This window comes from Girardinichthys multiradiatus, chromosome 8, assembly GCF_021462225.1.
Source record: "Girardinichthys multiradiatus isolate DD_20200921_A chromosome 8, DD_fGirMul_XY1, whole genome shotgun sequence".
Lineage (NCBI taxonomy): Eukaryota > Metazoa > Chordata > Actinopteri > Cyprinodontiformes > Goodeidae > Girardinichthys > Girardinichthys multiradiatus.
In genome coordinates this window covers 41,352,703-41,495,472 of record NC_061801.1, presented here as the reverse complement: position 1 = coordinate 41,495,472, position 142,770 = coordinate 41,352,703, and the positions used below count along the sequence as shown (strand labels likewise).

Below are 142,770 nucleotides of genomic sequence, written 5' to 3'. Positions count from 1 at the left end.
CAGAAGATGTTCCTTTAAACCAGGTGAACCCTGGAGACCTCAGTGCTTCTGTCCTGAACCCAGATGATGTTCTGAACGTGCCTTCCCTGAGATGTCTAAGTGCTTTAATCGGTTCTGGGATGTATATCCAGATGTTGGTGTCCAATAAAATTCATTCCTTCACATTAATTTAGATATTTTTATATGCATGTTGATCAGTGATGTGTTTTTGTATTGTCCTGCTGGTTCTGGTACACAAATCAGTTTTAGAACCTCATGTCCCAGCATGATAGAAATAAATACATAGAAATTATTCTGAGTTTTTGTTTCTTTGTCATGAATAAAACATGTTCTAGAACCAGTAAATCTGCTGGATCATGACTGAAGGTATCACATCCAGGAGACAAGCAGCTGAAAGAAGCTTCCTCTGCCCGTAGCCAGGTTCTGCTTTAGAAGGAAGGAGAGGAGCTCAGCGGGTCAGGATGCTTCACGTTCAAGACTTTCCAGGTTTTCCAAGCAGGATCATAACCTCATAGAAGATGAGTGGACGGATGGATGGACGGTTACAACTTGATAAGACTTCTTCTAATTTTAATATTAATTTGCACTCATTGCAAACTGGGGAGAAGTTGCTGCTGTAACGTAACTCTGGTATCTGCAGAGCTCAGGACAGCAGTTGGGGACATGACCCACTGTGTCACAGGTGGAAGGTCAGAGGTCAGGGAGAGGAAGGAGAGACGATTGGGGCATTGATTTCTGAGGCATCTGGACCGAGCTTCTAACATAAAGTCGGTCTTTTATCCTGGTTAAATGTCTGGTTGGGTCAGTAACAGAACCCAGTATCTGGGTTCAAATCCCAGATTACTGGTTTCTAAAGGTAAAGTGCTGGTACCAGTCCATCTGCTCTGAGGAAAGTGAAAAATAAAACGAGGCAGACGGTTTAACTGAGCAGATCTGGTTCCTGTTATGTTTCTTTGATGGACAGCTACAGCTGGCTGGGACCAAAATACCACAGAGGGGAACCGACCCAAACAAGGGTCCGACACCCTCCGTGACATCCCAGGCTTCTTCTTACCTAAGCAACTTCCTGCCCCGTCGCTCTGCTTGCTCTGTCTCGCTCCGGGTGGAGGGGTTATTTTTGGTTCTAGCGAGGGTGAAACCAAGGAGAGACCGCTGAAGCTTCATCAGCCTGTTCCACCTCCAGCTCATCGATCCTTCATCTCCAGGAGCCTGGAGCTTGTTTGGACTCAGCGATGACTGCTGGGATCATGGAGCTGTTTGATGCTGGGAAGAAAGGTCGAGGCCTGAGGGCCAAGAAGGAGATCAACACCGGGGAGGTGCTGTTTGCCGAGCCCAGTTACGCTGCTGTGGTCTTTAACAGGTAAGCTTCACCAGCTTGGAGCAGCCAATGGATCAGACCTTCAGGTAGAAGATCTTCTGCTGTACTTCACTCAACATTAATTTAGAGACGTGCTGTGGATTTATCAGCCTTTTCTGGACTGGGATCTGATTCCTGTTCTCTAAACTTCCCATGACAGCAGTAACATGAACTTGACCCTGACATAGTGTAGTCAGAAGGTATGTCAGGGTCAGACTCAGCACATCTGACAGGAGGTGGTCAGTTTGGACAGAAAAATCTGACTAAACTGGACAAAAAAGGAAGTTTCAGGTTTAATAAAATATCAGAAAATCACGTGTTTACGATACAGGAGAAAGAAATCCAGCAAAGATCTGAGCCAAGACCTCGTCTTTTACTGTGGGTTCAGGTCTTTGTTTGTTGGAGATAAAAACCTGTTTGTTTTTCAGAATGCTTTCTTTGGGTTTAATCATAGATATAACTAAAATAAATTATTAATTTGAAGCTTTGTAATTAATAAATCATCATTACTCGCATACATGAACAAACAGCAATATTTGAAACAATAAGCAAAGACTCAAATTCAGTGAGAAGTATTGAACAGGTCATCATTAAAATATTTCTGTGGTTCACACCTGAGCAACAACAACTCAACTAATTCACAGATACAAAAAAAATCAAAATGAATAAAGTTCTGTGTCATGAAGTGGAATGGAGCAGATGATGAACAAAAAGGTGTAGAGAGCCAAGAAAGCAGCTGAAATCTGTCAGGATTTAGAAAACATTCCAGCTGCTGCTTTGTGCAAATCTTTATCGCCTGGTTCAATATTAACTGATGGACTATAAAAAGGTTTATCATCACCATAGTGGTACAATTCCCAGTGAGCGCTGATACTCATAATCCAGAAGTAAGAAGAACATAATTTCACCAAAAACCAGCCACAGCCTGGCGCTCCTAATAAGGTTCCTTAGGAGCACTCAGAGAGCTTCAGCAAAACATCTAGCATGTAGAATTTTTAAAAGTGAAAGTAAGTAATGCAATCAACCACAATGGACTCTAAGCACACTCATTGCACAAGACTCCACTGCTGAAGAAAAAGCATGTTGAAGCTTGTTTAAAATTTGCTGTAGAGGATTTGGACAATCAGCAAAATACTAAGAGAATCTGGTCAGATGAGACCAAAGCTGAACTTCTTTGAATCTCTTTGAACCCACCATGTTTGGAGGATGAAGGTTCTGCACATCAGCCCAAAAACATCAGGCCAAAAGTGAAGTTTGTAGGTGTGAACATCATGGTGTGGGCTATTTTACAGCATATGGTTCTGGCAGACTTTGTAATAATGGAGGAATGGAGAATGGACCGGGACGTTCTTCATAAGAATCTGATGAAAGGAGGCTGGATTTTCAAGCAAGACAATCTTCCCAAATACACGAGCAAGGAAACTCTTAACTCGTTTCAGGTAAAGGAAGTCAAATGACTGCGATGGTCCAGTTGAAATTGTCATTGCAAAAAAAGTTTTTCCAAAAAGGTTTTAATTCATTTCCGCAGGTGTATTCCATTTTTATTCCCTAAGACGTTTTACCCATCACTTCATCTCTGGACTAACGTGCTTTGATCTCTTTGTGGATTACTTGGGTTTTTGCCGACGTCTGATATGAATTTAATGTGAGTAGAAATATTAGAAATATATTTACTGAGAAAACAATAAAATGTTCAATACTTCTTCCACTCGCCAGAGAGAAAAAAATCGTTCTCTGTCTCATCTATATCTTCCTCTCTCTATAGATCTCCCTCTATATATGTGTATACATACATATATATGCGGCTGGTAGCTCTCACCCATTAATTTTCTTGTAGCCTTGCTGCAAGAAGGTCCTTTTCTTCCAGGTGGAGTTTGAAAGTTCTCCACATGCATGCCTAGGTTCAGCCTGTGTTCTCCTGCTTCCCCCAACAGTCCATAAACATGACTTTTATGTTAACTGGTATCTCTAAATTGTCCCTAAGTTTGAGTACATGGCGTTTGTCCTGTGGGTCTCGGTGTTGCCCTGTGATGGACTGGTCACCTGTCCAGAGTGTCCCCTGCCTCTCGACCTATAACCTCTGCAGACAGGCAACAGGCTTCAGCGCCCTACAAACATAAGCAGGTATAGAAAATGGATGAATGGATAAGAATGGAAAACCAAAATAGTAATTTGAAACATTATTTTGTATTTCCGGACTTCATTAACTCTCCCATTATCTAAATGTACTCTTCCCTCCCTGACCTTTGTCTGCCCATCTATAGATTCCATGGATCAGTCCTTCCTTCTTGCTACTCTGTGGTTTTTGCAGGTTTTGTATTGAAAATCAGCCCTGGAAGGAGATATCAGGTCTAAATGCATCACAGTTAAATAAAATATGTAAATAAGTTTAAACAAAATGGCCCAAAGACTAAAAAAGCTCTACTAGTTGGAGGCAGAGGGAAAGTATAGGACATAGATAGGCAACAAGACTGCTGAGGTCCACCACCTAACCTGATGCCATAGAAAACAACCCTGGATACAGATCAGCAACAAAACTTAATGGTTCTTCCTTGTGCTGAGACGCCCCTCTGGTAAAAAAAATCATGAGAATCTGTCTGTAAATTTTTCACAAGTTGCTAAAACACAAACACACTTCCATTTTCTTTGTTCGGTTTAAATAACAGCATTTACCAGTAGACATGATAACTTTAATTATTCTCGTTCCTGTCATGATGTTCTGTTCATCACTTTTCCCCATTAATAAAAAGAGTCAGAAATGCTGTGGAAAAACATTTACCAAATAAACCTCCCAGAATAATAGAAGGTTGTTGAACTCAGTCTTGTTGGAACCTCCATATCTCAGGAATCTGAACCATCATATAAAGTTTAATTGGGTCACCAGAAGTTGGACTTTTCCTTACTCAGTTATTTCGATCCCTTTTCCAGATTTTACCACAGAATGTTCCGCTTACAGTGATGCTGGTTCTGACCCAGTGAAATATTCTGAACCTTTTGGATTTTACCTCCTTCCATGTCCACAGCTTCCTCTCCAGGTTCTTCATCCAATCGTAGGTGTTTTTGTCTCCTTCCAGCCAGGTTGTCTCCCACTGCTGTAGGACCGCGAGTTTTCTGACCAATCAGAGCCCAGAGTGCAGAGAGACACGCCCATACTCTCATTCACTATTAGTAGATTTCTGCTCTGAATGGTTCTGGACAAACTGGACTTGAAGGTTCTGTTTAACGTGTCAGATTTTATAACTACATGAGCTCTGTGTATTAGTGTTAGAGTGTAGAGCTGCATCTATAGAAAGTTGGGTCCACAGAGAGTTGGTTCTGAAGAACTTCCTGCCATGGTTGTGTTTTCTCTCCCAGTTTGGCCTCCCAGGTGTGCCACAGTTGTTTCCGTCGTCAGGCCAACCTGCATCGATGCGCTCAGTGCCGGTTCGCCCACTACTGTGACCGGACCTGCCAGACGGCCTGCTGGGAGGATCACAAGCAGGAATGTGCAGCCATCAGGAAGTTGGGCACGGCCCCCAACGAGAACATCCGGTAAGAAGCAAAGACCCGCCTGGAGAGGAAGCGGCCGGCTGCTGTTGGAGCAATCCTGATTACAGCCTACAAAAGAAAAGTTTGGTTTGCAACTTCTTTGGGTTTCATGGTTTGTTGGGAAACAAGATGTCTTATAATTGGTGAAACTGGTATGGAGGAACAACACGTAGTCACTTCAATGCATCTGACAGCTTGTGCTGAGATTTGTTTTAGGATGTCAGATCAAATCTTAAACCTGATAAATTTAACAGATTAATGTTGCTTCTACAAAATGAAGCGGCTGATCTGGTGACTTATTCCACATTCTTCACTTTAACTCTGAAGATTTAAGAAGGTTTTGGGAGTTTTGCTCATGTAAAAAGCGCAGAGGTATTAATGATCTCAACATTGTTGTATTAAACTGAATCTGTCCGACTGTATCCACATTTCCTTCCAGTCTGGCAGGTCGGCTGTTGTGGCGCAGAAATAAAGACCAGGGGTTGGCCTCAGACAGCCAGCTGGTGGCAGTAGATCAGCTGCAGGACCACATCAAAGATCTGCCTGAAGATGAGCTGAAAAAACTGGCAACGGACGTGAAGAACTTTCTGAGATACTGGTCCTGTGGAACAAAGCAGCATCCTGCTGAATACATCAGTCACATCTTCGGCCTCGTTAGTTAAATCTCCTCAGATCTGAAGCTTTGCTAAGTTTCTGCCAGGTTCTGTGACCTCTGTGTGTCTCTACAGATAAAATCTAATGGACTGACTCTGCCCGATCAAAGAGGTCTGCAATCTGCTGGTTTAGGACTTTTTCCCAATCTGAGCCTCATTAACCACGACTGCTGGCCCAACTGTACTGTCGCCCTCAACCATGGAAAGTAGGTGATTTCTCTTCTCTTCGTGGCATAAAAGCTGTTATTATAGTTCCAGAGGAAGGCTGATGTGAAGATCTGCTGTGATGATGGAAGCAGACATGAGACAGTTACTGAAGGTAGGATAAGAGGACAGGAGATGATCAGTGAGCAGCTTTGCTTTGCTTTCATGCAGAGAAAGAGCTCCACAGATGTGAAGTTTGCTTTAAAGGTGTTTCAGGAGAACTTTAAAGGAGCTCAGGAGGAGTCACTATGTGCCATTGTGGATCTAGAGCACAGTACAGAAAACTTTACAATCTAAAGAGCCATTGGTGTCCAACTCCTCACCTAGAGCCACAAAGCCTACATCACCCTTCCAAAGAAAAAATTAAACCTTTGTCTTCGATGGAACAATTTTATAACTATGGACAACGAAGAGGGAACACTGTCAGAGGGGGAAGAGAAACGTCAGGGTAGGGCAGGACATGCAGAAGGACAGTGAGACAGTGGTGAGGTAGGAGTTACAGATGTGAGCTCTGAGCCCCTTCCTGCTTTTAATGGTGATGAACAGGTTGACAGATGAAGTCAGACCGGAGTTCTTCCAGGCAAAAACTCACACTGTTTGCAGACGACTCTGTGATCTGCATTAAGCGTAGAAAGCAGGTGGAGGACAATCCATTAACTAACAAGGAATTAACCAGCAAGAAATCTACTTAAAAGAATTTAAATTGGTTTTCTTCAGCTGATTTATCTAATGGTCTCTGTCTCACAGTTTACACTCATAAAACCTGAATCTAACACAGGACCTTCTGGCTGCAAGGCAACAGTGCTTGGATGGAAGTTGTACCACCAAAAAAAAGATAAAAACTTGGAGCTGAAGATGTTTAGATCTAAAGGACAGCTCAGGTTGGAGACAAGGCTGAGATGGTTTGGACATGCTCAGAGGAGGGATAGTGGATATATTGGATGAAGGATGTTAAGAGGAATAGCATGAAGATGGTCCTGGATGTAGTGGATCTGCTGAGGGTTAATGCGCCAGATGTTCAGGATAGAGTGGGATGGAGAAAGATGATCCAACCTGTTTATTTTAATGACAGTTTGACTTTTACATTAAAAACTATAACTATTTTACACCAACAGAGAGTTTCACTGTTCTGGGAGGTCCAATAAAGGTCATCAACTGACATAAAGTAACATTGGAATCTTTGTCTTTTGCAGCCAATCAGCTGTGAGCTCCACTCTTCACTCTCCTCTGAGGTACGTTTCACAGATCATTCCCACTCAGGTAAAGTTAACAAGCTTTTAAATAAACGCCCGACTCAAGTCGCAGTTATCAGATCCACCTGACCCAGGCAGGGAAAGCAGACCTGTATCCTCAGGTCCTCTTACCTTCATCTCTCCCAGGATCGAGCTCCGAGCTCTGGGGAAGATCTCAGAGGGTGAGGAACTGACCATCAGCTACGTGGACTTCCTCAACCTGTCTGCCGACCGTCAGAAGCAGCTGAAGGAGCGTTTCCACTTTGACTGCAGCTGTGATCACTGCAGTCAGCACATCAGTGACGACCTGATGGCAGCAACTGCAGAAGGAAAGGTCAGTGAAATGTTCTGGATTTCTTCTTCATGACACCATCTTCCTCTCCTCACTGGGTTTTCTTCACAGCCCTCTGCTGATGTGGTTAAAGAGGTCACTGCCGTCAGTAAAGAGACTCTGGAGAAGGTTGAGAAAGCTCGTAAAGATGGAGATCATAGTCAGGTAACCCTCCATCCTCCTCTATGGTCCATCTGTGAATGATCTCTGTCTGATGGTCTACTCTGTTGTCTCTCAGGTGTTGAAGTTGTGTCAGGAGTGTCTGGAGAAGCAGGAGAACGTCCTGGCTGACACTCACCTGTATAAACTGCGAGTGCTCTCTGTTCTCCCTGAGGTGCTGTCCTACCTCCGGAGGTTTGCTGAAGCTGCAGAATATGCTGGGAAGATGGTGGAAGGATACACGTGAGTGCTTCATCAGACACAAGAGAAGAAGAGATCTATTTACTCCTGGTATTGTATAAAATGTTTTTAACTAATAAAATGATTTTTAGTGTCTTCACCAACATTCTTTTCAGAAACTTCTCCATTAAAGAAATCAGAACATCAAACTTCTTCAGTAAAGTTAGTCTCAGTGAGGGGAACAGATGTTTCTAAAGGTCCGATTGTGGTCTCACCTGAGTTCTGCCCCCTTCTTAAATAGGAAGTTGTACCACCCTAACAACGCCCAGCTGGGGTTGGCCCTGATGAGGGCGGGGGTCGCTCACTGGCACGCAGGGCTGGTTGAGGTGGGCCACAAGATGATCTGTAAGGCTTATCGCATCATGATGGTCACTCATGGACCAAACCACTCCATCACCAAAGACCTGGAGGTACTTCCTGCTGTGTCCAAACTGAAAACGTGGATCTATTCTGTCAGGAAAACACATTTCTAACAATAATCTGACTCTGTTGTTCTTCCAGTCCATGCGATCACAGACCGAGGTGGAGCTGAAGGTGCTGAAGGAGAATGTTTTGGTCATGAAGAACCTGCCGATGACCAGCAGCAACTCAGCTGATGAAAACATGGACTTCCTCCGCAAGCAGTGAAAGCAGTGATGCTAACTTTACATGACAAACAGATGGACATTAACTGTATTTAACATAAATTACAGCAGCCAGGAAAATAAGGAAAAATAAAACTGCAGCCATTCGTGTTGGATTTAATCTGTTTGTTTTTATTGCTGCTATTTAGGGTTAAGATTAACGTCTGTTTCCTAATGTTTCCGTTCCAAGCAGCCAGAACTCCCTTTGGTCCTTCGAAGTGGTCTGGATAAATAGTTCTCCAACCTTTCTGGAAGTCTTGGCCAGGAGACTCCGGGTTGTGCCGTTTCTGTGCTTGTTGCTTTGACAGCAAACATCTACCTAAATATTATTGCTGACCAACTCCAGACCTTCCTGGACACGATAAATCCTGATGGTCGCCGACTCATCCTGGAGGATAACGTTCACCGACATCCAGAAATGCTTCCAGACTACTTGGAGGAACACAACCAGCAGTTAGACGTACTGACTTCAAATTCTCCTGTTCGCAATCCAACCAGGCTTCTGTGAGATGTTCTGGATGAACCTATCCGACCCAAGAATGCTCCACTTTCTATCTTAAAGAATCTTCTTCCGATGGACACCTTTAGAGGTTCAGAGGAGACCACGAGGGTCAAAAGCATTCTGGATATCAGCCTGATAAATTAGACAGGTGGAAATGTTTTCACCACCTGCTGGAAAAAATTATCTTGTGCTTAAAAAAATTGAACAGAAATAAGTAAAAAAAAATGCGTCCTAAGTTGATGTTCTGTAGGAAGGAAGACTGATTGCTGCTGGGGCTGGGCGATATGGCCTAAAATGAATATCATGATATACTGAGCAGTTCACTTCGGTAACAATAAATGAACAGTAACACTAAACCAACCACTACCAGCCGGACCCGCCACCGCACCTATATCTCCATAGTTTCTAAATTATGTTTAAGAATCATCAACCACCAAGGCTCAATGATGATGGATCCAATAATTTCCAAGGATCCAAAATAGCCTCAAGACATAAATTGTCTTTAAGGAACCAAATTTGAGTCCAAGGATTGTAAAAGTCTCAGTGGATCTGAAATGGGGACCAATAATCCAAACAGTCTCCAAAGATTTCAAATGGAGTCCAAATTCAAGAAATAATTACTAGGAATAATGACTAGCATGGATCCAAGAACCAAGTATGCAAAATTGTGTCCAAGTTCTAGATTCAACAACATCCTGCTTCATGATTTTCTTAGCAAGTAAATACCAACCTAAGGATGGTGATGGTCTAAAGAGGCTACCTGACGCAACCACAAAGAAAAAAAATGTGTTCATGTTTCAAACATGAAAATTTAATATAAAGTTGTTTTTATTTAGCTAATAAAACAACGGGGCAGAGGGAAGATCTTAATAGGAAAACCAAACACACAAACTGTGGGAAGTAGGTGAAAAATAGAAGCTCTGACATTCACAGTAAATCTTGATGTCATCTGCATAGAGTTCAAGTCTTACAACAGTGTTTCAGCACATTGAGGTTCTGTATGTTGCTTTAAGACCAAAGTCTTTCAACAAACTTCATTTCATGTTGTTTTCAATTTAAAAATAAAACTTTAACAGAAACCACTCATTAAATAAGAGATAAAACAGCATTTTAAATTAAAACACAAAATAGAAAAAGAATTAGCATGAATGTCTTCTTCAGCAGCTGTACATGGAGTTCTTCAGAACTCCTCAATTAGCGTTTTTACTCCAGCAGAAGTCCAGATCAAACCTGAAAAAAGACTTGAGGATAACTGATTACAAGTACCGACTCAGACCAAGTCATGAACCAACATGTCTTCTGAGAAGCCCCGCGTCTTACGTCTCATTGGACGACACAGAGCTCTGTGCTGGACTGATTGTGAGTCTCTGTTGTGTCGACATCTTTCTGAGTTCTGTTGTGTTCTTCTGCCACTGAGTCCAGCTCACCTGATGGGGGCGCTAAACTCTGCCTGAGCTCCATCAGCATCTCCTTGCCGTCGCTAGTTGGTAAGTTTCCCAGGAAGTACTGAGGCACCAGCTCCACAAGCCTGACAGAGAAAAAACATCATTACTATTTGAAACGAGAGCTGACCAAACTAGCTTAACGAAACAAAGCTAAATAATGATATGCAAATAAATTACAACAGAACAAATATAAGAAATGATTTACAAACTTAAAATGGAAATCAGTTCTCTATAGTGTAAACATATTCAATATTAATGGAAGATCAGACTGTTTATGTATAAATGGCCATCCAGCTAGATGAAAACGTTGACAGTTTTATTTTCCATGTCTTTAAATCATTTGGATTATGTTGATGTAATCAGATTTAAGCTATTATATGTAAACTGTGCAAAAAAGTCAACATTTTTGGTTTGAGTGATTTCTCATCTAAAATTTAACATAATTTTTTTCTTTCTGGTTCATAAAACGATTGATTTGGAGGAAGTTAGAAAGCAAATAAAACCCCTGTGGATAAAAATAGACCACACTGCTCTGGTATTTCCATGCTAATGGTAAAAATAGCATTTTGATTTTGATTTTATGGTATTTTTCATTTGCCTATGAGGTCGGATCTGGACTCTTGGACAGGACAACCATCATCACTGTATTCCAGTTGGAGAACCAGTAGGATCTGCTCATTCTTCAGCTCAGCGGTCAGGCTAACCACCATTAGCAATCCAAGCTGACATCAATGCATTTCTCTTGATTTTGGACATTCAAACAGATTTAACAATATAAAAACCATCAGAAGCTTAGTTCCTCAATCAGCACACTGTTCTTTATGCCCAGCGGCCATGTTGGATTTTAAAGTCTGGGTCAGAAGTCCAACCTGAGGAGGTATTCATGGTTGAGTCTAATCAGAATGCTCCGATCAAAATAATTCACTTCGGATACAGTTGTGTAAAATAAACCTGGACTCACATGTGAGGGTGGACCTCGGAGGCGATGCGAATGCAGTTGTCCCGGGAGATGGTGAACTCGTGGTAGAGGACCCAGCTGGGAGGACTCGGACACGGCTGCCGACAACAGTACGAAGAGAAAGGATGAAGGTGAGACACGTGGCGATGGGTCAGTAGAAGGTAGTTACCGGAGCCGTCCACATCATAAGCCACCTGAGGAGAAGGAGGAGGAGATGTTCAGGTTAGTGATAAACAGAGGGTGGAGCATCTGTTTGACTTTAGGAGATTCTCACTTTGAGGAAGAAGCCTGAGATGAGTGCGCGTTTGATATTTGTGCAGTTGTCTTGACAACCAAAAGCAGGTGGGGAAACAGGAAGCTCTATTCTCTGCATCACCTCCAGAAGCTCCGCCCTGATCACCATGGCGAGACGTAAGGCGGTGTGACTGAGAAAGTTGGCAGTGCACCACGCCTCGTCCTCGTTATCTGTTGGAAGAACGACAGACATCAAGAGGCGGAGACACTGAAACACTCATCCTGAAACCAGAGGGTGGCGACGTACGCTCCATGAAGGCGTTATAAACGTTGATGAGGGTCATGTGATCGCCCTCTGAGTGCATCAGGGGCCTCCAGACTGAAACAGCAGCTTCCTCCCTGCTGGGGTCTGGAACCAGGAAGCAGGAAGGAGCTGAAATAGACACAGAGATAAAGATACTGCATGAAAACCAGGGAGGTCACAGATACAGATGCTTCATTCATCTCTATTCCTCATTTTTTCCTTCCTTCTCCTCTCCCTATTCTTCATTATATCTCTCCCTTCTTCCTTTCCTTAATCTGTTCATCCCTTCCTTCCTTTTTCATATCTTTCATTCTTTTATCTAAACTACCTTCTTCTTCTGAGCTTTAATGGCAGTTTAGTAAACTATCGGAAAGGCTCATTGCCGCCACCTACTGGACAGGTGATGGAAATGATGTGCCACAGTGCTCCTGGGGAACAGGGATGTGAGTATTCCAGTACCACCAGTAACTCAGTGAGAGAGAGAAACAATAAAACAACCAATAGAATAACTTTAGGGTTGGTTTTAAATATCCAACAGGATCTTCACACTCCCTACTTGTTGACCTGCGACCCCAGTGGGACCCTGATCCCAGCTTTGGGAGCAACTACTTTAAGGAAACATCACAACATGGATTTAATGGACACAAAACGGAGAGAAAAAGCTGCCACAGTCTAAAGAAAGACTCCCAGTATGCCTGTGAACCTGCTGATGAAGACCACGTGAGACGGACTGAAGGTGACGTTCAGGTGAAGTTCTTGTTTACCTGTGAGCATGGCGGCGATCGTCAGCAGCTCTTCTACACAGTCGTACTCGCAGGCAGCTATCAGAGCTTTCGCCAGCGGCGGCTCCAGCGGCAGCTCTGACATTATGATTCCCACCTCCGACAGGTTCCCATCATCATCCAGCGACGCCAGATAATCCAGGTCCTCCAAGGCCTGCATGAGAGCTTCAGGAGCTGGAGAGCAGGGACAGAAGAAGGATAAAGTCCTGACCAACCCACAATGGAGAATCAGCACCTGTTGCTGAGCAGACAAACGTGTTGAAGATACCTGGTCTGTCCAGGAACTTGCACTGGCCCATGTCAGCAATGTCCAGCCTCTTCAGCAGCAGAACCAGATGGCTGAGATTCTCCTCCATCACACCGGGACAATGAGCCTCCATCATCCCCGTCTCATACAGGGATTGGGAGTACAGACGGAGACACAGTCCTGACCAGGAGGCAGGAGGACAGGCTTGGTAAGCACTACTGTCCAATGATAATCGGAGTGTCTGGTGGTCATAATGTTATGGCTTGTTGTTTCTGAGGGAGCATTTCCCTCCGTCCAGCATCAGTCAGATGTGTTTACATCCCGACAGTAAAGTGAGATCTTTAAACAAAGTGACTCCACAGATGATGTCTGGACCTACCTGGAAGCTGACAGTTGATCCTCTGAGTCCTCATGTCAGCCTGGTGTTTGCTGATGTGCCTCAGAACCTGGGAGTTGGCCCGGATTTGAGGATTGTAAACCTGGAAACCATCACAGTGAGGAATGTCGTAGTTTGTACCACCACCAACACCGTTTGATTCAGGATCTGACCCGTCACATACCAGCAGTACATTCTAAAGGGTCAGGGGGTCAAGGTAAGGGTGAAGGGTTAGGGTAGGGTCAGGGTCTCATTCTGTCTCAAATACTCACAGTTTTCAGCTGGAAACCAGAGTCAACCACGTATCGGATTCCGCGCTGGGAGAAGGAAGCCTCTCCGAGCGCATCGGTGAGGATAACCTTCCTCCTGACGCCTGGACCTCCAACTTCCACACCATCAAAGCAGTCGCCCTCCTTGAGCAGAGTGCTGGGGTCAGACTCATAGACCCGCTGGGTCAGCCTGCCCAGTCCAGAATAAAGCTGTATGAACCTCAGAGATCCAAGCTGAGGACTCAGAGCCACACATTCCTTCTCCAGCAGAGCCAAACACTCCTCCACTTCCTGCACGAGACACAGAAAACTTTCACTTTATACTATCCTTTCTTCTATTCCTCTTTCCCTTTGTCCTTTCATGTAAACTAACCAAAAGCCCCTTTACTGCCCCCTACTGGACTGGAGAACTAACAGGAACGTTCTGCCGGTGAGGAACCTAACGTAACATCATCAGAATCCTTCCGTTCCTGCTGGGAGTATTAAAGGAAACATCCATGTTCTGCTCTGCATGTTGAACAGTTTCTGTTTCCTGAAGAGAAAGAAAATCAGTGAAAACCCGGACATCAGACACGAAGTAGGCGTCTTAGTTTGTGGTCCCTTTGGAACCCAGATCAGTCGGGCCAGTTTCCCTTTGTTTAAAACACAAAACAAACTGAATAGGTGTGTTCTGGGACACCGGAGAAAGGAGGTCAGATAACCACAGAGGAGGAGAGATGCCATCACACCTCAGCAGGTCGATCAGCTGTTGATTTCAGGGTAAAAATATCAACTGATTTATTTAAGGAAGAAAACAAAAGCTACAAAATCACATTTCTGATGATTTACTGCAGCATCTAAAGAAGATCATGGATATTTACCTGAGAACTGGCCAGAAACACCATCACGTCTCCTTCCTCTCCTCTGCGGTGCAGATCCAGCACCATGTGACAGGCAGCAGACACCGGTTCCTTCCCTGATGAAAGCTCCCGGTACATGATTTCCACTGAAGCCTTCCTGTCCTCCTGGACGTTTTCCTGCTCCAGGGGCTCTCTTCCCAGGTTGTCCAGGGAGAGGTGAGGGACGGAGGATCCCAGGAAGGCAGCGAGGCGAGGAGCGACTGTCGGATGAGCGAGGAGGACCACCCGGAAGTTGTCAGGTCGCTGGCGGCAAACGTCGCACAGCAGGCCCAGCAGCACGTCGGTGGGAATGGTGCGTTCCTGAAGCTCGTCCAGGATGACCACACCGTACTGCCGCAGCAGGGGGTCCGACATCATTTCCCCCAGGAGCAGAGTGTCGCTGACAAACCTGCAGGGAGAGAAGATCCAGAATCGATTTAGGATAAACTTCAGCTTCTTCATGGTCTGGTTGAATCCTGCGTTCACAGGAAACTAAAATCTGTTCATCTTTCTGCAGCTTTCTCCTCTTTCACACCTTCGGTTCCTCCTGAACTTCTCTTGTTTTTAACCACTTTTTCAAGCATTAAATCACAACTTTTATATTCTATAAGATTTTTCCTCACAATTATTTTTTGTTTCCATTTTAGGACGATCAGTTCAGACTAAAGTTGATTTTTTATTTAACTTTTTAATACAAAACGTAATTATTTCCACTGCAGCAACCCACCCAACACTATAGAGAGACCTAAAGACAACAGCAGAGGGCAGTAGTATATAAACTGATTCTTTAACCTACATGTATTTACAGTTAAAAGCATTTTCTGTGGATGATGTTGAGCTGGCCGTTACATTCTGTAATAAACTAACACTGTGTGTAAAAATGTCATAAAAGGAAAACATAAAAATTAAAAAGTCCCTTCCTGTCTGGGTGGTCTGAAGTTCCACACCACCACCAACATCAGAGCTGAACATCCATCTGTGGACTCCTTACCTGAGTAAGGTGTCAGGTGTGCAGCTGTCGTCATGTGACACCCTGTAGCCCACCTCCAGGCCCAGGCTGAGGTCCATCTCGTCGGCCACGCGCAGAGCCAGACTCAGCGCCGCCTCAGAGTACGGCTGAGAGCAGCAGACCAGGCCGTGGGAAAACTCAAAGGACAGAGAGAACTCTACGCACCACTGCGCCACCTGCAGGAGAGACAACAGGTGAGAGGGGGCGCTGCTGAGCTCAGAACAGGTATCTGTAGCATCTGCTGCTAAGAAGCTGATTCTCTGTGAGGATTCCCTTCCAGAGGCTCATTAACTGGACCTAGAAGTGATGAACAAGCTGCTCCGAGAGAATTTTAAATGTTTTACAGTGAATCCGACTTTTTTCAGAGCAGAAATATTAAAAATCTGTCGGATCAGAGCACCAGAAACCTGAACAAACATCACAGAACAAAGTTTTCTTCTTAACAGACAAACAGCAGGTCTGTGAAAGCTCCTGTGTTTAATGAACATAAACCCTGAACAGGTCCAGAGTCAATATTTGATCAAAGATCAAACAGAAGGTGTGTCCATAATGTTTCCTCTAAGACAGCAAACAGACAACAGCTTCAGACCAGCGGAGGAAAAAATCTCATTTTCCTAATTGATCTCAAAGCCTTTAGATAAAGAAACGCACACAAAGAGAGGAGCCTGGGGGTCAAAGGTGAAACTGTGGTCCAGACGGCTGCTGGACTCGTTCTAATGAACCAGGAAGCTGTGAAAGAAGCAGCTGTAATGAAATGAGAGCAGAGTGTCTCTGACTGGATGAATGTTCAGGTTACAGCAGAGCGCTGGGAGGAAATAAAATCCTCTCAACCATCAACCTGCAGGGAGAGGAGCTTCCATTGTAACCAGGTCAGTTTCAGGGAGGTTTCATGTACTGAATCAATAGGTTGCTGCAGTTTGTAGAATACAGTGAAGTGATTCATTTGTTTAATGGATTAACTCGAAGGCAACCAGATTAATAAACAGATTATTGTAGCCAGATGAGTCCTGAGCCAACTGGTGATAAACGGTAATAACAACCAATGCATGAAAAAGCAGCAGCGGAGCAGGCTGCATAAAAATTACCACCAGCTTTCAGTAGACGGTATTTTTTTCACTAGCAATCTGTGACACAAACAGCTCTGGTCTTCAGAAATCAAAGCAATTACTGTGACTGTAAAACAAAAATATGAAGATTCCCTGAAATCCCTCATTGAAACGTCAGCAGACTGTGTCAGCACAGAGATGGTATTTGCTTAGTAGCTCTACTTTAGGAGAGATCTGTCTTAGCTTCTGGTTTTAGAATCAAAGAACAAACTCAGGTTTGCAGACATTTAGGACATATATTTAGAGGTATTTGCACTTGACATAAACTGAAAACTCAGATTATTGTGATTTGATTCACCCAAAACTTGTTCTGATCCAGACACCATTGCAGGTCCAAACTAAAATCCCTTAAAATCAATCCCAGAACCATATTATCCTACCAAAATAAAGGTCCGACCAACCCAGTTTAGGAAAACTTTTCCACCCTAAACATTTATTCCCACAGAACTGCTGCATCATTCCCAATCATCCATATTCTTTCTTCTCAGTCTGTGCTTTATGGTGACACTCTCCAGCATCCTTAGCTCCGGGCTGGAACAGATATTGCGTAGATGACTTCCCACCATCACCTACACATGTTTAACCTAAATGGTTTTATTTTCTGATACCAAAGATTCATTTCCACAATTTGACCGGAATACATTTTCAGTTCATCTGATCTGTTACTTCCTGCTTACCTGGGTGCTTTTCCCAGCCCCGCTTGGTGCACTCAGCAGCACCATGTTGTGGTTCTCCAGGTGTTCCAGTAAACTCTGGCGGAGCCTCCACACAGGAAGCTGCTGCCTGTCCTCCAGCAAGGTGTAGTACCGCGATGAAAAGGGTAAACCATCATACGGGTTGACCTCCAGATCTCCCAATACTTCCTCTTGACCTCCTCCTGGTCCTCCTCCATCATCATCTAGATCCCCAGACAGGAGGGAAGAGACGGACAGGGAGTCCAGAGCTGTGGAGGGCTGTAGCTGGGATTTGGAGGTGGAGCCAGAAGGCTTTGTTGGATGCGAGGACATCATCAGGTATGTGGGAGGATGATGGAGAAGAAGGAGTCTACCTGCAGAAAAGCAGAAATCACATATTTTAATTAATAAGGTGGTGTAGCATCCGGCCTGTAGCAAAGCAGTGGCTTGTGGGAAAAATCAGACGAAACCGGAGTAGGAAAACCTAAGGAACAAGATACGTATGTCAACTGAAATTATGTAAATTGTGAAATACATTTTCTACAATGGGACGTTGAATTTTTAAAGAAAATTATGTCAAATAGCACATAGACCCCGAAGAGCCACGGAGGAGGCCCCCGAAGAGCCACGGAGGAGGCCCTAAAGAACCACGGAGGAGGCCCCCGAAGAGCCACGGAGTAGGCCCTAAAGATGTCACGGAGGAGGCCCTAAAGTTGCCACGGAGGAGGCCCTAAAGAGCCACGGAGGAGGCCCTAAAGAACCACGGAGGAGGCCCCCGAAGAGCCACGGAGTAGGCCCTAAAGATGCCACGGAGGAGGTCCTAAAGATGCCACGGAGGAGGCCCTAAAGTTGCCACGGAGGAGGCCCTAAAGAACCACGGAGGAGGCCCTAAAGAACCACGGAGGAGGCCCTAAAGATGCCACGGAGGAGGCCCTAAAGTTGCCACGTAGGAGGCCCTAAAGATGCCACGGAGGAGGCCCTAAAGAACCACGGAGGAGGCCCTAAAGAACCACGGAGGAGGCCCTAAAGATGCCACGGAGGAGGCCCTAAAGTTGCCACGGAGGAGGCCCTAAAGATGCCACGGAGGAGGCCCTCAAGATGCCACGGAGGAGGCCCTAAAGATGCCACGGAGGAGGCCCTAAAGATGCCACGGAGGAGGGCCCTGAAGAGCCACGGAGTAGGCCCTAAAGAACCACGGAGGAGGCCCTAAAGATGCCACGGAGGAGGGCCCTGAAGAGCCACGGAGTAGGCCCTAAAGAACCACGGAGGAGGCCCTAAAGATGCCACGGAGGAGGCCCTAAAGATGCCACGGAGGAGGCCCTAAAGATGCCACGGAGGAGGCCCTAAAGAACCACGGAGGAGGCCCTAAAGATGTCACGGAGGAGGCCCTAAAGAACCACGGAGGAGGCCCTAAAGATGCCACGGAGGAGGCCCTAAAGAACCACGGAGGAGGCCCTAAAGATGTCACGGAGGAGGCCCTAAAGATGCCACGGAGGAGGCCCTAAAGAACCACGGAGGAGGCCCTAAAGATGCTACGGAGGAGGCCCTAAAGAACCACGGAGGAGGCCCTAAAGATGCCACGGAGGAGGTCCTAAAGATGCCACGGAGGAGGGCCCTGAAGAGCCACGGAGTAGGCCCTAAAGAACCACGGAGGAGGCCCTAAAGAACCACGGAGGAGGCCCTAAAGATGCCACGGAGGAGGCCCTAAAGAACCACGGAGGAGGCCCTAAAGATGCCACGGAGGAGGCCCTAAAGAACCACGGAGGAGGCCCTAAAGATGTCACGGAGGAGGCCCTAAAGATGCCACGGAGGAGGCCCTAAAGAACCACGGAGGAGGCCCTAAAGGTGCCACGGAGGAGGCCCTAAAGAACCACGGAGGAGGCCCTAAAGATGCCACGGAGGAGGCCCTAAAGAACCACGGAGGAGGCCCCCGAAGAGCCACGGAGTAGGCCCTAAAGATGCCACGGAGGAGGCCCTAAAGAACCACGGAGGAGGCCCCCGAAGAGCCACGGAGGAGGCCCTAAAGAACCACGGAGGAGGCCCTAAAGATGCCACGGAGGAGGCCCTAAAGATGCCACGGAGGAGGTCCTAAAGATGCCACGGAGGAGGTCCTAAAGATGCCACGGAGGAGGCCCTAAAGTTGCCACGGAGGAGGCCCTAAAGATGCCACGGAGGAGGTCCTAAAGATGCCACGGAGGAGGCCCTAAAGAACCACGGAGGAGGCCCTGAAGAGCCACGGAGGAGGCCCTAAAGAGCCACGGAGGAGGCCCTGAAGAGCCACGGAGGAGGCCCTAAAGAGCCACGGAGGAGGGCCCTGAAGAGCCACGGAGGAGGGCCCTGAAGAGCCACGGAGGAGGGCCCTAAAGATGCCACGGAGGAGGGCCTAAAGATGCCACGGAGGAGGCCCTAAAGAACCACGGAGGAGGCCCTGAAGATGCCACGGAGGAGGCCCTAAAGAACCACGGAGGAGGCCCTGAAGATGCCACGGAGGAGGCTCTACAGAACTGCAGACCTCTGGCCTGGATCATAATGTACTACTCTCCTGTAGGAGGAGAAGTGGACCAGTTAATTGGTGTCAACAACCCGTCCTCAATGTTTTACAGCAAGGTCCAAAGTTTACTCCTCCAGTAATGACTGGTCCAAGTGGGCTTATCTCACTTCCTGTTGTTCAAACAACGTCCTACAAACAGCCTGAAGTCCTGAGGGAGCAACAAAACATCTCCTATTTCTCCTGTCCCAGCCCGTCCCATCCAGGACCCACTGGGAGCTGCTGGCATGTTTGGTATTCAGCTGGGAAATGTGATTTTAACAGCTGTGACCTTCATGATGATTTTAAAGAAGGAACCCCTTCAGGAACCACTCATCTTCTGATTCACTCGTGTTCCAGGACAACAGAACAGGAGATGAAGAAGCTTTCAGGAACATAAAGATCAAACCTGAGGGTGTTTCTGTTTGAGGAGATCAACAGTCAGATTATTGTTAGGAAAACTCTGGGATGTGAAGTTTTATGAACGAGCAGGTAGGTCCACCATTAGAAGGCCTCATTAAACCAACAAACTCGCCAAAGAAAAATAGCTGAAGAATCCTGACAGAAGACAGTAGGAGGTGAGGTGGAACAGATTTAGGAGACAGAACCTAGAAGGTGGTGAACACATTCAAAGTAAGAAGTAAAAATGAGTGGTTCTGACGGGCTGTAGGGGTTCTGTTTATCGTAGGCTCATCCTTTAAAGAGCAGAAAATCTCCAAAACAGCAAACAATCTTAAAGACGACATCTCAGATCCAGGTCTGAGAGATCATCTGCAGGTTGGACCAGAACCACCAAAAAATACAACAATTTAATACATCAAATGTAAAATATGGTCAATATTTAGCAGAATCTTCACCAATCAAACTGTAACACCAGTCTGGACCGTGGAGAACCCAGAATCACCTGGCCTGAGTTTGTTGGATCCGACTAAAGAGTTGCTGAAAACATTCCTGTTGGTTCTGATAGAACTGTGTCAGAACACACAGACCATCCCAGTTAGCAGCGGAGCGCTCAGAGAGTCCATGTGGACCCAACATTCAGAGGTCCTGCAGAACATGATCAGGGAACGATGAAGAAAGGTCAAAGCGTGTTACCTATGCTATAAACCATGGCATGTTCTCTGGCATCTCATCATACAAACATGTAGGAACGTTATAGAGGAACATTTTGAGAACCTTGGTTTAACCTCCTCATATCTACACCGAGGACCATGCTCCCTCTCAAACTATAACATGGTTCCAGAACAGTTTGAGGAACACAACAATCAGCTTGAGGTGCTCACTCCAAATCCTTCCTGATCTCAGTCCAATCAAACATCTGTACCATCTTCTGTACAAAAAGCTCTGATCCATGGAGGTTCCACCTCCTCAGCTTTCAGGATCCAAGGACCTGCTGCTGACAGGTTGGAGACAGATACCACAGCAGACCTGGTCCAGATGGGACCAGGAGGACATGGATCAGGGGGGGTTGGTGGTTGAAAGGAGGACCTACTGAACATCAGGTCATAATGTTATGGCTGATGGTGTATGAGGGTGTGGACAGTTGAAGTAATGTTGATCAGCGTGACGTGGATGTGGGATTGTTGGAGAACAGAGGTCATCTGACCTGAGAGACCAAAGGGTGGAGCCACATCATCACAACCAGCTGTTAGCTACAGAGGAGACACCAGCACCTCCAGGTGACCATCTTCAATAAATGACACATTAAAGGTCACTCAGGTGGTCCTCTCTGACCCCAACAACTGTTAGAGCCTTTTAGCTTTTATCGGTAAACTGTTTATATTCAGCCAGGAGAACCGAGTCAGCTGACAGTCACACAAGCTCTCAGTAAACCAGGAATAACCAGAAATAACCAGGAATAACCTAAAATTAACCAGCAGTAACCAGTTAACCTGTTAGCCAGCGGCCCCTACCTGCTGTGAGTCATACCGGGAGACAGGTGAGGAAACCCCGGGAAGACGCTCCACCTTCAGCCTGCTGCTGTTGTCGTGTCAGTCCGCTCCGAACATACCGAACAGCAGCTAGAAAAGAACCGGGAGAGAAGCAGAAAGGACGGGCATCCGTTATCCGAGTGTTCCTTTGATTCCTGCCCGCTCCTGGTGCGTTACCTGCCGGGTCTCAGAGGAACAACAGACGGAGGAGGAGTCCGGCTGCTTCAGCTAACAGCCGCCATGTTGGCTCTGAGCTGTCACCGCCGCGCTGCGTTCAGGTGTCCTCGGACACTTCAGTGATGCAACCTAACGGCACGGGGCGTTTGAGGCAACACTCAACTAACAATAAATAAATACTTTTCAACATCAGCAAAATGCCATTTAACTTTGATTTCGAATAAATATTGTTTCATACATGTATTCATGAGAACATGCTTTGTATTTTCTCTGTGCAATAATACATGACTTATAAAGTTCATAAACTCATAAAGACCCAGGATACCTTTTCCCCCAAAAATAAATAATTTAAAGACTGCTTTTTGTATTTAGTTTCCCATTGATATTAACATTTTCTTTATGAACAGAGACATTTAAATGTGACAAAGAAGCAAAAACAGGAGAAATCTGTAAGTGAGGAAATGTTTTTTCATAGCACTATAACAATCTGGCCTTCAGTAGATGATCAGTAAGCATGACTGAAGTCTTTGAATCTCCTCCCATATTTCTAGTTAATGTTCATCTGCTTGAGATTTAAATCGACCTGAGACATCTTGTTTTGATCTCAGTTTCCTCAGATTATCAGGAACAAACTGCACATCATGCTGAGATGTCAGGTTATTAGACAAGTAGATTTTACAACAGATTGGGCTTAAAATGAAACAGAGCAGCTGCTTGATTGTCAAAGATCGTTGCCGTAGTCTTTCCATTCTGGCGTCATGTTCTTCTGAAGGAGGCCCAAACCATGGAGTGAATATTCTGCCTGCTGAGATAAAGCTTCAGTGAGGACCATGATGGAGAAACTGATAGAAAACGGACGTTATGTTATAACTATGGTTCTGCTAATTGCTGGATGACTGCTGGTCAAACTGGTCACTCAAACCGTCCCAGTGAGAAGATCCCAGGAGACCGAACGTAGCCTCCCAGGTGCTATTGATAGTTTTTTTTTAACTTTGATTTACAGAACATGTGCACAACCACATCTTGCAACAGCAAGCATGGGTCATACGGAAAAAATATACAGAAAATACCAAACAGTATAGATTCATGGTTAAGTGGTGGGTCTATGTCACGCTTTCTATTCACAAACAATAATTTTTCCAGAATAATTGAGTAGGACAGTTCCAGAGAAGATGGATGATGGTCTCCTCAGAGCGGTGACAGAATGAACAACCAAAAACTTTTCCAATAAATATCAATAAATAAATCATCCCAGAAAACACAGAAGCAGGTTTTCTGATACAGTCCATTATTATAAGTTCTCTAATACATTTATTATTGGTTTTTAACTCTAAAATGGGTCAAAGTTTCCAATGAATAATTCTTCAGCCAAGTAATTAGACTGGTTTCTACAGAAGCTGACGTCAACATTTTGACACCAGAAGGAATCGCATCAAACACAGGAGCAAAGTCTGTGAGCAGTACTGGAACATCAGATGCTGTATGACCTGCTTTGTTGAATGGAAAATGTAGACAAATAATATCTTTGTCAAAACATTTTCAGGAAAAACAGATTTGTGCTTAAAACAAATATCTATCTTATTCCAAATATAATATTTATTTGTGGGAGAAAAAATTATGTTTAGCATAAAAGGAGCAGTATATGGAAATTAGAAAGTTAACTGGAAGGTGTCATTAATAGAAGCGATGCCCAGGTCGGCTACAAGCATGTCCACAAACGTAACTTTCCACTAATGTTGACCTGCGTGGAGCGCAGGAGACATGTCCTCCTCTCTGGCAGTCAGGAAGCTAGCAGTGGTCACCTGTTGCTTTTATAGAGCTGCTTGAAACTGACAACAGTCAGATAATTAGTTCAGTTTGAAGCTGCTGATGATTCCTACAGAAGCAGCAACAGATGGACAGTTTCTGGAGTTTGGTTTGATTTTTAATAATGAGACATAATAATATTTATTTATTTCAGGTTAAATAAGAACCTGAGGATTTATTTAACATCCTGACATGTAAGACTGTAAACTTAAAAAACCTTCAGAGAACAGACTAAAATAGATTTATTGTCATGTACTGAGATTAGGACTGCAGCTCCATGGATGCCAAAAATGTCTCAAATATTTGTTATTTTTAATGAGTTTGAGTTGCTGTTTCTTTGCTCATTCAGACACATGATTTAGTTTTATTATAAAGAGGTTAGATCTTAAAAAACAATGAAAGTTAAACATTACAACACTGGCAGTCTGCATTTAATTATCTTCATACTTTAAGATTTGCAGAAATTAGATGATTATTGCTGATTAGGTTTATGACATCACTGTTCAAACATGAGGACGGGTCACATGTCAGCTCAGGACAAAGTCCACTCAAGAGACAAGAAGACGTCTAGAAAAACCGTCTTTATGGAGCCTGAGCGTAACAAGTTCCTCCTTCCTTCCTGGTTCTGCTCACCAACTGGATCCACTCTCTCAGTCGTTCCTCCCAGTCCTTGCACCAGTCCGGGCTCCTCTCCAGGTTCTGGTACCGAGTAGGTAACTGGTCCAAAGCCAGCACAGCCTCAGGAGGGTCATAGGGCAGGCCTGCCTTCTCCACTGCTGCCTGGAACTTGGCTGGAGATGCTGTAGCAATGTAGCATCTGAAACCACGGGTCAAACTAGAACTCAGAAATCTGGTTCTAATCTGGTTCAAAGGTTCATTTACAGGTGTGACCAACAGACTGGTTCCACTGGTCAGAACCGGACAGAACTGGGAGCTAATGAAGATGTTTCATTCCTAAGGACCATTAAACCCTTTTTATAAACAAAGGTTCCTTCATATTTAGCTTTTTATTTTTAATATAATATAATATAATATGACAAAAAGCAATACAAACGTAACAATATTTTAACTGAAAAATAAAAATAAATTAATGCAATCCATTTTCTAAAGAGATAAAGAAAAGTGAGACAAAAACAGGAAACTGATACTGAAATAAAATAAATGAAATCCAAAATGAAAGTAAAATAAAATAAAGTGTGAACAGTTCTTCCAATCTAATCTATTCTATATAATACAAAAAATAAATCTAGAAAATCCATTTAAAGAGAAAAAAACGGCAAATAAAATAAAATTTAAAACAAAATAAATAGAAATACGTAAATATATATCCAAAGTGGAGTAAATTTAAAGAGAAAAATAAAACAAAATGAAAACACGAGTCACTGAAATAAAACTGAAACAAAACAAATTCAGATAAAAGTGGGACCGGTTCAGCTGTTTTAGTCACAAAAACACAATAAAAAGCAATAAATACATAGAAATAAACTAAATAAAATTATGTAAAACTAAGATAAACCCACCTGCTTGTCCCGGGTTTGTGAGGACGCTGGTAGTGATGCCACACACCCACAGCTGTGTGAGGACACATCTCATACTGGTTCTCCTCCCAGCACCTCCTCATGGTCTCCAGGATTCCCTGATCGCTCACGGTGCCGGTCACCAGAACCTCCGACAGCTACAAGAACAATAGAACCAAGATGATACTGATGATGGTGGTCTGGATGTTTTTAGAGAGGGCTGACCGACTGGTACCAGTTTGCGATGGTTTTCTGGCAGCGTGTGTCGATGGGAACGTTGGAACTCCTCCATCATGTTCTTCACTGAAGCTCCGTCTCTGCCCAGCAGCAGCCAGAAGATCCGCTCCATGTTGTATGGATCCTAAAGAGCAGGACCAGAACCACCAGAGATCCTTGATGGGTTTCCAGTCAGATGTTTAGATCTTTCTATACAGCTCTGATCCCAAACTTCACTCAAGGAGTTAAATTAATTTCAGTTTTACATGATTTTATTCATAAAGCCAGTTTACTACGAACTCATCTGAGCGCGCTCAGAAAAACCAACTGGATCAATTCAAAACTAATTGTTTAATTAAACTTAATGAAAAATCAGATTTAATTCTTAGAGCTTCAAACTGAAAACACAAAATACAACCAACCTGTTCATTAAAGCCGTTTAAATAGTAAAACTAAACTAAAATAAATAAATTTGCTAAAAAATTGTTTTACTGTGTGTCCTGATTTTAAACTTTAATTAAATTAAGAAAATTTAATTAAATTGATGTCAGTAAATAAATGAATAAAACACATAAAATATAAATAAATATTGTAAATAAATAAAAGAAATACAAAACAAAAAACAGCAAACATTAAAAATTAAACATAAAAATTTAAATAATTAAAGAAGACACACACAGTAAACGCTTAATATTAAATTACCAGTATATAATTCAGTTGTTTCAGGATAAAAGAAAAGTTTCAACATCCTGGAATGAACCCGAATATAAAGAAACTCATGGTGCATTCGTGTTCCTCAAGCTGTCAGTCAGTTGTATACCTGAATATCTATGGCAGTAGCCAGAGTCTGGGTGACGCTCGTTGCCATGGAGAAATCACCACTGGTTACCGTCCTGTGCACGATGTCATTAGAGTTCACCATGGCAACCAGCTTCAGAGGCAACCCCATCTGTATCGCGATGTAGGCAGCTGTCAGACACAAAACAGCAGAAAACTACAAACATGGAGGATTTGCGGTATCTCAGCTGCTGGTTCAGTAAAAAAAAAACTTTTTAATATGTCAGTGGGTTTTTATTTCAGGGTCATTCAGAATGCTTCAGCAACAACTGAAACAAGGTTTGTTCTCCGATCACCAGCTGATCCTGACTGATTCCTGCTGATCTGAATCCATTTTAAACGGCAGCCTCAGGAAAAACACAACGAAAATGAATCATTATGTTTGATAACCGGAAAAGGGACCTTCACTGTTCTGTTTGCTGCTTGTTGCTCAAACTTCATGTTTAAGAGAGGCTGGGGAGGGGTTATGATGAGAGGTAAAGAGCAGTAAGTATCTTACCTCCACCATGCCACTCTCTGAACATCTTCTATAATCAGGGGTTTATAGCAGAGGCGATAACAGAAGCTGGAGCAATCACAGGGAGAGATCTTTGGCCGTGCCTCTTTAGGTAGTCCAGACTCCTGGTTCCTCTCTGATTTTTTCTGCAGGATTTAGATCTAAGGACTGGCGTGGCCATGAAAGAATGTGGTCGTTTGTTTTGAATAGTTATCCTGCTGAAAACACGAGGATGAACCATTTCCAGTTCTATGATGGATGGACACCAGATATTTGTTCAAAATATTCTGGTGTTTGAAAGCCTTCTAACAAGGCTCCCAGGACCCACAACATCACAGATCCCCCACCGTACCTAACAGTAGACACGTTGTGGTGTAGGGGTGGTAAGCGCGCAACCACATATAGAGGCTATAGTCCTCGATGCAGCCGTCCCGGGTTCCAGACCCGGCGACCTTTGCTGAATGTCGGCCCTTCTTTCCTGTCTGCCTACTGTTGAAAAATAAAGGACTCTAGAGCCAAAAAATATCTTTAAAAAAAGAAATTAGACATGTTGTTCTTTTCTACATATTCACACTGTGTTTCACAGCAGAACCTCCTGGAGGGTTTGTTGCTGAGAAACTCAACCCGAGTCTCATCTGACCAAACCTCCCAGGTCCAGTCAAAGTCCATGCAGAGTTCAGCACGTTCTCGTTTGAAAAGGCTTTTCCTTACATGCTTCCCAAACAACCTGTAACAAGAGTCTGATGGTTGTCATGGATACATGACAACCCTCGTTCCTCGCTCCTCGTTCAGCTCCAGATATTTGAACCTTTTAGATCTGAGCAGGTTTTCTCTCTTCTACAGATCAACTCATACAGTATCTGCCTCATCTGAATATCGTGTTCTCTTGTCCTTCCCATCTGGAAGAGTGGAAGAAATGGGCCTCTGTGTCACATCTTATTTATCCCCACAGGAACCAGGATGTCATGAATTACTAAATAAAAGTTCCTAAGAAGTGTGATCAGCTTTAAAGAGCTTCAGTTATATTTGTTTAATGCTGATTTGGAGAAGATGTCAGAAAGTCTGCCATCAGAATTTTATTTAAAAATAATAACAATCTTTAGATGGAATTTAATGAATAAATGCCCTGAAATTAAAGGTTGTTTTGTAAAATATTCTGTAAAGCATTTTGCTGCTGTAATAAAAATAAATACGGCGTTTTACAAATGAACCAATAATGAAATAAAACAGGATCAAATAAATGGTGGAGGGACAGTGGTGGAGATGCTAACCAGCTTCAGCTGAGTGAGGAGATGAAAACCAGCTGCTGATGAAACCGGATCAGAAAGTTTTCAGGCAGATTATTCTGATGAGGAAACCTTGTGGCCCACCTGTGATGTTTCCTGCTCCTCCAGTCGGAACCACCACCTCCAGGTCCGGCAGGTCTGCCGCCGCCTCGGCCTTCTCCACACCACTGAGCTCCAGGTACGCGTAGAAGAAGTGGGCGATCTGGACCATGACTCTGGACCAATTGACGGAGTTGAGGCTCATGAGGCTGTGGGTCCTGACCAGGTTCTGATCAGCAAACAGACGGCGCAGGGGTCGGTCGATGTCGTCTGAGCTGCCGTCGGCTGCAGGAGAACCCCCAGTCAGAGAAGGTTTTCTAAAAACTAACCTGACCTCAGACCAGAGAGAAGCTTCTACCTGCAAACACATGGACGTTATCCTCCAGGCAGGTGGTCATGTGTTTCTCCTGAACCGCAGTGATCCGACCCCGTGGGTAGACCACCAGAACATCCAGACCAGGAAGACCTTTGGCACTCTGGATGGCCGAGCCGCCGGTGTCTCCTGATGTTCCTGAGAGAAGAATCAGTTCAGATGGTCATCTAGATATAAGTTTTAGTCAAGCTGAGGAGGACCTCCATCTGACCCAGGACCTTCATTCATTAACCCCTAAAGTTCTAAAGTCCACAAGTCCGTCCATCCAGAGACTAGTATAAATAATTTAAATGACTGTCAGCAGATGTCAGTTATAAAGTCACCTTATAATGAATCATAAGCAGAAATAAAATATTAACTGAAGTTTGATGTGTTGTTGTTTAGTGTTAATTGTCTTTATTTAATAAATAACAAATAAAATGAAGAATAAATATCAGTCAGCGAAGAGAATATTAATGAAGTATTCATTGTCAGCAAAACCCCACGAAGCAAACGGGCCCCACAGGTGTGTGTTAACACGATGCCAGGACAGAAAGATAACAACAATGACCTTAGAGAAGTAAATGTTGCTGCCATCAAACCATCTTTATTTTATTCCAATTTTATTCTAATTTGATCCTCATTTAATCCCAGTTTTAATCTGAATTTCTCCAGGATTAATCCTGGTTCTGTAACTGAAGCAGCAATCTTGGAGAACCACCTGCGGCTGAACATCAAGTTATCTTGAATTATCCCAATTTATCTTGTTTTTATGTTGGTTTCATTTAGATTTTATCCAAATTATATCCTGGTAACAAGATAAGAAAACCAGAATAATGGTTTATTTCTGGTCTCATTTCATCCTGGTTTTAACTCTGGTTTTATTCTGCATTGTGCTTTTATCCTGAGTTCAGAACAATGACCTTGTTAGAGAAGCAACTGTTGCTACCCATCAGTCTGTGATGGGTTATAAGATCACCTCCAAATTAAAGCTGCAAGCAGCCTTGTAGGCCCTCGCACCTCAGCGCAACTCGGCCTGAGCAGCCACCACGGGAGCCTGGCATCGCCGGCTGCACGCCAATAATGAGGCCGCTGTTCAATTGCAAATGTCGCCACTAAGGCGGACTGTGAGCAACATGTCCATCAATAACTCATAATCATGTATACTACATTTGGAGTGAATCCTATGATGTATGAGGGAGATAAAGCATTTGAAATGTCCTAGGGGGCGCTGCAGATCCAAATTCCAATTTTATCCAATAGAGCTGTTTGGGGGCTGACAAAGATCAACCATAATCAGTTTGGAGTAAATCGGACCATGCATGTGTAATTTAGAGCCAAACGTATGGCCGTGGCGTAACATCAGAAATCGCCACGCCATCATAGCCACGCCCTCCAGCTACAGCAGTCAGTACTGGTGTCTGTCTAAGACCATCATGTTATCTGTTACTTGGGACAGTTTCACATTGATTAGGTGAAGAACATCAAAAATTTACTCTCTAGAGGAAAACTTGCTACTTCCTGTTCTCAGGGGGCGGGGCTTCGATGATGTCAGCATCTGATCAGTGAATATTGTTGAGGCCTAGAGGCAGATCAATCCCAGAAGGTTTCATTTGTCTGTGACTTTCCTTGTAGGAGCTATATCAATTTAGTGTTTAATGGCGAGAAGTCATATTTTGAGGCGTGGCCACGCCCACACGCTTTCATGTATCAAAAAGCTTTTGATAACTTTTAATCCCCGGTGCCTTAAGAGTAAACTGAGTGATTTTGATGTCCGTAAGTAAAAAGCTGTAGGAGGAGTTCGCTCAGATATGTGGGCTAGAAACGCCCAAAACAGTCAAAATGGCAACTTCAATCCAAAATGGCCGACTTCCTGTTGGGTTTGGACCAATGCTCCAAGAGACTTTTTTGTAGGTCCTGAGAAATTACATATGTGTTCCAAATTTCAGATTCCTCGGTCAAAGCATGGCTCGGGGCTGATTTTTTAAAATTTTCTAGGTGGCGCTGTGGACGAATTAGGCCACGCCCACCAAATATGTCATCAGATCTTTGTGGGGGACTGGACAAGGATCAATCACATTGAATTTGGTGCAGATCAGATGATCTATGTGGAAATTAAAGCCAAACGTATGGCCATGGCGTGACGTCCAACTTCGCCGCGCCAACAAGGCCACGTCCTTTTATGAAAAGACACTGTGCCTCAAACGAAGTTAGACCCACTAGTTATCAGTCACCTGACACAGTTTCAAGTTGATTGGGTCAAGAGGGTCAGAGAGGCAACTTTCCAAGTGAAAAAAGTGACTTCCTGTTCTCAGGGGGCGTGGCTTTGATGATGTCAGTATATGACCCCATAGGGTCGTCGGAAACCTGAAGGTCCTCCTTCATGCCAACGTTGGTGGGATTTGGAATTTTTTTGGGAAAGTTATTGCAATTTTTCACTTTCGGCGCAAACGCCTAGTTCGTGCCCCAGCCACGCCCCCTAAACATGGCCAAAAACTCAGGATTTTGATAACTTTTAATCCCCCATCCCTTAACTGCATATTGACCAAATATGAAGCCGATAGCTCAAAATGCCTAGGAGGAGTTCGTTAAAGTTCGAGGTGAGTAAAAGTGAAAAACGGGCAAAAATGGGCCTTTGATCCAAAATGGCCGACTTCCTGTGCATTTTAGGACATACCCCCAAGATACTTTTTTTCTTGTTTTGAGGAATTCTATCATTGTGGCGAATTTCAGATCTCTACGACTTACGGTTTGACCTATGTCACGTTTGGAGGCGTGGCCAAGAGGTTTGGCCACGCCCACTGACGGCGACATTAAAGAACAAACATTTCACGCGGGGGACAATTTTGGGTAAAATTATATGCATTTTCGTCCATGGCAAAGCCCCCAAATTGCCTCCCCAAAAGTGCCCAGAATAATAATAAGAATCCTTACGATTACAATACGCCCTGGCAGCCTTCCTGCTCGGACCTAACTATCTAAAGTCCAACATCCCACAGAGAGAAACATTATTCCCAAGTGGAAAACATCTCAGACAGCTGCCAAGGAGTTGATGTTCCAGCAGCTTCAGCCCAAGGTCAGAGCGTGAAGGTCAGAGAAATGACCAAAAACCCAGGAGCTCCTTCTCAGGGTTGCATCTTACCAACGAGAACGACGGCTCTGCTGCTGTCTTTCTGCAGGAAGTAGTTTAGGAAGTGAACGGTGCAGCTCATAGCCAGGTCTTTAAAAGCTAAAGTTTCTCCATGGAAGAGCTCCAGAACCGACAGCCCATCCTTCAGCCTGGCGATCCGGACCACGTTAGGAACTGAGAAACCTGAGAGAGCTTCACCCACAAGGACTGGAAGACAGAAAAAACCCAGCAGTGGTTTCTTTAGACTGGGAAATAAAGCCTCTACATTGTTCTATGTGACCAGTTCAGTTAACTTAGTTCTGACCCGTTTCTGTTCCATCATATGTTCTCGTTCATCCATCCTTAACGAGATGAAGGAAAACTTACAATAATCCACAGAAACGTTTGCAGAAGATTCCAGATAAAATGGTGAAAAACTAAACTAACTGCTTTACCTCCACCTTCCAATGACTGGAACCCAGAACCTCCTACACCTGATCTCCCAGAACGCCCAGTAGGGGGCGCTTTCACATAGAAACATGTTATAGGTAACATGCTGTTAATGAAATGTCCAAACATACAATAAACACAACCATCACACTAAATAATAACCAGTTGGTCTCCTCCAGGCCGTCTTATTAATGATGAATTCACTCAATAATGTTTGCTGTTATTGTTTCACACATTTTTGTCCAAAATATTCAGAAAACAGAACAAGTAAAATAAATATTGCAACTTGTGATAAATAAATCTGTAGTTTTCTATAAATATTTCTCCTGAGAGCCTCGTCTCTCTCTGCTTTAACATCTCCGTTACTCTGATTTAAATCTCACAGAAGCTTCACATCTGGAAACATCTGACTGAGTTTCCATTCCAGACTGATCCAAGAGGAACCACTAATGGAATGGGAGCTTCTCACCCTCCAGGTCGTCTCTGGGGATCAGCTGAGCAGGGATGAACATGGAGGAGATCTCCACCACCAGCCTGGTGTACTGCAGCCCCCTCCAGCCCCTCAGGGTTTCTGGACTCAGCACAGGCAGCGTCTCCGGCATGAACATCCCTCCATCTGGAGCGTACCCAGAGAACAGAACCTCCCTGAAGTCCCGTCCACGGACCCCACCTCGAGTACTGCAGTAGAGCATCCTCTACAACCTGAAGAAAACTCGGCGTCAACACGTCTGCTGCAGTTTATCTCCTTACAGGACCTTCACCTAAAAGAATCGGGTCAATCAGAACACAACTGGACTCTTAACATGTAAATATGCTTAAAAACTCTCAGCCGCTTAAAATACATTTTTAATTTATTGACCAACAGAAATGATCAGACATATATTCCTCTGCAGAACCTTTTGGACTGAACCAGACAGGAACACCAACCATTAGCTGCTCAAGTTCATCAACAAGGAATCTATAAAAATCAACTTCAGCTCCATTTATCTTCTGTTTCACATGAATGTTGGACCGGGTTAAAGTTTATAGAACTAGAGAAGTTCTGAGCTGCAGTTAAAAGAGTTGGAATAAAAGGTAGAGAGGTCCAAAACAAAGTGTGGAATAAACTGTAAGAGTTCTGGCTGCAGCTCAGAACTTCTGTCCTTTATTAAAAACCTTCTCCCAACAGAACCTGCTTCCAGGCAGATCCAGTCAGACGGCTCCTGTTGCTCTAGCTGATACTTTCTGCTTTGGGGCCAATAAACCCAACGACGCGCTGTACAGAACCTCAGGGACCATAAAAGTTGGACTTTGACTGGCTTCAGACAGCAACTAACCTGCCAGGAAAAACGTCCTGATTTAATACAAGAACTTTAGCAGAACTCAGTGGTTCTGACTGCACCAGTGGACCCGCCGGTCCACCTCCTGTCTGTATGCAGAATCATCACAGTCCCGGACCAGATCCATGACAGTGGTGTCATCTGGGAACTTTGTTCTCTAACCTAAATCTGATTTTAATCAAAGTTCGTCCTGCTGGTTGATGCATTTATTGAGTCATTCATTTGTTCTGATCCATTCATAGAACGGGAAAAAGTGAATATAACTTTTTTAGTATTTGACCTGTGGGTCAGAACCGATCGGCGTAAAACAAAATGATCTTTGGTCGATTTTTAGCTCATCTTTAACTCAGATTGAAACATTAACCTGAATATGAAAAGTGAAGAAGTCTCTGTCACTTTGGAGTTCTGGACCCTCTGGATCCCAGGAAGGAACATTTCATTTGGATCAGGACTTAAAGCTTTAAAACATAATATCAGTTATTACATTTTAAACTGTTGTCTTCCTGTTTTATTTAAACATGTTACTGCTAACATCTACATTTTGAAGCAGAACCTAACTGCTGTTAAAGAAGTTCTATTAATAAAAAAGGTTTTATTTTTTAGTAACTGATCTGATGACTTTAAAGCATCTTGTTGTTGTGTTTTCTTTGTAACTCTGTACAGATTTAATCAAGTCCTCCTGGCTGCAGCAGCTCAGTGAAACATCAACAATCTTCATGTCCTGCTGAAGCCAGTTGGACTCGGACTGGTCAAAGCAGCAGTGGTTCGTTCAGCCCGGGTTAGGCTACCGAACCCGAACCCCGCTTGATGTTATTTAAAGTCCACTAAGATAGATTAATGAATCCTGACGAATCTGAGAAGAACTGAGAACTTTAATATGTCTGATGACATTAGCAGCTTGCGCTGGGTCACCTACCTCAGTCCGTCTGCGGTCCACTCCTTCACCTTCCGCCGGTGTATGACCTGACAGGAGAGAAAACACGCGGCAAGGGAGGAGTCTCCATCTTAAAGTGGTGTAAACAACATTCAGCCACATGGTTGAAGTCTGCTGCCCTCACTGCTGGATCTGAGAGGATCTTGTTTATCAGCCGCTTGTCTCCACCTAGCCGGCGCGCCGCTCTCTTCGCTGACTGGTAAATGATGCGGAGCCTTTGTAACCACGTTATTTAAACGCGTCTTTTCTATTGGACGAAAATAGGTGCGGAAGTACAACAACAAATTACGAAAAATGAAAGAACTGAACAGTTAAAGTACGATTTCAAGTATTAACGTGTTTGTAAATGAAATGTTTGCCAGCTGTCGTATGAGAATGATTATTAATGTATAATTTTATACAATCAGTGAGGGCTTTAAGAGAATAAATGTTTAGTTTATTTTAAATTATTAAGCGGATCACGTCACACTAATTGGAAACAACAGCCTTGTGAGCCTTCCCCTTTATTTAAACTTTTAAAGTGCCCCCTAGTGGATAAATTACATAAGTGAAGTTAAAGGTAAAGATCAGTTCACTAAATCTGTTTTTTTTTTTTTTACCTACTATTATTTCTATCTGAGGATTTTAGAGTCTTGCTCTGTATTAACTAGAATACCTGCAGACACAATACCAAGTTTATCAAAAACATATTTTGGCTAATGCTCTAGAAAACCTGTAATCCCAAGATTTAAATTATTATGTGGACGGACGAGAAGAAAGTGGAACTTTGGTGTAAAACTGACAGCATTTCTCTGGAATTGGACCCGAGTGAGATGCTGTGGCATAACCTGAAACATGCTGTTTGTGGTGGAAAACCCTCCAATGTGTCTGAATTGAAGCAATTCTTTAGAATGGGTTCAAGTTCCTCCACAGTGTTAAAGACTCATTAGCAGTTATCAGCTGTTACTGTCAGGAAGGAACAGCCAGTTATTAGGTTTAGGGGGTGATTACTTTTTCACAGGGTCAGGTTGGTGTGAACAGATTTGTTCCCTTAATGAAGGAAACCATCCCCTGAAAAACCCTTTTTTACGTATTTACTCAGATTATCTTTGTTTGACATTAACATCTGTTTGATGATCCGAAACATTTAAGTGGGACAAAAACCCAAAAACAGAGAAAATCTGGAAGGAGGTAAAAACTTCACAGCTGTGCAGGTGAGGATGAAGCTCTGAGGATGAAGAGAACATGAACATCTCCAACACAAAAAGGAAAAGTGAACTAAAGCAGGGATGGAAAAATAAAAAGTTTCTGTCAGCAAAAAGAAAAGAGAAAGTCTGAGGAGTTGGTGCTCATGACTTTGATGTTGTGGGCTTTTTTTACAAACGTATTAGTTTTAGAAAATGCTTTCATTGTACGGTTAAAGTTTTTGGCTTGTAAATCTCGGGTTTTTTAGACAAGTCAGCTGCAACAACAAAAATGGTTTAAAGTGGGTTTTAAGCTCCACAGTAGCCTCTCACAAACACACAGGATGAACCTTTGAAACATCCCAAAAATAAAGAGGTTTGGCAGACAGGTAATATGATTTTAGCTTCAACAAGGTCATTCCCAAACAGCTGTTAGCTGAGAGTTGTATCTCAGCAGGATGTGCAGAGTTTAGAGTAATAACAGTAAAAACAAACCCAATTTAAATTAAATTTAGGGACAAAAATAAAAAGAGCTGGATGTTGTGATCAGTGGGTTTTATTAATCTCTTTTATGTTTGGATCATTTTGGGGCTGCATGGTAGCACCGTTGCCTTGCAGCAAAAAGGTCATGGATTTGACTCCTGGCTGGGGGTCTTTGTGCATGGAGTTTGCATGTTAGGTTCTCACTGGGTACTCTGGCTTCCTCCCACAGTCTAAAATCATGACTGTTAGGTGAATTGGTCAATCTAAATTGCCGTTAGGTGTGAATGAATGTGTGCCTGGTTGTTTGTCCTGTGTGTCTCTGTGTTGTCCTGCGATGGACCGGCGACCTGTCCAGGGTGAACCCAGCCTCCCGCCTGTAGACTGCTGGAGATCGGCACCAGGTCCCAGCGACTATGGAGGAAGTGGGTATAGAGGATGGATGGAGGGATGATTTCTTGGTTTCTGTCATTTACAGCTTTACATACTTACATCTTCTCAGTTCATTCTTGTGTTTTGTTCTTTGGGTTTAGCTTCTTATGTTAGTCTCACCTGGTTCTCATGTCATTTAATCATCTCCTGAGGAGTTAAAATCCAGTCAGTTTCATCACCTCTTCATCAGATCTTTCCTTGATCTTCCATGCTGGTTCCCTGACCTTCTAGCACCTTTGCTGTTCCTGGCAGATGCCCTCCAGCTCCTCTACTGTTACATTCAATAAATATTCACCTTCAACATCAGACTGCCCGTCTCTTGTCTGTACTTGGGTCCTACTCAAGTGATGAATTAGCGATATATAGCAATCAGGAATCAATTCCTGGATGTTATAATAAACATTGTATATCTGTATTTCTGTATGGCAGATGAAGTATTTTTGCACAGTTTACTGATGGCCATCGTGGCTTTTAACACCATCGCCAAAAATTAGATTTGGATTAGATTTTCATTTATGCTTTTTTCATACAAGGCTCATTATAAAACTCAAATTGTTGTATCATATTTGTTAATTTACATAATTCTGTTTCATTTTATTGTTAACTTGATGGGTAAACCCTCAGTGTTTGAATCCCCAAACATCTGTGGCAGCTTCGGCATTTCATGCAAGGAATAGAAGTCCATTTGGAAGCCCGCTGAGACCACCTCAAAAAGTGGGTCTCAGTCCAGTTGTCTGGTCCGGACCAGGGAGGAAAAATCTGGTCCATTTAAAGCGGACTGAATTGGTCCTGAGACACCTTCTTCAGTGTGGATTTAACGTCCATATTGAAAGTAACATTGTTGTGCAGAGTTATGCAGCATAGCAGCCTACGCTTTGTTTGGTTGATTACATGTTTTTTCATATATTTTGATCTGATGCCTGCTGCTCAGATCAGTTAAAATTAATATTAATAATATGGGGTAGAATATCCAGTGGAGAGTTTCAGTGAAATCACGTGACCCTATTTGGTCACGTGATTTTTCCGAAAGTCATCAGCATAAACTGGTTGAAGCAGCTTTTTCCACAGACTATAAGTGCAGCCACCTTCTGCCTGCTCACCTCCACAGAACTTCCTGAAACCAGCCAGAGACGGTAGGATCGATGTTATTAACTACAAAAAATTCAAACAGCTGGAATAAAATAATGTAACTTGTTTAAGGGAAACTAATTGTAAATGACTCAGAAGTCTAGTTGAAGGTTTCTGGAGGATTTTAGGGAATAAACTGGAACCCAGTTAGAAAAACTGTACATTTGATCTGACTTTATATTCTGATGTCTCTGTTTACACTGTAAAACCTGCATTAGTCAGAAGGTTTTTCCTCACAGCTTTCTGCATTATATAACATTATATTCAATTTAACGGTAAAGATAAGATTGCATAACTGTTACTTTCAGATTTGATTTCAGGAAGTGAACACAGGAAGACATTTTACTTCTGACACGTTTTTTAGTCTAGTTAGGATTTCGTATCAAGTTAAAGGTTAAAATCCACAATGCAACCATTATCTGATTAAAAGGTTACTTTAAGACAAAAGCATTATCTGTACTGAAAGATGGCGCCGCAGATGGTCGCCTCGGCGTGTTGGTTCGCATTGTTTTGTTTAGTTTTTTGCTTTAAAACGGTCTTCTGTGATGGTACCCGGAGCTCTCTCACCAGAGAAGAACTCATGAACATCAGGGCTACTACACCAGAGGAGTTATTTCCAACTTTTCTACCTACTGCTCTGGAATATTTGGACATTCTGGTTAAAGGTTCCGCTCACCTTTGTTCACCTTTGTTCACGCGGTGAAACGCCGGAAGAGAGGGAAACGGGCTGGGGTGCTGGTACGACTTCGCCAGCGTGGACTACGAACACCGTTACCTGGAATATTTCTCTCTAACATGCGCTCACTTCCCAACAAAATGGAGGAACTACAACTGCTGTTGGGGAAAAACAGGGACTTTTATTCATCGTCAGTTTTGTGCTTCACGGAGACGTGGCTGTGTGGATTAATACCGGACTCTGCGCTGCAGCTGGCAGGATTCCAGCTCTACAGAGCGGACAGAGACACGGAACTCTCCGGCAAAGCGAAAGGTGGAGGAATCTGTTTTTACCTCAACAGTGGTTGGTGCAACGACGTGACAGTGATTCAGCAGCACTGTTCTCCAGATCTGGAATCCTTCATCATAAACTGTAAGCCTTTCTATTCCCCCCGTGAGTTCACTTCGTTCATCCTGGTCGGTGTTTACATCCCGCCGCAAGCTAACGTGCAGGTCGCACAGCGCATGCTCGCCGACCAGATACTGAGTGTGGAGCGGACCAACCCGGACTCCTTAGTTATCGTCGCTGGTGACTTTAACAAAGGTAACCTGACCCACGAACTCCCCAAATATAGACAGTTTATAAAATGTCCGACCAGAGAGGACAACATTCTGGATCACTGTTACACCACCATCAGAGACGCTTATCACGCCGTCCCACGTGCTGCACTGGGCCAATCCGACCACATCATGGTCCACCTGATTCCTGCATACAGGCAGAAACTAAAGCTCTGCAAACCTGTTGTGAGGACGACAAGGAAGTGGAGCAGTGAGGCTGTGGAGAATCTCCAGGCGTGTTTAGGCTGTACAGACTGGGATGTGTTCAGGACTACTACCAACAGTCTGGACGAGAACACAGAGGCTGTGACTTCCTACATCAGCTTCTGTGAGGACAGCTGTGTACCATCATGCACCAGGGTGAGTTACAACAACGACAAACACTGGTTCACAGCTAAACTCAGAAGGTTAAGACTGGATAAGGAAAAGGCCTTCAGGAGTGGGGACAAAGACATATACAGAGAGGCCAAGTACAAGTTTGGCAAGGCAGTGAAAGAGGCCAAACGACTGTACTCTGAGAAGCTCCAAAACCAGTTCTCAGCCAACGACTCTGCGTCTGTCTGGAAAGGGCTCAAGCAAATCACCAACTACAAGCCGAAAGCCCCCCACTCCATCAACGACCGACGCCTCGCCAACGACCTGAACGAGTTCTACTGCCGCTTTGAAAGACAAAGGGACAGTCCTGCAACCATCCCCCACGACGCCCCCCAACAGCTGCAGCCACAATCCACCACCCCCACCTCCCCAACCTCAAGAGGGGCCTTGGCACCTCCAACCCCCACCAGCCCCCTACCCACGCCGAGGACGGCTCTTTCCATCCAGGAGAGGGACGTCAACAAACTCTTCAGGAGACAGAACCCCCAGAAAGCTGCTGGTCCGGATTCTGTCTCACCAGCCAGCCTGAAGCACTGCGCTGATCAGCTGTCTCCAGTCTTCACAGACATTTTTAACACCTCACTGGAGACATGTCATGTGCCAGCCTGCTTCAAGTCCTCCACCATCGTCCCTGTTCCCAAGAAGCCAAGGACCACAGGGCTTAATGACTACAGACTCGTTGCCCTGACCTCTGTGGTGATGAAGTCCTTTGAGCGCCTTGTGCTCTCACACCTAAAAGACATCACCGACCCCCTCCTGGACCCCCTGCAGTTTGCCTACAGAGCCAACAGGTCTGTAGATGATGCAGTCAACCTAGCCCTTCACTTCATCCTCCGGCACCTGGACTCCACAGGAACCTACGCCAGGATCCTGTTTGTGGATTTCAGCTCTGCCTTCAACACCATCGTCCCAGTTCTGCTCCAGGAGAAGCTCTCCCAGCTGAGTGTGCCCGACTCCACCTGCAGGTGGATCACTGACTTCCTGTCTGACAGGAAGCAGCGCGTGAGGCTGGGGAAGCACGTCTCTGACTCCCTGACCATCAGCACCGGTTCCCCCCAAGGCTGTGTTCTCTCTCCTCTGCTCTTCTCCCTGTACACCAACAGCTGCACCTCCAGTCACCAGTCTGTCAAGCTTCTGAAGTTTGCGGACGACACCACCCTGATCGGACTCATCTCTGATGGTGACGAGTCTGTGTACAGATGGGAAGTGGACCATCTGTTGGACTGGTGCAGCCAGAACAACCTTGAGCTCAACGCTCTAAAGACAGTGGAGATGGTTGTGGACTTCAGGCAGAACCCAGCCCCACCTGCCCCCATCACCCTCTGTGACTCCACAATTGACACTGTGGAATCTTTCCGCTTCCTGGGAACCATCATCTCCCAGGATCTCAAGTGGGAGCCAAACATCAGCTCCCTCATCAAGAAAGCCCAGCAGAGGATGTTCTTCCTGCGGCAGCTGAAGAAATTCAACCTGCCAAAGACTATGATGGTGCACTTCTACACAGCCATCATTGAGTCCATCCTCACCTCCTCCATCACCATCTGGTACGCCGCTGCTACAGCCAAGGATAAGGGCAGGCTGCAGCGTGTCATTCGGTCTGCTGAGAAGGTGATTGGCTGCAGTCTACTGTCGCTCCAGGAACTGTACACCTCCAGGACCCTGAAGCGGGCCGGGAAGATTCTGGCTGATCCCTCCCACCCCGGTCACAGACTCTTTGAGACTCTCCCCTCTGGCAGGAGGCTGCGGTCCATCCAGACCAAAACCTCACGCCACAAGAACAGTTTTTTCCCATCTGCCACCAGCCTGGTTAACAAAGCCTGGAAACCACCCTGACACTCTCCCTTTAACCTGTAACTCTATGAGTTACATTAACGCTCAGCTTGGACTCCTGCTTTACTTGCACAATGATCACCTGCACTGTTGTATTGCTCTTGCATCTTATACTGCTCTATATTTACTCTCACTCACTTAAAACTGTGCACATATATTTATATTATATTGTAGATATGTTTATACTGTTTCATTTGTACTGTATTGCACCGACTACGCCAAAACAAATTCCTTGTATGTCCAAAAACGTACTTGGCAATAAAGCTTTTCTGATTCTGATTCTGATTCTGATCTACTAAAACTGAACCATATAAAATGTGTGTCATGGTGTGTGAAGGTGAAGTAGGGCCAAAGTGGAAAAAAGAGCGAGGGAGAAGCATGTTAAATGAATAATGGATTTAATGACAGGAACTTACAAACAGGCTTGACAAGATGTACAACAGGACAGGAATAAGGAGCACAAAGGGTAGATCTTAGGATGCGAACAGGGAGTTAATGGAGTCAAGATGAGGCGATACTACAGAGATAACATGATATCAGCAGGAAACAGAGACACGAACAGTGCAAACCAAAGAGCTTAAATACAGAGGGAGTGTGGACCAATGAACCAGGAGGGGAACTAATCAGGAGAATATGAGACAGCTGGGGCCTAAACAATACAGAGGAAGAATGACAAATTAACAGAAATGAGCAGGGAGGTAACCAAAACACATCTAAATCAACTGAAGCAAGTAAACAATGAGCTTAAACTAATGGACATTAACAAAGGGGAACCAGATCTATAAGGAAATATAAACTAACATACACTCACCGGCCACTTTATTAGGCACACCTGTCCAGCTGCTCATTGATGCAAATTTCTAATCAGCCAATCACATGGCAGCAACTCAATGCATTTAGGCATGTAGACATGGTCGAGACAATCTGCTGCAGTTCAAACCGAGCATCAGAATGGGGAAGAAAGGTGATTTAAGTGACTTTGAACGTAGCATGGTTGTTGGTGCCAGACGGGCTGGTCTGAGTATTTCAGAAACTGCTGATCTACTGGGATTTTCACGCACTACCATCTCTAGGGTTTACAAAGAATGGTTCAAAAAAGAGAAAATATCAAGTGATCCAGTTCTGTGGCACAAATGCCTTGTTGATGTCAGAGGTCAGAGGAGAATGGCCAGACTGGTTTCAGCTGATAGAAAGGCAACAGTAACTCAAATAACCACTCGTTACAACCAAGGAATGCAGAAGAGCATCTCTGAACGCACAACACGTCTAACCTTGAGGCAGATGGGCTACAGCAGCAGAAGACCACACCGGGTGCCACTCCTGTCAGCTAAGAACAGGAAACTGAGGCTACAATTCACACAGACTCACCAAAGTTGGACAATAGAAGATTGGAAAAACGGTGCCTGGTCTGATGAGACTCGATTTCTGCTGCGACATTCGGATGTTAGGGTCAGAATTTGGTGTCAACATCATGAAAGCATGGATCCATCCTGGCTTGTATCAACGGTTCAGGCTGGTGGTGGTGGTGTAATGGTGTGGGGGATATTTTCATGGCACACTTTGGGCCCCTTGGTACCAACTGAGCATCGTGTCAACGCCACAGTCTACCTGAGTATTGTTGCTGACCATGTCCATCCCTTTATGACCACAGTGGACCCATCTTCTGATGGTTACTTCCAGCAGGATAACGCGCCATGTCATAAAGCAAGAATTATCTCAGACTGGTTTCTTGAACATGACAATGAGTTCACTGGACTCAAATGACCTCCGCAGTCACCAGATCTCAATCCAATAGAGCACCTTTGGGATGTGGTGGAACAGGAGATTCACATCATGGATGCAGCCGACAAATCTGCAGCATCTGTGTGAAGCTATCATGTCAATATGGACCAAACTCTCTGAGGAATGTTTCCAGAACCTTGTTAAATCTATGCCATGAAGGATTAAGGAAGTTCTGAAGGCAAAAGGGGGTCCAACCCGGTACTAGCAAGGTGTCCCTAATAAAGAGGCCGGTAAATGTATATCTAACACAGCAACCCAGTAAGTCACAAAAGCTGAACAGAAGGAATCTAATAAAGCTGAATGAACAGAGAAGAACCTGTGCTGAGAAGGTAAAAAAAACAAAAACCTAACATGTTCAATTAGGAGCATCTTAAATTGGATTTTTCTAGAGATTTGTTTCATAAATGTCTTTGTTTGTCTCTGTTTGAGGCTGCTATGCCTCATCTGCACCTGTCTCGTCACAAACTGCTTCTGATACGACTGAAAAATCCAAGATAAAAGTTCAAGTTAGAACTTTAGTCAAACTTCTGGTTTTTCTATTTTGAAATGTGATGAAATCGGCTCGGGCTTTAAGTAGACCTTCACAATGTATTGAATGCATTGCTACATCTGGTATGATCCTATATGTCAGACATTCATGCTCTCCATCTTTATTTAGGCAGTTAGATGAACTCCACACCTGATGCATATCTTTAGCTGCTGACATCCTAAAGCTCATGGAGAGTGGGGGGGGGGGGGGGGGGGGGGGGGACACTGCATGATTGTAAAGACAATAAAGTGTCAGGAAAATATGAATTACTCCTAATTAATATTTACATCACAATTTCTAGCAATGGGATCACGACTAAAGATTTTTGTTATATTGTGCTGCCCAAGTTTTCAACAATTATTTGCATAAATAAGAAGACAATATTAGAGACTTACAGCTGTTCATCTCATGGGAACCATATTATTACAAATGCCTCTTTTCCACTGGCTCTTTTTAGGCAGCATGGCTCCGCTCCTCTCAGTCTCTCCTTACTTTGTACAGAACTTGTTGCGGTTCCACTGACCCAATGACAGCTGGAGCTACGGCTTGAAGCCCAGCCTCCAGCCGTGCTGTTATAAACGTTACTGTGTGACATTGTCAGATTAAAGTCATCTGCTTGAAACGATACAAAATAAATCAATAGAAAACAAAAGCATAAATAAACTAAATACTAATAACGTTTGCATTAATGTATATGGAAGAATGTCTTTTATGTTTTTTCATATATAAAATGATCCACTGGGAGAATTATCTGGACCACAGTCCAGCCAGAACCTATAAATATGGCTCAGAGGTTCTGATGTGAGGGGGTGGCAGGAGAAGCCGAGGAGAGACGGTGCTGTCTGGATGGTGAAGCTCCAAAGTTTGGCTGAAGAACATTTTGGGCTTCATGAGGAAGTTCTTGTCTCATCCATGGTAATAACAAGGACCAGGGCTTTAAAGACCAGAACCACAAACTTCTAACTGCGGTGGTTAGTTTTAGGTTGGATGTTGGATCTTCATGCTCCATGGATCCAGCAGGGTCTTTTTCTTCTCTTTCAGCCTTCAGCCTGGTTTATGATTTGTAAATCATAAACCATTATGGTCGTTAATATTATTGTAGTCACTCTAGAGTTTTATTATCTTCTCCCTGCACGACCTCTTGGAAAACCTTCTCATTTCTCCCAGTCCCACGGCCAATCAGTGAACAGCAGTCTGTTCACATCACATGTAGTCCCAACTCGGCCCTGGTCGGACCTGCGGAGGAGCAGGGACCTAAATCTAGGTACCAGTACAGAAAAACCGTAATGGAAACACAAGTGAGCCGAGTGGAGTGGAGCCGGGCTGAAAGGAGCCAGTGGAAAAGAGGCATCATTTTTTTTTTTTTTTGAAATGACTCTTTGGTAAAAATGAAATTAAATCTAATATCCACATTTCAAGCTGATACAGAATAATCAAATATTTGGACACACCAGACTTGGAGTGAGTAGATATTCCTAAATGTATTATAGATTCAACTGTCATTTTTTGGAAGCACTGATCATCTAAATGTCTTTTATTACAAGTGATTCAGGTTTTCTAGTATGTTTCATATGATATTTGTCTGATCCTTCCAGATCTCTGACTTGGGGACCATCATGGCACAGTGAGTACATCTGAACAAAAATCCAAAGCAATAAACAAATGATCCTAAAGTCTTCCTGTTAGAGGAGGTTCTGTGATTCTGTTTTTCTGTCAGAAAGACTGAAAGTGAAACAATAAAGTGGACTATTTCTAACGTGTTTCATCATCCTGAAGCTTGTTGATAATGTGACAAAAGGAAAAAACTCACTCATAATCACACAGAAACCAGACCACAGTAATAAACAATCATTCAGCTGCTGCATTCATAGGGCTCAATAAGAGAGAATAAAAGTTTCCATCCACTCATCATCCTCATGAATGTCCAACTAACTTTGGCTTTTGGTTATTTATTATAACCGTTCTTTTTTCAAGGTAGAATGATTATACAACATACTTACAAACAAAGAAAGTGATGCAAAATGTTTTAAACAAGAAACCATACAAAAAATCAGAACCATTGTCAATGTAATAACAACAAAGCAGGCAATAACCGTCTTTTCATTTCTGCTGAACATCTTGAGCCCAGTTTGTGCTGATTTGAAGAAATGTAGATCTGTCCTCTTCTTCTCCTCTCTTGTTTTTGTTTTTTGTTATGAGGAGAAATATAGAAAAAAAAGAAACCACATATTTTCACCCAACCTCTTTAGCAGCTCACCAGCTGTTCAGCAATAACAGTCCGTTGTCTTGGATTAGTTATTCAGGTGGTGAGCTTGGCAAAATATCCTGTGCCTCCTGTGATCCGGGAACGTCCTGTGGTCCTGGGGAATCCTGTGCTCGGGCCCCCGGGGGTGGTGGAGCCTTCCTGCAGTGCAATGCGTGGATCCAAAGGACACGCTGTTCGACCTTAAGCCCCTTTGGGGTCACCAGCAGCATCTGGAATGGCCCCTGCCAACGCTTGGAACGACAGTGTTTCCTGCAGAAATCCCTGACGGGATCAGTCCCTGATCAGTCCGTAGGAATGGAAGCTTTTACATGTGTGGCATTCTGGTCCATAATCAAGAAGCAAAGTACTGTTGTCGCCCGTTGTCTTGGACCGAAGTCCCTCTGGAATGTAATCATCTGGTGAACTAGGAACCCGTCTACAGTGGCTGCTGCTGGGGTCACGACATCAAGTCTCCCTGGATTTGGACATCTGGTGGTTTTCCCTTCTCGGCTGGTCTAACCTCCTGGCTGTAGATGGTTTAGGAAACTACTCGTGGCACCTGGACAGAAAACTTCAGAAAAAGGTTGCAGGCAAAACAACCCTACAGTACCATACCAGGTCCGGTGGAGGAAGGCCTGAATGAAAATGGTGTCATTCCAGCAATTTCAGAATGCTTTAGAATACCAGTATTCTAAGAAAATGTCTACTGGTCAAATTTACAATTATAGTTTCCAATGTGTAAGTGTCGTTGTTAAAGTATTTACAATGCATTGGTTAATTTAATAAGTTCTGTAAATAAATAAGTAAATTAAGTATTTCATACTTTGCTGAAGTTAAAATGCATTTAAATTTCATTTGGCACAAAATTATATAGGTTTTTCTGTTTAAAAACCTTAAATGTATTGCTGAACCCCCATGCGAAGTTTGTTCTGAAATCACCCATAAATATTAATCTCGCGAGATCCCGCAGAGGCGGTAGAAATCACTCAGACTGTAAATACAGAGATACTGTATGCAGCACAGTTATGTTGTTATGAAAAGGAAGCTGAATGAGGAACTGAACCAGAGTGATCTTTTCAGGGTTTAAGAACCTCTTTTCATGACAAGCAGCCAACGAGGTATATGTTAAATTTGTTTTATTTTTGCTTATCACAGGTGAATGCTGGTTTTACTTGTAGCCTTAATGTTATGTGGCGTATGATGTCGCATGATGTTATGGAATAATGATTATGACAGGAAGATATTGAACTGTGTCTTGCTTGAGCTTCATGAAGACATGCTCGTAAATAAACGCGGAATCGACCTGTGTCCTTGACGTTGTGAAGAGAGCTACACAATGAATCGTCAGCACTAAAAGGAAAATCCAATTGCAACTACCTAAGTTTTAAAACATAAATGTATTTGTCATGTAAGTTATTTCTGCTTTACTTATAAATAAGTCACGCATCATCTCGGTCTGCTGGGAACGTCTAGCGGAGCCCTCGGCCAGGGATGTATTCAATTCCCACCTCTGGGAGAGCTTTGACCAGATTCTGGGGGAGGTTGGAGACATAGAGTCCGAGAAACTCAGGCCTGGGAGGAGCTGGGTGAGGCCATAGAGAAGGACAACCGGTTGGCCTCAAAGTGAATCTGGTAAACCGTATGGCGCTGCAGGAGGGTGAAGCAGTGCCTTACCAGCACTGTTAACAGTGCGGAGCTGCTGACCTCACTGGGGACATTATTGGGCGGTGGAAGGAGTACTTCGAGGTTCTCCTCAATCCTGCCGCCACGCATTCATTCCCTGGTGGAAACAGAGGCTGGGGACTCGGGGTTGGACTTGGTCTTCACCCTTGAAAACTTCAAGTTTCAATCAATCAGGGGTTAGAAAACATTCTAAACATGAATTATTGTGTCATGAACAAATATTCATTCCAACAAAAACAAAGACAAAACATTACAGAGATAAAAATGGCCCAAATTTCATCTTTGATCAAATTGTAAATATCAAGTTTACTGATTGACTTACTGAAACTTCAGGAATTTAAAATGGTAAAAATGGCCTGAACTTGTATAATGTTTTATCAAGTCCCAGAGACCCCAAAGTGCTTTATACTACAATCAATCATCCACCCAGGGTTTTGTGGAACCACTGCCTAATCAGAAATTGCCCGACGTGTAGAAACAAAATCACATCATTCCATTCGCCCATTGAGGGCTTAGTTAATGTAATGTAAGAGCTCTCTTGGTGTAAAAGATGCAGCTGATGGGGGAGGAGGGTGATTGCAAACGTGGCTGTATTTGAGTTGTAGTACAGCTACAGATGTTGTTAGCCTTTCAGAAGAGACATGGAACCAAGCCTTTTTCAAAATCCTAATCTGGACCAGGTGATTCATGTGTGGTACAGTTTAACTCAGCAGGCTGCATGAAGTCAGAAGAAGAGGGGTTCATAGCTGTTCTAACCTCTCAGCAGCTGCTCTGAGAACCGAGAATCTCTGATCTTCTACGATAAGCGTCTGTTAGCGCTTGCGGGTTGAACTGTACTGCTGTGACTATCTGAGGCTGAGCAGCAGAGACCTGAACCCTGTCACGGGTTAAAACTAAAACATTAAAACATTGTTAAACATTTTTATTTTTACTATGAAACTTGTTTTAAAACATTTGCTGAACATTTTCTCTGCTTTTACAGGAACAGAAACATTTCATTTGAGTTTAAGGACATTATCTCTACAAGTGATTTAGTTCATTCAGGACCTCCTGAGGTCTTCCTGCTGAAAACAAAGAAGGAGAAGATTGGACCTCTGACCACAGTAACTGTTGGTGAAAGAGATGAGACCAAATCAAATAAAACCATCTTGCTTGTTGGTGAAGCAGGAGCCGGAAAATCTAATCTAGTCAACGCTCTGTTCAACTACGCTGTGGGAGTAAAGTTTGAAGATAAAACCTGGTTTCAGATTGTTGAGGAGAAGGAGGACAGAAGTCAGACATCAGATGTGATCTTGTATCAGATCTTTGGTTTTGAAGATCAAACTCTGCCGTACTCTCTGACCATCATCGATACTCCTGGATATGGAGACGCACAATCGCTCAATTATAACTCCAAGATCAACCAACAACTACTGGAGTTATTCCAATCAGATGATGGAATTCATGAAGTTCATGCAGTAGGTCTGGTCATGAAGGAGGGTGAGAAACTAGTCAGTGACCGACTGAAGAACATCCATGATTTCATTTTGTCTCAATTTGGAAAAGATATGGAGAAAAACATTGTAGTTCTCATGACAAACTCAAACGGAAAACCACCTAAAAATGTTCTTCAAGCTCTTGAAGCTGCAAACATTAAATGTGCCAAAAATGAGAAGAATCAAACTGTTTGCTTCCAGTTTGATAACTGCCAGCATGAAGAGCAAACAGAGGAATCAGATGTATTTATAGGAAATGCTTGGAGAGTAACAGAAAGAGGAATGAAGCAGTTCTCAGCCTTTCTGGAACAATCTTCTCCTCACCAGCAGAAGGTCATGTCGGTAACACAGAAAGAACGGGTCAGACTGAAGGCCTGCATCCAGAACCTGCAGGACAGAATCAAGTTCACAGAGTTAAAACTGAGAGATGTTAAACTGACTCAAGAAGCTCTTAGTAAACACAAGAAGAAAATTGGTCAGAAGATTAATGTAGAAATTCCTGAGACCTACAAAGACAAAGAGCCTCTTTCAGGTGTGACGTCTGGTTTTGAAACACATGTCTACTGCCCTGTCTGTGAGGAGAACTGTCACTATCCTGGATGCACAAAGGCTTTAAATCCTCAACAGTGTGAAGTGATGATAAATGGAAAATGTACTTCATGTACCAACAAGTGTCCTGCATCAGATCATTTGAAACAAAACTGTCGATTTGTGATCAGGACCCAGAAGGATCAGAAAACTAAAGAAGCATTAAAACAAAAATATGAAGAAAAGGCAGGAGAGAAGAAGCTGGAGCTTTCAGAAAGACTTGAAAATCAGAAACTAGAACTGACAGAAAAGACGAGACGATTAATATATGAAGCATATGAGCTTTTTATTAAACTGTACGAGTTACCTAAGAATGATGATTCGAATGATGACTCAGTGTCCACTTGTGTCATCCTGGACTTCCTTATCAAGAAGATGAAGGGACAAGGGGATGAAGAAAAGCTGAAAGAACTGGAGGAAATATTCAGCCAAATGGACCAGGGAACCAGAACAGCACCACAATACAGGTGAGATTACTTTTAAAATGTCTCTTCAAACGTTTCTAAATCATACAGATATGTTGGTCAAATATTTCTATATTTTACAGAACAGGGTTTCTGTCATTAAGTTATACATTATGAAGTGTTTAACATCCCTGTGTCACTCTTTACAGTCACTGCATTTTAATGGAAATGTGACTTCTAGAACCAAAAGGCAACAAGACAAAAACTAACTTTTCTTGACTGAAAGCATGTTTGCATAGCAACACATGTTCATCTGTCTTTCTCTCACCTTGTCATTATATCACAGATGTTCTCTGGCTTTAGGTTTTAAATGTAGTGGTTCTGTAGTAACAATCATCTGTGAAGTTCACTCAAAGGCAGTGCTCAGCATATTTTTACCCATGTTATTCAGGGCTGTTTGATGAAATAACCTGGTCATCAGGGCTTGAACATCGAATGCAGCACCAGATCCACCGCACCCTAAAATCCATCCATTGTAGCAGAGCACAAGTGAAGTAGCTGGTTGGAGAAGAAAATGAGCTCCTCCACAAGCTCCATCCTGCTCTCTTTCACCCAATATTTTTTCTCTTTCTCGATATACCAGGAATAGAGTAGAACTGAATGAATAGAACAGGAAAATAATAGAAATATTCATATTTTTTGTCTCACAGTAGGAAAATTCATGTGTATCAGCAGCAAAGTGAAAGGCAAATAGAAGCATGCAGATTCAAACAAAGGTAAAAAAAAAATATTAAAACTTCAAGATAAGAAAAAGAAACTCTTCAATAGTGGGCAAGTTTAAAACACAAGAAAAATACTGTACAGTTATTAAAAATTGCATAAGCAGATCAAAATTAATTAGAAACTGAGTAGGGTGATGGTGGTTTAAAAAAATGTACAAAATGTGCAGAAAAAACAGACTTTTTACAAGAAATGAAAAAACAACAAAAACAGCACGGATTTACCCATTTAATTGCCTTTAAATTCCCTGCTGTCTGGATCGTGAAGCTCCAAAGTTTGCCTGAAGAAGTTAACATTATGGACTTTATGAGGAAGTTTTTGTCTCAGCCATGGTAATAACGAGGACAAGAACTTTAAACTCCAGAACCTTTGACTTCTGATCACGATGAAGTTAGTTTTAGGTTGGATATTCGTGCTCCATGGATTCAACGAGTTCCTCCCGTTTGATCCGAGGCAGGCAGTCTGATTATGGGCAGCTGCTCTCTGTCTGCTCCCTCCTCCTGCAGACGTTGGTTCTCTAAAGGACCGTCGGTAAATGTCAGAACCAAACCCGCTGTTTCATGGTGGCATTGTTTAGTGTATTTTGGGGGAATTGTTTTTGGGTCTGATCAGCTGATTATATGTGTGATCAGCTGGTTTAGGATGTTATTAAATACAGTGCCCCCTACTTGTGTCCAATTTAGAAAGATAAAGTGTCCTCTTTCTTTTCTTTTAGCCTTCAGTCTAGTCTATGATTTATAAAAAGTCAAATCATATCTCAGTTTGACCCGCTCCAGCAGGTGTGGTCCTTAATATTATTGTAGTCACTTATGAGATTCATTATGTTCTCCCTGCACAACCTCTTGGAAAACCTTCTCATTCTTCGTGGTCCCATGGCACACCAAGAACTTGATGCTGCCGCTTGCTGTGGAAATGGTGCCCTCTTTTGAGGTAACAAAAGACTTTCAAGGCCCATGACAAGAAAGTGTGGAAGGGCATGGCCAGAATTACTGAATAACAAGTTTTAATTAAAAAGTGAAATTCAAACTCAAGTTCTGGTTAAGAAGCCTAATACTTAAGTAATAAGAAACCTAAGTATAACATAGAAAGCTAAATCTCACATTAAAAGCAATCAGTAAAAATCTATCTGTATGTATGTATACACACACACACACACACACATATATATATATATATATATACGTATATATATATATATATACATATATATATATATATATATATATATATATATATATATATATATATACTGCTCAAAAAAATAAAGTGAACCCTTAAACAACATAATATAAGTCCAAGTAAATGAAACTTCTGTGAAATCAAACTGTCCACTTAGGAAGCAACACTGATTGACAATCAATTTCACATCTTGTTGTTCAAATGAAAAAGACAACAGGATGAAATCTTTGGTGATTAGCAAGACACTCAATAAAGGAGTGGTTCTGCAGGTGGGGACCACAGACCACTTCTCAGTACCGATGCTTTCTGGCTGATGTTTTGGTCACTTTTGAATGTTGGTGGTGCTTTCACACTCATGGTAGCATGAGATGGACTCTACAACCCACACAAGTGGCTCAGGTGGTGCAGCTCATCCAGGATGGCACATCAATGCGAGCTGTGACAAGAAGGTTTGCTGTGTCTGTCAGCGTAGTGTCCAGAACCTGGAGGCGCTACCAGGAGACAGACCAGTACACCAGGAGACGTGGAGGAGGCCATAGGAGGACAACAATCCAGCAGCAGGACCTCTACCTCCACCTTTGTGCAAGGAGGAACAGGAGGAGCACTGCCAGAGCTCTGCAAAATGACCTCCAGCAGGCCACAAATGTGCATGTGTCTGCACAAACGGTTGGAAACCGACTCCATGAGGATGGTATGAGGGCCCGACGTCCACAAATGGGGGTTGTGCTCACAGCCCAACACCGTGCAGGACGGTTGGCATTTGCCAGAGAACACCAGGATTGGTAAATTCACCACTGGCGCCCTGTGGTCTTCACAGATGAAAGCAGGTTCACACTGAGAACATGTGACAGACGTGACAGAGTCTGGAGACACCGTGGAGAGAGATCTGCTGCCTGCAACATCCTTCAGCATGACTGGTTTGGTAGTGGGTCAGTAATGGTGTGAGGTGGCATTTCTTTCCATGTGCTCACCAGAGGTAGCCTGACTGCCATTAGGTACCAAGATGAGATCCTCAGACCCCTTGTGAGACCATATGCTGGTGCGGTTGGCCCTGGGTTCCTCCTAATGCAGGACAATGCTAGACCTCATGTGGCTGGAGTGTGTCAGCAGTTCCTGCAAGATGAAGACATTGAAGTTATGGACTGGCCCGCCTGTTCCCCAAACCTGAATCTGATGGAGCACATCTGGAACATCATGTCTCGCTCCATCCACCAACGTCACGTTGCACCACAGACTGTCCAGGAGTTGGCAGATGCTTTAGTCCAGGTCTGGGAGGAGATCCCTCAGGAGACCATCCACCGTCTCATCAGGAGCATCTCCAGGCGTTGTAGGGAGGTCATACAGGAACGTGGAGGTCACACACAATACTGAGCCTCATTTTGACTTGTTTTAAGGACATTACATCAAAGTTGGATCAGCCTCTAGTGAGTTTTTTCACTTTAATTTTGTCTGTGACTCTAAATCCAGGCCTCCATTGGTTCATAAATTTAATTTCCATTGATGATTTTTGTGTGATTTTGTTGTCAGCACATTTAACTTTATACAGAACAAAGTATTCAATGATAATATTTCATTCTTTCAGATCTAGGATGTGTTATTTGAGGGTTCCCTTTAGTTTTTAGAACAGTGTATAAATACATACATACATATTCACATGGGACAGGTGGCATTCCTAGTAATATCCTGCAAACCCTTCTGTGGTATAAAATTCCTTACAATCTGCAGAAAGCTTTGAGTTTTTTCTTTTTATTTATTTAACCTTTATTCACACCGGTAAATGGCAGTGAGCCACAGGGTTTCATTTTCAAAAGTGACTTATTAATGATCAACTGATCATCAGGGCTGTTTCCCCTCTTTGTGGCTGCTTCAATGACACCAACATCCACATAAATCACTTCAGTTTGTTAAGGCATGTCTTTAATTTCCCAGTTAGGCGTAGCTGAAGGTAACAACAGTTGCTAAGGGCAACCAGGATTTAACAGATTACCTTCCCAACATGTTTGATGGCAAACAAAGCCATGACTGTTGAAAAGCTATCAAAATGCATGAAGTCCTCATAGATATGAGGCGTGACAAGGAAGAAATGTTGCCCTGGTCAACAGCCCATATTGACCATGTCACAAACTGCCACTGCTTTGCAGAACCACATTTCCTTTAGGGTTCGTCTCCAGCAGAGACAAAAACTCTCATTTAATCCAATTTAAATTTTATCCATTGAGCACCACATCACACCTTCTTACATCCCAAACATATGTACCGAATAAACTATATTTGTATGTAAAATGTGACTAAAGATAGATAACCATTTATCTACCATTATCATTAAATTAATCATATTAGTTCAGAGGCATTTGGTTTTAATTTTTAATAAATAAAAGTTTTCCCTTCTTTCTGCAGGACGAGAATTATTTCATCTAATCAAGAGGCTTTGATCTCAGAAAGTGTTAAAATCCATCCAGGACCTCCTTCTGTCTACCAGTTGATACCAAAGAAAGAGATGATTGGAACTCTGACCAGAGTGACGGTTGGTGAGAAAGATGAGAACAAGATCAATAAAACTATCCTACTAGTTGGTGAAACGGGGACAGGAAAGTCCACTCTGATTAACGCTCTGTTCAACTACGCTGTGGGCGTGAAGTTTGAGGATGAAGTTTGGTTTCAGATCGTAGAAGAGAAGGAGAAACAAACTCAAAGTCAGACATCAGATGTGATCGTTTATCAGATCTTTGGTTTTGAAGGTCAAACTCTGCCGTACTCTCTGACCATCATAGATACGCCTGGATATGGAAGCACCAGAGGTCCTAAAGAAGATAACTCTGTCAGTAGAAGATTGTTTGACTTGTTTCGATCAGAGGATGGAGTTCATGAGATCAATGCAGTGGGTCTGGTGATGAAGGCGAGTGAAAACCGACTGATGTATGTCTTTGATTCGGTGATGTCTCTGTTTGGAAAAGACCTGGAGAGAAACATCATAGCTCTCATCACACACTCTGATGGAAGAACACCTGAAAATGTTCTTCGAGCTCTGAAAGATGCAGAAATTCAATGTTCCAGAGATGAGATGAATCAGCCTACTCACTTCATGTTTAACAACCAAGAGAACACACAGAGATACACAACAGAAACGGATAAATCTGGTTCAAAGTACTTCTGGGACTTTACAAATGCAGACATGGATCGTCTCAGAGACTTCCTAGCAAAAACCAAACCTCAGCCACTGATAACAACTGTGGAGGTTCTGAATGAACGGATCAGACTGACGGCCTGCATCCAGAACCTGCAGCAGAGAATCAAGCTGACCGAACTGAAGCAAGCAGATATCAAACAGATTAAAGAAGTGTATAATAAACATAAAGAAGAGATGGAGAAGAACAAGGAGTTCACTATAGAGGTTGATGAGCCCTACAAAGACAAAGAACCATTCCAAGGTGGAAGATGGGGGTTGGTGTTTTTAGAGGGAGCCATCACTTGTTCTGTCTGTGAGGAGAACTGTCACTATCCTGGATGCACAATGGCCTGGAAACCAGGACACTGTGAGGTCATGAAGAGCGGTTGCTGCACAGTTTGTACCAAGAAGTGTCCTGCATCATCTCATGTTAAAGAAAACTGGAGATATGAGATAAAAACCAGAAAGATTCAGAAGACCCTGGAGGACGTGAAGGTGAAATATGATGAAAATAAAGCAAAATGTGAGACCAAGTCGAGTCTTTTGGAAAACCTTGAAAAGGAAACCATTAAACTGACAACAGAGCGATTGATGCAGCTGGATGAGGCCTACAGTCATGTTATCAGACTGGAGCAGATCGCCATGAATGTTAACTCAGGATCCACTATGGTACATCTGGACTTCCTGATTGACAAGATGAAGGAAAAAGGGGACATAGAAAAGGTCCAAGTATTAGAGGAGCTGAAGATCAGGATGGATGAAGACGAGAGATGAACACAATGGCAGAAAGTCAAGAAAATGTTTAATGAATTACACGAGTATGGTGTTTTAGGTTAATTTCTCCATCTGAGCTGAACATGATGTATGAATCATAACCAGTCAGAAGTCAGAGAGTATATCACAAAATAAAACATTGTAAATATTTACAACCATAAACCACAAATTACCAGATGTGAGATATTATTCAGAATATTTCAGGTATATAGATTTAGATATAGTCATTTTTGAGCAATTTATTGAAAACTGTGAATCACAAAGTTTTCAAATATCTTTTCTCTTGTTGATGTTCAAATGTTTTTTTATACCAAACCTGAATGCAGCATCTGGCCTTATCAGGCAAAACATGGTAATAATTCAATTCAATTCAGTTTATTTATATAGTGCCAATTCACAACACATGTCGTCTCAAGGCTCCTCACAACAGTCAGGTTCATATATTCCAATTCCAGTGTGAGCGGCCATCTGCCACGACCGACTGGAGGTTTGAGAAAACAGAGCAGAGACACAGAGAACAAAGAAGCACTGATCCAGGAGTACTTTCTATGGGAAGGAAAAGTAAATGTTAATAGATGTAGCTCCTTTAGTCGTTTCATCTAGAAATAAAGAACAGATAAACTCTGAGCCAGTTTTCAAGGTTAGAGTCTGAAAGAGAGAACATAGAGTTAGTCACAGTAGAAGCTCAGTCAGTAGCCATGTCTAGGAGAGAGAAAGGGTTAAACACTAAAAGACAGGGCCATGTGGATCATCTGTAGAAGGTGAGCATTAAGTTGTTGCCAGCAGAAGCTTGGACGATGCCCCTCTCCAGAAAGGTGTCACAGGTAGACACAGAGTCAGGCCAGGTGTAGCTTCTAGGAAGAGAAAAGAGAGAACAAAGTTAAAAGCTGAAATAACAACAAATAATGCAAACTTGGAGAGTAGTATGAGAATGTAGCGAAGAGGGTGAAAGTGGTCATTATGTCCTCCAGCAGCCTAAGTCTATAGCAGCATAACTACAGAGATAGCTCAGGATAAACTAAGCCACTCTAACTATAAGCTTTATCAAAAAGGAAAGTTTTAAGCCTAGCCTTAAAAGTAGACAGGGTGTCTGCCTCACGGACTAAAACTGGGAGCTGGTTCCACAGGAGAGGAGCCTGATAACTAAAGGATCTGCCTCCCATTCTACTTCTAGAGACTCTAGGAACCACCAGTAAACCTGCAGTCTGAGAACGAAATGCTCTGTTAGGAACATATGGACCAATCAGATCTCTGATGTATGATGGAGCTAGATCATTAAGGGCTTTATATGTGAGGAGGAGAATTTTAAATTCTATTCTGGATTTAACAGGGAGCCAATGAAGGGAAGCTAAAATAGGAGAAATATGATCTCTCTTTTTAATTTTCATCAGAACTCTTACTGCAGCATTTTGAATCAGCTGAAGGCTTTTAACTGCATTTTGTGGACATCCTGATAGTAAAGAATTACAATAGTCCAGCCTTGAAGTAACAAATGCATGGACTAGTTTTTCAGCGTCACTCCTGGACAGGATATTTCTAATTTTGGCAATGTTCTGGAGATGAAAGAAGGAAATCCTAGAAACCTGTTTAATATGGGATTTAAATGACATGTCCTAGTCAAAGTTAACACCAAGGTTTTTTACTTTATTACCGCAGGTCAATTTAATGCCATCCAGGTTAAGTGATTGACTAAGCAGTTTCTTTTTTTAAAGACTCCGGTCCAAAGACGACAACTTCTGTCTTGTCTGAATTTGGAAGCAGAAAATTTAAAGTCATCCAAGTTTTTATGTCTTCAAGACATGCTTGTAGTCTATCTAACTGGTTGGGTTCATCAGGATTTAAAAAATAAAATCACCATAAAGTTAACCTTAAAAATTTTAAAAGGATTTTCATGGTGTTTTGCTAAGTAAAGCTGAGTATCATCAGCGTAACAGGCTGCTTTATCATAAAACTGAACCTTTGTTCCAGTTTTATTACTGGAGTTTTTCCACTGAGTTCCAGCCTCAGAGTTTTATGACTCTTTGTTCGAGATTTGGGGCGATCAGCTTTTAAGTGGCTAAAGGGGCGTGGCCCCACCGTCTACCAGCTGATCGCCGCCATCGAGACATCAGAACACCAGGAGGACTTCTCTTTCCATTTAACCCAAATTGTACATTTTGTCTATAAAATTACTGGTTTGATCTTCATAGACACTAAATGCGCATATATTTTTATTTTATTATATTTGTTAGGTTGTCATTTTTATCCCCTTTGTGTAGAATGGTACTTGTTAGTTAGGTGAAGGTTTTTGGACCAAAATAATGGTATATCAGAATTATTTGACTTCAATAAATCTTCATATATATAATTAAGAGAAGCGTTTGTATTTGTTTTGTGCAAGAGTGATTTATCTGTCAAAATAAGGTCGAAGTTCCCCCACCTTCGGTGAAGCAGTTGATTAAACAGTAACATTATCAACATAATCACAACACCAGAGGACATCCCTGATTTCTATTTGTAAGTAAGGATTTGGGTTAAGAAGTAATTTTCCTGGATTATGATTTGTAATTATAATTTTTCATAAATATTAATTAATCAATAATCATAATCCTTACATTGTTCACTGGTCTAAAGCAGCAGGAGGTATAGATGGTTCTGATCTCCAGGAGAGAAATCCCGGTGATCTTCTCTGCTGTTTTACTGCTGGTCAGCCTTAGTGCAGCTGGAGAACCACACTAGTAATCCATAGGTTAGTGTTTTCAATACCACAGTTGTAAATCTTTATTATGAGCTGCTGAGGAATTTTGGCTCATTTCAATCTCCTCAAGAAGATGCTGGTGGGACTGAAGTGATGGTAATCTGAGGCTTCTCCTCGGTTTTGAAAAGGATTTTCATGGTGTTTTGCTATGTCTTTTTGGTGAGGCTCAAAAACTTGGATTTTGTCTTTGTTTAATCACAAATAAATCAGACATAGTAACAGTTACAATAGTGGTTCCACTTAAAATGTTATTCTATGTCTTACTTTTATACAGGTACCAAAAGTTTGACCTTATAACTGTGCAGCTGTTTTTGGTTTATTTCAGGTGGAAATTGCTTCTGAAATCCTTTGGGCTTAACAGGTTAACTTTATCAATAGTGGGGCTTTTGCTGGCAGCAGGGGAAGGTTATCCATTGGCAGTGAGGAAGGACTATTACTTTGGGATTCTGGGAAATTTGGCAGTGAAACATGGTCCTAAAATCTTTTTCATCAGTTTCTATTTGCTCCTAGCTGCCCTGTTAATCTCCTGGGAAGAGACCTGCTCACCAAACTGGATCTCCACATTCAGTGTGATGATGGGCATCAAATTTGTTCCTCTCCTAATCCAGTTGAACAATCACATAGAAACATGGGTAGAAGAAAAGGAGGGTCAACAGGAAACAGAGCAAACCAGCAGAGGTTCTCATCTTGGAATATCTCATGTGAGGTGCACCTGGTGATGTGTCACCCCTGAAGGTAAAAACACAAACTATGGAGTTGTTGCATCCCAAAAATCAAAGCTTTCACTCCATCCCCTGTGAGAGAAATCTAAATTTCCAAGACCTTGAAACATCCACACATGACATTTGGATCTAAAGTGATCACCTCGGACCATCTGCCACATGACTGCTGAAAGAGATGAAGCAGACATCAGAGATGATTTAAAAACCAAGCCTCTATAAACCCTAGCATGACTCTTTATGCAGATGGATGCTGCTATGAGGGAGAAAATGGAGATATGGGCATATATGCAGTAAGGCAGCATCTACCAGACACAGAGACACATCTTACTGGGAAAAAAGAAGACCTCAGTCTTCCTCTGCACAGCTGGTAGAAACTGCAGCCCTGGAAAAAGCCTTCTAGCTCTCTTTGGGCTCTTCTTCTACCTGCTGCACCTGTTAATACAGAACCTCAGTCAGGTTGGTAACAACTTTCATGTATTCATCTCGATTAATTTGCCAAATATGTAGCCCTGGGATGTGTGCATCTCCTCTGGATGGGTCTGGCTTTGGCCTTCCAGTTAACAGTTCATGAGGTGATGAGTTAGTTTTGCTATTCGGGGCTATATTAGAGCTAAGGGAAGAGCTTCCAGCCATGTTAGGTTTTTGTTCTCATGGAAAATCTGTTCATGGTTTGCTCTTCAACTAACCTCAGGATCAACAAAGACTGGGAAAGTTGAGGAATGCTTCAAAATCACCTGTCTGGATCATTCCACAGGTGAAGAGGTTAACTGGAACAGGTGAGGGTCATGATTGGGAATAAAAGGAGCATCCCTGAAAGGCTCAGATGTTCACAAGCAAGGGTGGGGTGAGGTTCACCACTTTGTGAACTGTGTGAGCAAATAGTCAAACAGTCCAAGAATGTTTCTTAATGTATAATTTTAAGGAATTTATAGATTTCATCATCTTCAGTCCATAATATCATCAAAAGAATCAGAGGATGTGGAGAAATATCTGCAGCAAGGAGGAAAACCAGCACTAAATGGCCCTGACCTTCGACCCTCAGGAGGTACTGCATTAAAAAGCAACATCATTCTGTAGCGGATATCACCATGTGGGCTCAGGAACACTTCAGAACCATTGTTAGTTACCACAGTTCATCGCTACGTCTACAAGTTAAAACTCTACCATGCAAAGACAAATCCACAGCAACAACACCCAGAACTGGTTGAACAACTGAAGTTGTTCATCAAGCAAAATGGGATTTAGTTCCTCCTAGAAAGCTCCAGCAATTACACCTCAGTTTCCAAACGTGGATTAAATGTTAGAAGGAAAGGTGATGAAAACAGTGATGAACACGAGCCGCTCCAGCTTTGTTGGAACATTTTGGAGCGGCTCAGTCAGAATCCTGACTGGACTCTGATAGAGAATCTGTGGAGGGAGCTAAAGATTAGGGTGATGGTAAGGAGGCCTTCCAACCTCAAAGTCTTGGAGCTCATCACCAAAGATAAATCATAAGAATACCAGAGGAGACATCTCCAGTCTGATTATAGTAACATTACAAACACAAATAATCTGTTTTATGAATAATTAGCATTATAATTCATCCTGAATTGGGCCTGTTGTTGGTCCTGAATACTGGAGCGTTTCCTTCAGAAATCTATGTTTATAGTTTGCAGTTCTGTGCAGCTCTTTGTTCCAGCTCTGGTTGTTTTAAATGACTTTATAAAGTTTGATGGACCAGAAAAGACACTGATGAGACAGAACCAGTCTAACTCTGTCACAGTCAGTAAAACCAAAAAAAAACTGATAAACACTGGGACCAGTTCAGCACTGGTTAGCTCCTCCGAAGAGCTCAGATGGCAGCCCTACTCAGTGTAGTGGTGGCTCACACCAGCAGTGTTGCTTTAGGCCAAATGTTACATGTAAACATCTTTAGTTTTAATAAAAACTGTTTAATGTTTAATTTACCACTCCTTGAATTGACAACTTAACGTGGTGGAGGGGTTTGAGTGCTCGAATGATCCTAGAGGCTATGTTGTCTGGGGCTTAAATGCCCCTGGTAGGGTCTCCCATGGCAAACAGGCTCTGGGTGACGTATCAGACAAAGAGCGGTTCAAGACACCTTCATGAGGACCACACAATCGAGGCACATGACGTCACCCGGTACGGCGGAGCCAGGATTCCACCCTGGAGCCAGGACTCGTCGGAAAGCGTCTGGTGGCCAGGTTGTGACTTGCGGGACCCGGCCGGGCCAAGCCTGAACGAGAGACGCGAGGCCATCCCCCAGTGGGCCCACCACCTGCAGGAGGAACCATGAGGGACTGGTGCAAAGAGGATTGTGCAGAGGGCGAAGGCCTCGGCGGCCCGATCTCCGGATGCTTAGGCTGGCTGTAAGGACGTGGAATGTCACCTCGCTGGGGGGGGGAGAAGCCTGAGCTTGTGCGGGAGGTCGAGAGATATCGACTAGAAATAGTTGGTCTCGGGAACCTATCTCGAGAGGGGCTGGACTCTATTCTACTTTGGAGTGCCCCGCAGGGAGTGGCGTCTCATTCTGGGGTTTAACCCAGTGGATGAGAGGGTCGCATCCCTGTGCCTTCGGGTTGGGGACAGGTCTCTGACTGTCATTTCGGCCTACGGGCCAAGCGATAGTGCGGAGTACCTGGCCTTTTTGGCGTCCTTGTCAGGGGCGCTCCATAGTGCCCCTTCCGGGGACTCCATTATTCTGCTGGGGGACTTTAACGCCCACGTGGGAAATGACACCTAAAGAGGCGTGATCGGGAGGAATGCCCGCCCCCCCCCCCGGATCTAAAACCGAGTGGTGTTTTGTTATTAGACTTCTGTGCTATTTAGGGATTGTCAATGATGAACACCATGTTCAAGCATAAGGGTGTCCATCAGTGCACTTGGCACCTGGACACCATAGGCAGGAGGTCGATGATTGACTTTGTTGTTATGTCTTCAGACCTTCGGTTGCATGTTTTGGACACTCGGGTGAAGAGAGGGGCTGAGCTGTCTACTGATCACCACCTGGTGGTGAGTTGGATCCGCTGGAAGAGGAGAAAGCCGGACAGACTTGGCAGGCCCAAGCGCATAGTGAGGGTCTGCTGGGAACGCCTGGCGGAGCCCTCGGCCAGGGATGTATTCAACTCCCACCTCCAGGAGAGCTTTGACCAGATTCTGGGGGAGGTTGGACACATAAGAGTCCGAGTGGACCATGTTCTCTGTGGAGGACCGATCCTGACAAAATTAAAAATAAAAGCAGAAATATATATATATTTTCCTTTTCCTTAGACATGCCTTTGTTCTTTTGACATTTCCTCGTCTCTCTTTTTCCTTTACCGTATGAATTTCTGCTTCATTATGCAAATGAGGAGGGCTGCCTTCTTCTCTCCAGCTCCTCTCCTATTGGTCAATATACAGGAAGGAGGAGGATCCATGTGCAGGCTGAGGGTGTGTCCTAATTCAGGGGCTGGATCCTTCCAAGTCCGTACTTGTGGGCTGATTACGTCACAGCGCGGCGCGTAAGGTGTGTCAGATGCTGCCGACAAATGTGTCCTTCTTTTGCCCGATTTGAAGGATGACTTGTGAGTATCCTTCGTGGTCCATCTTTTCCCATGATTCATTGCGGGTCGAAGCGGTTTAGTCAAACAGGGCAGCCATGGCGGACCACATTGGCAAAAGCTGTGAGTAAACTGTGAAAAATTACACTTTCTGTGACACAAATGAACTTTTACAATGTTTTTAGTGCGGGAATATAACTATGTAGACGTGAAATATCTGCTTGATTTATCAAAACATCGCTTAATTTCAAACGTTTTCCGCTCCCACCGTATTAACTGCCGGTTTGCCTCGCCAGTCCTACCGGCGGTGGGGCGAGCTAGACCCGGTAGAGATCTGACCGGACTATCGGTACTGAGCTCCTGCTGCCAGTCATCACAGTGAACGTTAAACACAAGTGATTTCTAACAGTTTATGTTATTATTTTAATATATTGTGTCATTTGTTCATGTAAGTCGATTTGACATTACAGATGATATTAAAGTTAACCTGAATAAATGGATGATTTTATGTAATCTTACCGTATCGCTGGAGAGTGTGATTGAGAATAAATAAGCTTTTAAATATTCATTTTTGATGAAGAAATGTGCTATATGTGTTTTTAAAAGTATATTTATAATTCAGCTAGCATTATAATTCATGATTCCAGGTACAGATGAAGAGAAATACACTTTCAAATTCAAGTAAATCTCAGTAAAGAAGTGAAAAGTTTGAAAGAGCTTGTTTTAGACATTTGCATAGAAATATTTTTATATGTTTTGCAAATTAAGACAAATGTAAAATTAAAAAAGACTTATTTTACGCTGATTTTAAGCAACATGTTTTTTGTTGTTGTTTTTATTGTTTAGATACAAAGGAGCAGACGGGTCAGTTTATTAAACTCAGGGCTGAGAACCACCACCTTTTTACTGGAGTTAAAAACTCAGCCACCGTGGCTTGGAGGTACAATAACTACATTCTTTACAGTCAGTTTCTGTCCAGTTTCAATAACTTCTATCTTTCTAACTTTCATAAATATCCATCCAGGGATTAACAAACTTCTTTTGGTTTTCCCTCTTTTCTTTTGCTTGTTTAGGACAATTCAGGAAAAGATGGTCCTGTTTATTGACCAATAGGAGAGAAGCTGGAGAGAAGGCAGCCCTCTTCATTTGCATAATGAAGCAGAAATGCATATGGTAAAGGAAAGAGAGAGACGAGGAAATGTATAAAGAACAAAGGCATGTGTAAGGAAAAGGAAAATATTTATACTTTATGTTTAATCTTGTCAGGATCGGTCCTCCATAGTTCTCCGCGCCTGTTGTCGATGCTGCCGCCTGTAGCTGCGGCCGTAAGATCGGCAGTGCCTGTTGCAGCGGCAATCCCCGAACCCAGTGGTAGACACCACCAGTAAGGGACGCTGTGAAGCTGAAGAAGAGTCCTATCAGCTGTGGTTGGCTTGTGGGACTCCTGAGGCAGCTGACGGGTACCGTGAGGCCAAGCGTGCTGCGGCCCGGGCTGTGGCAAAAACTGGGCCTGGGAGGAGTTGGGTGAGGCCATGGAGAAGGACTACCGGTTGGCCTTGAAGCAATTTTGGCAAACCGTCCGGCGCCTCAGGAGGGGGAAGCAGTGCTTCGCCAACACTGTTTGCAGTGGGGGTGGGGAGCTGCTGACCTCGACTGAGGACATTATCGGCCGGTGGAAAGAGTACTTCGAGGATCTCCTCAATCCTGCCATCACGCATTCCCTGGTGGAAACAGAGGCTGGGGACTCGGGGTTGGACTCTTTCATCACCCGGGCTGAAGACACTGAGGTGGTTAAAAAGCTCCGCCATGGCAGGGCTTCAAGGGTGGATGAGATCTGCCCTGAGTACCTCAAGTCTCTGGATGTTGTAGGGCTGTCTTTTTTCTTTCTGCTCTTGGTGGAGGAGGACGCTTTTCTCTGTCTCCTGCCCCCTCCCATATCTGCCCTGCTTCAGCTCTGTGTCTTGTCTTTCTTATTGGAGCCTCTCTTTGCACATCTTCCAACATTCTGAGTTATAGATTTGGTCAGCTGGTCTCAATGCAATTGATCAAATGTTCTCGACGAGAAGACAGAGTGAAGGGGAACCCTCTTGTCCAGACGGGACATTTTTCTCCGGATACACGATGGACTCCTGGCAGAAGTGGAGGATTGTGTCTCTGTCGATATTGTCAGTTGAGGATGTTGAAGATGTGTATATAATTGGATGTTTGATAACACGATTTCTGCTCTTTGGAGTCGGTGGTTACCTGGCATATCGAGAAATTCAAAAACGTCGGCAGCTGTTCTGGCCATTGTGAGGCTACCTGGCATGTATGATAAGATCTGCAGAGTGATCAACACTCAGACTGAGATGTTACGTGAGCTGAATCACAGACTGGATGTGATCTTTACACAGGATCGCAGGCAGGCCGGTCCGTTGTGGTGAAGAGAGAGCTGAGCTGAAAAGCAAAGCTCTCAATTTACCGGTCGGTCTACGTTCCTACCCTCACCTATGGCCATGAACTTTGGGTCATGACCGAAAGAACGAGATCCCGGATACAAGCAGCGGAAATGAGCTTCCTCCGTAGGGTGGCCGGGCACTCCCTTAGAGATAGGGTGAGGAGCTCGGAGTAGAACCGCTGCTCCTCCACATCGAGAGGAGCCAGTTGAGGTGGCTCGGGCATCTATACCGGATGCCTCCTGGACGCCTTCCTCAGGAGGTGTTCCAGGCACGTCCCACCAGGAGGAGGTCCAGGGGACGGCCCAGGACACGCTGGAGGGACTATGTCTCTCGGCTGGCCTGGGAACGCCTTGGGCTCCCCCTGGAGGAACTGGAGGAGGTGTCTGGAGAGAGGGACGTCTGGGCGTCTCTGCTGAGTCTGCTGCCCCCGCGACCCGGTCCTGGATGAAGCGGAAGACGACGAGTACGTTTGGTTTAATATTTTAAGCAATTAAATATCTTGCTTATTTTTAATGGTTATCTGACACAAAACCGTTAAATTCATATTTTGTTTTATAAATCTACTATTAATAAAACATGTCTCGGCACGTCTCTGAATCAGTTTTATCCTTGAGGATTTTCTCAGAAACTCACAACTGCAACATTTTTTTCTTGTTTTTTTCATCAATAAAGTACCTGAACCTGAAGATCAAATATTAAACAACTTTAAGGACTCATTGGATTAATCAGGAAACATTTTCTGTCTTTATTTTAATTCACATCTGGAAACATGTAAAAACAACTGGAGAACATTACAAAAAAAGTCGTTTGAACTTTACAAAATGTAAATCATGCAAATAAGAGACAAAAAGTTTTATTTAACAAACGCAGAAAGCCGTCAGGAGAGAAATAAATACTCAAACTGATAAAAGTCCTTCAAAATAAAAACGGTAAAATAATATTAGAAATACCTTCAGTATAGGACGCGGTGCATGCTGTAGCGCGACCTATCGCCCCGGGTTCGAGTCCCGACCCGGAGGCCTCTGCTGCATGTCTTCCCTCTCTCCTTCCCACTTCCTGTCTGCCGACTTTGACAAAATAATAAACATAAAGGCCACAAAACCAAATACCTTCAATGTGTCTGTTTTGGTCTGACTGTGGAACATTTTAATTAACCATGAGCAGAAAATCTGGCTCAGAGGGTTTTAATGATCGCTGCAGAAAGTTCTGATTGCAGCTCAGGTCCAACAGTAAATGGTTCTGTTTCCCCAACACAAAAAGCCATCATGAAGGAAAATGTTACACATTTCTTCATTTCTGCAACAAACAGGCAACAGTTCCTGCAAACGGTACCAGAAACAAACAGAACTGGAGTCATTTGTGTTTGGATCACAGCTGAATGACAGAACCAGCACTGATTCTGGTTTCCACATCTGTACAGTTCATTTGTTCTGATCCAAAAGGCTCTAATAACTTTAGATGTTCATCAGAAATTAACCGACATTCATTAAGAGGTTTTCCCAACATGACTTCAGTGGTTTTAGTTGACAGGATGAAGGTCAGGATGTCATCACTCTTCATCGGATCTAAAACTTGGTCCTACAGGGCCGACCGTCCAGAAACTCCAGGACAGAATCATCTCAGAGGTCCAGATGTTCATCATCTTTAAACCAGAACAGGCCGTTCTGGTTTAAAGATGATAAAGACTTCTGCTTAAGTGGAGCCATCTAGTGGCTAAGACTTAGATTGCACTTAAACCAACATGATCCTGCAGGTGTTCTGGAGAACCTGCAGCAGAACATGGAAAATATCCAGAATTCTGTAGGATCTGGCTCAGGAACATATCCGCTAATCGACTGTAAATGTCTCAAAGTGATGCATCATGTCTGAAGAGCTTTAGATGATCCTTCATGATGAGGTCGAGAGGAAATGAACCTGTTAAAGTTTCAGCTGAAAGTCTGATGATGCAGTTTAGTGTCAGAAAACAATAAAACCCTTGAAGTTACTGAGGAGGAGGAGCTTCGAGCTGAAAACAAACACTGACTTTTACTAATAAAATCACTTTGGCAAAAAGATGTTTGTTGCTTTGATTTTGTTTCAGGATTTAACAAAAATCATCTTAGGATTTAAAGCAATTTTAACGAGATCGGATCTTTTTAAACAGCCGATCCAAAACCAAACCCCCTCATTTCCTTCTAAGTTCATTCCCAAGATCCAGATGGTTCCTGTAAATCATTATAAGACCCTTAAACCCGGAGAACTTGTGACCCAGAGCAATTTACCTATGACTCCGGCTTCCTTTTCACCCAGTTTCAGTCCAGTACCGGTCCATTTCAAGAGAAATGTTTAAACTCAGACCTTAAATCATTTCAGAAAGAATCCTCTAAACTCCAAGCATGAAGGCAGCGATGTTGCCTCGACCCGGAGAAGACGGTTCACAGAGATCCACCATATTTAAAATGTTTTACAGTTTGGGTTCACAGGTTGTTCAGAACCACCTTATTAAAACCTAGTATAGCCAACAGTAGTCAGCACCACAACACGTAGCCACTTATTTTCTGACGTAAAACAAAAATAAACTCGACCTAAAGTAGACGTCAGTCCCAGATCCAAGTTGGAATGTTCTGATAGATGATGGAAAGCTTCTCCAGGAGGACGGGTTCTAGACATGACTTTCAAACACTGTTTACCTACTGGAGAACATCATCTTCTAGGTATGATTCTTCTAAAGATCAAAGTCTGGACTGAAACTGAGTGGAAAAGATTTCAGGAACGTCTGGATCACAGGAAGGAAAACAGGAAGTACTGAGAGGCAGGTTTAAAACTTTTGCACAATACTGCAGCAGATAAAACAGGCAAAGTTGTGCAGATGTTGGTCTGCACCGAGAACCGTCAACCTTCCATGGAAACTCAGGTTTAAGGCGAGGAACCAGGGCAGCGTGGAGCTCCATCACGTCTCATCAGATAATAAAACATTTCCTACTGAAGTCCAAACCAAGGAGAATGGTTCTGAAGAACTGTAGTTGACTGCTGAACCAGCAGTCCATTTAAATTCTGGTTAATTCAAGAACCAGATCACGACGTTCTCACTGCGATGTGACACCATGCTGAGGAGCTCTCTGTTGGATCACTGAAGAGAAGCTGAAGATAAAACACCAAACATGTGGAGATCATTGCTTCCTAGTTCTCAGGAACGCTGCTTCATAAACAGAAAAGGCCCGAATGTTTGACATTAAACATTAAAAGCAGATCTCAGATGTTCTGATCAAACATCAGATCTGCAGGTGTCCTCCTGACAATCCAGTCTGTAGTGTTGGATCATCTGGGGTTCCTTCTCCCCCAGATGATCAATAAAAGCATCATTTTCTGATCACTTCATGTGTCTGAAGGAAAAACGGCTGCGAGACGAGAAGGAGGAAGACCTGAGACGTCTCCTTCTCCCAGATGTTTCCTCCTAGGTTGAACCTGCATGTTCCCACAGAATAATCCAGGCTCTTCAGTGTCCGTCCATGAGAAATGTTTGGACTCCACCTACCACACATCAGCAGGAGGACATCTGGTTAGCAGTTCTCCTGCAGCTCTTTGGCCTTGGTCAGAATGGTGTGGACGTCTGAGATGGGATAATCCTGCAGGAAAACCAGGAAAACACATTTCAATGACATAAAACATGGTTTTTATTAAGGAAGTTCTGATTGTGGTCGGAAAACCCAAAAGTGTCCACCGAGATTCAATCATCTGACCCAAAGCTAGATGAGAGGATTACTTTGGGACGTTCAGGAACCACCAAGGACGAAGCTACTGGAACATCTCTGTCCACAGTGAGACCAGTTGAACATGAACATGGACTGAGAGTCTGCAGACCAGGACAGAACCTCCTACTGGAAAATCAGCACCTTCTCTACTTTACTTCACCTTCATCCATGCAGCTTCATCTCACTGAGACACAATGACTCTGGTTTAAATTCATACGAACAACAAATGAACTGAAAATAATAGAAACCCCTGCAGCTGAAGAACATGAGGAGAACATCCAGGGATGTTTCTCCACTGTCCTGTGAGTGGAAGATGTTCAGGTGGTCAGACCCAGTGAACCTGAGATGAACCTCTCCGGGCTGGAGAAAGGTTTGATGGACAGACGAGACAAAGACGGAGCAGCTTGGACTGAATGAGGAGAATGTTTGCCAGCACGGTGGTGGCAGCATCATGCTGTGGGGAGGCTGCACTGCCAGCTGGACCGCTGCGTTACAGAATAAAAATAACGAATGAGGACGAGGTTGAAACTCAGCAGCTATACAGTTCAAACTTTGACCCAGTTGGGTGTTCTAGCAGAACCATGAACCCAAACACACATCTGAACTGGTTCTGGAATGGTTAAACTGGCTAACATTAAGGTTCTTCCATAAACTGTGGACTTTAGTGAACGGTTGGGACATTTTATGAAAACAATTCATTTCAACTCATCTTTTCCATTAATTCTTCTGGTTCTTCGTTTTGAACAGAAAAGCCCGACCCGGACTGAGGTGGGAATCGTTGTGATCCGATAACGATTCAGAAACCTACGACGACATTAAGAAAAATCGAGTCCAATTCGACATTATGTTCACATCTGAAGCATCTTTTATGTCCGAACCCAAATCTGAGACCGGGTCTGCAAATCAGCCAGGTACTGGAAGGTGCTACAGGTCCAATAAGTCACCAGAATCAGTCCCACCACAACCACTGAATGCAGACATGAACCAACCAGCTTTGGGTCTTTTATGGGTTCTCTGTACTTTAAAGCTTCCTCAATTATTTTCATAAAAGCCCAGAAATGATCAGAACTGGATCGTTCCCGGTTTCTACTGACCCAGAAGAACCTACCTGCAGTAACCTCATGTTGGTGGTGAAATCTCCAGACAGTAAGTTGTCCCTGATGAGTCTGAACAGGAAGACAGAGGAGAAACGGGTCAGGATTCAGTGAAAATAACAGGACGGTACCAGACCTCTAGGAGAACTGGTATCAGAATCTGGAAGCCTCACATGAGCATGGCACAGCAGACCAGGAGCAGGAAGTGGAACCGGTCCTTGTCAGAGAACAGGGTGTCCCAGATCCGGATGACGTCCGGCAGGAGGAATTCCTGGGATAACAGCAGGGTGAGCCAGCGGAAGGTGAAGTACTGAGGCTTGATGTTCTGTTCTTCCTGCCGGGACACAAAAACCGACCCGTTATGGAAAACACGATTTAATACGGATCAAAGGAAGTTTTAGGAAAGAGAAACGGAGTGGATAAGATTCAACCGAGTCCCTGCAGAAGTTCTGCTTTGTGTCGGAGGAAAAAGATTCAAGTTTCCAGAACCGTCATTCCTTTTTTTTTTTTTTTTTTCATTTTAAGGATAAGCAGGAAAAGATGGACCGGTACCTATGCAGACCCGGAAAACCTTGAACAGAGGTCCAGTTTTTCCCTGACTGACATCCCAGCTGCTTGTTTTCAGAACCTCACTCCTTCAGTCATGATCCATATGATGAGGGTTGGAAAGCAGACAGAGCAGAACCTCTACGCCATCGTGGACCGGAACAACGTCCTCATTAATGCAGAGATGAAAATTCCTCCTTCCCATCCTGAAGGTTGGTGGACCCAGACGTGCTGCCTTCCAGAACATCTGGAACTCTGATCTTCGTTTATTTCTCCAAAGGTCCCGAGTTCTGATCCAGAACAACCTTCTCTGGTTCTGAAACCTCAATACTTAAAATGTTCCTCCAAACAGCAGGAATTACTAATGTTCCTGGTCTGAGTTTACCTTTAAACCCTGGAAGGAACCTGATGGAGTTTACAGGATAAAATGGATCCGGAAGCTGATCACTGTCCAACACCAGGTAGGACTGGTTCTGCTGACGGGTCAGCCTGAACGCCAGAGCGGAGCAGAGGAAAGACAGGCGGGAGCGGCTGAGCTCCTCCTGACATCTCCTCTCTATCCTGAAAAGAAACCCAGAGGGTTTTTACCAGCTTGAGGTGCAGCTCCAGGTCCTTCTCCTTCAGCATGGAGTAGACGCTCTCCATCTTACAGGTGATGCCGCACTGGGAGTCGTCGAGGCTCTTGATGAAGTTGTCCCGGTTCTCCGACATCAGGTTGGTGAAACAGAAGAATGTGTCGGCCTCGGCGTGCTCTGCAGGAAGGACCACAGCAAGATCAACATCACCAGAACCTCTACATGTCTGTTATCAGAACATTCATGAGTTTAAAGAGTTCAGATCCAGAACTTTCGGACCTTTCCATTGGCTGCTGGGGTCCGTGGCGAACGTGTAGTAAATGGGCCCGACGATCTCGTTCATTCCCTGGACGTAGGCGATCCCGGGGTTGAGTTTGGCGTAGATGAAGAGGATCCGCTCCACCACCTCCCAATGAGCTTCACTGCCGTTAGGAAGCACCTCGTACTCGTTAGATGGATACAGGTTCAGAGCTCTCCCAGGAGAGCTGACCTGGAACAAGCAAACGGGTTCAGATGGTCAGAAAACAGAACTATCTGGGTCTGAATCAGAAGATGGAGGTAAGACAAGAAATCTGACCGCCTGCAGTCGACCCGACTGAGAAACGGCTTCGGTTCAGTTAGAAGAAGAGCTGAGCAGAAACAGCTTCAACTAAAACTGGTCTCACTGCGGTGGGAATAATCACAATATATAGGAGCAGAACTCCTGATCCTGGTCCAGTCCTCGGTTCCCCCCAAATAATGTGAACCCGACCTTCCTGGGATCTTTCAAACCAGTCCTGAGGAAGAGTTCTCCTGGGTTTCTGAAGGACCTGCAGAGTTCTCTCACCTAAGAAGGTAAAACTTCTTACCTGACCCTAAGCATAAGGAATAAATTATAGATCAATAAGATTTATGGTTGAAAGGAATAAATACAAAAATACAGAAAATAAAAACAGCTTCAAATGAAACACTTTTTACTTTTAATAAAATTTAGTTTCAATTATTTCTCTCCGGTTTCTCTGTATCTGCTCTATTTTACATTTTATTCATAAATTAATCTGAATATGAACAAAAAAAAAAATAATCTATTTAAGTGAATAAAGTTTTATTTAAAATAAAAGTAATAAACAATCAGCTACAAATAAACTTTAATCTCTAATCTTTTTATTTATTTTGTTAAATATGTATTTTATTATTATTAATTAATTATTTTTATTATTATCAGTGGAAATAATCCAGATCAGATTAAACATCCTAAATAAATTTCATTCTGATTTACAGAACAGCGCCCTCTACTGGACCAGCATCTGACCTACAGGAACATCAACACACTCACGTTTGTGACCCCGCTGCGGTTCCGATTGACCGTTTGGGCTTTCAGAGTGGTCTGCTCCACCCGTCGACGCAGCGTCTCGTAGTCGTTCTGAGGGTCCAGGATCAGCTGGCAGGGATACTCCGTGGGCCGCTGGAAGAACGCCATGTCGGGATACAGCCGCCTGGAAAACCAGCAAACCCGGATCCGTTCAGCGATTCCTTAAACTCAAGTTAGAACTTTTCTTCTCTGTCAGATGTTCGAGAGAACCAGCGTCTGGACGAAGATCTCACCTCACATCCTTATCGATCTGCAGCAAGATCTCGTTGTCTTTGAAGTAGTTGTTCCACCTGCTGTCTGGGTTTGGATTCAGAGGCTGAAAGACAAACAGTTATTATCCTCCTGGTTCTGAAAACTCTGTTTGGGCCTTTCTACCAAAACAGACCCAGAATCCTGGTTTCAGAATAACTCCAGAAACTTAAAGCAGAAACGTTTCAATCAGAACCAGAAATATCCGTCTGCAGTTGGAGCAGGGATGGTTCCATCCGCATCATAAAAGCTCAAACGGAGCCGGTCAGAACAGAGCTGGTCCGAACAGAGCTGATAACAGAGTTCAGTTCTGTAACTTCGTGCAACAGGAAAAGTGCCAGCAGTGGCTGGGAAGGACTCAGCAGAACCTCCAGCAAACATCCAGAGCTACAGAGTCTGAGGAACGGGTTTAAGCAGCCCAGATATCAGAGTTTCTGACCCGTTTAACAATACAGATTATGAAAAGTACCGAGTGATGCTTTAATAATCCTCTGTTGCTGTTAATGGTTCCAGCTGCTTCTCCAACCCAGTTCAGACCCAACATTCACTCAACGGATAATATTAAAGCACCTGTAGTACTGCCCGGTCCAGCTTTAAGCACGACTGTTCCCACCAGGAACCAAACTTAAAACCCAATCCCAGAACCTTGACACCTGCTGAGCAGCTCTGATGTTCACTGGAGCTTCATTCTTCTCCAGACTGAGGTTCCTCAGAGTCACTGAGCTCTAATCTGTTACCGTCAGTCAGCAGTCCAGTAAAACCGACTGTGGTCGATACATGGTTGCATGGATCCATTTTATACCAACACAGTCCATTCATATGAACAGAACCAGGCCCATTTAAACCTAGACCCAGCTGCATCTCATCAGTGCTGTGACTTACATGGTCCTCCAACGTTACATCTGCTCTGGACAGGCCCAGGTTGGCCTTGGCGATGCCGGGCTGGATGATCATTTCTCTGAGGAACTGAGAGTAGACGTCCCTACAGAGAGACATGGAGACAGTCAGAGGAAGAAGGAAACACACCGAGCTTTTATTTGGACCTTTGGTGCTTCCTGTTCGATAGAGAGGGAGGTTCATCTTCAGCAGATAAACCGGATCTCAGAACCTGAGAGAATTATCATTTATCAGCTTTATGCCAGGATGAGTAAAACAAGCAGCCAAAGTCCAAACTGTGAAAGAGCCTCAGAACACCTGGAGAACTGTAGATCCAGACCACTTGGGAAGACTACAGGAACGTCTGGCTGCCTGGGAAACAGTCAGGATTATTTATGGACGGGTTTCAACTGAACCTTCCTTGGTTCCGTCTTGTTTCATTCAAACAGAACATGAAGGCTGGACCAGAAGCTCTCACACTGAAAGAACCAATGAAAACGTTTTTCTGTTTCCAGGAGGCCAACAGCGTTAAGCCACGCCCCCTACTGGCAACTGGTGATGGTGAGAGACGGATCGGGTCGGACTTTCTGAAGAGAACCAGCCTGAAGGTCCAACCTGTCTGCTCTGGGTCGGTTGCTTCTCTTACCTTTGCTTTTTGAGGAAAGACTCCCATAATGTTTGATCGACCGGCAGGTAGTTGAGCAGAATCTGAAAGACGAGAAATGGGCCGGGTCAGGACCACAGGTAATACTTTCCAACAGGTTTTAGAAGAAAGTGCATCAACTTGATGTAACGCCGTGTTTGTCATGTATGCAACATGAAGTTAAATGTATGACCCGTCTGTTACTGACGAAAGGAGCTGCAAAGAAAAAAGTCAAGAACGGGTCAAGGGTTCTGTTAGGGGTATACAGGTCAGCTGTCAGCCACAACATTATGACCACAAGTTTAATACATTCACCATTAACCACCAAATCCTCCATGATCTATCTCCTCCTGGTCTCTTTTGGACCTCTCAAGACCTGCTTTGGTTCCTGGATCCAAGCTGTAAACTGCAGGTCCATTTCGTTCTAAAAGGAGGCGGTATCTCCACGGATTGGACTCGTTTGTTCAGAAACTCCCACAGAGATCAGGAGAGTCTGAACACTTTAAACGAATTGTTGTGTCCCTCAGAACATTCTGGAACCACCTCAGCAGACTGGGACAGAACTTTATCCTGCTGGGAGAGGCCACTGCCATCAGGCAGAACTGGTACTGTGCAGCTAGAACAAACTGAGCTGCTCTGTTCTGACAGCTTTCCATCAGAACCAGCAGGAGCCTTCTTAGCAGCTCTTCTATTGGATCAGAGGGTTCTTTGTTTGAAGCACCAGCTCCCTGCAGACTAGGACATCCAACAGAACCAGAACAGTTAGATCCTCATCCAATCCTCAAGCTAATCGTCTTTCCTGCCCCGAGGACGAAAGGTCCTGTTGGTGGTCATTATGTTCTGGCTGACTGGTTTAGCACAGCATCCGTTTAAATCCTATTTATTTTGTGTGAGATTCACAGAATAAATAATGTCTGAAGTCCAGTAAGAATCGGTGTCGTTTGGTCCAAAGCTGTGACCTCCAGCTGACAGAACCTTACCTTCCAGCACAGCGAGCGGATTCCTTCTTCGTGAGGGATTCCTGCATTACAGAAAAACTGAGTCAGATAAAAACAATCAGAGCTGAGTTTAAAATGAGTGGAGGAGAAGTTTACCGCTGAAGCTCAGCTCCCTGAGGGTCGTCAGGTTGATGTTCTCCTCCCCCAACGCTGATTTAAACTCCTGGATTCTGAAGAAAGGACGAGATACTTGGCATCAGACAGGTTAAATCACAGACTGTTACTGGATCAGAACCAGCTGAGTTCTCCCTGGCTGATGACTGAGCCCAGCAGCAGGACATGACGGTGTTCTTCTACATCAGAACCAGTGAGGTCTGCCCAGGAAGAGTGAATGGATCAACACATGTGGCTGATATGATGGGAAACACAACAAAGAACCGAGCAACACGGAGGTTGTTTATGGAAACTAAATGCAGAAGATCTTAGAACCACCCTGAAAGATCTTAGAACATCCTGAAAGATCTAAGAACCATCCCGAAAGATCTTAGAACCATCCTGAAAGATCTAAGAACCATCCCGAAAGATCTTAGAACCATCCTGAAAGATCTTAGAACCATCCTGAAAGATCTTAGAGAAAGATCTTAGAACCATTCTGAAAGATCTTAGAACCATCCTGAAAAATCTTAGAACCATCCTAAAAGATCTAACAACCATCCTAAAAGATCTAAGAACCATTTTGAAAGATCTTAGAACCATCTTGAAAGATCTTAGAACCATCCTCAAAGATCTAAGAACCATCCCGAAAGATCTTAGAACCATCCTGAAAAATCTTAGAACCATTCTAAAAGATCTAACAACCATCCTGAAAGATCTAAGAACCATTTTGAAAGATCTTAGAACCATCTTGAAAGATCTTAGAACCATCCTCAAAGATCTAAGAACCATCCCGAAAGATCTTAGAACCATCCTGAAAGATCTTAGAACCATCCTGAAAGATCTTAGAGAAAGATCTTAGAACCATCCTGAAAAATCTTAGAACCATCCTAAAAGATCTAACAACCATCCTGAAAGATCTTAGAACCATCTTGAAAGATCTTAGAACCATCCTGAAACATCTAAGAACCATCCTGGAAGATCTAAGAACCATCCTGAAAGATCTAAGAACCATTTTGAAAGATCTTAGAACCATCTTGAAAGATCTTAGAACCATCCTGAAACATCTAAGAACCATCCTGAAAGATCTAAGAACCATCCTGAAAGATCTTAGAACCATTCTGAAAGATCTAAGAACCATTTTGAAAGATCTTAGACAATCTTGAAAGATCTTAGAACCATCCTGAAAGATCTTAGAAGCATCTTGAAAGATCTTAGAACCATCCTGAAAGATCTTAGAACCATCCTGAAACATCTAAGAACCATTCTGAAAGATCTAAGAACCATCCTGAAAGATCTTAGAACCATCCTGAAAGATCTTAGAACCATCCTGAAACATCTAAGAACCATTCTGAAACATCTAAGAACCATTCTGAAAGATCTTAGAACCATCTTGAAAGATCTTAGAACCATCCTGAAACATCTAAGAACCATCCTGAAAGATCTTAGAACCATCTTGAAAGATCTTAGAACCATCCTGAAAGATCTTAGAACCATCCTGAAACATCTAAGAACCATTCTGAAACATCTAAGAACCATTCTGAAAGATCTAAGAACCATTCTGAAAGATCTAAGAACCATTCTGAAAGATCTAAGAACCATCTTGAAAGATCTTAGAAACATCCTGAAAAATCTTAGAACCATCCTGAAAGATCTAAGAACCATCCTGAAAGATCTTAGAACCATTCTGAAATATCTAAGAACCATTCTGAAAGATATTAGAACCATCTTGAAAGATCTTAGAACCATCCTGAAAGATCTTAGAACCATCCTGAAAGATCTTAGAACCATTCTGAAAGATCTAAGAACCATTCTGAAAGATCTTAGAACCATCCTGAAAGATCTAAGAACCTAAGAACCATCCTGAAAGATCTAAGAACCATTCTGAAAGATCTAAGAACCATCCTGAAAGATCTTAGAACCATCCTGAAAGATCTTAGAGAAAGATCTTAGAACCATCCTGAAAAATCTTAGAACCATCCTAAAAGATCTAACAACCATCCTGAAAGATCTTAGAACCATCTTGAAAGATCTTAGAACCATCCTGAAAGATCTTAGAACCATCTTGAAAGATCTTAGAACCATCCTGAAACATCTAAGAACCATCCTGGAAGATCTAAGAACCATCCTGAAAGATCTAAGAACCATTTTGAAAGATCTTAGAACCATCTTGAAAGATCTAAGAACCATTCTGAAAGATCTTAGAACCAACTTGAAAGATCTTAGAACCATCCTGAAAGATCTTAGGACCATCCTGAAAGATCTTAGAACCATATTGAAAGATCTTAGAATCATCCTGAAAGATCTAAGAACCATTCTGAAAGATCTTAGAACCATTCTGAAAGATCTAAGAACCATTCTGAAAGATCTTAGAACCATTTTGAAAGATCTTAGAACCATCCTGAAACATCTAAGAACCATCTTGAAAGATCTTAGAACCATCCTGAAAGATCTTAGAACCATCCTGAAAGATCTTAGAACCATCCTGAAAGATCTTAGAACCATCCTGAAAGATCTTAGAACCATCTTGAAAGATCTTAGAATCTTCCTGAAAGATCTAAGAACCACCCAGAAAGATCTTAGAACCATCCTGAAACATCTAAGAACCATTCTGAAAGATCTAAGAACCATCCTGAAAGATCTTAGAACCATTCTGAAAGATCTAAGAACCATTCTGAAAGATCTTAGAACCATCCTGAAAGATCTTAGAACCATCCTGAAAGATATTAGAACCATTCTGAAAGATCTTAGAACCATCCTGAAACATCTTAGAACCATCCTGAAAGATCTTAGAACCATCCTGAAAGATCTAAGAACCATCCTGAAAGATCTAAGAACCATCCTGAAAGATCTTAGAACCATCTTGAAAGATCTTAGAACCATCCTGAAAGATCTTAGAACCATCCTGAAACATCTAAGAACCATTCTGAAACATCTAAGAACCATTCTGAAAGATCTAAGAACCATTCTGAAAGATCTAAGAACCATTCTGAAAGATCTAAGAACCATCTTGAAAGATCTTAGAAACATCCTGAAAAATCTTAGAACCATCCTGAAAGATCTAAGAACCATCCTGAAAGATCTTAGAACCATTCTGAAATATCTAAGAACCATTCTGAAAGATATTAGAACCATCTTGAAAGATCTTAGAACCATCCTGAAAGATCTTAGAACCATCCTGAAAGATCTTAGAACCATTCTGAAAGATCTAAGAACCATTCTGAAAGATCTTAGAACCATCCTGAAAGATCTAAGAACCTAAGAACCATCCTGAAAGATCTAAGAACCATTCTGAAAGATCTAAGAACCATCCTGAAAGATCTTAGAACCATCCTGAAAGATCTTAGAGAAAGATCTTAGAACCATCCTGAAAAATCTTAGAACCATCCTAAAAGATCTAACAACCATCCTGAAAGATCTTAGAACCATCTTGAAAGATCTTAGAACCATCCTGAAAGATATTAGAACCATTCTGAAAGATCTTAGAACCATCCTGAAACATCTTAGAACCATCCTGAAAGATCTTAGAACCATCCTGAAAGATCTAAGAACCATCCTGAAACATCTAAGAACCATCCTGAAAGATCTTAGAACCATCTTGAAAGATCTTAGAACCATCCTGAAAGATCTTAGAACCATCCTGAAACATCTAAGAACCATTCTGAAACATCTAAGAACCATTCTGAAAGATCTAAGAACCATTCTGAAAGATCTAAGAACCATTCTGAAAGATCTAAGAACCATCTTGAAAGATCTTAGAAACATCCTGAAAAATCTTAGAACCATCCTGAAAGATCTAAGAACCATCCTGAAAGATCTTAGAACCATTCTGAAAGATCTAAGAACCATCCTGAAAAATCTTAGAACCATCCTGAAAGATCTAAGAACCATCCTGAAAGATCTAAGAACCATTCTGAAAGATCTAAGAACCATCCTGAAAGATCTTAGAACCATTCTGAAAGATCTAAGAACCATCCTGAAAGATCTAAGAACCTAAGAACCATCCTGAAAGATCTAAGAACCTAAGAACCATCCTGAAAGATCTTAGAACCATCCTGAAAGATCTTAGAACCATCTTGAAAGATCTTAGGACCATCCTGAAATATCTAAGAACCATTCTGAAAGATCTAAGAACCATCCTGAAAGATCTTAGAACCATTCTGAAAGATCTAAGAACCATTCTGAAAGATCTAAGAACCATTCTGAAAGATCTTAGAACCATCTTGAAAGATCTTAGAACCATCCTGAAAGATCTAAGAACCATCCTGAAAGATCTAAGAACCATCCTGAAAGATCTAAGAACCATTCTGAAAGATCTAAGAACCATCCTGAAAGATCTTAGAACCATTCTGAAAGATCTAAGAATATCCTGAAAGATCTTAGAACCATCTTGAAAGATCTTAGAACCATCCTGAAACATCTAAGAACCATCCTGGAAGATCTAAGAACCATCCTGAAAGATCTAAGAACCATTTTGAAAGATCTTAGAACCATCTTGAAAGATCTTAGAACCATCCTGAAACATCTAAGAACCATCCTGAAAGATCTAAGAACCATCCTGAAAGATCTTAGAACCATTCTGAAAGATCTAAGAACCATTTTGAAAGATCTTAGACAATCTTGAAAGATCTTAGAACCATCCTGAAAGATCTTAGAACCATCCTGAAACATCTAAGAACCATTCTGAAACATCTAAGAACCATTCTGAAACATCTAAGAACCATTCTGAAAGATCTTAGAACCATCTTGAAAGATCTTAGAACCATCCTGAAACATCTAAGAACCATCCTGAAAGATCTTAGAACCATCTTGAAAGATCTTAGAACCATCCTGAAAGATCTTAGAACCATCCTGAAACATCTAAGAACCATTCTGAAACATCTAAGAACCATTCTGAAAGATCTAAGAACCATTCTGAAAGATCTAAGAACCATTCTGAAAGATCTAAGAACCATCTTGAAAGATCTTAGAAACATCCTGAAAAATCTTAGAACCATCCTGAAAGATCTAAGAACCATCCTGAAAGATCTTAGAACCATTCTGAAATATCTAAGAACCATTCTGAAAGATATTAGAACCATCTTGAAAGATCTTAGAACCATCCTGAAAGATCTTAGAACCATCCTGAAAGATCTTAGAACCATTCTGAAAGATCTAAGAACCATTCTGAAAGATCTTAGAACCATCCTGAAAGATCTAAGAACCTAAGAACCATCCTGAAAGATCTAAGAACCATTCTGAAAGATCTAAGAACCATCCTGAAAGATCTTAGAACCATTCTGAAAGATCTAAGAACCATCCTGAAAGATCTAAGAACCTAAGAACCATCCTGAAAGATCTAAGAACCTAAGAACCATCCTGAAAGATCTTAGAACCATCCTGAAAGATCTTAGAACCATCTTGAAAGATCTTAGAACCATTCTGAAAGATCTAAGAACCATTCTGAAAGATCTAAGAACCATTCTGAAAGATCTTAGAACCATCTTGAAAGATCTTAGAACCATCCTGAAAGATCTAAGAACCATCCTGAAAGATCTAAGAACCATCCTGAAAGATCTAAGAACCATTCTGAAAGATCTAAGAACCATCCTGAAAGATCTTAGAACCATTCTGAAAGATCTAAGAACCATCCTGAAAGATCTTAGAACCATCTTGAAAGATCTTAGAACCATCCTGAAACATCTAAGAACCATCCTGGAAGATCTAAGAACCATCCTGAAAGATCTAAGAACCATTTTGAAAGATCTTAGAACCATCTTGAAAGATCTTAGAACCATCCTGAAACATCTAAGAACCATCCTGAAAGATCTAAGAACCATCCTGAAAGATCTTAGAACCATTCTGAAAGATCTAAGAACCATTTTGAAAGATCTTAGACAATCTTGAAAGATCTTAGAACCATCCTGAAAGATCTTAGAAGCATCTTGAAAGATCTTAGAACCATCCTGAAAGATCTTAGAACCATCCTGAAACATCTAAGAACCATTCTGAAAGATCTAAGAACCATCCTGAAAGATCTTAGAACCATCCTGAAAGATCTTAGAACCATCCTGAAACATCTAAGAACCATTCTGAAACATCTAAGAACCATTCTGAAAGATCTTAGAACCATCTTGAAAGATCTTAGAACCATCCTGAAACATCTAAGAACCATCCTGAAAGATCTTAGAACCATCTTGAAAGATCTTAGAACCATCCTGAAAGATCTTAGAACCATCCTGAAAGATCTTAGAACCATTCTGAAACATCTAAGAACCATTCTGAAAGATCTAAGAACCATTCTGAAAGATCTAAGAACCATTCTGAAAGATCTAAGAACCATCTTGAAAGATCTTAGAAACATCCTGAAAAATCTTAGAACCATCCTGAAAGATCTAAGAACCATCCTGAAAGATCTTAGAACCATTCTGAAATATCTAAGAACCATTCTGAAAGATATTAGAACCATCTTGAAAGATCTTAGAACCATCCTGAAAGATCTTAGAACCATCCTGAAAGATCTTAGAACCATTCTGAAAGATCTAAGAACCATTCTGAAAGATCTTAGAACCATCCTGAAAGATCTAAGAACCTAAGAACCATCCTGAAAGATCTAAGAACCATTCTGAAAGATCTAAGAACCATCCTGAAAGATCTTAGAACCATCCTGAAAGATCTTAGAGAAAGATCTTAGAACCATCCTGAAAAATCTTAGAACCATCCTAAAAGATCTAACAACCATCCTGAAAGATCTTAGAACCATCTTGAAAGATCTTAGAACCATCCTGAAAGATCTTAGAACCATCTTGAAAGATCTTAGAACCATCCTGAAACATCTAAGAACCATCCTGGAAGATCTAAGAACCATCCTGAAAGATCTAAGAACCATTTTGAAAGATCTTAGAACCATCTTGAAAGATCTAAGAACCATTCTGAAAGATCTTAGAACCAACTTGAAAGATCTTAGAACCATCCTGAAAGATCTTAGGACCATCCTGAAAGATCTTAGAACCATATTGAAAGATCTTAGAATCATCCTGAAAGATCTAAGAACCATTCTGAAAGATCTTAGAACCATTCTGAAAGATCTAAGAACCATTCTGAAAGATCTTAGAACCATTTTGAAAGATCTCAGAACCATCCTGAAACATCTAAGAACCATCTTGAAAGATCTTAGAACCATCCTGAAAGATCTTAGAACCATCCTGAAAAATCTTAGAACCATCCTGAAAGATCTTAGAACCATCCTGAAAGATCTTAGAACCATCTTGAAAGATCTTAGAATCTTCCTGAAAGATCTAAGAACCACCCAGAAAGATCTTAGAACCATCCTGAAACATCTAAGAACCATTCTGAAAGATCTAAGAACCATCCTGAAAGATCTTAGAACCATTCTGAAAGATCTAAGAACCATTCTGAAAGATCTTAGAACCATCCTGAAAGATCTTAGAACCATTCTGAAAGATCTAAGAACCATTCTGAAAGATCTTAGAACCATCCTGAAAGATCTAAGAACCATTCTGAAAGATCTTAGAACCATCTTGAAAGATCTTAGAACCATCCTGAAAGATCTTAGAACCATCTTGAAAGATCTTAGGACCATCCTGAAATATCTAAGAACCATTCTGAAAGATCTAAGAACCATCCTGAAAGATCTTAGAACCATTATGAAAGATCTAAGAACCATTCTGAAAGATCTAAGAACCATTCTGAAAGATCTTAGAACCATCTTGAAAGATCTTAGAACCATCTTGAAAGATCTTAGAACCATCCTGAAAGATCTTAGAACCATCTTGAAAGATCTTAGAACCATCCTGAAACATCTAAGAACCATTCTGAAAGATCTAAGAACCATCCTGAAAGATCTAAGAACCATCCTGAAAGATCTTAGAACCATTCTGAAAGATCTAAGAACCATCCTGAAAGATCTAACAACCTAAGAACCATCCTGAAAGATCTAAGAACCATTCTGAAAGATCTAAGAACCATCCTGAAAGATCTTAGAACCATCCTTAAAAATCTTAGAACCATTCTGAAAGATCTAAGAACCATTCTAAAAGATCTAAGAACCATCCTGAAATATCTTAGAACCATCCTGAAAGATCTTAGACTCATTCTAAAAGATCTAAGAACCATCCTGAAAGATCTAAGAACCATTCTGAAAGATCTAAGAACCATCCTGAAAGATCTTAGAATCATTCTGAAAGATCTAAGAACCATTCTGAAAGATCTAAGAACCATTCTGAAAGATCTAAAAACCATCCTGAAAGATCTTAGAACCATCCTGAAATATCTTAGAACCATCCTGAAAGATCTTAGACTCATTCTAAAAGATCTAAGAACCATCCTGAAAGATCTTAGAACCATTCTGAAAGATCTAAGAACCATCCTGAAAGATCTTAGAACCATTCTGAAAGATCTAAGAACCATTCTGAAAGATCTAAGAACCATTCTGAAAGATCTAAAAACCATCCTGAAAGATCTTAGAACCATTCTGAAAGATCTAAGAACCATTCTGAAAGATCTAAAAACCATCCTGAAAGATCTAAGAACCATCCTGAAAGATCTTAGAACCATCCTGAAACATCTAAGAACCATCTTGAAAGATCTTAGAACCATCCTGAAAGATCTTAGAACCATCCTGAAAGATCTTAGAACCATCCTGAAAGATCTTAGAACCATCCTGAAAGATCTTAGAACCATCTTGAAAGATCTTAGAATCTTCCTGAAAGATCTAAGAACCACCCAGAAAGATCTTAGAACCATCCTGAAACATCTAAGAACCATTCTGAAAGATCTAAGAACCATCCTGAAAGATCTTAGAACCATTCTGAAAGATCTAAGAACCATTCTGAAAGATCTTAGAACCATCCTGAAAGATCTTAGAACCATCCTGAAAGATATTAGAACCATTCTGAAAGATCTAAGAACCATCCTGAAAGATCTAAGAACCATCCTGAAAGATCTTAGAACCATCCTGAAAGATCTAAGAACCATCCTGAAAGATCTAAGAACCATTTTGAAAGATCTTAGAACCATCTTGAAAGATCTTAGAACCATCCTGAAACTTCTAAGAACCATTCTGAAAGATCTAAGAACCATCCTGAAAGATCTAAGAACCATCCTGAAAGATCTAAGAACCATTCTGAAAGATCTAAGAACCATCCTGAAAGATCTTAGAACCATTCTGAAAGATCTAAGAACCATCCTGAAAGATCTAAGAACCTAAGAACCATCCTGAAAGATCTAAGAACCTAAGAACCATCCTGAAAGATCTTAGAACCATCCTGAAAGATCTTAGAACCATCTTGAAAGATCTTAGGACCATCCTGAAATATCTAAGAACCATTCTGAAAGATCTAAGAACCATCCTGAAAGATCTTAGAACCATTCTGAAAGATCTAAGAACCATTCTGAAAGATCTAAGAACCATTCTGAAAGATCTTAGAACCATCTTGAAAGATCTTAGAACCATCCTGAAAGATCTTAGAACCATCTTGAAAGATCTTAGAACCATCCTGAAACATCTAAGAACCATCCTGAAAGATCTAAGAACCATCCTGAAAGATCTAAGAACCATTCTGAAAGATCTAAGAACCATCCTGAAAGATCTTAGAACCATTCTGAAAGATCTAAGAACCATCCTGAAAGATCTAAGAACCTAAGAACCATCCTGAAAGATCTAAGAACCTAAGAACTATCCTGAAAGATCTTAGAACCATCCTGAAAGATCTTAAAACCATCTTGAAAGATCTTAGGACCATCCTGAAATATCTAAGAACCATTCTGAAAGATCTAAGAACCATCCTGAAAGATCTTAGAACCATTATGAAAGATCTAAGAACCATTCTGAAAGATCTAAGAACCATTCTGAAAGATCTTAGAACCATCTTGAAAGCTCTTAGAACCATCCTGAAAGATCTTAGAACCATCTTGAAAGATCTTAGAACCATCCTGAAACATCTAAGAACCATTCTGAAAGATCTAAGAACCATCCTGAAAGATCTAAGAACCATCCTGAAAGATCTTAGAACCATTCTGAAAGATCTAAGAACCATCCTGAAAGATCTAACAACCTAAGAACCATCCTGAAAGATCTAAGAACCATTCTGAAAGATCTAAGAACCATCCTGAAAGATCTTAGAACCATCCTTAAAAATCTTAGAACCATTCTGAAAGATCTAAGAACCATTCTAAAAGATCTAAGAACCATCCTGAAATATCTTAGAACCATCCTGAAAGATCTTAGACTCATTCTAAAAGATCTAAGAACCATCCTGAAAGATCTAAGAACCATTCTGAAAGATCTAAGAACCATCCTGAAAGATCTTAGAACCATTCTGAAAGATCTAAGAACCATTCTGAAAGATCTAAGAACCATTCTGAAAGATCTAAAAACCATCCTGAAAGATCTTAGAACCATCCTGAAATATCTTAGAACCATCCTGAAAGATCTTAGACTCATTCTAAAAGATCTAAGAACCATCCTGAAAGATCTTAGAACCATTCTGAAAGATCTAAGAACCATCCTGAAAGATCTTAGAACCATTCTGAAAGATCTAAGAACCATTCTGAAAGATCTAAGAACCATTCTGAAAGATCTAAAAACCATCCTGAAAGATCTTAGAACCATTCTGAAAGATCTAAGAACCATTCTGAAAGATCTAAAAACCATCCTGAAAGATCTAAGAACCATCCTGAAAGATCTAAGAACCATTCTGAAAGATCTAAGAACCATCCTGAAATATCTTAGAACCATCCTGAAAGATCTAAGAACCATCCTGAAAGATCTAAGAACCATTCTGAAAGATCTAAGAACCATCCTGAAAGATCTAAGAACCATCCTGAAAGATCTTAAAACCATTCTGTAATCAGAAGACATGAAGCAGGGAGCAGCTTCAAGTCATATTAAAGTGTTACAGACCATGAGCTGAACACATGAGCATCGTTCTGGGTCAACCTCATTTAATGCTCTGCCAGCAGCAGCTTATCTGCAGACTAGTGTCTGTCAGAATCCAGCTGTCAGCAGCTGGATCGGGTCAGCTGATCTGCTAACAGGGAGCTAATGTGGCTAATCACACAGCTAACTGTGTCGACCAGTAGAAACTCAGAAACATTATCTATGGCTTAACATTAGACAGAAACCGTCATAAACTCTGTTGTATTACAGAGTGATTAGATTTAATAACTGTATCTTAAACGTGAAGTCAGCCTTTGTTTGGTTTGCGCAGCTGTTAGCTTTAGCTAACAGATTTTTATGCGGTTTAAATGAGCTTTTTTCTTTGTTCGCTTTGAAACCCGCCTGAAGAGCAGAACTCACCTGTTCTTGTAGGCAGTAGACATGTCTGGGCAGATAAATCTGTATTCCTTTTCACCTTTTTTCCAAAAAACGGGAATGAATTATTGGACAGAAGGAGGTGAGCCTGCTGGAACTTCCGCCTTCACAGCCAGCAGGCGGCACTAAAAACTACGGAGGGCGGTGAGGGCCAAACAGAAATGATGGTGCATGACGTCATACACAACTTGGAAAGCAAAACAAATGATGTTTCAGGATTTGTTTTTGCAGAAATCTCTGGGCATATTATCTCACCTGCAGTAATTTATTTTCCGTTTCTAACAAAGGTTCAACAGCTAGATGGCGTGATATATTTGGTACCGAACTATGTGACAAATTTAATAAGACACATGAAGACAGAAGTGAAAATGAACTGTTTATTGTAGCAATGATTGCCCTGTTTCTACAGCTGGGAGCCATATTGGATTTTGATGTCATGGTTGGTGCACAACCTCGCTAGTTGGATTTCTGATTTCAGAGGAAGCTGGAGTTGATTCAGACAAGAAACTCAATGAGATGAAAACTAAAATGAGAATATTATACTGCCATCTAGCGGTGAACATTCAGATGTAAAAAATTAAACATGTTTTTGATGAATAACATTTCCTTTTCAGCAGAAATGTTCCCAGCAAAGATTTGTTTTAAAATAATAAATTATGTTGTTAAAAACAGAAAACAAACCCTACCAAAATATATCAAGAGTTAATGTCTGTCTGGAAGCTTCTATTTATAAAAGTTAGCTTTGGAATAAAACTTTAAATCCTGCAGTTCAGTTTATTTTTAGAAAATATTTGTGGCTGTAATTTATTCATTGTTTCTCTTATTCCTCTCTCTGTTAAATATAAAGAGTCTAACACCGGCTCATTTAACCACTCCATGTTTATTGCTTATTCATATTTTTACATTATAGTCATAAAGCTACTGAGATCAACAGAATGGAACCGTTTGCTCTTCACTCCATTTCAGATGAAACTCTTCAGCAGTAAGAGAAGAAATCAATGTTAACAGAAACATCTTCAGATAAAAGTTTGAATGAGACTGGAGCAGGTTTTTATTTTCATAAATAATCAAAAACAGTCGAGTTTTCTGTTCAGCTTCAAACAAAAACTAACTAAAACATTCAAATCAGACGAACAGGAGGGTGAAAATGCTCCTCATCTTCTTCTGGAGACAATTTGTGTCCAAATACTGCACAGGTCTCTAGAACAGAAATGATTGATCATGGGAGCTCTTAACACCTAATCAGAGTTCTAAACCAGAAATCGGATCAATAAGAAGCCCGGCTGAGACATTCATGACTGCGAGGAGGAACCGAAACTCAAATGAAGCCGTCAGAATGGAGTAAATCAGAGAAAAACTGCACATCAGAACCAGGAAGGTCAGAGAGTAAAGCCATCATGGCCAGAACCAGAAACAGGTTGAAAACATCAGTGATGCTCAACGGGAATTAATCAGAAATACAACATTTTCCTCCCAGAGGGAAGAAAACAAGATGAAAGGTTGCTTCAATGATCCTGGAGGAAATCCTGGCAGATTTTAGAGGATGGAACCGAGAAGAACCCGACTCAAAATAAAACTCTAAAATAAAGTTCTAAGAACTGAACCGAGATGGAGACAAATCACTGAGCTCCAACAACCTGAGCTGAAAACACAATGACGATCATGGTTATTCATCAGAAACATTATTTCAGATTGAACAACAAACTGGGTTCCATCTTTCCATACAGATTCATCTTATTCCCAAAGATTCTGGATTATTCCGATATTTCTGCCATCTTTCCAAGTGAGAAGGCTTCAAAAAAGCGGCTGTTCTCCGAGTCAAACTGAAGAAGTGAGTAAACTTAGCTTTATTTGGACCTACATAGTCTAGCCATCCTTCTCAGCAGAACCAGTGTTCAGAGTTTAACCGGGTCACAGAACGTTGGACCTTACCTGACCCAGTTATCATTTTCCAGTTTTTCTCAGTTTAAATTTCAGGATTTTTACAGATTTTCCCACAGAATGTTCAGTTTAGAGTGTGATGATGGTTCTGACCTGGTGAAATATACAGAAGTTAAGATTGACCCGGAATGTCTGGTCCAGTGTTCTGCTTCATAATGTTTCGTTTTTCCTTCATTTTACAGATTTCGTTGGCCTGTTTTGATTCACTGAACTTCCAATCATTTATTTTGTGCGATCTGAGCATTCAGTCCACTCAGCGGTTCTGATTACTCCCATAGCTGGAGAGGAAGCTGCTCCTCATTGGTTGGACTGATGGTTTCGATTCTGCGGTCTTTGTTCTGTTTGAGATCTGAGACACAAATTAAAAAAACCTCCTTTAATACTTAAGGAGAACCTTCTGTGGTTCCTCTCAGCTGCTGCGTACATCTGAGTTTTCTGCCTCCTCTGATGGCTCAGATGGAAATCGGACCAGTTCATCGGATTTAAATGTCACAATTCCAGAAATTCATGAAACATCAGAGCAAATGTATGAATCCAACACAAACTGGGCACCTTGTGCCTTTGTTCATCTGGCTCCTGGGTTTTAGGTAATTTATCTGATTTCAGGTGTTTTTACCTCCATAATCAGCGGAAGGTGGAGAAAAGAGGGACAGGTAGAAGATCATCTGGGACAGATCCAGAACTGTTGGGTGTAGCCATGTTTTGATTCTCAGCGCTGACAGCAGATCAGTTAGATTTAAATACAGAATGAAGTCATGAGTGTTTACAGCCTTATTATAAAACATCCACACAGTAAAAGGATGAGACCCACACTGAATATTTACATATTTAACAAACGAGTCCGACACCGGGCCACCAGCAGCTGGACCGCAGATCCGATAATATTCGTCGATCACGAGCCGGGCCGCCGCGAGCCGAGGCCTCCGATGGCGGTCTGGGATAGTCCAGAGGTGTTAACAGAGAAGGGACGTCCCATCTGAGAACAATGTATCTGTGTTGCTAAATCCTCCACACACACACACACACACACACACACACACACACACACACACACACACACACACACACACACACACACACACAGAGAACAGTCCCCCAACCCAGCTGAAGAGATGTGCAGCCCCCTCCCAACTAAACATCGTAGCTCCTATGATGTGTCACACATTCAGGTTTAGTCCAGGACACGTTCTGCTCTACGAAACGAGGAAAAATTTAGAGAATGCACACGATTAACCCTGGTGTTGACGGCAGCAGGAGGTTCCTCAGGTTGGTTAGCTTCAGATGTGTTTACTGGGAGTTCTGGTTCCAGTGGTGTCAGCCTCTCTGTCCGTAGTTTACCTCCTGTCCGTTATTCGTCTCCATCGGGTCCTCTTTGAAGGTCTCACACTGCTCCATGACTTTCCTGGAAAACAGAAGAATAAACAGAACCTTTTCACATGTTGTCACGTTTCAAACACCGACTATAAAGGATTTTGTGTGAAAGAGCAGCAAAGAAAGTTCAATTAAACATGGTTTTCAACATCTCTAACAAAAACAATACATCTGAAAAGTGCGGCTTGCATTTATATTCACCCCTGTGGTCCATGTAGCTTTAAACATCTACAGACTGAACATGTTTCATCATTCTTCTTTGTAAAACATCTCAAGCTTAGTCAGATTGGATGGAGAACATCTGTGATCATTAATTATCAAGTCTTGCCAAATATTCCCAGTTGAATTTAGGTCTGGACTTTGACTAGGCCATTGTAACACATCAATATTCTTTGGTCTAAACTATCCTATTGTATCTCTGGCTGTATGTTCAGGGTGGTTCTCCTGCTGGAAGGTGGACCTCCAGCCCAGTCTCAGGTTTTCTTCCAGGACTGTCCTGGATTTAGCTCCTTCCATTTTCCCATCAACTCTGACCAGCTTCCCTGTTTCTCCTGAAGAAAAGCAATCCCACAGCATGACGCTGCCACCACCATGTTTCACTATAGGGATGATGTGGGCGATGCGCAGTGCTAGTTTTCCTCCCCATGTTTCGTTTCTGGTCCTGAAAGGTCCAGTTTGGTTTGGTTTCATCTGATCTTTTTCCACATGGTTGCTGCTACATCGCTTGCGACAAAGATTCTTTCAACAATAGTTCCTTTCTGGTCTTTCCTTCATAAATGCCAGATCATTTCTTGCCCCTGCTGCATCCTTGTGAGCAGCTGGGTTCTGAGAGTCCAAAGAAAAGCAGAACCAGCAAGAAGATTCTGCCTGGCCAGGTCAGAACGAAGCCTGTTCAACTTCCAGATTTAGAGATAAATGTTTCCATCTGTATCACAAACTTTGTTACTTTCATCTAATTTTTGTGTGAAGTTCCTGTAAAGTTCTGTTGGGTCAATTTGTCCATCCCTGGGACGTGTTCAGCTGGATTTATACACACAGCTGGACTCTTTTTCCTTCTGGGACCAGTTGGTCTTGTTGGATTAAAATTTTCAGATTTTTATTTGCAAAAACATTAAATCCCAGAATTCATTCCTTCCTCTTGCCTTGTTTCCTACTCTGTGTTTCTGGTTGTGAGACATGAAAATGTGACGTGAAAAAGGTCAAAGGGCATCAAAGGTTTTATGAGTACTGTGCAGTTTCACTTTCGTCCCAAAGGTTTGAGAGAGTTTGTTTCTTACAGAAAAATATCACAGATATAAAATGAACTTTACAGCAGGTTTTATGTTTTATTGAAGTCTTAAACTGCTTAGTGAACTCTGCTGCACTTGTTATAAATATGTCAACAGCAGCTGACTCTGCAGATCAAGGCAGGAAAACCTGAAGCTTCAGGATGTCTGACAGTAACAGAAAGTAAGACCTTGGGACAGATGCTACTGATTCATCTTTATGCCTTTATGAGGATAACACCGTTGTTGTAGAAGAGTGAGTAGAGCCTAACAGTAAAACTAAAAAGAGTCTGGCTCACCTCGCCATGTCCTTGGTCTCTGGTTGGGAACTCTCCAGTTCAAGAACCTTCTCCAAAAGACTAACTCCACCTTCCTTTATCAGCAGCGGACAATATTTACTCGCTGTAGATAAGAACAGACCAAAATTAATCCACAGAATGAGTCACATGCACAATATAAGTAGATCTCAACCAGAAGACAAACACATGTTGTAGATATCAAGGAAATCATTAAAGAGACATTTATGATGAAGCAACTGTTGCTTTTTGTCCTAAGTCTAAATCTTCCTAGCATCACAAATCTTTTGGTTTGTTAGCAGCAATATGTTTAACAGAGTCCACCTGACAGCGGTTCTGTTGGTAGCTGATGGAGTGAAACCCTGCAGATACTCACGGTAAACCGACACCAGGTTGTAGAGAGCCCACGTGGCCCAGTGCTGACTGACGGGAGCGATGCTTTGAGGAAGCAGGCGAAGGATCGGCTCAAATGACCTGCAAGAACAATTTTTAAAACTCAGGAACAAGAAACAGAAACATGGTTCTGGACAGAGAGGCCTGCAAGTTTCTATTACAGATCCAGGACTTCCACACTTCACTCCTCTAAAGTATATTCCAATACAATACTTACATATATATATATATATATTACAATACTTTAACAGGTGATAACCAGTGGATCTCTGCACGAACGGACAGACGGTTGTATGGATGGATAGATGGATGGATGAATAAAATACCTGCTTTAAACCTTCTGGTCTAACTGGCCTCCGTCATATAATCTTCTGACCTTCAGCCTCATCTCTGAACGGGTCAACAGGTAGAACCTGATTTTAACCCCTGCTGTGTGAGACGGGCTAACAGCTGGGGTAACACCACCCTGATGCTTCATCACCAATGATTGAACAACACTAACAACCATCACCTGTAGTTGATGTTACGGCGTGAGCTGACGTCCCAGCTCTGGATGGCCTCCCACATTCTGTCCATCACGGCGTCTCTTCTCGGCTCGTCCATCGTCCAAACCTCAGGACCGTCGAACATGATGTGTGACAGGACGCCACAGGCGTTGTACGACACCTCGATCCCGTCCGCTTTGCTCTCCAGCAGGTTACTGCATCAAACAGCAGCAGGGAAACAGGATAAAACTGTGAGCAACGTTCAGAGCCTCCTCAGATACCTCCTCGCATCACTCAGGCCTTTTTTAGGGAAGGTTTCTGGGTACCTGAATCACACCGCTGATCCAGGTAACCTGAGTTTCTCACCTGAACACAGTGATGAACTGTGGCGTGAGCAGCTGTGGCCTCAGAGATTTCACCTCGGCAACATTTCCCAGAAGCCCCAGCATGTTGCGGTGAAGCTCCTGCTTATCTGGAAACTCCTGCAGAGCCATCAGTTTAACCATTAGAACATGAAGAGACAATCTGACCTGATACCTGCAGCAGGTAAGACACTGACTGCTCAGAAATACTCCACATCATCCCTGTTTAGGAAACTTCCTTGAAGCAGGTAAGTCAGGTTTTAGTCAGAAGAGATGTGAGGACTTACCTCCAGACACTCCAGGAAGAGACTCATCCCACGACAGGTGAGGAACATCTGACAGTTGTCAGGTGTCTCGTCGGTGATGTTCCAGAGGGCGCTCCAGGAGAACTCCATGACCTGGTCACACTGTGGCGAATCAAACATCCAAAACCATCTTTAACACAGGATTCCCAGACAAACAAGCTGTGGATGTTAGATAATAAGATGAAAACTCACCGTTCGATCCTGAAGCTTCTTCTGAATTAAATTCAGCATGGTCTGAGAAGGAGTAAAACATTCATTCAAGCACAGCTAAAGACTAGTCTGTTCTTCATGTCAGACCAACTGTATCTCTGTGGGTGTCACAATATTAAAAAGTGAAAAGCGGGGTTTATTCCCCAAAATGAAGAGTTGGATCCCTCAAATCTACAACAAATACATCTCAGTAAATTAATACATTTATTTCAGAAATTTAATTCAAACTTTTTATATATTTTATCAGTTTCCTAAACACTTTTTCCCCCCACTAAACCTTCCATTAATATACTTGGATACAGCAATCTATGAACATCCTCTTTAGCAATAAGCCCCGTGATTTGTGTAGGCCGTTACATCACGTTTTTGCATTAGAAATAAGTTCGGATCGCTTTGATGTAAAACTCAAATTTACTGAGAAAATTCGTTTTTACATTTGCTAAAAGCCAGAATTAGCAGGATTATCAGAAAAAGGAGTTTTATCTAACTAACCCTCTAAGAGGAACGAATTTATTTACGAATTTCATTCTTGAAGTAAAGAAGAGCCAAATAAAATATTCTAATTTACTGACATGCGGCTGTTTAAAATGTTTGCTCCAGTTTCTAATCATAAAACTTCCAATAAAGTTTCTCGCTTTAAGTTTTGAAGAATCTTACAGAAAATTGGACCAACTACCCTTTGACCTTCACCTCCCACCCCAGATCCAAGTCACCTGACCCGCTGTCATTTTTCACCAGAAGCTTCACCGGTCAGAAACATTAGAGGAGTCAACGGGTTCCAAAACATTTTCCATGTCAAAATTATTCACACTTTTCCAGAAACCCAGTAGATTTCAGCTCTGAATGGTTCTGGAGAAACTGGACCTGAAGGTTTTGTTCAAACTGTCAGATCTGCTACAGAAACACTATGGGTACAAGTAAGCACATTTACATGGGTGGACCCACAAGGTTCTGACTCTTGGTTCAGGAATCTCTTTCATATGGATTTTAGTATTCACACGGCGAAAGCTTGAGGCGGATTCTGCTACGGATTGGTGCTGAAGGGTGGGAATCACCATAGCAACCAGTGACTCGGTAGTTCTTCCAGCAGGAAGATGTCTTAACTTGGACTTTCAAAATAAAGCTAAGAGATATCCTTCAAAATACGGGTGTATCTCTGTCAGTTTAGCTTAAAACAAAATGATCTTCTAAGTTCTTCCTAAGGATCAAAGAACAAAGTCGAGGCAGGAAGGATGTCTTCTCACGCAGCAGCATCCCTCAACCTTTATTCTGAAATGTTCTAGTCTACTTTGATGAGAACAGGAATGTTTCTATCAAATTTAACTTCATCCTGTGAATTTCTGTCTCTCTGGAACCCACCACGTTAGATCCTCCTGGGATTATAAAGAGGCACGGTGATCCAGGTGGAGTTACCTTGACGAATCCCATCTTCCCCACAGCCTCCTTGTGGTGGTTGTCCACCTGGCAGACCAAAGCGTTGCAGAGGTGAACGGCGATCCTCTGGATGGACTCGTCCTGCCGGGCGGGCTCCAGGATTTTCAGGAGCAGCTGGTTGACCCGGCTGTACTGGAACTCCAGCTCTTCTGGAATACTGAAGTTGCACAGAGTCAAGCAGCAGTTTCTCTGGACCTGAAGCAGGAAAACGGAGATGTTTCAACAGGAAGACATTAGCAGATTTCAGCAGATTGGAAGATATCACCTCAATGAAGCCACATGTTTCCTACCAAACAGAACCATGTGGGTTAATTCCCCCACAGATGACTTACAGTGACCTCCTGGTACTGCTCCATCCCGTTCAACACCACCTGAATGACCTCCCGGCGTAACCGCACGCTCTGGTCGCTGCGGTATTCCGTGTTGGTCAGGTAGAACAGAGCCGCGCTGCCCGTCACCTGGATGCTCTTATCATACTTATGGCACTTCAGAGCTGCGATGACGAGCTGTTAGCAAAGAGCAGAAACTATGAGGACCTGAGGCACGGATGAAAGTGGAAATCAGACGTCCGAGTCCCGGGTCCAACCTGTAGGGCTCGCAGCAGCTGGCTGCAGTGTTGTATCCGGGCGATGTCAAACAGCTGGTTGATGGCTCTGTGGGCGAGCTCCGGACGAAACTCTGTGTACGCTTCTATGGCATTCAGAACCTGGTCCTCGTTTTTTGATCCGGTTACCTGAGAGGTCGCAGGGAGAAAGATTATTCCTGGAAAACTTTGCTGCCAGTCTTCCCAGGAGAGCAAATAACCACGAATATTTATCCCAAACTAATCGTGATTTTACACCACATTTATCCCGGTTTCAGCTGATATTAGTCGTGATTTCTTCCTGGTTTTATCCAGATGTTTCATGGCGATAATCAATGAATAGATAAACATTTATTCTGATATTAGTTCCATCCTCGTTTTATTTTGAATTTACCCTGATTTCATCCCAAATTTATCCTGATGTTTTCTTGGTTTTCTACAATTATTAGCATGGATTTAATTTTTTATTTGTCCTGATTTTATCCTGGTTTCAGTCTGGTTTTATTCCAGTTTCCTGGTTTTAATTTAAACATATCCTGAATTTACTGTTGGTTTTAAGAGAATTTCTGCTGATTTAATGTCACTTTCATTCATTTCATTCATTTTATCCAGTTTTTGTCTTGGTGTAAACCACAATTTACCCCCTGATTTTATCCTAGTTGCTTATTTTAAGGTGCATTTTTCTGGATTGTACCCTGTTTTTTTCTGGATTCATAGGAAGTTTTAAACTCTAAAACATGATATTCTAGGCAATTGTCCGGGGAAGTCTGAAACCAGGAAGCAACAATTTAAGGAACGGTTCTAAAGGTCAATTATCAGTGAACCCTTCAGCCCTCTTTAGAGCAGCTGAGCGGTACCTTATATGCAGGGATGTGGGTCACATTGCACAGGGTGGTGTCATACAGGCCCAGAAACTGGAGCGGCCTCTTCAGCTCCTGGAACGGGTAGATGCTGCTTTTACAGGGTTCAGAACTAGGAGAAAAGACCAACATTTGTTATGTGATGGAAAATAAAATCTGATTTATCCGACAGTCAGATGGATCTCCACCTGGGACGGCCCATAGCTTCCTCAAAGTGGGGCACCGTGCAGTTGTCCAGCATTATGTGACCCGAGATGTCCAGGGAGACCAGATTGACCAGACGCTGAACGATGACGGTCAGGATCTTCCTGGTCATCTTAAACTTCGTATTCCGTCTGCTCTCCCGGGAAATATCCAGATGTCTGGAGAAGAACCCAGAGGAGAACACATAGAAGAGCCTCAATATGGTGCTCACTAATTTAAACTGTTTTCAAAAAAATAAACACAAAAAAGAATTAGCTTTTAATTCTAAATGTTTATCAGATAAAGTACAAAGTACTGAAATAAATAAATATCTGATGTTTGTATTTTAAAACCAGGAGTTTTTAACCATCTGGAGCAGGTTTGATGAAGCATGACATCAACCTGTAGTAGAAATCAAGCTGCAGGCTTTCAGGAGTTGAATGGACAGGCTGATCTGGTTTCTTTTAATAACTCAGGATGTCTTTCTATTGCTTAGTGTGGGATTTCCTATTCAAACACACCAAGGCTGTGAAGCGTAGATGTTAAACTACAAACCATGACTTGATTCTCACAGCATTCTTCAAACGTCAAAAGTGAAAATGAGGGTAAAGAATAGAGAACGTCTTCTAAAACGAGCATAAAAAGTTTCTCAGGTCTATTTAAACTAGTTAGGAGATATATATGAAAAAAGCATAGTTTCATTTTCTAATATTTTCCATGGCCTAGGGATCCTTTTTTCGTTATATCCCATTTGTCAGGAACCTTTTCCCACAACAATCGCAGCGTGTAAACCCAGGATCATAGATCTTCAGGTCCCAGAGATTTACAGCTGAATCTCATCTGGGTACAAATTGTCTTGATAAGTATGGTTCACTGAGGGGAAGCATCTAAATGAAAAACCAACAGGGCCAGGTACTCATCCCTGAGGTACCCCATAACTGATGATTTAGTTTGAGAGCTGAAAGCTGACCCTTCAGTTATGACACTGAACTCTAAACAATCCAGGAAGACATTGTGATGTTTATTGTATAAGCAGCGCTCTGATCTAAAACTATCTGATGATTCCCCTCCATCTGACCTCAACGGAAACACTGCAAGTTGTTGAATAGACCCATCTAAACTCTAGGTGACACACAGGACCTTTAAAAAAATGGCTGGAATGTGGTAAATTAAAAAAAAACTTTTTTTAGACTATTATCGCTCATCGTAAGTAATTACATTGTTTCTCCTGCTATCTTCCACAGCTGTGAGCCACTCAGCTTTCACTACACTCTATACATCTGCAGCATTTCACACAACAGTCCCACCACAAACACCCAGGATCGCTCTACATCCTGACTCTGTCCTGGTTGAGGAAAGTTGGAAAGTTAAGCGATAAGTCCTTAATTCTGACCCTTAATTCTAAGTACTGGAGGAATATTGTAATTCAATTTCACAGTCAGTGTTTGAATTCAAAACTGTCATTAATTCAATCTCCTCTATTAGAACTTAACTATAAACCTAAAGGCTCTTAACAAACCCTTCTTTACTCTACATGACCCTCACAACTTGTTAAAATTTGGCTGGAAAGAAGGAACTTTGACTTTAACTTTGTGTTTCTCAGCCCATGAATTTATGTTTAAAATGTTGCAGCTCATATTGACCTATCTTCCTGGAAGAAGCATCATACCCCAATGGGACATTCCTTGTTAAATAGAAAGTCAGTCAGTCATTTTCTACCACTTCTTCCATAGTGGGTCGTGGGGGAGCTGGTGCCTATCTCCAGCAGTCTATGGGCGAGAGGCGGGGTTCACCCTGGACAGGTCACCAGTCCATCGCAGGGCAACACACAAACAACCATGCACACACTCATTCATACACCTAATTAAGTAAGTAAGGCTAGATATTTCAAAAGCTTTTCCCGACTGCTTTCTGTGGAATGTGTTTAAGAAGCTAATTCTGCTTATTAAAGCCTCACAAACGCCTGTAAGAATAAAATAGAGAAGATTTCAAATGATTTTCCAAACATAAGACATAAAAAAACTAAGAAGAAATTAGAATATAGTTCAACCAATTACTTCTCGTGATTATATTTGGGAAATTTGGATAACTGTTTAAAAAAAACTAAGTGTTGAATCACTAAGAATCACACAGTGGGAATTTATGAAATTATCCTCAGAACACGGTTACGAGTCTGGTCTTTCTGACCCATCTTTCAGAACATATTTGCACTCAGACTGCAAACAGAGCGGTAAAAGTAATTATGATGAAGTTCAGAACTCTGTCAGAAGATGAAGCTGTGGGATCCATCAGATCTTCAGGTACTAAAACTAAAACTGGTACTGAGCGGCTACGTGTGAAGAAGCAACTGCATCCAAGAGAAACAAAAAGGGGCCCAAGTACTGTTCCCCGTGGGACACCTAAACTAATGGATTTGTTTAAGATGAAGTTGAAGAAGATAATTTAATCCAAAACCAGAAAAATTTATAAATTTCCTAAATCTGAACTCAAAATTAAAGGATTTTTCATATTTAGACCCTTCCACCTACTCATAATATCTCGAGCTTATACAGAAGCATCTTACCTGAGGTTAACCAGCTCCAACACTGTACTGACCAGTTCCTCTGACTGGTCCACATTGTAGAGAACAAGAGAGGCCAGTCTGTCCCTCCACTGAGTGAGAAAAGCTGTTCCGTGTAAATGTACATTCGACAGATCCAAAGAGGTGATGGACCTCAGGGGTTTGAGCAGGTTCTCAGCTTCCACGTCTTCATGTAGGCCGCCCAGGTTGAGCAGCCTGAGGCGGTTAAATCCCTGGAAGCTAAAGTCTGTCTCCAAGGTCTGCGGAGAAGCAGGGATCTCATCGTCCTCGTCTTCGTCCTCTGTGTCTTCGGTGCAGGCGAGCGGGGCTCCCTTCCTGTGGAAGATGTTGTTGCAGCCGAACAGACTGAGCGAAACCAACGTCTCACGGAAGCTGGTGAGTGTTTTCAGGCTGCGAGACGATAGATTGTTGCAGTAGGTGAGGTGGAGCTCAATCAGGTCCTGGCAGAAGAAAAACTTTTTACAAACATTTTACACAGAAGTACTAGAAATACACCAATAAATCAGCAAATTTTCCCAAACAGATGCTGAAAATTGGAAGTTTTTCCCTGTTTGTTTAATAAATTTGATCCACGTTTTCTAGTTCAGTAAAAATCTCATAAATGTTCATGTTGGATTCACAACTATTAACTCTATTAAAAAACATGAAACACATTTTAAAGAAAACCAGAATCGGTATTGGCCAGGAATAGCCGGATCGGTCCATCTCTAATAATGACATTCCCAGTTCATCCCTTACGTTAGGAGTCTTTTCAGCCTGAATACAGATCAGACCTAAAGTCTCGTAGTAAACAAAAAACTAATTTCTCTGCATTTTTCAGAAGAAATGGACTGAAACAGAGTGAAAATGAGCCAAAGTCCAATAAAAACGTCAGAAAGTCTGGTTGCTCCAGATCATCTCTGATGATTACAGGAATGTCTGAATCCCGGGGAAAGGAAAAGAAAGAAATGAGGAGCTGGGTCAGGAGTTTTGGATCTTCACCTGCTTCCGTATAGCTTCTAGATCTCTGTCCAGTACAAAGTTTTCTCTCAGCTGCACTCGGGTCAGTCTGGTGCTCCGAGGGTCCGAGAACAGCTGGAAGAAGATCTCCCGTGGTTCAAAGTTACTGTCTGTGTGGACCAACTCCATATATCTGTGAGGAAACAGAAAATAAAACCTGTGAGATGACAAACACAAAAAGAATCCTTCCCAGATACGGAATAAAGTTCTCCGTACGTGTTGACAAGTTTGTCGCAGATTTCACTCGGGAGGAAGATGTCCGAGCGCATGCAGAGCTTGTTCCTGAATCCTTGGTAGCACATGGTCTTCCGTAGATTCCTGAGGCAGAAGACTGTAGCCAGAGTCATGAGGCTGTCCGGGTTGTCTCCTGCTTTGGCTGCCATGTTCGCCCCTTCTTCCCTGGCTCAGATTGAAGACGGGCAGTGCAGCGGACCTAACGGGACACAAGTAGGATCATCACTGCATGAATGCTGGTCCAAAAGCCACGTTCACTGAACTAGCATCCGAAGGACAGAACTCGGAATGCTTTCTAAGGAGATAAAACGTTTGGGAAAGCCCAAAACAATAAAATAGTTCAGTCTGATAAAATGCCTGGCAATTTTTCTCGCCTTTCTCGGATAAAATAATTTTACAAGAAAAATTAAACACTGTCATTAAATTTTAAATCCTTCTCAACTATCAGCTCCTCTGGAATGAAGAACCTCTCAGTAGAATGATGGACTTCAAAAAGTGAGGAAATGGCCTTAATGCTTCTCTAAGGACTTTAAACACCAGGATAAAATGTAGGATTAACTAAGAACAAAACTCTGATAAAACAGAAAACAAAATCTGACAAAATTCTGGATAAAACCAACATAAAACCAGAAGAAAGCCCCATTAAACTAGAAAATCGGAATAAATTCAGGAGTGCCAAACAAACTGGATGAAATCGATAAAAAAATGGAACAAAAGTGGAAGAGAAATCAAGAGAAAGAAGAAAACCTTTTACAACCAGGGCAGAATTAGGAGAAATTTAGTTATGAAGTGGAAGGAAAAGTGAATAAACTTTAGAGTGCATCTTCATCCAGCATCACGTTAAAGAACATCAGAGAACAAACAGGATCATAAAGACGAAGCAACACAGCAGACAGGTCAGAGAGAAAGTTCTGGTTCTGTTTAAAGCACGGTTAGTTTCTAAAACAATGTCCCAAGCTGTGAACTTCTCCCAGAGCTCTGTCCAATCTGAACATGGAGAGAGGATGGACCAACTGCAGACCTACCAAGACATGGATGCCCACCTAAACTAACAGGCAGAACAAGGAGAACGTTAATCAGAGAAGCAACCAAGAGGCCCTTGGTAACCTGGCAGAGCTGCAGAGATCCACAGCTCAGGTGGAGGAATCTGTCCACAGGACAACCATTAGTGGTGGAGTCCACATATCTGATCTTTATGGATGACTGACCTTTATCAGAAGTTAGCCGAAAGCCATGCAGGAGACACAGCAACCAAAACTGGATCCAAGCAAAACTAACAACACATCACTGAAGCACGGTGGTGGCAGCATCACGCTATGGTGATCCAGGAATGAAACCTGTTAGAAGCTGCTGAAGACCTGAGACTGAGGTGGAGGTTCACCTCCCAGCAGGACAACCACCCTAAACATACAGCCAGAGATACAATGGATGGTTTAGATCAGAGCAGATTCAAGTGTTTGTATGGCCTAGTCAAAGTCCAGACCTAAATCCAACTGAGAATCTGTAGCAAAAATTGATGTTCACAGATGTTCTGACTGAGCTTGAACTGCTTAGCAAAGAAGGGTCAGTCTGAAGATGGTCAAAGCTGGTAGAAAAGAAGCCCAGAAGACCTGCAGCTGGACGTGAAGCCAGCAGTGATTGAGACCATATTTCATTTTCCTTCCTCCTCAGCATCCAGTGTTCTTCATGATGGTCTTCACATTAAATCCCAGTAAGAAGAGGTGAATTCTGCTGCCAGGTTCTCAGGAGGCGCTCACATTTAACTTGAGTATTAAAACAGCAGAACCATTAAAACACAACATCTGCTGATAGTTCATCAGCAATAAATAAAAACCGGATGTTTGTGGAAACTTTTCAGGTTATTTAATCTAATTATGACTTCTTAACCTTCATGTCTGTGTTTCATCTGAAGATCTTTTAAATGAAATCATTAACATTTAGAAAACTAGCTAAAATAAACTGTTAATAGTAAATAAAGCTAATTACGGCCCTGTGAATCGTTCCGAACAGTCTGCGGGGTTCGGTGACCCGGTTGGTTCTGTTCTGAACACTGAGATGAACTGAGGGCAGAAACAGTTAGCAGCAGCTTAGCAGCAGGGAGAATCACTTAGCTGCCGCTAGCTGCGGACAAGCTCAAATGGTTCCTGTCAAACAGCAGAACCGAACCGGATAAACAACGATAAATCATGTTATCACAAGTTAAAGCTCCTCTCTGGCCCATTCTGCCCTCGGTCCAGTTTAATTTTACATTTAGCTCGCTGTTAGCGCTGACTTTCCTGCTGTGCGACTAGCCAAACTTAGCAGGAAGCTAACAGAACCGGGACAGCTGAGCTGGATCAGACCGGCTCAGAGACCGGGTCAGCGGTGCGAGACCGCGGCACAGGTCGGGTCCGGGGTCTGACAGGTGAGCAGAAACCTACCTGAGCTTCGTGTCCTGATGACGGGTTAATTAAAGTGTTTTCAGTCCTCTCTCATCTGATTTTCGCTTTCGTCCCGATGTCAACAAACAGACTCCTCCTCCTCCTCTTCCTCTGCTCCCACTTCCTGTAGCTGTCATCCGACCAGGTAGCTCCCACTGGACCAGGTAGCTCCCACTGGACCAGGTAGTTCCCACTGGGCCAGGTAGCCTCCACTGGACCAGGTAGTTCCCACTGGGCCAGGTAGCCTCCACTGGACCAGGTAGCTCCCACTGGACCAGGTAGCTCCCACTGGGCCAGGTAGCTCCCACTGGGCCAAGTAGCCTCCACTGGACCAGGTAGCTCCCACTGGACCAGGTAGCTCCCACTGGGCCAGGTAGCCTCCACTGGACCAGGTAGTTCCCACTGGGCCAGGTAGCCTCCACTGGACCAGGTAGCTCCCACTGGACCAGGTAGCTCCCATTGGACCAGGTAGCTCCCACTGGGCCAGGTAGCCTCCACTGGACCAGGTAGCTCCCACCGGACCAGGTAGCTCCCACTGGACCAGGTAGCTTCCACTGGGCCAAGTAGCCTCCACTGGACCAGGTAGCTCCCACTGGACCAGGTAGCTCCCACTGGGCCAGGTAGCCTCCACTGGACCAGGTAGTTCCCACTGGGCCAGGTAGCCTCCACTGGACCAGGTAGCTCCCACTGGACCAGGTAGCTCCCACTGGGCCAGGTAGCCTCCACTGGACCAGGTAGCCCCCACTGGACCAGGTAGCCTCCACTGGACCAGGTAGTTCCCACTGGGCCAGGTAGCCTCCACTGGACCAGGTAGTTCCCACTGGGCCAGGTAGCCTCCACTGGACCAGGTAGCCCCCACTGGACCAGATAGCCTCCACTGGACCAGGTAGTTCCCACTGGGCCAGGTAGCCTCCACTGGACCAGGTAGCTCCCACTGGACCAGGTAGCTCCCACTGGGCCAGGTAGCCTCCACTGGACCAGGTAGCTCCCACTGGACCAGGTAGCTCCCACTGGGCCAGGTAGCCTCCACTGGACCAGGTAGCTCCCACTGGACCAGGTAGCCTCCACTGGACCAGGTAGTTCCCACTGGGCCAGGTAGCCTCCACTGGACCAGGTAGCTCCCACCGGACCAGGTAGCTCCCACTGGACCAGGTAGCTTCCACTGGACCAGGTAGCTCCCACTTCCTGTAGCTGTCATCCGACAGACTCGCTCACAAACACACTTATTTCTACACATACACTCATCCACCCACCCACACATACGCACCCACATAAACACACACACAGATAATCCAAAAGGTTGAAGGTCACAGAAGCACTGTTTATTATTACATAAGTGTGGCCGGCCTACTTTGATACTGGATCCAGTCGTGATTTAATAAAGTCATTATGGTTCCTTTATATAGCAGATCTCCCCTGGCAACCAGCTTCTCCATATGGTATGCCTAAAATGCAGGACATGTGGAAAAAAGTCTGAAATTCTTCCCATTCTTCACAAAACAGCTCAATCTCATTTGGGATTAAAATCTGGAGACATAGTTTTCAAGCCTTACCACAGATTATTGGTTAGGTTTATGGCTGGACTTTGATTAGGCCATTCTAACACATGAATCTACTTTGAGCTCAACCATTCATTGTATCTCTGGCTGTATGTTCAGGGTGGTTCTCCTGCTGGAAGGTGAACCTCCAGCTCAGGCTCAGGTCTTCTGCAGCCTCTAACAGGTTTTCTTCCAGGATTGTCCTGGATTTAGCTCCATCAACTCTGACCAGCTTCCCTGTCCCTGCTGAGGAGGAACAACCCCACAGCATGATGCTGCCACCACCGTGTTTTACTGTGGGTATGGTGTGTTCAGGGTGTTCTGTAATGTTAGTTTTCCACCAAACAGTGTTCTATATGTAGCCCTTTAAAGTTCAGTTCTGGTCTCCTCAAAGCTCTTTCTTCAACATGTCTGCTGCGTCTCCTGCCTAGCTTGTACCAAACTGCAAACAAGACATCTTCTGGTTGTCTGTGATCAGACAGCCTGAATCTTCCATAACGGACAGATTAGCAGAGAGCACAACTAATAATTGTTCTGTGGACAGATTTTCCCACCTGAGCTGTGGATCTCTGAAGATCCTCCAGGGATACAATAGGCCTCCTGGCTGCCTCTCTGTTTAATGCTCTCCTTGTCCAGTGTAGGTGAACGTCCATGTTCAGATGATGGATTAAACAGAACTCTTAAAGATGCTTAAAGAGTGGGATGTTGTTGTAGAACCTAACCCTGCTTTAAACTGAACCAGAACTTCATCCCTGACCTGTCTGCTGTGGTCCTTGGTCTTCATGATGCTGGTTGTTCTCTAATGTTCTCTAACAAACCTCCGAGGCCAGAAATAGAACAGCTGCAGTGAGACTCACAATAAATTAAACACTGATTGACTTTGTTTACTAATTGGGGGACTTCTGAAGACACTGGTTGCACTGGTTTTTATTTAGGGGTATTGGAGTAAAGGGGACTGAATATAAAAGCACTTCACACTTTTCCTTTTGCAGAAGGAGCTAGTGAGGAGATAAATAATACACAGTCACTGCCACACATAAACGGTTGAGGAATGGTTTGAGGATCACAATGACCAGTTTGAATTTTTGACTAGACCTCCCAGAGATCCCAGTCCATTGGAGTCTCTGTGGAATATGCAGAAGAAAGAAGTCAGATCTATAGAAGGTCCCACCTCACATCTTCCAGGCCTGAAAGGATCTGCTGCTGACCTCCTTGTGTCTGATACTACAGCACTCCTCGATGGGTGACCAACAAACCCTAAAGTTATTTTGGATTGGTTAAAGGGTTTTGTTCTGTTAGAACTGGATAAAAACCCTGAGAGGAAGTCCCATCTGGATGTTTCTCTGGTTCTACCTGGAGGTCCCAGGTTGCCACCTTCCTAACTCTGCATTGATTGGTTATTTTCTTTCTAAAAGCAGTAAATGATACTTTTATTTGAACCAACTTTTAAAAGAATAAGACCTAAACTCCGGGGTTTTATTTCAGTTGGTTATCTTTGGTTTTGATGTAGTTTATTTATCTGTGTTTTTACCTGTCTGTACACTTTCTTCAACATAGAAAGTAGTCCTGATCTGTTCTGTCCTCTCAACACCCATCGAGTCGGAGCAGATGGTCGCTCATACTGAGCGTGGTTCTGGTTCTGCTGGAGTTTTCTTCCTGTCATAAAGGAGTTGTTCCTCTCGCCTCTCATCACATGCTTGCTGATGACAGATTCCTTAGATACATTTTTACCAGCCGGCATGAATATAACTGCCAGGTGCTTTAACCAGGACCGAACCAGCGCGTATTGGACTAAATTTGAATTCATATATTTCTGGATATGAACTGCTCACCCTGTCCGGAGGGGTGCCTTGAGATGATGTGTTTTGGCACGTTTGTGTCTGTGGAGGTCATGCAGAGTCTCAGTCCGGGCTGCAGGGCGGCAGCAGTGCCTCCATCTCGCCGCTGATGTCTCTTTAAGCGCAGGGCGGACAGCAGATCTCCGAACCTCCTCCTCGGAGCGGATTACAGCTCCAGCTTTGCGTGTCCGTGTCCTGCTGCTACATCACCAGCTGATCCAGGGGAACAAAGGCAACCAGAACCCTCTCAGCGCCATGGACTTTAACGTGAAGAAGCTGGCTTCAGATGCGGGGGTGTTCTTCACCCGAGCCGTGCAGGTAAAACAGCGCGTCTGCGGCTGCAGTCTGCGGGTTAATGAGGCTTTAATCGCCGCTAGAAGAGGTCTGCAGGTCCGCAGGAATCGAGGCTGTGTATCTGGAGCTCAGTTTGCACCAACTGGTCGTGTTTCTGCTGCTTTCTGAGGATCTTCCCGTTTATTGTTGTTCAGATGAACAGCAGCTGTAAGCTGATAAAGGTCTGTCCTACCTCGATCCATTATTGATGGCTGTGATCAGCTCCATCACTCAGGTGACACCAGCTGGGTCCTGCTGCGGCCATCGACCAGATTCCGTTTAGAAAGCATCTAATCCAACCATCTGTTTAGTGAATTAAGTTGTATTGACCTTGTTAAAATACGTCTTCGGGATTATAATCTGGAAGGTTTCATTTAATATTCGGCGAGATTGTGAAACAATTGGAAGCAGGAGGTTTTTAATGTGGGCTCTTTGCCCAGGGCATCAGTGCGTTAGGGGAGGAGTCCTGTCGATGGCTCGTCCTGTTTTCTGACAGTTACTGGCCACTTTGTTAGGTACACCTTTTTTATTGCATGTAACCATGTAGACGTAGTGAAGAAAATGTTTGCGTGGTCCGGGTCTCGAGTTCAGCTGCGACATTCACATGGTCGGGTCAGAACTCAGGAAAGCATGGATCCATCCTGCCTTGCATAAAAGGTCCAGGCTGGTGGTGGTGGTGTCATGGTGTGGGGGATATTTTCTTGGCACAGTTTGGGCCCACCAGTTCCAGCTGAGCATCATCTAACTCCCACAGCCCGCCTGAGTTTAATTGCTCACCATGGGTCCACTGTCTCCAACAGGATGATGCTACAAGTCACAAAGCATAGATCATCTCAAACTGGTTACTGGACCATAATGAGTTAATTGACCTCCAGTGGTCTCCACAGTCATCAGGTCTCAGTCCAACAGAACAACTTCAGCACGTTGTGGAATGGGAGGTTCTCATCATGTTCATGCTCTGAATTAAAGGGACAGTTCACTGTTTTTTGAGGTGTCTGTTCTGCCTTTCATCAGTTCTGGATTAAAACATTTAAACTCATCAAACCTGAACTGGATTATTATACAGAAGTAGACTTATTTATTCTGTCTGTCAAAACACAGGAACTACCTATTGATTGGCCAGTTTGATTTTTTACTTTCCAGTCAGGTTTAAGTGTTTAGATTGTGCTGAAATGTGTTCTTCTGAGGTCCAATCAGAGTTAAACCCACATGTTCTGCTTTCTGCAGAAAACCGGATTACAGAATACAGTCTTAATCTGTCTGGCACCATGTTTTATTTTTATTTTTATAAAGCTTGATTTAAAAAATAATAAATATTTTGGCCCAGTTCTTGCACATAAAAGTCCAAAGATAAGCACTGAAAGAGGTTCAGAAAGCTGAAGATCTACTGACCTACAGAACTTTAGAAGATTACAGGAAAACAGCATCAGCCCAAAGTTTTAGCTCCTGGTTTCTTCTGAATTATCTTCGTGATGCTGTGTCTCAGTTCACAGAGGAGAAGCTGGGCCAGGCTGAGAAGACCGAGCTGGACCCTCACTTGGAGAACCTGTTATCCAAGGCGGACTCCACAAAGAACTGGACTGAGAAGATCTTAAGACAAACAGAGATTCTCCTGCAGCCCAACCCAAGTAAGTGATTCAAATCCTGCATGTCTTCAGTAATGATCTGCATGTCTGGTAAGTATGTCAGTTTAAACGGCAGGCTTCTGAGGAACGTTTGCACCACCAGAACCTGTCTAGATCTTTAGAAGGACTCTTGTTCTGTTGATGTGAGCAGTTAGAGGAGCTACTGGGGAACTGCTTAAGCTGGATCCACAAAGTCTGCTCAGGTTGTGGTCCATCTGCTGGACGGGTCAGCACAGAAACCTGGAGACCTGCAGGTGTGTGAGGGGACCCGACCCGGCCCAAACATTATCTGTTCATACAATAGTAACATCTTTAAATTATTCCAACATTTAAGGTCACTCAAAAACCCAACAAGCAACCTCAGAACCTTAGATGCGTGATCCAAACTCTCCCTATGACTCGATCAAAACACAGTCAACAACATCCTGACCATATTCTCTTCTTGGTTAAATGCAGCATATTTTAATGAATTCATTTTAATTTGATCTCTTTTAAATTAAAATGATCGTGTCATCTGATCTTCTTCCACTGAGGAAGCGAAGCCTGGGGACCTTGGGGCGGGCTCTTCAATCTATGGTGCTTTTTAATCACCAGGTGATTAAAAAGCTCCTCGGTGGTAAGGCCCCGGGGGTGGATGAGATTCGTCCAGAGTTCCTTAAGGCTCTAGAAGTTGTAGGGTTGTGTTGGCTAATGTGACTCTGCAGCATCGCTTGGAGATCGAGGGCAGATCCACTGGATTGGCAGACCGGGTTGGTGGTCCCCCGATTCAAAAAGGTGGATCGTAGAGTGAGTTCCAACTATAGGGGAGTTACACTCTTAAGCGTCCTTGGTAAGGTCTATTCGGGGGTTCTGAAGAGGAGGTTCTGTCGGATAGTTGAACCTCGGAGGAGAAGAAGAGCAGTGTGGTTAACGTCATGGCCGTGGAACACTGGATCAGCTCTACACCCTCAGCAGGGTGCATGGGAGTTCGCCCAATGTCTTCTATTAGCGCCACCTACTGGTCTGTTTGTTCCTTCAGACTGTTGTCCTCGCGAGACTTTCCCCGACTTTGATGCGCTCAGTTGGTTTCAGTCGGTCTGATTCATCCTGCAGTCACTGATCCAGCAGCAGGTCCAGTTGTGAAGGGTCTGATTATCGGTATCAGGCCGATAAGTAAAACCGAACCGATATTAACAACAGATGTTTGTTTCCATCTTGTGTTTCAGGAGGGGGAGGGGGCTGGACTGTGTTATCTGGTCATGTGACGGTGATGCAGTGAAGCATTGTGGGTGTTTAACCGAAGCAGAGAAGCGATGTCAGCGGTGTGGCAGTTAAAGCTAACGGTGTCCAAAGGGTCAGGAATAATATATATGATATCGGTTATCGGCCATAACAGCAATATTCTTATCCGATGTCGATCGGCCTTTATTTTCAGACCGGTGTGTCCCTCGGTGTGATCCTCAGTCTGTCAGAAACCAGAACCAGTCGGTCAGTGTGAACAACGGGTCGTGTTTATGTGTCTCCAGCTTTATTCTGCAGAACCTTTTTCCTTTGGTTGAAATTATTCCACGATGAACGGAGGAACGCTGGAAGCAGGGTCAAAACACTCACTTTCTCAAATATTATAACATCCTTAATATTGGCCCCACATTTACCTTTATGGAGCCTCGCTTTCGGAACCGTTTATTCGGGGTTCTGTGTACCAGTGGATTGGGTTCATACATGTAAACAAGCTGTAGTCCCATCATATCACCTAATCACAGCACAGCTGCATCAGAGATGATTCCTGCTCTGAAACAGGAACTTAAAAAGAACTTTTAAAAGTAGTTCCAGGAACTACATCAGCTGCAGTTCCTGGACGTGGACACCAGGAAGTAGAGGAGTGGCTTGAAGAGATTTTTCTTGTTTTAACCTTTTTTTGTTCCCAGTTATCAGAAAATGCACACAACATGTTATGTTGCTGCAAACCTTCCACAGGAACTAGAAGGTTCTTGTGGTCCAGAACAACTCATTTATAGATAAAGTCCAGGTTTAGTTGTTTTTTTATTGATAGTTTTACAGTCTTATAAAAGCTTTTAAAAATTCTCCTCACTCAGTTTTATTGTGAAATGCTATCAGGCTGGAGGAACTGTTGTCTCTGCTCAGGTTCCTGGGACGTTTGATGGACCTTTAGAGATTCTGATAGGTGTTGCTAAACTGGAACCAATTCTGGCTGTTATGTTAATATCTGACCTCTGTTTTCCCTCATGCTTCAGTTGATCACACAGGTAGGTTTCTCCTGCATTTCCCAGCATGCATCTGAATAATGAATAAGGTGGGGCAGCATCATCTGAGTGAAACTCAGAAAGAATCACTCTGAACCTGGGTTCTGCTCTGACCGACCTGTGTGGACCTCTTTGATCACTGCTAGGTTCTGGTGTTCAGTTGGAGCAGAACTTTTGTTTCGTAAACTGAAGGTTTATTTGATTCTTAAATGTTTTAATATTAAATCTGATTTAAAATCTGCTGAATTTCCAGTCTGAAGATGAGGAAAGTTGTATTAAAAATGTGATCCTTTAATCTCCCGGCATCCAGGCGCTCGGATCGAGGAGTTCATCTATGACAAGCTGGACAAAAAGCTTCCCTCCAGAACCACCAACGCCGAGCTGCTGGGCCAGTACATGCTGGATGCTGCTAAAGAATTTGGAGTGGAGACTCCATACGGTGAGCAGCTAAAATGGGTCCTGATGAGGTTCTGGAGAACTTGAGGTTTTTTTAGGTTTCTACAACCTGAGCACAGAGGTGGATGTATGATGAGGAATGATGAAGCCTTTCATCACCTCCTCCTGCATGTGTGTGAGCTTCTCCATCCTCCTGATTGCAGGCAGCACCCTGATCACTGTTGGAGAGTATCAGAAGAAACTCGGAGAAGCTGAACGGGAATTCCTCCACACCTCGGCCGTAACGTTCCTCTCTCCTCTACGCAACTTCCTGGAGGGAGACTGGAGAACCATCTCGGTGAGATGGATTCACTCAGTTAACAACATGTGGTCCTGATGCAGTCCTGGTTTCTATCTTCTGTTCTCTTTGAAGCAGTCTGGATAAGTAGTTCTCCAGGCTTTCTGAAGGACTTCCAATGCTTTTTACTAAGTTTTGGTCCAGTATTCTGACTTCTGAATCCTTCAGAACTAAAACCCAAAGAAACTTTATTATTTAGTTCCACGATCCAAAGAAAAAACGATATAAAAAACCATCAGAAAGCCTGAAGAACTGCCCCTCGAGACATCTTCAAAGATTGCAGCAAAGTCTGACTGGTTTGATGGAAGATGGAAAGAACTGAGGACTGGATCAGAACCAACAAACTGGACTGTTTGTTAGACTAACATGCTGTTAGTAAAGAACAGTGTAGGTTCACAGGTTCTGATTGTCCTTGCAGAAAGAGCGACGCCTTCTCGAGAACCGACGCTTGGATCTGGACATCTGCAAGGCCCGGCTGAAAAAGGCCAAGCAGGCCGAAGCCAAAGCAGCGGTGAGATGAGAAGACATTCAGGTTTTCTTTCACTTGCTTTTGGCTGCAGATTCTTTTCCTTCCTCCCTTATCTGACAAAAGAGACCGAAAATAGCAAAAAACAGAGAAAATATCAGACTGGGACCGAAATCATCAGTATTAGTTAAATTATTTACCCACATGGTGGCGCTATGACATTAATCTGCTGACCTTGATGTTTATGTTCTTTTGTATATATATATATATATATATATACCTTTATTCAGATATATTTTTTATTGATTTAGTAAAAGGATTTCTACATTTAACTTATTACCGATGCCTTTTTCTGAGGTGACAAAATGTTTTCATTCATACAAACATTACATCTTATACTGTCAATGTCCACTGGAGGGCGACATAAACCACCACATTTATCACCGGCTTTCTTCTGTATTCTTGTTCTGATTCTGTCCTTTTTGCTGTTTTCATTAGAAATTTCTGGAATGTTAAAGGAAGCGCTGCTGCCAACATTTGCCTCTTCTTGTCTCTCTTTAGGCTACACCAGACTTTCAGGAGACGAGGCCCAGGAATTACGTTCTGTCAGCCAGCGCATCCGCGGTAAGAGTTAAAGGAATAAACTGCACACAAGCAGAGTTACACAGAGAAGTTAACAGAAAATTACACAGATCTTTGATTGGACCAGAATCTGGATAATTTGAAGTCCACTCATGAAACTGGTTGTTGTGGTCTTGAAGCTTTTCTGGAAGCATTTCTCCAGACAACGTAATCCTGCAGGAAGAGGCCTCTGCCATCAGTGTAGACTGGAATAAAAAAGCAAACAGGTTAAACTGGGAGGAACTGCCACACTGTAAAATACTCACCAGTTTCCGTTTTCCAGCTCAGTCCAGCTCCCAGTATGACTAATGGATCTAATGGTGCCATTTCCAAGTCCTCCTCCTCTGCGCCCACTAAATATTTTACTACAGATGTTTCCTACCTCAGACACACCCAATTCAAAGTGTTAAATGACATCCACCGACGTTCCTGCTGATCTGGATTATCTGATCAGGATCAGTGTGAACAACTCTGGAAAACCAGGAAAAAATCCCATTTCTCGTTGTCAGAAAATCTGTGAGATTAAAGTGATGAAAGGGATCGTTATGGGGTATTATTCTGGTAACTAGAACAGAACCTGCTAAAATGCTCTAATGGTGAGAGTTCTGTGTGAAGTCAATGTTTTATTTAGTGTAAATTTGCTGGCATTTGTGCTGATTTTCAGTCTGTTTCTCTGTGACTGATCCGGTTTAGAGCAGCTGGGAAAGCTGGGATGTGGAGACCGAAACCGATGTGTCAGTGCAGATGAAGGTTGGACAAATAAATGGACTAGAACTAGAACTAGAACTGTGTCCCGTAGGGCTATTTGTGGTGATAGAGCAGCAGGTCCGAGTCTGTGTTGGTGTGCTTGGTGTCAGACTGCCAGCCTGGAAATGGGTGAAAAAGAAAACATCTGAAAGGCCTGGAGATCCAAAGATCACCACCTAACGAGGTTCAGGCTCAGTCAGGCTGAGAAAGCTGGATCAGAACATTTTTACAGCATCAGTTATGGACATCAGGCTACCCAAGTTGTTCTGTGTTCTGCAGAAAAATCTGATATATCTTTGACCTTGTTATAATTCATACTCTGTAGCTGCAGTAGAATACTGGCTCTTTAACACAGGGGGGCGCTGCAACCCACGTCCCTCAGTTTTTGACAACATGTGCAGAATATAGTCCAAAGGTCAAACTCAACACCTTCACCAACAGCAGCATCAGAGCTGAAAGGCTGTAAAAACAAGGATGGAGGAATTGGATCTGCTGAGGGTCGTCAGAGGAACGTCAGATGAGTCCAGGCTCAGCGTGAAAAATCCTGCAGCTCATACAGCAATCATCTTGGAAACATCCTGGAGAGATTCAAATCCAGGCCGTCCAGCCCTGAGACACGGCCATGTTGTTGTTGAATTAGCAGATCTTATTGTAAAATATTCTGATCCTCTTTCCAAGCTGAACTTGATCTCATAAAGAAATGAAATGAGGTTGAAATTCACTCATTTATCCTGGATTTCATCTTCATTTTGGGATTTTAATAATTCATTCTGCTTCCCGGGGGGGAAAACATACAACTTGAATGTTTAGAAAGAAAAAACAAGAAGTGAGCTCACAAATTAGATTTTCTCTGGACCAGATGTATTCATACACCCCCACAGAACTGAGATGAAGAGGAAAAATCTGGAAAATTTGGAGGCAGTTTTCCATCCCAGGTGAGGCTGGGGAGCATCTTCTCCCAAAGAAAAACCCTGAGCACCGGCGCCCCCCAGGGGTGTGTTCTCTCCCCACTCCTCTTCTCCCTCTACACAAATGACCTCAGCGGACCCCTCTGTGAAACTCCTGAAGTTTCCAGATGACACCACTGTTACTGGACTGGTCCAGGACAGTGATGAGTCAGCATACAGACATGAGGTGGATCAGCGGGTACACTGGGGCAGTCAGAACCACCTGGAACTTAACCTGCTCAAGACTGTGGAGATGATGGTGGACTTCACATCAAGATGTTTACAGGATAGTTCAAGTTTCTGTTGCTGGCAACGGTGGGTCCATCAACAAACTGGATCTTAAATATTAAGAACAGGATCTCAGGTGACGTTTTAACTTTGGATATAGTCCTTCTTAATTCTTACCTCATCCACCAGTTTCTCTGGCAGCAAATCAGTCCCACAGCATGATGCTGCCAACACTGTGCTTGATAGTTGGTACAGTGTTCTTGTGTTGAAAACTTCACATTGACTCCTCCAAACATTCTTCTCGTCATTGTGACCAAACAGCTCAATCTTTGTCTCTTCTGATTTCCTTAGACATACTAAGGTGTTAACGTACCACCCCCCACCTTAACTCTGCAAGGACAAGCATGTATAGAGATGGATGGATGGATGGTTGGTTGGTTGGTTGCTTCAGGTGTGTCACCACTTAGCCAAAGTCTGGAAGAAGACTCAATCTGTTCTGTTCTCCAGCAGTAATTGGGTGAGAGGTTGAGGCAGGTTACCTGACCATCGTAGGACAACTCGGAGACACCAGACAAACAACCTAAGGGCATTTTAGAGTAACCAGTTAACCTAGCAGCTGTGTTTGGACTGTGAGAGGAAGCCGGAGAACCTGGAGAGATCCCACACAAGCACGGAGAACATGCAAACTGCATGCAGAAAGACCCCAGACTGGGATTTCAACCGAGGACCTCCTTGCTGCAGGGCAACATGGCTACCAACTTTCCCACTGTTATGAGTATTGATTCATCTTAAGAATGCTGTCAAACAAATCTTTTGATTTGCTGCTATGAGAAACTACCAGCTTCACTCTATTATGATCACCAACCAGAACTTAATGGACCTTGGCCTTCAACACCTTCAACACCATTTGTGGGAAATATTTTCCACAGTTCGTTTATCCATAAACTTTCATTGTTTCTGCCTCTCTTCCCCTGTTTATTTCAGCTGCTGAGTGAGGAAGTGGACAAAGTGAGTACCACCGCTCCAGATGTGTGTGTGTGTGTGTGTGTGTGTGTGTGTGTGTGTGTGTGTGTGTTTTTTAACATCCTTCCTTCCTCTTCTGTTCTTCTCTCCCAGGCGGAGCATGACCTCCGAGTCACCCAGACGGAGTTTGATCGTCAGGCTGAGGTCACCCGGCTGCTGCTGGAAGGAATTAGCAGCACACATGTGAGTCAGAGGTGGCGGTCCATCGGACCTCTGTAGAGGTGCAGTGGACCTGTTTAATGACTAGGTGTTACGTCTGAGGCGGTTCTGATGGTCTCAGAATTAAACGTACAGTTAAAACCCAGAGACTGGAGTCACAGTCTGACCTCTGTAGGTTGAAGATTTTCTGTTTAACATCATAATGAAAACTGATCTGGAAAACCCGACCCGGAGCTGCTGACCAGATGCACTGATTAACGGATCTTCATCAGCGTGAGCAGCTCTGGAGCAGTTTGCTGCTTAAGGACGTTCTGCAACCTGCTCCACCATGAGCTGCGCTCTCATACAACTGCTATATGTTGGTTTAGTTTCTGGTAAATAAGGACCTCTTGGAAGAGAAGATTCTTTACTGATCATCTGAGAAGGAGCTTTTTTTGTCCCCTTAAAGATTTTGTTTGTTTTTGTCACAGAAAGCTTAGCTGAGTAAAATAAAAATCTGCATGTCAAAAAATTATTTCATTTATTTGGGGAACAAATCAATGAGAAAAAGTAATCACCCCCTAAACCTAATAACTGGTTGTTCCACCCTTGGCAGCAACAGCTGAAGGAATGTTGAACCCACTCTGCTTTGCTGAATTGATTTATTTGGAGACACAAGGAAGGGTTTTCCAGCATAAACGGCCTGTTTAAGGTTATTACGCAGCATTGCAGTTAGGTTAGAGTCCAGACTTTAACTAGGCCACTCAAAAACTTCATTCTCGTTTATTTTGGACCCATTCACATGTGAACTTTTTGGTATGCTTTGGATCATTGTCCTGCTGCAGAACCGAAGTGGGCTTAGGGTCACAAACTGAATTCTCCTTCAGTTCTCCCAGAGCATCATACCACCACCACCATGTTTGATTGCAGGTATCATGTTCTGTTTCTGAAGCTGTTAGTTTTTCTCCAGATGTAACGGGATCCAGACCTTCCAAAAAGGTCCAACTTTGTCCCATCAGTCCACAGAATATTTTCCCTAAAGTCTTGGAGATCATCAAGATGTTTTCTTTGTGTACTTTTGGGTCATCGGTGGTTCTGGCCTTGGAACTCTCCCATGGAGCCCATTTTAGCCCAGTCTCTCTCTCTGATTGTTGAATCATGACCTCTGACCTTAATTGAGGCAGTGAAGCAAGCAGAGTTTTAGATGTTGTTCTGGGTTCTTCTCTGAACTCCTGGATGAGTAGTTGATCAGCTCTTGGAGTAATTCTGGTACCCTGGATAGGTTCTCCACTGTTCCCTGGTACTGACTGTGGTTCTCTGGAGTCCAAAGCCTTAGAAATGGATCTGGAACCCTCTCCAAATGGATTGATGTTAACTTTGTTTCTCATCTGTTGTTGAATTTCTTCAGATCTGGGTGGATGTGTTGCTTTTTATGATCTATGAACCTACTTCATGTTGTCAGACAGGTTCTATTTAAATGATTTCTTGATTCTGCAGGTGAGATAGTTAACAGATCTGGGCGTGCCTGATAAAGTTGAATAAAAATGGTAGTTTATTAATCACAGTTAAATAAAGATTTGATGGGGGGGTAATTACTTTTTCCCCACAGGTCCAAGTGGGGAAAAACTTTGTTTCTATTAATAAATGAAATCATTATTTGAAAAGTACTTTTTGTTTTAACTTGGGTTATCTGTGATAACATTTAAGTGATGAACTGAAATATAAAAATGTGACGAAAACCTAAGGCAGAAGTTATCGGTAAGGGGGTAAATACTTTTTCACAGCACTGTTTCCTACTGAAGGTGTATTTCAGTTGTTTTTTCCTATAAGTTATTTAGCAACAAACTTCAGAGGTTCCAGATTTTCAGAGAAATGAAGTCCTTCCTGCTGACCTTCAGCTGTTGGTACTTTATTGAACCAAACTCTCACAGCTGGATGGATTCACCTCATCTTCTGCCTTCTCCCCTCAGCTCAACCACCTGAGATGTTTGCAGGAGTTTGCAGAGGCTCAGGCAACTTACTACGCTCAGTGTCATCACTACATGCAGGACCTGCAGAGAGAGCTGAACAGGTGAGGACTTCCTGCTGCAGAGGTGACCCTTCACCCCACCAGTTTGCTCAGTTTAGTTTTTGGAGGGACTAAACGGACCACAGACCAGCCAACCTGCGGTACCTGATGCAGTTTTTTGAAACATTGCCCCAAGATAAACAGTAAACAGTATTCATAAATCTGATGATCTGTATCCTAATTGGCCAAGATTTATTCAACATCACTAAAAGGATTATTGAACTGGGAAACAACCAGGAAACGGGGAACTGATGGAATCCAGGATTATATTTATTTAAACTCTAATATCGGTCAATTCTGCACAGATTTAATTAAATTAAAAGAAACATTCAGGAAAGCAAATATTTCATTAATTCTACCGTTTAACTGTTCCTGCAGCTAAGAGGGATAGTTTGAAAAAATAAGAATTTTCTTGAAGCTGAATAAAGTCTAACTTTGTCTCAGACTGTATGTCCCTCTCTGAGAGCTGGTCTTATCTCCTAGCTGAAGCTGTTTTTACGTTCAGGTTTTAACTTAATGTAATTATTCTAGTAGATAAACAGAAAACCTCACATTCAGAGTTTATTAATCAATATTTAAACTCGACTAATGACGGAATTTGTTTCAAATGTCTTTATCTTTGTAAACTAGCTTAGTAAGATCTTGTGACATGTTGACAGGCGTTCAGACACATTTATATTTCTGACCCTTCAGACGTCTACTACTCAGTAAATATTTATACTGGATTTTAATGGCAGTTTTATGGGTTTAGACCCTTTAGAGGTCACTACCCTAACTAAACTTCCAATTCAATTCAATTTATTTATATAGCGCCAATTCACAACACACATCGTCTCAAGGCTCTTCACAACAGTCAGGTTCATACATTCCAATTAATACTAATCATTGAACAGTTCAGTCAGATTCAGTTATTTATTCAAATTGGATAAAAAGTTTTTCTGTCTAAGGAAACCCAGCAGATTGCATCCAGTCAGTGACTTGCAGCATTCACTCCTCCTGGATGAGCATGTAGAGACAGTGGACAGTCACTGGTGTTGACTTTGCAGCAATCCCTCATACTGAGCATGCATGTAGCGACAGTGGAGAGGAAAAACTCCCTTTTAACAGGAAGAAACCTCCAGCAGAACCAGAACCAGGCTCAGTGTGAGCGGCCATCTGCCACGACCGACTGGAGGTTTGAGAGAACAGAGCAGAGACACAAAGAGAACAAAGAAGCACTGATCCAGGAGTACTTTCTATGGGAAGGAAAAGTAAATGTTAATGAATGTAGCTCCTTTAGTCGTTTCATCTAGAAAGAAAGAACAGATAAACTCTGAGCCAGTTTTCAAGGTTAGAGTCTGAAAGAGAGAACATAGAGTTAGTTACAGTAGAAGCTCAGTCAGTAGCCATGTCTAAACACATTTTGTATTTTGGAAAAAAGAAAACAAAAATACTAAAATAATTTCCATCAAATAAATTTTAAGGAGCATTTGTTATCAGGTCTTCAGATGATTCGGTGATCACCAGCAGCATCATTAATTTAAAAGTCTTAATGACAAAAAATAATAGAAATAATGAATATATTCTGGTAAATATGGGCTATATTCCTACAATGCATCCAAAATGAATGGAAAATTAAAAAACAAATGTCTAATGATCTCTGAAGGGTTGAGACTGGGGGTGCCATGGGTGTGAGGTAATAGGAGGATGTACCTTAAAGGATGTGAGTCCAACACAGTGTCCACCACCACTGCTGAAGTTTGGGTTTTCATTCTCTGTCAGCCAGAATCATCAACATGACAATAAAGGCTTGAAATGTTTCCCTACATGTGTGATGGATCTATATAATACATGAGTTTCACTTTCTGAAAGGAGGGACAGAAAATATCAGACTTTAGTACAATATTCAGAGTTTTTGAGATGTACTCGTTGCTCTCTATGGTTTATCTCCTAGTTCTGTCTGGTTGAGCAGAACTTCTGTTGGTGTTAAATGAAGGAAAGACTCAGTTGTTTTCTTAAACTGCTCACTTAACGTAGCAGTTTGCTCCATTAAACTGCTTCATCTTCAAGCAGTTTAATGGGACAAAACTGAAAGATTAACGTCCTGGAAGTCTTGCATCATTACAGATCAGAACCATTTCATTCTCACGCTGGAGCTCAGTTAAGGTTTACTCCATCTGACAGGTTTCAACAAAAAGATCTGACTTTACTTAGAAAAAACAGAAATATTCTTCGGGTCGATTCAGCGAAACACCAAATAGAAACGTTATGAGATCCATCCAATGAGGACGGATGAAGGACTTCATTACTAGGAGCTAGGAAAATGCTCTTAAACACGTGGCCCCAGATTTAGTCAGAACGTTAGGAACCACTGGTCTATAGATTTCTCAGCAGACCCAGGCTTTTTAGACCTGCAGAAAAGATTCTCTTCAGCACTCAGTTGTTTGTGCCGGCTTTGCTGCTGGATCCAATAGAAGAGAGTTCTGAAAGTGTCTGGACTGTTTCCTGCTGTATCAGATTACATAGGACACGGGTCTGATAAATCAACAAGGAATTTCTGGGACTAATCCACCCTTTTTTTATCTTCCAATCTTCATGCAGATGTGCTAACTCAGCCGGTGCCCCCCATTCGTCTGCCGCTGGATGCCCCGATCCGGTCTTGTCTGCTTTCCCGTCTGGGAGGTTGTCTCCTGGAGCTTCTGGTTCCAGGAAGGCGAAGGTTCTGTATGACTACGACGCTCATGATGCAAGCGAACTGTCTCTCCTGGCTGACGAGGTGAGGTGTGACTTTCTGACTCACGGCTAAATAACATCCTTGGCAAAAACGAATCTGCTCCTTTGTTTTTATGAAACATTTTTATGAACTACCAAAATCTGTCCTGAAAACAAATCAACCTCATTATGTGTGGAAAACATGAGAAGAATGAGAGTTTCCTGAAGTGAGAGAAATAAAACAGAAGAATGTTTTCTGTAAAAATCTGGGCAGGTTTTCATTTTCATCTTCGATCTCAGTTTGGTTTTCTCCATCTTCTCCTCCATTTTGTTTTGGTCAATCGAACCTCTTTTTACAAGAAGGAGATCACAGTAAAATGCTGACAGCTGACTGTCCACATTAATATAAAATGGATGCAGTATGAAAACAACCAGCATGGAGAGTAAACATAATAATAAGCAAATAAAAATAATGTTTTATTCAAACATTTTGATGCTGTGTGACAATTAATAAAAATTTGCTAAGTTTTATTCTAAATTCTATCATCTGTTAATTTTTCTCCATTGATCACTAGGAGCGCTTTTATCATTTTCCAGTTATGTTGTATAAAATCCCAGTAAAATAAACTGAAGTTTGGGACAAATTGTTGGACAGTTGCAGCGTTTGAACGACGCCGTTCTGGGTGCGTATTTATGGGATGCTGCCCTGACATTCCTCTAATACACACTAACCGCATGTTGGACAGCTGACTGTATGTCGACCCGCACATCCGTTAAACTGCAGAATCCCAGCTCAGCAATTAGAGCCAAGTCTGTTCTCAAGCGGAAACTAGATGGGACTGGATCAGTTGGGTCCGTACCAGAATTTACTGACAATGAAATATAATGCAGCTCCACGGGAATTAAACTCCAGCTGTTGCTAAATGTTTGACAAAAATCACATTGTTTCGAAGAGCAGCAGTGAAACATGTTCAGCTTCTAATGCAAGTTAGATTTATTGGTAAAATTCACATTTTAGTCAGGTTTTTTGTAATTATTAAATTACATTAAAATGGTTTAAATAATTGAATAAAACTAATATTATAACAATTGCATCCAAATTCAAAACCAAGTCCTGCTTTCAGTAAAAACTGCACTTTCAAAATGACAGAATTTTCCATAAGAGCCCACTTTTGGAATGCAGGTGAGGTCTCAGGAATATCTAAAGCAACCAATCCAGGGCTTCATTATCTGCAACAAGTGTGCCGGAGATGGAACGTCTCAAACGTCTGGACTGTTGATGGAAACGTTTCCTTGCATCTTAGAAACATGGCTGAGTCAAGATAAGAAATGATTATGTTGCACAAACGACAGTAAAGGCCCTGAATGTTCCTACAGATACATCTGAAGCAGAGCTTAAGTTTAAAGTATCAGTGACTCCGCCACCTGGTGGTAGAAAGAGGAAGCTATCAACAAGTGGCAGCAGATTCCTAAAGAGGCTTCCTCAGGAACGCTGCTAGAAGCTTCTGACTGGCTGTGCATCTCGTTTGCAGCAGGTTGTAGCAACAGAAAAGTGCTCTACTAGGTGTTAAATCAGCTTATCATGAAAGGTTTGAATGAAACAACAGCAGCAGTCATTATAAGAGAAATTACTTGTAACACCAGTTGTTTTGAGCTTTTAATTTGTTCCTGTTTGGTTTGTTTGTTGCAAACAGCTTCTAGTTTGATCATGATGCCAATAAACCTGATTTTTAACCAAATATGAAAAATTTCTGTTGTTACTATGTATGTTACAAGTCGTCAGCACCAAAAAGATAGGAAACAGCTCTGGAAACAATGAAGCGCTTTAAAAATGAAACCATTTAGCTTTTTCTTGTGGCTCCATTGAAGTCCATTTGGAAGCTTCCCATCAGGATAAAAGCTGTTTCTTGTTGAGATGTCTTGTTCTCATGTTTACATTAATACGCTGACTAGAACCAGTCTTCCTCTGTTGTTCTGTCTCCAGGTCATCACTGTGTACACTGTACCAGGAATGGACCCTGACTGGCTGGTTGGAGAGCGGGGGAACCAGAAAGGCAAAGTACCTGTGACCTACCTTGAACTGCTGAGCTAATGGACCATGCAACACACCTACTGATAGAACCCTGCTTGTTCAGTCTCATTCATGTACACTCAGCTTTAGTTCGGACCTTCTGTCAGCATATTCTCCAGTCTGTACCCACTGCAGGTTTCTGGGGTTTTTAATGAACAGCCTTTCTCTGAGAAAATAACGCAGTAGTTACCTCTGTCTCATGAACGTGTGCTAATAGACAAAGATGTCTGGGAACCTGCTCAATATTCTGATCTGAGTGATTAAAATGCTTACGCCTAGCCAATATGTGCTGGGCCCCATATGGATTTTCCTTAGGTCTAATGGGCACTAAGTGGACCTGGGATCAAAATGGGCTTCTTGTATGGGTCAGCAATACCAGATGGTATTAGCTGGGTCTTTCATGAGATTTTAAAACAATTGCTAAACCCATATGGGTCACACTGTTTACCCATACGTGTTCTGTATCAAACCTATTGACGCAATTAATACAGGGCAATATGCAACCAGTGTTCAGAACATTATGTGGCCCATTTTTCAGTACATTTCCTACCCCTGTGGGCTCCATATGTAAATGTTGGCTAGTGGCATTATTAGTGCTGTGTTTTAATTTTTTCTCGGAAGTTTGAGCTCGTATCTGGAAATGACGTTACACTGGAGTAGGCTGTGCTCTAGTTGCAAGTCAGAAAACCATTAGGGTTTTGCCAATATTTTTGGCACTAACTACTAATAGCAATGCAGGACAGTAAGAATATATTTCTCTTCATTTTGTGCATCCTAACACAAAAGGACCATAATCACAGATAGATGTTGTCCAACTCTCTGTGTGTCACTGGTTTAAAGACAAACCATCAGAATTGCTGACAAACATTTCGTTTTGGCAACTTTGTTTAACCTACATATGGGCAGAGGCCATATTGGATACTGGAACCGAGGCTGCTCGTGGACCTCTGAATTTCCCAGTCAGAGTTCCAACTTCAGGGACATTCTTGTAGTTTTTCCACTTGGGAACTGAACAATGCTGACTTCTAATTACAAAGAGAACGCACCGTGAGAAGCTTCATTGTTCTCTGGAGTCGACATTTCTGGTTTCAGAGTAAAAAAAATCAACTTAAACACCCCCAGAAGTTGGACGTTGGACTTGGAAAGTCAGTTTTTTTTATTCCGGAAATTCAATAAGGCGGCCTTATGTCTAAGGCGAGTATCAATAAATCATTAATTTGACTTTCTGGTGGGCTGATTCAGATTAAATCAATGACACACATAATCCAGCCTAAAATCTGTTTGTATTCCTTTCGTTTGCATGAATACCTGCTGAGAAATACATCCTTCTTGGTTTGTGTTTAATTAGCATTGTTACTGGGAACAAACACTAGCTAGTCCCACTGGTTTTCTGCATTGTAATGGAATGGGTCTAGTTTGGTGCAAGTTTAAATAAATAAAACACAGCTTGTGATTGTTTTGAAAGACAAAAACTTGCAAAATCAAAAGTTAAGCTAGCGAGCTTGCTAATGCTAAAGATGCTAGCATTCTTATTTACTGTCGTATTTCTGTTTTTTACCATTTTTTTCAATGAATTACCTAATTATTGCAGAATATTTTTATTAGTTTTTGTTTGTTTGCACTGAGAACACATTAGCTACCAGCAGCTTTAGCAGTAGCAGCTAGCTTGACTTGCAGGTTGAACACAAGTGAATTAGAAACCACCTGTACTTTCCAGAAATGAATTAGTGAGCACAAACTCTCACTGTTCATCGAGGAGGTAAGAAATTCTTCGCATCATGGCGGCTCAGCAAGAAGATCCAGTTTACTATAAGCCAACTTCTGGTACCACTTTATAAAACAGTCTTAGTGCTGCTACATCTGAGACAAACCTAATGAGGATAAAAATATTTCCATTTCATACCTTTGCAGTTTTGATCATTTTGCACCCGAAAAGTGAATATAAAATTACGACCTACTGCGGGACATTTTGTACAAAGGTTTCTGCAGAGTCCCAGTTTAAAAGTCTGAATTAAAGCCAGACTTCTTATACAGGTGTATGATTACCTTAGTTATCGCTTAACTTTTTACAGTTCGTTTATTGGTCCTTTCATGTCTTTTTTATTTTTTGGAAAAATAAGACATTATTTAACAAAACAAAAAAAGCACAAACAAAATCTCCCTTCACAACTAGCCCAATATTTTTTCTTTACGGAAATAAAATAATTTTGTTAAGTATTTACAACCAGCTCATCTATCACGGAAAAGAAGTCTGGCTTTAAGTGTATATTTAACAAGGGTAAATATAATGGCTGTTTGGAGGCTTCCTGTGTTTTTGCAGAAAGAATAGCATCAAAAACCAGAGCTAAAAAACCTCAACTTCAGAGGGTAGTGTTATAATTTACTTGCTTATTTTTTAAGTAAGTGAAATATAAGCTAATATGTAAGTTTAGTATGTTTTGAAGTTATTTTGAATAATTAACATAAGTGTAAATTTCATAATGGTCTTAAAAGAGTCTTAAACAGTCTTAATTTTACCTTCCGGAAACTTGCAGAAACCTTGTTGTACAAATAATGGAAGAGTTTGTAGTGACCAGGGGGACGTTTCATCCACGCTTTGAAAACATGAACTCCAGTCCATCAGATTTACCAGCAGGAGGTCACTCAGGACCCATTCACACTGCAGGCAAATGTGGCCCCAATCTTTTTCAAGTCAGATTTGAGCCACTTCCATGTGTGGTCCTGAATCCGACTCGTATCTAATCTTTTTGATTCCTACTTCAGTGGGAACAACCCAGGCAGATTTGATGTGACTTTGACGTCACTTTCCATTGACATGTGTAACAACTTTACGCCGGCAGTTAGCAAGATGGACGACGGCTGCAACGGTACCACACAGCGGAGGGACAGTGAGATGTTGAACCTCATGGAGTGACATCTCAATTGAATGTTTCAAACTGACCTCTGTGGTGAATTAGCAGCAAAAGCTCCACAAATGAGCAGACTTTAGAGTTTATCTCTTTTTATTTGTGCGTTTCCTCCTCAGCACCTGCTGACACATTAAATGGCTTCTGTTGGACAGACACTTTACAACAGCAATACCTGAACCCATTTCTTCCATGTTTGCGCGCGCTGTGTGGGATGTAATTGTAATTGTTCAGTTTGGAATCGTAAACAGTTCACACTGCAGTCAGATATTGGCAACGTTTAAAAAGTAACAAACGACAACGCAAAAAAATCTGATTTCAGAAAAAATCAGATCTGAGCATCAAGACCTGCAGCATGAAGGTAGCCTTGGAGTTTCTCTGGTTTGATCCGGACTCAATCTGTAAGACTTTATAGGAGCCCAAACTGGTCCAAATAGAGTTCAGAACCTAAATTAAATGTGTAATGCAAAGTTTTCAGTCATGCTACTGAATTAAATACATAATTGAATTAAACAATAATTCAGATTTCAGCATTTTACAATTTTTCATTATAATTCATAAAAATTCTAAACTATAATTACAATTTCACAATGGTTTAAATGGTTACAATGGTTTAAGCACACGGGAATGAAATGAGGAAGTGGGGAAAAGGAAAACAATGTGCGAAATAATAGAGTAGCACATAAATATAGACCAGTAAAGGTAAAACTGATATGGGCTAAAACGGAGGGATGAAATCTTTATTTTTCCCCTGATTTTGGCTTTTAGTTTCTTACAGCTCTTTGCTGTGAAAAATGGTGAGTTGTCACAGGAAATGACATCATCCTGTCCAGACAGTAAGAGCACCAGATTTATTTGAAGTCATTTGTCACTACAGACTTGCTTATTTTCCTGTAATGTGTATTTCCAGTTTGATGATGGTGCAGTTTTACTGTTTTAGTGTGAAAATTGCAACACAGTCTGGCTTTCGAGTGGTCTTACATAACATGTTATCCACTTCGGATCATTGTTATTATTTGGAGATGTTTTATTAAATGGTGTTATGCTCTGCAGTGTTGCTGCTGAGGTTCACAACAACATATCTGAAATATGCAACTATATTCATAGTAATAACTACTTGCAACTGCTTTTAGTTGTAATTGTAAACAACACATGGAATTTCAGAAATGTATTGTTATTTATGTAATCAAAACTAAAGAAAGAGGTAGAAGCAGAGAAAAACAAAGTCCACCCATGATCCAGCAGCTTGGAGAATCACCTTCAGCAGCAAAAACTCTGACCCAGCTGATGCATTTCTTTGAAAAAGGGGAATTTCTTGGCAGAAACTGGTGGAAAAACAAAATAATCTGACCACCTTCTGCTAAACAAGTGTTTCCTTTCCTCTCACACTGTGCTTCATGTGTCTGCGAAATACATGCTTGTAAATTGTTGTGGTTTCCGTAGCGAGAGAACGTGTTCCTCAAACGGCTCCTCAAATGTTTTTATGCAGACGATCAGTGGAAATACCCTGCAGGAGCTGTTGTAATAAATTATTAGTGGTGAACAAAGATAAGAGACTTTCTTCCAATAAATACCAAAGGTTATTATAGTTTTTTATATACTGCGGATGTACACATGTTGCTGTTTACCTGGCCTTGTTGGTTACCCATTACAGGGTATGCCACACAGTGTGAGGAAGCTTCAGCCTAAACCTAGGAAACATGATGACCACAAACAACATCTACAGGGGTTGGACAATGAAACTGAAACACCTGTCATTTTAGTGTGGGAGGTTTCATTGTACCCTGAAGGCGGTGCCGTGTATCAGGATGACAATGCACCAATATACACAGCAAGACTGGTGAAATATTGGTTTGATGAACATGAAAGTGAAGTTGAACATCTCCCATGGCCTGCACAGTCACCAGATCTAAATATTATTGAGCCACTTTGGGGTGTTTTGGAGGAGCGAGGCAGGAAACGTTTTCCTCCACCAGTATCACATAGTGACCTGGACACTATCCTGCAAGAAGAATGGCTTAAAATCCCTCTGACCACTGTGCAGGACTTGTATATGTCATTCCCAAGACGAATTGATGCTGTATTGGCTGCAAAAGGAGGCCCTACACCATACTAATAAATTATTGTGGTCTAAAACCAGGTGTTTCACTTTCATTGTCCAACCCCTGATGGCAGGGATCATTCTACAATGCTTTAGTGTCAGCTGTGAGGGAAGACCTATGTTCGTTTCCATCACACTTCAGTTACTCTCAGATATACCTTTAAATCCATCAATGTTTTAATTTCCTGATTTAGCAGCCTGATCACAAACCCATCCGACAACAAGTGCTAGGACTGAGGCGTTTAGGGATTAGCAACACCGTTTTCTTTGGGTGGAGGGGTCCAGACTTAGGTTCTGCCTGGATAGTAACAGAGCTGAGTTAGCCCACTTTAGAAGACAGCTCCACATTACCTCCTGGTGGTGCACAACACACCAACCAAGCCAACCCACCCCACCACCACCACAAGAAGCAGGTGACGTCACAGAACCAAAGGAGTGGTGAGTATAATTTAGGCTTTAGCCCTTGCCTGGTGCAATGGGTTAACTTTAATCCTTATTTTATATTAGTCTTTGCACAAAAACAAAGACTTAGAAAAATACACCACCATTTGGGATGGAAAGTGTTTTCTGAAAGTAGTGAGAAACCAAATCTCTCTTAGGTGAGAGGTTTAAGAGCCAACGGTCGGACCTCCCTCAACTGGAGGTTCTAGCCCAGACCTGCCTCAAATAATGATCCTTCTGCATGTTCACCTACACAATCCCTGTTATACCTAAACATATAACCCAATATTTTTATATTTGAATATAAGCATTAAAAGGCACCTGGATCCACCAAAGGCTCCGAGATCTAGATGTCTGCTTTAGTCACTGCTGAAAGTGGCTCAGAAAGCCTCGTCCGTCCTTCTTGTAGAGTGGGCGGTCCGATGACTGCACCTGTAACCGTGCAGGTAAAACTGCCTGCGTCAACAGCTGAGAACCCAGCTGCGGTTTCTAACCCAGACCAGGCTAAAGATCCCTCTGCAGGTTCACCCACAGAAACCTGGGTTTGAGCGGCTTTCAAATCCATCCAATCAATGGTGGTGATGGTTAGTCTGTACAAAGTCCAGTTGTCTCCTCTGGTTCAATCTGATTTAGAAAATCCTACAGCTACACAGGAAGCCATTTCATATGTATAAACCTTCTATTTTATCTCAATGCTCTGGTTCTTCCACACCTGGAGAGAGCAAAGTGACGCAATCCAATATGGCGGCATAAGTTTTCCATGTGAGTGCCTCAAAACAAGCTCCTTTAAACACGTGTAAGTGTTTGAAAACACCGAGACATGTTGAATGATGTCACTATAAGGTGATAAATAAGACTGAATAATTTTTTTGACTTATCTCGGTCCGTTCCACTGGTGAGCCATTGTTACACAGAAGCAGAACCTCGCAGCGATGAGCTGTAATCCCTGAGGCACATTCCAGCATCACTCTCCTCTGGGAAGTGTAGTTGAATCATTTCTTAAAGATTGTGATGCAACAACATGGCAGCTGACCTTTAAGGTTCAAGTGGATGACTCAGCATTGTGTGTGAGTGTAGATTATGTTAATGTCTCTGCTTCAACAGCCGAAGTGAATGGGCTGGTTTGCTCCCTTCTGAGTCATATCCGTGGGGAATACTGTCAGGGAATTCCCACATTGATGCAGTGGAATTAAAATAGAAACAGCAGCTCAACAGCTCTGCAGACGGTTAATGTTTCATCTTCTCCAGGTTTCTGAGGGCTCCTGCCCCTCCAATGTTCCTCCAGCAGGTCCATCAAACAAGGCCATTTTCTGTTAAAGAAGGGAACAATAAACGTATTAAACCGATATACATCAGGAACAGGTTCATATCTGGACCCAGTCTGGATCAGGGTGTTGTTTCTGTTGATGGTAAGTGCTCCCACTCAAGTCTAGAAGAAATAGTTGGTCGTGCTGGATGTTCTGGCATTATGTATTTAACCATAATAATGTAAAGTTTAGTGGAAGGAAAAAGTTTGGTAGAAGAAGATGCACAAGCTACAGGGATAACTGAAGCCTTGAGATTCACAGCTGGAGTCTGAGCTTCAAGAACCACCACGCGCAGATGGATCCAGCACATGGCCTGTGTTAGGTATTATTCAGTCAACTCAGAGGTAAGAACGATACAGAGTCAGTTTTACTTGTGACAAGGGTAGCCCACTTTGCAGTGCAACTACAAAGTTTTGACACCCTATATCTTTATTTATATACACAGTTCAACAGACAGTTCAGACAGGGTGTATGTGTGTGTGAGACTGAAAGGAGGCTGGTTCTCACGGAGATAACGATGATCTCACACACACAGGGAGGAAGGCATACCAGAGCAGAAAACAAAGCGGAGTGCAGGTGCCTTGCAACACAAAGTTTTTACATGAGTGATAACAAGTCCTCACACCCATCCAACAGCCTGCAACTTCACCAGAACCTGGAACATCAGAACTGCTTATCTCGGTCAAGGAGAAATAGGATGCTGTTATTCATGCAAAAGGAGCTATGATCAACTATGACAACAAACACACTTTTCAGTAGTCCAACATGTCAAGTGAAAGTTTATTTCTATTGCAAAAAGTCTATGTAGTTTTAAATTGAGTCCTTTAAAAAGTTGGAGCCCCATGAAAGAATTTAATTTTATTGAATTACAATAACAGAGAAGTTTATTTATTGTTTCAATTCAAATCATGTACAGATGTTTTAAAGATATGGTTTCCTTCCACTTAACTTTACATTAATATGCTTGGATACTGCACTTTCTTAGCAATGACCTGTGGCTAACCCTCCTTATGGAGTCCAAACTATTTGTATTGGTCTGATAACTTTTGGGTTTTCATTAGCTGTAAGCCAGAATCAGCTGAACATCTGATCCGGGTCTGGTCCATGAAACTGTTGACTCTGTTTTTAGCATGAACAATGTGTCTGCCTTGACCGGGTCAGGTCCTTCATGTGCATGATGTGTCTGTGTGCTTGTGTAAATAAAGTTGTGATTATATCTTATGTTAATGTTTTTGGTTTGAAATTTCCAGGCATGATGAGTGATGTCACGTGTTTCTTCCAGCATGGACCCCTTGGATTGATGTTCAATAAACACGTGTTACAGTCATCATGTTGTTGGCTTGAACACTCGGCTCTGATGGCCCGTCTCCACAGGTGTTGGTCTGCTGGTGTTCAGCTGCACATCTTGGGGCCAGAGGGGAATAACTGGATTGGTGTAATGATGCCAGCACATTGGAACTTCCTGAAGCCAAAGTTCAAGGTCTGTCCAGGCTTGTGGACCCTACCTGAGAATCAATCATGGCTGCCTCATAAATGCTCATGTTCTGTTGGTGAACATGTTGCTGTGTATCAGTATATAAAATGCAGAGAAATAAATCATATTGCTGTTGTTCTGGTCACTGATTTAACTTTTCGAGTTTCCAACCTGGAACAGGAACACTGGTGATAATAGGTTTACTGGAGTGAGCTAGTTAGTTGCATTGCATTGCTTAGTTTAGTGAAGCATAGCCTGTTTCTGCACCCCCACTTTGAATTAGTAAACCCATCTGTCTGATGTAAGCGGTTCTGGATTAGCCCAGACTTACTTTCTGGCTTTTTTCACAATTTTTCTGAGAGAACTGAGGCAGAATTAGAGGCTTAAAGTCACTTGTAAGACCTGTAATACTTGTAAGTGTAAGACCTCTGAGCCACCAGGTCAGGTGGTGACGGCGGGGTAAAGATGTACTTCGGGAGGGGTTAGCCTGCCATAGAGGTGGAGGCCAGCCGGTCTCAGGACTTCAGGCAGAAAACCACTGGGACATGATACAGTCTGTCATTTGATGCTCTTCAGCTCTCTACACTAACACACACTGACTGGGTCGTACTGAGGTGCTAAGAGGCAGAACAGATCACTAGACGTCAGCCAGGAGTTACTTAGCCAATGTGTTTCTGGGTCCATTTTGATCAGGCTTGACGGGGACTAAATGGTACTGGGCTTCTTATACAGGACCCATTTGGGTTGACACAATATAGTGTCACAATGTGTCCCTCAGGGCTTTGTATTAGGAAAATCATTTTTTACAAGTAGCATGAAATGTTGGTAGAATGTACACGATCTCCATCTGGATGCTGAAGGCCCAGTTGCCCTGGTGTTTGAACTTCTGGCTCCTTTTACTTGAAACAAACTAAAAGCAGACATGAAGCTTTGCAGCCTAATTCAACCACTGCTTTTTTTTACCATACATCATAGAACAAAACAATTTTTCTTTAGAGAGACATTTAAAACGTGACAAATAAATGAAGACAAATATATATGCACACATACTACCTGAACACACCATGCATGGATCTCCATGTGACATATTCATATCACACATCCAGTCACTCCTTACAGTCCAGTCTCTTCCAGCACATGGATAAAAGCTCTTTTTAAATCTGGAGGAACCCGAGGACCTGAGACGCCTTCCTGAGGGCAGCGAGTTGAGAAGATGATGCTGTGATAACCCTCTGTAGGGCCTTCATGCCAGCGTCTGTGCTGCTCCTGAACCACACCAGCATGCTGCGGGTGAGAATACCTTCAATGGACCACCTGTAAACAGAAACCAGCAGCTGCTGTGAAAGGTTCTGCTTTTTTAGGGTCCAAAGGAAATACTCCCCATGTTGTCCTTCTTTAGCAGGACCAAAATGTCTGTGGTCCATGTCAGATTCTGTGTGATGTATGGGACCTGTCAGGGAGGACAAACATTGCAGGCCCGTTCATTTGTTTATGAATTCTGCAGACTAATCTCTAACATATTATTGTCTCATACATCTATTTAAAATGAGACTCTGTCCCTCAGTGAGATTTACCTGCACAAATAAAGGTGAGAAAATCCAATTATACCAAACCAGTCGGCCTCCAGAGGACATAAGCAGGACTCTATTAGCAGCCCAGAACCTCACTGACCTTTATCTGTTCAGGTCAAAGGTGAAGATGGTTACCTTTAGGAATACGAGCATTCATGGTACGCAAACTTTTGATCTGGATAGTTTCTGCCTTCATCATTTATAACCTCTGAAGGATTCAGAGGCCAGGGTATGCAAGCTTCTGAGCACAACTGTATCAACATGTAAACTGAAACACATTCCTTCGCCTCGGGGATCTCCTTGAAAAATGAGGAAGCAGTTCAGCATGTTTCAGTGATGTTTCAAGGGAAGGAGGTCCAATCTGTCGGAAGGGTTACAGCTCATCACAGATTATTTTTAGTCAACTCTCGCATCAAAGCCTACTCTCTGCTCCCACTCCAGTTTCATCATTTCTGGGCTTCTTCATCTGAGGGATGCTGACAGCAGAGGAAGTTACAGAGGCCTGACTGAGGGCGTGCTGGAGTCTGTCATGCAGCTGCTCATGGTGACACGGGTTTGTTATCGAAGTGAAAGATCAGCATAATACCTCGTCAAAGCTTGCACACGATGCGTGGGCGGCACCAGCATGACCTCATTAACTGCTGCGGCTGAATGAATATTTCATTATCTTCATGTATTAAAGTCATGGCAGTCTCACTGAATAAAATAAATGATTATTTTAGTCGTTCATTCTAGGAGCCTAAACTGTACACTTCATAATAAGAATGTGAGGAATGTAATATGAAAAGATATTTAATTTCAGAATCCGATTTTAAAATCTTTTGTTGGAAGGTGAATGATTATGTTGGAAACAACAAACCCTGGATCACCAGTGACCTGAAGGACCTGCTAAACAAGAAACAAAGATCCTTTAGAGAGGGAGACAGGCAATTATTGAGGAGCATAGAGAAGCAACTTAAAGTCAAGATAAGAGACAGCAAGGAGGTGTACAAGAAGAAGCTGGAGAGCAAGCTCCAGCAAAACAATATCAGAGATGTGTGGACAGGGATGAAGAAGATCACAGATGGATGTCTGGACAGAACCAATGACCTGGCCACATTCTTCTATAGGTTCTGTTCAGAAAAAAGATCAGCATCCTCCTCTCCTGCTCACAAGCAGACATCCCACCCTCCTTTGACCCACAGCTTTCCTGTCACACCTCAAATGTTGTATCTTCCACCTCAGCCATGGACCTTCTGCTTCTACATGTTTGTCTTCAACCAAATCAGAAGATGCTGAAGATCCATTTGCCTCCACCTTCCACCTGTGTGTCTCAAGAAGTCAGGTGAAGAGACAACTGGAGAGACTGAATAGGAATAAGGCTGCAGGTCCAGATCATGTCAGACCTAGAGTCCTGAAGGTCTGTGCAGAGCAGCTTTGTGGGATTCTGCAGCACCTCTTCAACCTTAGCCTGGCCCAGAAGAAGGTTCTGGTGTTGTGGAAGACCTCCTGTCTTGTTCCGGTACCAAAGAAAACTCACCCATCAGTCCTCAATGACTATAGACCTGTTGCCCTGACATCTCACATCATGAAGGTCCTAGAGAGACTCCTGTTGGCCCACCTGAGTAAGCAAACAGTAAAACATCAGGACCTCCTTCAGTTTGCTTATCGCTGTGGAGTTGGAGTTGAAGATGCCATCAAACATCTGCTTCAACAAACCCACTGTCATCTGGACAAAGCCAGCAGCACTGTGAGGATCATGTTCTTTGATTTCTCCAGAACATTTAATACAATCCAACCTGATTTGCTTTGTCAGAAACTCCAGAAGACTCAGGTGGAGGCCTCAACAATCTCCTGGATCAAAGACTACCTGACAAACAGACCACAGTTTGTGAGACTGAAGGGTTGTGAGTCTAACCAGGTAGTCAGCAGCACAGGAGCACCACAGGGGACGGTACTCTCACCATTCCTTTTCACTCTGAACACCTCAGACTTCCAGTACAAGACAGACTCCTGTCATCTGCAGAAATACTCGGATGATTCTGCAGTCGTGGGGTGGATCAGAGATGGAGAAGAAAATGAGTACTGGAAGGTGATGGACCACCTGGTGTGGAAACAATCATCTCATTTTGAACGTGACTAAAACAAAGGAGATGATTGTAGATTTTAAGAGAAACAGGAATAAGTCAAAAACTATTTCTATCATGGGAGAAGAAGTGGAGGTGGTGGAGGAGTATAAATACCTCGGTGTTCACCTGGACAACAGACTAGAGTGGAGATGCAACTGTGAAGCCATCTACAAGAAGGGACAGAGCAGACTGTACTTCTTGAGGAAGCTTAGGTCCTTTGGTGTTTGCAGCAAGATGCTGCATATCTTCTATAAGTCTGTTGTGGAGAGTCTGATCTCTTCTGCCGTCATCTGCTGGGGAAGCAGCATCAGAACCAGGGACTTAAAAAAGCTCAACAAGCTGATAAAAAAAGGTTGGCTCTGTTCTGGAGACTCCTCTGGAACCTCTAGAGATCATTGTGGAAAGACGGATTCTTCATAAAATGAAGAACATTATGGAGAACCCTGAGCATCCTCTTCATGAGACTGTCCTACAACAACAGAGTGTCTTCAGTCAGAGGCTTCTTCAGATCTGCTGTAAGACGGAGCTCTACAGGAGATCCTTCCTGCCCACATCCATCAGCATCTACAACGGCTCTTTGAGGAAACCTTCATAATATGAGCTACAACAACATTTAATCTCTCTTTGAGATTAATAAAGAATTATTGAACTGAACTGAACTGAATAATCATTCCCCCTGATCCAGAAAGAAGATTTCATATGATCATGACTCTGAAAGATCACTCATTCATTCATAGTTTAGTTTTTTCCACTGACGTTTGAGGGAACGTTGGGAAGAATCCAGAAGAAGCAGGCCTCGAGGTCCACCACCTCCTGATGCCAGAAAGCCGTCCAATCACAGGACACAACAACAGTACCTCTAGTTGGGTCAGACGCGGTTTAATTTTTTTCATTGTTTTAGACTCAGAACCTGCTTGTCATGTTCTGGGTTTGGGTCCAAAGTGGGACCAAAGTGCAGACAAGAGCTGGGCCGCAGCATGTTTAAAGGAAGGCTCAATCCTTATTCTTAGGCTTTTCCAAAAACGTAGCAAAACGTAGCATAAGTCACTGCAGGTATAAACATGAGTAGAATCCAAGACTTACGTAGCAAAAACCGAACTTAATCATAGGATGAGAACATAGTGGCGAACGAAGGACGGAACGAACAGAAGGAACCAGCAAGGAACCGAGAACACAGACCAACTAATATACAGAGAGACCTGAGAGGGTAACAAAGGGCAGTTAATCAAAGAAAACAGGGAACAGGTGAGACACGGACGCAGGGAGACAGATGGAGCAGGTGAACCTAATACGAAGACTAAAACATGAGGAAAAGGACTAATTAACAAGACAGTAAGCAGACCTAAACGAACCTATAGACCAAAATAAATAAATTATAAGAATCAAGAACTAAAGGAAACTGGAGGAAACACAACAACCTAAGATCTAAGGACTTAACAAAATAGAAACCATAAAGAAACCCAGACTACAAAAGTAAACAAACCTAAACCAACACTGAAAGAACAAAACGAGGATGAAGCAGAAGGAACGAGGACTAGAACAAAAAATAAACAATAACTAAAGCTAACCTATGAGGGAGGCTGGAGCTATAGAAACTAAACTAGGAGTGAAAACAAATACCTAACATAACTAAACACAGGGATACTAAATGAGAAACTAAACTAGAGAATCTAAGGAAGACAAAGAACTATAATAATCACAACAACAACAACAATAATAATAATAATAATAATATCACACAAAATAATAAGAAAGCAACCACTAACAAACTAAGAACGTGAGGAGAGAAAACAACACACACTAGGAGGCGGTAGAGGGAACAAACCTAACAAGAGGCAAAAGGAAATAAACAAACTGCAAAACCCAAAAACTAGAAAATACCACAAAACCACAACAAAAGTCGAAAAAAGTTCAAACCCTGACACTTCTGGTCTGTCTACCAAGGAGGTCACTCTGAGGCTGGGAGGCTGTGGTTCTGTGGTACAATCTGGATGGCTCAGTGGTTCTGGTCTCTGGACTCGGAACCAAATTGTCCTCTCTATTACAGGAAGGCAAACAACCAGCTTACTGGAAGATTACATTAGTATGGAGGACAAAATACAGATTTCTGAAACAAGTGGACCTATTTTGGGTTTCTTGGCTGGTGGTACCGGCTCTGTGGGTTTGCTTGTTAACCTATGATTTTCTCTCGTCAACTCCACTTCTTGCACTGACTCAGCAAACAGAATTCACCCCATCCTAATGTCATCCAAAGCAGACCAAACAGGACTGTTTTTCCATGTGTTCGGAACATGGTGGACAAGAGACAGTTATTCCTGTTTCAAATGTTTTGTCCACCTCTTTAGAGACAGAATAGAGACTGAGTTCACCCTGCAGCCTGCAGAGCAGCGCAGGAGTGGCTGCCAACTCCCGTCTCGCTCTCAGGAGCAGAGCGTGTGAGACAAAAAATTATGGATCTGTGGGTATATTAACCAGGTTAGTTTCTTCTTGCTAAGAAATGAATCTGAAATGAAAGCTTCTATAAGGGCTTCATTTTATCCTAAATATCGAAATCACATTTTGACTTCTTTCAGTTTGAGAAAACCAAACCGCAACTTTTCCACAAACGCCCCTTAAATGTTAATCTGAAGCCACATCCTGACCAGAGCAGTCTCAACAAAGGTCTGATTCATCCTTAGGTCCAATTCTCAAATGCCTGAAGGTGCAATGATCATCTATTCCAACAATGATGCAGAGCATGGGAATGTCTAGTTGTCATTTTGGGTCACAAACGACACCAGAACAAAGCTTGTGAAGGTGCATGTGAGACGAGTCCTGACTGGTACAAAAGGTCACACAGGCTGGCAGCTTGGAGCTTCTCTGCTGCTTTCAGTACCAAGGTTCTGCTGAGGATGTGGCTTTAATTTTGGTGATTATGGGATGATATCAATTATTCCAGCAATGAATCAAATAGCTGTGAAGACACTCTGTAAGGTAATGTGAGCAGGAAGTAGTAAATGTTCATAATTTTGGATTGGTTCTGAATTAGTTCTGTGTACATTGTTACTGTCTGTAGTTTTATCACTGAGTATGAATGGAGACATGATATAAATATTATGTAATATGATGATATTCTGAAGGAGGACATCTGTTATTAAAACAATTTAATATAAAATATAAAACAGCTGTAAGATTTCATGACTTATCTTCATGATGTGACCAAATTTGGACAAGCTGCTTCTCCTTCGGTCTGAGAAACCTGACTGCCTGTAGGAGCCCCTCCACCCATCCTGAACAGAGTCGTCTCCTGGCCAACCGTCTGAATGGCTTTTACTGCAGACATGACAAGAAGCCATTCACACCTCAAATCATCTCCTCCACATCCCATTCAGGAACAAGTTCTTCCCACAAAGCTACCAACCCCCTACCTTCAGATCCTCTGCCTGCACTAAAGATCTCCAAGGAAGATGTAAACAGACTCTTTCAGCGCATGAAAACAAAGAAAGCTGGAGGACCTGATAACATCTCCCCATCATGCCTGAAAGTCTGCGCACATCAACTCGCTCCGATCTTCACAAGGATCTTCAACAAGTCACTGGAGAAATGTGAGGTCCCCTCCTGCCTCAAACGATCCACCATCATCCCGGGTCCCAAGAAACCCACCATCCTAAGATTAAATGACTACAGGCCTGTAGCCCTGACGTCTGTGGTCATGAAGTCCTTTGAGCGGCTGGTGTTGAAGCACCTGAAAGACATCACAGGCCCCCTGGTGGACCCCTTGCAGTTTGCTTACTGAGCAAACAGGTCGGCAGATGATGCTGTTAACTTAGGTCTACACTTCATCCTGCAACACCTCGACCACCCAGGGACGTACGCCAGGATCCTGTTTGTAGACTTCAGCTCCACCTTCAACACCATCATACCAGACATCCTCCACCAGAAGCTCACCCAGCTCAACGTCCCAGCCTCCACCTGTCAGTGGATCAACAGCTTCCTGACGGACCGACAGCAGCAGGTGAGACTGGGGAGCATCTTCTCCCGATCCAGATCAATAAGTACTGGTGCCCCCCAGGGGTGTGTTCTATCTCCACTCCTCTTCTCTCTGAACACAAATGACTGCACCTCATCGGACTCGTCCGTGAAACTCCTGAAGTTTGCAGACGACACCACTGTCATTGGACTGATCCAGGACGGTGATGAGTCTGCATACAGATGCAGGTGGATCGGCTGGTCCACTGGTGCAGTCAGAACTACCTTGAAATGAACCCACTCAAGACTGTGGAAATGGTGGTGGACTTTCGGAGAACACCACCCCCATACACCCCCCTCACCATCCTCAACAACACTGTATCGGCCGTGGACCACTTCAGGTTCCTAGGAACCTCCATCTCTGAGGACCTGAGATGGTCTTCACACATAGACACTGTTCGAAAGAAGGCCCAGCAGAGACTGTACTTCCTGAGGCAACTCAAGAAGTTCAACCTTCCACAGGAGCTGCTGGTCGTCTTCTACACTGCCATCATTCAGTCTGTCCTGTCTTCATCCATCTCAGTGTGGTTTGGATCATCCACCAAACAGGACAGGTCCAGACTGCAACGAATAATCAGGACTACAGAGAGAATAATCAGGGCTGACCTTCCCTCCATCCAGGACTTATACAGGTCAAGGGTCAAGAAAATAGCTGCTAAAATCTCTGCAGACCCCACACACCCTGCACATAAAGTGTTCAGAGTTTTACCTTCAGGTGGTGATACAGAGCACTGTTCACTAAAACCAGCCGCCACAGAGACAGTTTCTTCCTCCAGGCTGTTTCTCTGTTGAACATTTAATAGAGAACAAAACAACAGCATACAGATGTTGCAAATGCACCTTTTATTAGATATGTGTATATTGTAAATTGTAAATATGTATATTCTGTAATACAAAAAAAAAAACAAAGAGCAAAGTGTACCGGAGTCAAATTCCTTGTTTGTATGTACGAACTTGGCAATAAAGCTGATTCTGATTCTGATTCTGAAATTTAGTCTGCAGTCTTACAAATCCTCCGCACCAGGAGCTGGTGATGCAAAGATGGCAAGGTGTTGTTGGTATCACAGGGAACGAGGGAGGTGGGACAGAAGAACACGAAATCCTTCATGGAGACGCTCATTTCTAGTTCAACAGTCATGGTTAAAGACGTCAGAGTCTCTGGTAATTTAAAAACAAGCATGCATCTGTTCTCTGCCAGGTTCTAACATGACTTTATTCTAACCTCAAGTTGTGAGTGAAGAAATAATTCAGTTCAGTTTATTTATACAGCATTGATTCACAACAAGTATCATCTAGAAGCACTTTACACCCAGATCTGTCCAGTCATACACACATTCAAAATCAACTACATACATTTATATAAAACAAAGCAGTCAAGTTCAGTTTACTTTTTACATTGGCTAAAAAGTTTTCAATAGGAAGAAATCCGCCTGATTGCGTCGAGTCACTGACTTTGCAGCAATCCGTCATTCTGAGCTTGCATTCAGGAACAGCCGCTGATCTCTTTCTGTTAAAGAGATCATGAAGAGAACATGAAGTTAAAAGCTGAAATAACAGCAAATAATGCAAAATTGGAGAGTAGTGTGAGAATGTAGCGAAGAGGGTGAAAGTGGTCATTATGTCCTCCAGCAGCCTAAGCCTATAGCAGCATAACTACAGAGATAGTTCAGGATAAACAAAGCCACTCTAACTATAAGCTTTATCAAAAAGGAAAGTTTTAAGCCTAGCCTTAAAAGTAGACAGGGTGTCTGCCTCACGGACTAAAACTGGGAGCTGGTTCCACAGGAGAGGAGCCTGATAACTAAAGGATCTGCCTCCCATTCTACTTCTAGAGACTCTAGGAACCACCAGTAAACCTGCAGTCTGAGAACAAAGTGCTCTGTTAGGAACATATGGACCAATCAGATCTCTGATGTATGATGGATCTAGATCATTAAGGGCTTTATATGTGAGGAGGAGAATTTTAAATTCTATTCTGGATTTAACAGGGAGCCAATGAAGGGAAGCTAAAATAGGAGAAATATGATCTCTCTTTTTAATTTTCATCAGAACTCTTGCTGCAGCATTTTGAATCAGCTGAAGGCTTTTAACTGCATTTTGTGGACATCCTGATAGTAAAGAATTACAATAGTCCAGCCTTGAAGTAACAAATGCATGGACTAGTTTTTCAGTGTCACTCCTGGACAGGATATTTCTAATTTTGGCAATGTTCTGGAGGTGAAAGAAGGAAATCCTAGAAACCTGTTTAATATGGGATTTAAATGACATGTCCTAGTCAAAGTTAACACCAAGGTTTTTTACTTTATGACCAGACGTCAGTTTAATGCCATCCAGGTTAATTTTTTGACCAAGCAGTTTCTTTTTGAAAGACTCTGGTTCAAAGACGACAACTTCTGTTTTAGAAGCAAAAGAATTAAACGACATTCAGGTTTTCAGCTACGTGCATCTCATGATCCAGAAGCTTGTAGAACCTGTTTCAGCAGTTCTGAGGCAAAGAGGACTAAATTTAGTCTGCACTAATATAGATCATCCGACGCAACACTTACTTATTACAGTTTCCACCCACTGTAGTTTCATTTCATCCAGTTTGTGGTTTCATCATCAGAGGAATCATCTTCAGCAGAGAATCCTGACACTAAAGGAAGGGCAAAAGATCAAACAAAAAGGAAAACGGGAACGTGTTGGATCACGTCACAGAATCCTTCATGTCAGGATTATTTTTCAGAAACATCTACAGTTTTATTCTAAGACTGAATTATCTTGTTTCTGTTTCACTCTGAGAAAATCAAACCGCATTGTTTCCATTAGTAACGCCCTGTCCTCTAGACTGCCTCAGCATGAAATCAATCCTGATGGTAGAAACACATCCATGGAAGGAGCTGTAAAAATACAACGATTAAAGTCCTGTAAGGTGGAGCTCAGAGCCACTGAAGAGCTTGCTGGAGGCGGTTAGGGTTTACTTTAAAACATTAGTGCTGATAAAATAAAACAGAAACTGATCTGATGATTGTTTAGGCTGTTTTAGGATATTTTAACTCAACTTTTGGAGGCCTTTACTTTGAAGGTCAGAAGTTAAAATGTTTGGAACATCTAGTCAACAGGTACTGGTCAAAAATTAGAATATCATGAAAAAGTTCAATATGTTTTGTTACTTATATCAGAAAGTGAAACTCATATATTACATAGATTCATCATACAGAGTCAAATGTTTCAAACCTTTATTTATTGTCATTTTAATCAATCGGGTTTACAGGTAAAGAAAACACAAAGTTTAGTGTCTCAGAAAATTTGAACATTGTTAATACCTGTAGCATATTCATAGAAAGTTGAGTGGAAGAAAAAAGTGTTGTAGGAAAAGGTGCACCAGCAGTAGGGATAACTGCAGCCTTGAGATGATTGTCAATAAAAATGTATTCAAGAATTTGAGGGAGCTTCACAAGGAGTGGACTGAAGCTGGAGTCAGAACATCAAGAGCTGCTACACACAGACGAATCCTGAACATGGGCTACAAGCGCCTTACCTGGGCTGAGGAGAATAATTACTGGAATGTAGCTCAGTGGTCCAAAGTCCTGTAGATGAAGTGAAAGCAGGGTTGGGTTCTACAACAACATCCCAAACTTTGAAGCTCTCCCAGAGCTCTGTTTAATCCATCATCTGAACATGGAGAGAGGATGGACCACCTGCAGACCTACCAAGACATGGACGTCCACCTAAACTGACAGGCTGGGCAAGGAGAGCATAAATCAGAGAAACAGCCAAGAGACCCTTGGTAACTCTTGAGGAGAAGAATAAAGATGTGGACTCCACTCATCTGTGCTTTATGGAAGAATGGCAAGAAGAAAAACAAAATGAGTCTTTTTGACCTCCATGTGTAGCGAAAAAACACCCCACATCACTCTGAACACACCATCCCCACAATGACATTTCATGGTGGGAGCATCATGATGGGGGCATGCTTTTCTTTAGGAGGGACGCAGTTAATGGAAAGGTGGATGGAGCTAAATCCAGGAGAATCCTGGAAGAAAACCTGTTAGAGGCTGCAGAAGACCTGAGACTCAGGTGGAGGTTCACCTTCCAGCAGGAGAACCACCCTGAGCATGCAGCCAGAGATACGGTGGATGGTTTAGATGAAAGCATGTTCATGTGTTAGAATGGCCTAATCAACATCCAGACCTAAATCCAACTGAGAACCTGTGAAACAGCTTGAAAACGGATGTTCACAGAAGTTCTCCATCCAATGTAACTGAGCTTGACCTGTTTTACAAAGAAGTTCCAGTAAATGAAAGACTGTGACTCTACAGGTTCTGTCATCTTTAGCTTTTAGCCTGAATTTAGAGACGAATCAGAAGCCTGGGTCATTTGACCTCAGGGTCATGGTGGTGACCTAGGGATGCTCAGATCAATATATGATAGTGTAGCAACATACAGAGTCCCAAAAGTCCAAACTAGAACCTTAAACTGAGTCATGTATGGTACAGTGAGCCAGTGCAGAGCGATCAGATAACACATCGGGTCAGTAACTCTGCAGCTGCAACCTGGACAAGATCCAGGGAAGTTATACAAAGACAGGTAAAAACTAAAACATGATTATCAGCTGCACAAGCAGGAATAATCATCTTTATCTCAGTGCTGGACATTAAAATGCTGGAGTTAGTCCGGTTCTGTCAAGAAGCTGATACCCAGAATGTCCAAGAGAATTATGGATGCTGACAAGAAGGAGGATCAATATTGGAAATACTGAATGGCTGCAGAAATGCAGTGGATCTGTGAAAAATACTTAGAAATATTTTTAAATAGTCTTCAGTAGAAATAAAAAAAAAAAACCTTTCTACTAAACACAGCTTGTGTTTTATTAAAAATGACATTCAAATAGAGGAAGCAGCATGACTGAGTCTGAATATGGCTGAGGTGATGGTGCTGCAAGTTAGTGACTCACGAATAAAGGAAAAAATGAGCCTCAGGACGGAGCAGTGAGTCATTCTGCACATTAAACAAAGCTAAATGTGTTTGTGAGTTTCAGTAAGGGGTTGTGCTTAGAGTAATTATCGCTAATTAACCCTGAAACTCATAAAATGCTTCTGTCCCTTTTTTTTTCTTAATTGTTTTTTATGTCACAATTATGATGTTTTTTTCATAAATACGAATGCATCAAATTTGTCAGCTAATATTTGAGTTAAATTATGATAAGCTGCAGGGAAATGAGCCAAACTAAACTTTATTAATTAAAATTTAAATCTGATTTTATGAACTGGATGGCATTAAAATACAATTAAACTGAACTAGACTTTATCAGAGTAGAATGAACTGAAATGAACTGGGCTGAA

General features: G+C 42.6%; 8 protein-coding genes across 13 annotated transcripts in view; 4 read left to right on the top strand and 4 right to left on the bottom strand.

Moving 5' to 3' along the window:
* spra (sepiapterin reductase a) overlaps positions 1-292 on the top strand; it is a 4,394-nt gene extending 4,102 nt beyond the window's left edge. Inside the window, exon 3 of the mRNA XM_047371865.1 lies at positions 1-292. This exon is cut by the window's left edge and continues 1,543 nt beyond it. The gene's annotated coding sequence lies outside the window, so the exon portion shown is untranslated.
* Positions 293-1,111: 819 nt separating this feature from the next.
* Positions 1,112-8,448, top strand: smyd1a (SET and MYND domain containing 1a). Its single transcript, XM_047371848.1, has 10 exons — positions 1,112-1,360; positions 4,712-4,888; positions 5,325-5,538; positions 5,614-5,744; positions 6,936-6,974; positions 7,122-7,308; positions 7,378-7,470; positions 7,544-7,707; positions 7,946-8,114; positions 8,206-8,448. The coding sequence occupies exons 1-10, from the start codon at positions 1,233-1,235 to the stop codon at positions 8,329-8,331; spliced, it is 1,428 nt and encodes a 475-aa protein (XP_047227804.1). The 5' UTR covers positions 1,112-1,232; the 3' UTR covers positions 8,332-8,448.
* Positions 8,449-9,639: 1,191 nt separating this feature from the next.
* dqx1 (DEAQ box RNA-dependent ATPase 1) lies at positions 9,640-21,979 on the bottom strand. Of its 2 annotated transcripts, XM_047371815.1 has the most exons (13): positions 21,747-21,977; positions 21,552-21,659; positions 17,115-17,485; positions 15,314-15,507; positions 14,305-14,731; positions 13,448-13,735; positions 13,179-13,278; positions 12,821-12,979; positions 12,535-12,726; positions 11,774-11,899; positions 11,507-11,697; positions 11,236-11,426; positions 9,640-10,357 (listed from the first exon to the last, which is right to left on the bottom strand). In XM_047371815.1, exons 3-13 carry the CDS (start codon positions 17,445-17,447, stop codon positions 10,153-10,155), a joined length of 2,406 nt encoding a protein of 801 aa, XP_047227771.1. In that variant the 5' UTR covers positions 17,448-17,485; positions 21,552-21,659; positions 21,747-21,977; the 3' UTR covers positions 9,640-10,152. The 2 variants fall into 2 exon arrangements, with proteins under 2 accessions (XP_047227771.1, XP_047227772.1); XM_047371816.1 differs by having other exon boundaries at positions 21,568-21,979.
* A 1,713-nt stretch (positions 21,980-23,692) lies between these two features.
* thnsl2 (threonine synthase-like 2) lies at positions 23,693-34,194 on the bottom strand. Its single transcript, XM_047371846.1, has 9 exons — positions 34,090-34,194; positions 32,324-32,615; positions 31,438-31,632; positions 28,302-28,454; positions 27,989-28,228; positions 26,106-26,254; positions 25,305-25,430; positions 25,073-25,227; positions 23,693-24,369 (listed from the first exon to the last, which is right to left on the bottom strand). The coding sequence occupies exons 2-9, from the start codon at positions 32,544-32,546 to the stop codon at positions 24,135-24,137; spliced, it is 1,476 nt and encodes a 491-aa protein (XP_047227802.1). The 5' UTR covers positions 32,547-32,615; positions 34,090-34,194; the 3' UTR covers positions 23,693-24,134.
* A 3,043-nt stretch (positions 34,195-37,237) lies between these two features.
* Positions 37,238-55,868, top strand: LOC124872111. Its single transcript, XM_047371807.1, has 4 exons — positions 37,238-37,315; positions 44,694-44,722; positions 48,009-49,556; positions 53,850-55,868. The coding sequence occupies exons 2-4, from the start codon at positions 44,715-44,717 to the stop codon at positions 55,390-55,392; spliced, it is 3,099 nt and encodes a 1,032-aa protein (XP_047227763.1). The 5' UTR covers positions 37,238-37,315; positions 44,694-44,714; the 3' UTR covers positions 55,393-55,868.
* Positions 55,869-65,665: 9,797 nt separating this feature from the next.
* On the bottom strand, positions 65,666-86,441 carry tbc1d13 (TBC1 domain family, member 13). Its single transcript, XM_047373250.1, has 12 exons — positions 86,284-86,441; positions 74,988-75,061; positions 74,874-74,914; positions 73,897-73,958; positions 73,257-73,356; positions 72,359-72,441; positions 72,090-72,249; positions 71,054-71,264; positions 70,788-70,951; positions 69,827-69,987; positions 69,668-69,725; positions 65,666-68,433 (listed from the first exon to the last, which is right to left on the bottom strand). The coding sequence occupies exons 1-12, from the start codon at positions 86,304-86,306 to the stop codon at positions 68,368-68,370; spliced, it is 1,203 nt and encodes a 400-aa protein (XP_047229206.1). The 5' UTR covers positions 86,307-86,441; the 3' UTR covers positions 65,666-68,367.
* A 718-nt stretch (positions 86,442-87,159) lies between these two features.
* On the bottom strand, positions 87,160-105,719 carry zer1 (zyg-11 related, cell cycle regulator). Of its 2 annotated transcripts, none has more exons than XM_047372060.1 (16): positions 105,591-105,719; positions 99,783-99,999; positions 99,549-99,699; positions 98,550-99,007; positions 95,992-96,165; positions 95,801-95,915; positions 94,947-95,093; positions 94,693-94,866; positions 94,340-94,555; positions 92,909-92,950; positions 92,699-92,818; positions 92,416-92,531; positions 92,076-92,264; positions 91,548-91,645; positions 91,175-91,277; positions 87,160-89,641 (listed from the first exon to the last, which is right to left on the bottom strand). In XM_047372060.1, exons 2-16 carry the CDS (start codon positions 99,947-99,949, stop codon positions 89,554-89,556), a joined length of 2,358 nt encoding a protein of 785 aa, XP_047228016.1. In that variant the 5' UTR covers positions 99,950-99,999; positions 105,591-105,719; the 3' UTR covers positions 87,160-89,553. The 2 variants fall into 2 exon arrangements, with proteins under 2 accessions (XP_047228016.1, XP_047228015.1); XM_047372059.1 differs by lacking the exon at positions 105,591-105,719 and adding an exon at positions 102,221-102,356.
* On the top strand, positions 105,707-123,430 carry LOC124872276 (endophilin-B2-like). Of its 4 annotated transcripts, none has more exons than XM_047372063.1 (12): positions 105,707-105,914; positions 107,416-107,557; positions 109,789-109,800; positions 110,108-110,236; positions 110,397-110,530; positions 110,949-111,041; positions 111,558-111,620; positions 114,524-114,547; positions 114,656-114,745; positions 116,671-116,771; positions 119,349-119,523; positions 121,444-123,430. In XM_047372063.1, the coding sequence occupies exons 1-12, from the start codon at positions 105,852-105,854 to the stop codon at positions 121,549-121,551; spliced, it is 1,134 nt and encodes a 377-aa protein (XP_047228019.1). In that variant the 5' UTR covers positions 105,707-105,851; the 3' UTR covers positions 121,552-123,430. The 4 variants fall into 4 exon arrangements, with proteins under 4 accessions (XP_047228019.1, XP_047228020.1, XP_047228017.1 ...); XM_047372062.1 differs by lacking the exon at positions 105,707-105,914 and adding an exon at positions 105,972-106,111; XM_047372064.1 differs by lacking the exon at positions 109,789-109,800.
* The last annotated feature ends 19,340 nt before the right edge of the window (positions 123,431-142,770 follow it).

Excerpts from the sequence above, each read along its gene's own strand:
- smyd1a (XM_047371848.1), top strand. The coding sequence starts at position 1,233 with ATGACTGCTGGGATCATGGAGCTGTTTGATGCTGGGAAGAAAGGTCGA. Across the intron at positions 5,745-6,935 it reads GTCGCCCTCAACCATGGAAA|CCAATCAGCTGTGAGCTCCA; the intron begins GTAGGTGATTTC and ends TGTCTTTTGCAG. Across the intron at positions 6,975-7,121 it reads ACTCTTCACTCTCCTCTGAG|GATCGAGCTCCGAGCTCTGG; the intron begins GTACGTTTCACA and ends CATCTCTCCCAG.
- dqx1 (XM_047371816.1), bottom strand. The coding sequence starts at position 17,447 with ATGATGTCCTCGCATCCAACAAAGCCTTCTGGCTCCACCTCCAAATCC. Across the intron at positions 13,279-13,447 it reads CTGGTTTCCAGCTGAAAACT|GTTTACAATCCTCAAATCCG; the intron begins GTGAGTATTTGA and ends GATGGTTTCCAG. Across the intron at positions 12,727-12,820 it reads CAAGTTCCTGGACAGACCAG|CTCCTGAAGCTCTCATGCAG; the intron begins GTATCTTCAACA and ends CCTGCTCTCCAG.
- thnsl2 (XM_047371846.1), bottom strand. The coding sequence starts at position 32,546 with ATGCTCTACTGCAGTACTCGAGGTGGGGTCCGTGGACGGGACTTCAGG. Across the intron at positions 28,455-31,437 it reads CAGAGCCGTCGTTCTCGTTG|GAACATCAGGAGACACCGGC; the intron begins GTAAGATGCAAC and ends TTCTTCTCTCAG. Across the intron at positions 28,229-28,301 it reads TAACGTCCATGTGTTTGCAG|CCGACGGCAGCTCAGACGAC; the intron begins GTAGAAGCTTCT and ends GTTCTCCTGCAG.
- LOC124872111 (XM_047371807.1), top strand. Across the intron at positions 49,557-53,849 it reads AGAACAGCACCACAATACAG|GACGAGAATTATTTCATCTA; the intron begins GTGAGATTACTT and ends TTCTTTCTGCAG.
- tbc1d13 (XM_047373250.1), bottom strand. The coding sequence starts at position 86,306 with ATGTCTACTGCCTACAAGAACAG. Across the intron at positions 69,988-70,787 it reads TGGAGCTGCACCTCAAGCTG|GAAGAACAGAACATCAAGCC; the intron begins GTAAAAACCCTC and ends GTGTCCCGGCAG. Across the intron at positions 69,726-69,826 it reads GTCTGCTGTGCCATGCTCAT|ACTCATCAGGGACAACTTAC; the intron begins GTGAGGCTTCCA and ends CTTCCTGTTCAG.
- zer1 (XM_047372060.1), bottom strand. The coding sequence starts at position 99,949 with ATGGCAGCCAAAGCAGGAGACAACCCGGACAGCCTCATGACTCTGGCT. Across the intron at positions 95,094-95,800 it reads CCCACATCCCTGCATATAAG|GTAACCGGATCAAAAAACGA; the intron begins GTACCGCTCAGC and ends GCGACCTCTCAG. Across the intron at positions 92,265-92,415 it reads CAGTTCATCACTGTGTTCAG|TAACCTGCTGGAGAGCAAAG; the intron begins GTGAGAAACTCA and ends TGTTTGATGCAG.
- LOC124872276 (XM_047372063.1), top strand. The coding sequence starts at position 105,852 with ATGGACTTTAACGTGAAGAAGCTGGCTTCAGATGCGGGGGTGTTCTTC. Across the intron at positions 111,621-114,523 it reads TGTCAGCCAGCGCATCCGCG|CTGCTGAGTGAGGAAGTGGA; the intron begins GTAAGAGTTAAA and ends TGTTTATTTCAG. Across the intron at positions 114,548-114,655 it reads TGAGTGAGGAAGTGGACAAA|GCGGAGCATGACCTCCGAGT; the intron begins GTGAGTACCACC and ends CTTCTCTCCCAG.